This window comes from Eubalaena glacialis, chromosome 3 (assembly GCF_028564815.1).
Source record: "Eubalaena glacialis isolate mEubGla1 chromosome 3, mEubGla1.1.hap2.+ XY, whole genome shotgun sequence".
NCBI lineage: Eukaryota > Metazoa > Chordata > Mammalia > Artiodactyla > Balaenidae > Eubalaena > Eubalaena glacialis.
The window spans coordinates 58,566,375-58,673,111 of NC_083718.1; the positions used below are offsets into that span (position 1 = coordinate 58,566,375).

General features: G+C 45.1%; 1 protein-coding gene across 1 annotated transcript; it reads right to left on the bottom strand.

Moving 5' to 3' along the window:
- Positions 1-12,365: 12,365 nt before the first annotated feature.
- Positions 12,366-74,729, bottom strand: TNN (tenascin N). Its single transcript, XM_061183780.1, has 18 exons — positions 74,324-74,729; positions 72,520-72,894; positions 71,140-71,403; positions 67,471-67,656; positions 66,052-66,141; positions 57,142-57,405; positions 53,519-53,782; positions 46,520-46,783; positions 39,713-39,976; positions 37,305-37,568; positions 32,598-32,861; positions 30,095-30,225; positions 28,532-28,664; positions 27,925-28,076; positions 22,681-22,777; positions 21,618-21,785; positions 14,685-14,848; positions 12,366-12,566 (listed from the first exon to the last, which is right to left on the bottom strand). Exons 1-18 carry the CDS (start codon positions 74,727-74,729, stop codon positions 12,366-12,368), a joined length of 3,951 nt encoding a protein of 1,316 aa, XP_061039763.1.
- Between the last annotated feature and the right edge of the window lie 32,008 nt (positions 74,730-106,737).

The following is a 106,737-nucleotide window of genomic DNA, read 5'->3' on the forward strand; positions in this document are numbered from 1 at the left end:
TTAGGACATTCCAGCAACCCGGTACAGTCCCCGTTCCTGTATATTGATACAGACACACCAAGTTCCTGTGCTTCTGACCTCTCACCTGGAGGAAAAGTTTAAAGTGTGATGGATCAAAATTCATCGAAAGCTATTGTCTTGCAAATCATGACAAGGTCCTCAACACCACTGATGAGTGTTTAATGTAGTCCAAGACCTCTCTTTGAGACGCTACCCCCAGAACCACTCAGCAAGGCTCCCTTCTCCAAGCGAGGACAAACGGCTCCTGGTAGTGACCGCTAGGAGGCTATGGAGACCAGGTGTACGCCATCCACTTCAGTGGACTACCGTTGTGTACCTGTGCAATGTATGTTTCACAGATGGGAAGGGGATGCTACCCCTGAGCTAGGGATCCCCTATGAAACCAAAGGTTTTCAGCAGGGAAGGAATTAAGACAATCACAGGTACAGTCTCACAGAAGGCACACTGGAAACAATTTCATAAGGTTGTCATGGATGCATGGTATGTTGCAGATGGGATGCAGAAGTTACAGAGTTTAAATGAAAGTAGGATGAAGCTATACAGAGGTTGATCAATATTTATCTTGAAGCTCAGGCAAGTGCCTTGCACACAGTCGGTACTCACAACTGTCTGTGGATGCTGTCAGATATGTGATGATGTTAAGGGTAAACTTGTAACACCTCCCCAATTCCCCCAAGTGACCTTCTCTTCTAAGTGAGTCCACTAATTGCTGCAACAGATGGAAGTTGGGTATTGAATTCTGCAGGAGGAGGGTGCATGCAGGACCAAGGGTCGGGTTGACAAGCGTGCCCTGAGAGCCATAAGGACATGGAAGCTAGGTCCGCGGTGAGTTGAGGAGAGTGTCTTCCCACCGGGCTGAGGTTGGGGGGCCGAATTAATCCACTCATAGGGTGAACTGGTTGGTATTTTGATTGTATTGTGACCATATCACAAAGATGGATAATTTCCAACTTGGGAGCAGGCTGGGCTCTAAAAGTTCATTTGCAAATCTGCTGGGTAGCTCTCTTGAAATATTTTCCCACGGAAGCTCTTCTAAATGGTGGTGAAATTGCAACTTAATTAACAATGTAGCTAAACTATGATATTTATAGAAGCAAAAGCTAAATTCTGAAAGTCTGTGTTCATGGAAAAATGTACTCTATTTGTTCACTTGGGCTAGCTGGTACTCAACTGCCCTCCAGGTAAAGTCCAGGTCTAGTCCCATGCAGGAGAGGTGTCTGGTAGCAACTGCTGCACCAAGGTCTTCTGACAGGTGACCCTGTGAAGCATAATTCAGGCCTGCTTATATTTTAAAACCAGTCATGTTCACCCTCTCACCCTAAGTGACCCTGGGCACTCAGGCTCCTCATGCATAAACCTCTTTGACAGAGAAAGAAGCACCCTCTGATGCTCTGTCCCCTTGTCATATGGAGACTTGTCGTGGAGCAGCTGGCTGTCCCCTTCACATCCCAGGATGACTTGTCTTCTCCCCACACAACATGCATGTGCCTCCCCACATACCCCGCTGCCCAGCAGGGTGAGTTGCTCTTTCAGTCTCCAACTCTCAGCCCCCCTAAAACGGATGACCTGGGGGAGACGTGGAGGCTGATGGCCGAGACTGGTGTCAGATATAATCTAGGAGAGAGGATCTCCGGGATCAGGGACCGCACAAGTGCCATGGTTGCCTTGACAACCGGCTGCTAGTTTGAATTAAGAGAGCAGTCGGTCGTCATTACCATGACAAGGCCTCTGTCTCCAGGGGCAGTGCCCCACTGTCTCCTCACAGAATGGACCTGCTCTACGTCCAGGTATGAAACACCCAGAAACACACTTCTCAGTTGCTTCTGTACCCAGGTTTGGAGACCCAAACCCTGAAAGAGGCTTATCTTTTTCCCACCCAACCTCTCCGAAAACCTTCACTGGAGTACCCAGAATAGTCCCGGAGTGTGATACGCCCGCCAATTTTTGTTGAATACGTGGGTGCATGAAAGGAGCTCAAAGCAATAATTGGAGTCCATTACCTTTTCTTCCCACTTCATTCTCATCTTTCTCTCCCCTGTTTTCTTCTCTTATTCCCCTCCTCTCTGGGCACCACCCCAGCTCCATTCCTCTATCCCTCTCCATTTTTACTCCTTCTTCCCAGCCTCTGTCCCAGAACAGCCACTGGCAGCCAGGGGTGCCTCAGGACTGGAGCCTGCTTGGCCCATCTTGGGGAGGTTAAGCTAACAGAGGGCAAAAAGGATGGTAAAGAAGAGGCCTCCTAAACCAGCCCAGGCTGGGGGAGGAGCCCCCAGGCCCAGGACTTCTGAATGGTCAGAAGATGTCTTTCTCCCACTGCTTAATGGATTCGCTTTGGGTTTCTTGCGGGGAGGGGAAGATGTAGAAAAAAGGGCAGTTACCTCTTCAGGAAGAATATAAATGGTCCAAGTTGTATAGTATTTGTCAGTATTTTTTTTTTCTGGAAAATTCAAACACACCAAGAGAAGAACTTATTTAAATAAAATACTTTGAAAATGAAAAGCCATGCCTGGTCTCCTTACTTATGGAATCAGATGGTTATTTTCTTAACATTGGAGATTACCGTCTCCCAGACATCACTCAGAATGAAGGATGCTGTGACTTCCTCTGGGACACCAAATGCCCAGCCATCCCCAGGCACTGCCTTCCCCAGCAGAGTCAGAGGTCCAAGGACCAGGGATGAACTCTCGCACCGCTACCTGCAGAGCAGACACCTCGAAGACTAGGCACCCTCAGAGGTGCCAGTTGCAGAAAAACACACTGACGTTCCTTGGCAACACTTAGAGAACGTTCCCATCAATAAGGTCAAAGGGGAAAATAGCAAAGACTAAGTAAAAACAGACTTCTGAGTTAAATATGGTGCTGGAAAGGGGAAAGACCGAAAGCTTCTATAGTAGCTGCAAGGGAGACAGATAGATAAATAGAGGAGAGTAGGTGGACGATATAGAAATAGAGACAGACAGACACACACGTGTACGAATGTATAAATGTGTATCTTTTTCAAGTCGGCCATAGCTTTGCATTGGTTAAGAAATGTAATGAGTTAGATGCTCCTGATTCCTCCCTTGATGATGCTAAGCTGTCATTAAAGCAGAAACTATCTAGAGCAGTGCTGTCCAATAGAACTAGGAATGATGGAAATCTTTCTACCCTGTCCAATATGGTACCATTAGCCATATATGGCTATTTAAATTAATTAAAATTAAATAAAGTTAAAGGTCCAGTAGCTGAGTTACACCAGCCACATTTCACTTGCTCAACAACCACACACGGCTGGTGGCTACCATCCTGGAGAACATGGGCCAAGAAGCTTGTGGGGGGAGGGGTCAAACACGCTGGCAAAGCACCATGTTTACTGCACTTCAAGCACCTAGGCAGCCCCAAGCCTCATCTCTTCCGAGGCAGGCTGATTCCTGTAGCTGTACTTGATCCCTGGGCTCCCTTCCCCATCACCACACATCCCATGACCAACTGAGGACAGAGACCCTTCACTCAGCTCTCTGATCCTTCCTCCAGGACTTCTGAAACTTTCCACCCTAGAGGAAGGAACGTTGCCCAGACAGCATCTGGGGGAGAGGCAGCTGCTGCACACCTGAGCAGATGCCAGAGCTCAATGCCATCAGCTCCACCTGCCCAGGCTCAGCCCTGACCTTGGGGGTGTGAATGTAAATTTGGACAACGCTATGAGCATTCTCAACTCACCAGAACACTCTGCACTGACCTCTTGCCCTTTGCCCTTAGTATTATTCCCAGATTCAAAGTCACAGGATTACAAGATTGAAGAGTCGCTTTAACACAGCTTGCAGTCTCTGCCATAGGTTCAAAAGGGACGTTTTCAAATACCTGTGATACTTCATTCAGGAACGGCCATGCGTGCAGGTATCTAACTCCCTCTTGAGGTTATTTATTCCATTAACATTTTTTTTTATAAATTTATTTATTTATTTTTGGCTGCGTTGGGTCTTCACTGCTGCTCATGGGCTTTCTCTAGTTGGAGAGAGCGGGGGCTTCTCTTCGCTGCGGTGCACGGGCTTCTCATTGCAGTGAATTCTCTTGTTGCAGAGCACGGGCTCTAGGCACATGGGCTTCAGTAGTTGTGGCTCGTGGGCTCAGTACTTGTGGCTCGTGGGCTCTAGAGCGCAGGCTTAGTAGTTGTGGCACACGGGCTTCGTTGCTCCGTGGCATGTGGGATCTTCCCGGACCAGGGATCGAACCCATGTCCCCTGCATTGGCAGGCAGATTCTTAACCACTGCACCACCAGGAAAGTCCTCCCTTTAACATTTTTGATTCTAGTATGTGCCAAGCACATCAGGTGACAGCAATATAAAGTCATCTGGAGGGGCTCACAGCCTGGCTGTGGGAACAGACAAGCAAAGAGAGACCATTATAGTATGGTATGGTCACTGCTTCCTAAAAGGGAAGTTTCAAAGCTGGAGTCAGGGCAGGCTGTGGGGAGATGGGGGTGGGGAGGGGGGCGGTCACTCAGAAGCTGTTCCCCAGAAGACAGCTGCAGAGGAGGCAACTGGGAAAGGAGGGCACCATTTGCATCTGCATACAACCTGAAAGTGCAGCCTGGTGAGGACCACTGTAAGTGTGGGAGGCTAGGACTGGAGTTGTCCAGACTCTGAGGCTAACTCCAACTCCCACTGTTGTGTAATTTAGGCCCAGGACTTAATCTCCGTGTAGAATTAATGACAGTACCTATCTCACAGGGGTGAGAGGATTAAATGAGATAATGCATACAAGCATTTAGCACAGGGCCTGGCTTACTGTAAGTGCTCAGTAAATGTTCATTATTATTAAGGACAGAAGGAAGATCATGAGAGAGTTGTGTCCTCGAAGTCAAAGGAGAAGCAACTTTCAAGAAGAAAGCCAGAGTCTGTAGAGTCAGATGGTGCAGACAGGCCAAATGAGATAGGGACTGAAAATAATGTACATCTTCTATTCCCATTGATGTAACACATTCCTTAATTTCACCACACACTGCACTGTCCACAGTATTATTAATACTCTTTGAATTAAGGGCTCCCAATTTACAGTATGAGACTTCTTAAGTAGCTATCCCGCCTCACCTCAAGCCACCCTAGGGTGACAGCGCCTCCTGGTGGCCAGATCAGGAGAGAGTTTGAGTCAACATCTTTTTCACCTTACAAGAGTGTTTGCCTTAGAACATCAATCCAGCTACGTCACAGGTCCTCAAACTAAATGTGCTAAAGACTCACTGGGTTTTATGTGATAGTCACAAACCTGTCAGGGTCAATGATGCCACGCTCATTTGCTAGATAAGGGATTTTCATAACCCTAAGTCTTAGTTGCTGTTAAAACATATTTCTGGTGAGGTATTCCAGATTTTACATCACTGCCTAGGAAAGCTTCCCTAACTACACAAGTTTTCCCATCACAACAAGATCAGACTGTATGGTAACCATGTTCCTGTGTTCCCAGCACTCTAGCCCATTCTCACCTGCATTAGAATTAGCCATTATGAGGCCAGAATTGTAACTGTCTTATTCAGCGCTGTGTCTCCAGTTCCTAGCGTGGAGCCTGGTGCATACTATATGCTAAAAAAAATGCATTGATTGGGGAAAAAAAGAAAGAGAATCACTGGGTGTTTCTCACAAGTGCAGAGACCCAGTCCCTCTCTGCCCTTCTGCTGGATTTATTACAACTTGGACGAGACCAGACAAGCTGCTCTTCTAACAAGAACTCTAGGTAAATGATAGTGGTCTCTGAACCATACCTTGACAAATATTGATATTATCTAGATATTCAGAAACCAAAAGCATTCTATCGTCAAATAAGTTTGTAAAGCACTGCATACCATGACTTTCCCACTCCTCCTTGGAATGTGCAATGCAGGTATCACATTAAAGGTTCTAATGGGTACTGGAATAAGGAAATGGTGTAACTCCACTGAACTCAGCTTTCCCAAGCTTATTTGACCACATAACCTCTTCTTTTAGCACCTCTGGAGGAGCAAGGGTTCCAAGGAACACCGTCTGGGAAATGCTGCCGTGGAAGGTTTGTGTACCCCCATGCTTCATCTGTTCGTCTTTTACTGCTAACACCTCAATTCATATCATCCCCAAGGAAACCCCTTTCGAAATGTAGAGATTCTCCTTTACCTTTACAAACCTTTCTTTCTCACTCTGCCCTTTCTCTTTCTTCTGTGAGCCATAATAATCCTATTGGTGGTTATTCATAGCAAATATACCTTAGAGCTAGCTAAGGATACACCTCTACCAAGGAAAAAAAAAAAAAAATCCAAAAGCTCTGAGTGAAGTTATGGAGACTAAAGATGCAAGGCCTCTATCTTACCATTCCAGAGTGCTTCTACCTCATAATTATGGGCACTTTCAATACCTCATTTGACTCTTGCAGCAACTGACGCAGTGAGTAAATCAGGGACTAACGTCATCCCCATTTTAGAAAGGAAGAAAGCGAGGCCCAGAAAGTTAAGCAACTCACGCAAACCTGGAAACCTGAAGACCAAAGTCTTCAGACTCCTGTCCTAGTGTCCCTTGTGCACACAGGGCATCATGATCCAGGCCACTCTGCTGATCTGGGCTCCTCAGAGACTGCTAGCTTGCAGGAGCACCTCCTTTGGGTCAGAAACTTATAGAATCCCTTAACGGGCTCTGCCCACAAGCCTTCAGACACCCAACTGTCTCCTTCAGATGTTCCACCCTGTAGCATGAGCCCTGACAGTTCTGTTTTTTCTTTTTTGCAATCCAAGTGCCTGACTTCAGCTTTGATTGCAGAGGCATCCATTTCAAAGAGGCACCCACTTCAAAGACCACTATGCAGGATAAACACACTGCCAGCCACACAGCTGGACAAGGACCCAGGCCACCTCCCACACTGCGGCTCCTTTGTTTTAGAGATCCTGGTTGATTTCAATAACTAACCATTTGGGCCTCTTGATTTTTTTCCTTCTCTTCCTGCACTTGAAATTCCCGCTCCTATGTTTTAAATTCACCAGTGAAGAGTGAGCCCTCGAAATCCTAGGCCCCCACTGCAGACTCCAATAAAAGGAGAACCCTAGGCGTGCTCTCTCTCTTGAGCTCATTTTCTCTCTCTCTCCCTCCCACACACAACCTCACAATGCGGCCTCCTGTGTGCCGTGTAATTTACAGGTCTTGCAAGTAATAAACCTTTATTTTTCAAAGGTTCCTGACGGCTATTGCTGAAGGGTATCTTACAATTATAATAAGAACTCAAGGGCCAGTCCAACCAAAACACTGGGTATTGACAGGCTGAGACCAGCCCAGAACACACAGACAGCCGCATCTGCCTCCTATCTTTCTCTAATCAAACCTAATTTTCTTCACTTGCCAAAATAAAGAACTGGTTTCATCCCACCGTTCTTTTACTTAAATTGCAATACTACAATACCTTTGTTTTCTATTTCTGTCATTATAAGTGCACTGCAATTTATCTGCATTATAGAATTAACAGGCTTTTCTGGACTAACCTGAGAACCTAACTTCTTTCTATACCATTGGCGTCGGAACTCAACCCATTTCCCCCGTAGCAACATCCAACCAACAGAAGGACTTTGGAAGTGGATTCATTTGCACTTTAGGAACCGCCTAAAACCCCTTCCAGGGGGTGCCCCCCCTCCCCTTGCCGGACCACCAGCCCAGTGGACCAGGTCGCGGGACAGAGTCCCCGTCTGACGAGGCAGCCTCTTCAAAGTGTTTCCCAGTTACCTGTTTTGTGCAGCAGCACTGCCTGCGCAACCACCAAGCACTGGCTGGATGCTGGGTCGTACCCCACAGGCTGACTCTCCAGGTCATTCTACCCAGGAAGGAAGGAACGTGAAGACCCCCAGAACTTCCCTTTCTGGAGGAGAGGAAAGTGGCGCTGAGGCTAGAGGCTCCCGGCAGGACCACACTGCCATCTGCTGGCCCGGCCGCGTACAGCGCGCCCCGCTGCGCTGGGAGGCTGCCCTCAAACGTTATTGATTGATCCGCGCTCTTTATTGACAGAAACACCTTCCCCGATCCTCTCCACCGCCCTGGGGAAGGGTTTAAGGGAACGACTTGGAAATTCTTTTAGCGGAAGACTTCCTCCAGTAAGTGACTACGTTTCGCCGAGAGCATTTCATTATTTATAATTGTTTTTCCACTGCCATGCTGTACCCCCGTTGACACTCTACTCTGTCCACAGCCTGTCTCTCTTCACACACCACACCTGGTCCTTTTCTTTCACGTCATCCCTTTGATCACAGTTCCTTGGGTCATTTTTTTTTTTCTTTCTACTTTCAGCATTTCCTAGCTTTAAGGATCCTTGAATCCCTGAGAATTCCAAGTTAAAAAGTAGAATTCCTTTTTTTTTTTTTTTTTTTTTGGCTGCAGGGCTTGCGGGGGAATCGACCAGGGATTGAACCCAAAACCTCAGCAGTGAAAGCGCAGAGGCCTAAACACGGGACCACCAGGGAACTCCCAAAAGTAGAACTCTTGACATCATGTGACAAACATAAACGTTGGGACCCTCTTCCCAGAGGAAGCTACTGTCAAGAACAACCAGCTCTAAACTCTGCCATGAAAGGACCACTCCCCTCCCTTTACCACCCACCACCCCTCAAATCCTGTTAATCCTTCCTCCGAAATATTATTTAATCTATGCTCTTCTTCCCTTTCCCACAATTTCTGCCACAGGCCAAGGAAGTCAGTACCTATTGCCTATTGCAATAACCCTTAACTTGTCTGTGAATCTCCACTCTTTCCCCAAAACTGCCCTCCACGCCTCCCCCTATTCTCTATGCTGTCACCAGACTGATGTTTCTAAAATATAAGCCTCACTACAAGTGTCACTCCAAGGTTTAAACACCCCTGAGTGTTCTCCACTGCCCCCCTTTTGCATCTTAGCCATGGTTCTCAGCCCCAGTTGCACGTTAGAAGCCCCTGGAGCCTTAACAAACTCAGAGGCACAGGACTCAGCTGAGACCCACTGAAGCAGCGTCTCTGGAGGTGAAGTAGGATCTGGCTGGTAACAGCTCCAGCTGATCGTGCTAAACGGTGCAACCTGAGACCACAGTGCTTGCGTGGCCGAGATGAGTCCCTGCCCATCTCTCCAGCAAGGCTCCCCACCAGCCACTCCTCACCCCACCTAGAAACCGTCTTCCTCCCTCAAACACACCACACGCCACCCTTTCTCATCTTTGCCATCAAGTGTCCTCATCCCAAGGTGCCTTGCCTCCCCCAGGCCTCTCGCTTCTGCCCTGGCAAACTCAGATTCTTCCTTCCGGACGTAATGCTGACACCCCACCCACAATGTTTTCTACAGCACCCCGCTCTGCTCACAGCATTCTCCCCGTCGCAGTGCCCACTGTCGTGGTCTGTCCCCGTGGCCATCCCCACCACACTGCGAGCAGGGGCTGCGTTCTGCTCATCGAGGCTTTGCTAGTATCTTGCATGGAACAGGCAATGGCTCAGAGACTTTGTCAACTGCTTGTGATACTTCTGTCCTCGCTTTTACCCCAGTGCCTGGCTGTGCCACCTGTCCCTTCTATGACAGCTTTTGTTTTCTTTGGTTTGTCCTAACCGGTAGGAATTGTCCCTTAAGCTTCAAAACCCTGATGGCTCATAACCTGGCTCTAAGAAATGTGTCTGACCCTTGAAAAAGCAGGTCTATCCAGAAATCTATTCTGGGGCCTATATTCAGCTACCAGAGCAGGAGTTGCCAGAGCCGGTCATGTTAAAATGAGGTTAGGCACAGAGATTGAGGTCTGGAATGTTCTCCTCAGTCAGACAAACATCCTTTGAAAATGAGCTTCCCACCTCCCACACTTTCTTCTTTGCCCCAGTGGAATCCTTGAATGGGTCAACTGAGGTTTTCTCTGTCCTGTCCCTTCAGGGCAGCAAGGACCCTACAGACAAAAGAATGCAAGAAACAACTCCAGTTTCCCACAAGCCCTCTTCTTGGCAAGCGGTGGGAAAACACCAGGGTTGGTGAACACAGACGGGGCTGTGCTGCTGCCACCATCACAGATGCCTCCTGAACAAACAGGCCATCAGAGGGTGCCCCCTGCGCCGCCAGAGCTACTCAGAGAGCCGTCACCCATCCCACAGCAGCCCTGGCCCAGAGCTGCTGAGTCAGAAGGGCTGCGGCCCAGCAATCCTGCTCCACCAGGCACATGTGACAAGCGCAGCTGAATTTGGGAAGCACCACCCACAATGCACCCAACCCCACCCCCGCTCCGAATCATTCCGGAGTTTGATCCACTTTGCAAAGGAGGCTTTTCTTTTCTAAAAAGGCTGCACCCACTGGGATGAGCACAGGGCTCCTGAGCCACCAAGGTGAGAACTCTGTGTGCAAACAGGAGACCAGAGGCCTCGGAACTGAGAAGCTGTGCAAAGGGAGCTTTAAAACGGACAAGGAAATTAGCTCAGGCTCCAGCCCTGAGGAAGCTGGATCAAACTAAAGACACCTGGCCAGCCTCTGCAAATATCTACTCCTCAGAGAGGCCCGTGGAGTCCCCCACTTCTACCACCAATCTCCCCCTCCATCTCTTAATCCTACTATAATTTTCTTCCATGGCACTCATCACTTCTGGGAATTGTACGTGTATCTGTTTTTTATTGTCAGTCTCCACCAGTAGAATATAAGCACAAGGGCGGGAATCTTGTCTTTGGTTCACTTCTATAGCAGCAGGGCTTAGAGTAGAACCCAGCACAGAATAGGGCTTAATCAATATTGGTTGAATGAATGAGTTAATGAGTGGATGAATGACAGCACACATAATCCAGTAGTGCAAGGACCATGTCTGACTTGCTTACCTCTGTGAGCTCACTGCTGGCTCCCCAGTGCCCAGAACACTGCCTGATAAGCAGGCAGACACTTAAATTCTCCTTGAATCGATGAGAGAGGTGCAAGCACGTTTTTTAACCATTAGCCCCAACACTGACACTGTACTTCATCCAGACCACACTTTATCAGACGGAGAAGTTACCAGGGCATTGCTCAGTGCATGTGTATAGGGAGCCAAGGGGATGCTGAAAATTTTAAAGGTTGACAAACACTGTTTCGGAAGTACGGCTTGGCATTCGGCCAGAGGTTAAAACCTGGAGAACCCGAGGCAATAAACGACTCCAGCATTCTCGAGGAGGACCGCAGCTTTTAGGGCACTCGTCTTCCTCCCCACTCACCCACTTCTCCTGGTTCCAAATACCATTATTTGCTATCACACCAGTCAGAGGCCACGGCCAACCAAACTCCATTATAATGCACAGATTGTACCTTTGCTTGCACTTAGGTTAAATTTAGAATTCAAGGGTACTTATGTGGGGAAAACAACACAAGGCAAATGTTTTTTAATCAAGTGGTTTATTTATTTATTTTTTCTCGAATAGGAAATTAAGTTTCTTCAATGGTCACTGACTTTGCCACAGAAAAACCTTCCAAAGTGATAGGAAAATAAGCCAAAAGGATCTGACCTTGCCAAGTGTCCACTCAAACAATAAGCCTCTGGTGCTGAGCACTTTCCAGGGGTCCGACAGAGCGGGGTGGGGGAGGGCAGGGGCAGGAGGGAGAGAGGAGGGAGGCTCAGGACTTGACAGTACGAAAGGGAGTCACAGAAAAGGGTCTTTGGGAGGAACCAATTACCAAGAGAGTCAAATTATTTAAAGTTGAAATAAGTGAGAATTTCTTCACAACATATGCAGATCTACAAGAGTGATGATGCAGATGGCTGGAAAGGGGGCACTTAAAAATAGCAGTGACATGGAAGCTGGGGTTTCCAGCATGCCGGATACTGGTCAGAACACAGCAAAATTCAAATCCCTCCTGGTCCCTTTTGGTTCCCTTTATTCTTCCTCATAACATCAGCAATTTTTTTTAAAAGGGGAAGATTGATGCCTTTTTCCCCAGAAAAGATTTTACCAATTTTCCAGTGGTAATGGAAGGTAAGTTTCAGGATACCTCAGCCCCTTGTCGTCAAACCCCTCTTTGGTGTTTCTTTTTAGACAGAAGATCTGTATTAGCAGAGCCCTGAATATATATACCAATTTCCAGAGATTTCCAATTGAAGAAGTACTATAGGTGATTCTTTATCCCTTTTTTTTTTTCCCTAATCCCGTATATTTGTTACTGAAAATACAGCAGAAAACCTTGCAGTTCCAGTGCTGTCTCTCCCATACACATTGTGCAGCTATTTTTGTGTTGATTTTCAGGCCCACAATACAGGTGGGCAAAATGCAGGTGACAAGGAAGTGAGCTATATGGTTGGAAGCTTGGTGACATGCTTTGTCCTGCAGGTTATCCAGCCATCTCAGAAGCCAGGGGCTATGAGCACCCCTCAAACTTCCATCAGCCAGTCATCAGTACCCACCCCACCCCATGCTTACACAGGCCCCAACCCTGGGCTGGTCTCCTCTTGTGCGATAAGTGCACGAATGGGCCGTCCGAATGTTCTCGAATTTTCTCCCAGTGTTCGCTTCTTTCTGTCCAGGACATGCTCCCCGCTGTAGCCATGAGGGCGGATCTTCAACTCCACAAAAGGAATGGAGAATTCATGTCCTTTCCATGGCTCCCAGTTCACCCCCTACATTAAATAAATAAGTAAACAAATTAAATAACTAACTAAATAAAACAAATAAATAAGCCAACATCAAGAAGAGGCACCTGGGAGAGGGTGGGGTGGATTATGGTACCAAAGAGTGTTTCTTTGCCAGGGAAACTACTCCGTCTCTGCTTAGGGGAGAGACTGGGGTATATATAAAGGAAGTGAGACAGGAATCTAGAAGCGTGCTCCCTCTGCTGGGCAGCTGAGGTTAGACAGGCTGACAATTTGGAAGCCCCCTGCGGTTGGAGGATGGGGGGGTGTGAGCCCAGGAGGCGGGCGAGGCCAGAGGAGCAACAAAGGTAACACGGGGTCAACCTGGCCAGCAATGATCAAATTATCTTTGCTTCATTCTTTTCCTTTACAAAAAATTAAAGGCAACAGTAAACATATTAATTGGCCAATTGTGGAAAATCATTTTCAATTTAGACTGTTTAGATATTAGCTCTGGGGTAATAAATAGCCTGCTGAAAACTAAATTTCATTTTACGACTTTTGACTGGTGAGCACAATAATATTTAATTCACTTAATAACCTTGCAACCTGGCCAATAAAGAGCCCAAGTGACCAATTTTATGTATTTTAATTTGTGAGGTAAATAATAAACAAGAAGCTAAATGCCTTGCAGACTGTGAAAAGCACATTAACCAGATGAATGTCTTTTATTAGCAAATATGGGGATGGTTTAGGGCATGCTGGCTGCTCATTTCAAATATTTGATCTCTGATCACAGGCTTCCCTGAGTCAGCCCACATGCTGCCACCATGATTCATGGGCACACCCTCCATGGCTCCCCTGGGGACAAATTTCTTCTTCCCTTTGAAAAATTACATAAGGACTAGGAGTCCCTGCTGCCTGGTTAGGACCAAAGGAATCAAAATGTACCTGGACTTTAGATGTACTCATATTTAATCATATTGGTACAATATGTATGAGTTCTGGGGAGAGGTGGCTTCCTGAAGGCTAGGATCAAGATCCAGGATGGGAAATGCGAAACCCAGGAAGGGGAGAGTTCATGGAGGGGATGGATTCATGATGAGTAGGAACAAAGATGCAATTTTTAAGAAGCTGTGAGGGAGCAGGCAGGAGATGCCTGGAAGCTGGCGAGGAATCTAGATGATGTTCACGGGGCAAGAGGATTCAAGAAATCACTGATTGGAAAGTTGCAGAGCAAGGGAGGGGTGAGGAGCCCTCGCCAACTCTTGGCCCTGTGTGCCCACTCCTGAAGTGGAGAAACTGATTTAGCACAACGCTCTGGGCAGACTTTGGGTGGCTCTGGATGAAGTGGATCCAAGGGTGGGTCTGACATAAGACAGGAAACTTTGTTTTCCCCATGATCAAAGGACTGAGAAAAATAGCTCTGGTTTAGCTCTGGATGAACGACTAGAAAGAATTCTGAAGTGTCTGTTATGGATAAAATGTTTGTGCCCCTCCCCTGCCAAACTGCATATGTTGAAGCCCTGACCCACAACATGACGGTATTTGGAGATGGCGCCTTTGGGAGGTAATTAGGGTTAGATGACGTCATGAGGGTAGGTCAACCACGGTGGGATCAGTGCCCTTATAAGAAGAGAAGGACAGACCAGAGCTCTCTCTCTCTCCACTATGTGAGGATGCTGTGAACAGGTGGCCATCCACAAGCCAGAAAGAGCTCTCATCAGGAACTGAATCTGCTGGGAACTTGATCTTGGACTTCCCAGCCTCCAGAACCATGAGAAATAAATGTCTGTTGTCTAAGCCATGCCGGCTATATTATTTTGTTACAGCAGCTTGAGCTGACCAAGACAGTGGCCATGTGTGAACTCGTAAAGTGAGATGGTGTGGGACCCATATCATCTCTATTAAGCAGTGGGCAGCCTGAGTACCTCCCTGCACTGAGTAAGGGTGCAGCATTGGTGGGAATGTAGAGTGGGGAGGGGCTGCAGCAGATGAGCAGGGAGGGCCTTGACCTCAAGGCCATGGAGCCTGGAGAAGAAGCCTTACTGCCCTGACTGCTGGCATCAGAAGGAGAGGGTCAGCCAAACCAGTCTGGAGGGTGTCACTCTAGGAACACAATCTGGGAAAAGCCTGGGACAAAAAAGATGTTCACCTGTCACCTACCTCACTATGCTTGGTCTCCCCGTATCTGCCATTAGGGTTGGCCAAGTGGCAGTTCTTGTACCACCAGCCGCCATGATGCGTCAGGGCACAGTTGCTGAGGGCGATATCATTGTCTCTGTCAAAGGTTGTAAACTTCCATCCATTGTGGTAAGTAAGAGCGTCCCCTGCAGGAGAGAAGAGATGAGAGGGGAGAGCCCAAGTTTCACCCCTGAGGGCGTGATCAAACTCTGGCCTGAAAGAGGACTGGGGGCAGGAAAACCTCCAGGCATGAAAACGCCAGGGATCCAGTCAGGCCACAAGGAGCCACTCTTTTCTCAGAATCGCCAAGATACGGATGAACAGATTCTCTTTCCTGGCTTGTCACCCAAACTTCAGGCCTGTTTCTCCAATAGCTTTAAAAGCATTTTCACTTAGAGGCTTCACAGTAAAATATCCAAACAACCAAAACCAAACTCCTCGACACTCCCCACAGTACCTGACCACCCTCACACAACTAACCCCCTTTCTGTGCTCCTGTCTCTGCTTCAGCCTCCTCCCAGTCACCCAGACTGGGTACCCCCGAGCCACATTTGACAATCCTGTGTACCCCATTATCGAGCCCTTCCTTCTGCAGATCACTCCTATACACCCCTGCACCCACAGCTGCCACCCTGGGCTGTTCTCATCTCTCTCCAGGCCTGTGTTAATACAACAGCCTTCCTAGCTCTTCCGAAGCTTAAGCGTCCATTTTCATCATCTCAGGCCTACTTCCTCCCACATGGAGTGAATTACTCCTCCTGGCTTTTCAGGCCTGTAACTTGGCTGTACCCTTTGCACAGTCTCATAGCCCACTATCCCCACAGGCGCCCTCCACGTGTGAAGTGGACGCATCCATCTTCCATGCCTCTGCTCACCTGTTCCTCTCTGCCCTTCATCACTCCAAATCCTCACCATTCCTCAAAACCAGCTCAACCCCACTCCTGAGGAAGATTCTCCTTATTAATCCTCCCACACGCCCTCTTAACACACACACCTGAACTTCTAGAGCCCTTCTGGGCACATAGGTACAATTAAGCGCTTCGTTAATCCTATCTAGAAATCTGCCTTAATTATTTTACTTGTATTCTACTATTTCCCCCATCACATTTGTCATCCTTTTATAAGTTTACTTTTTAATTCAGCTCATAAAAGGCAATAAGGGCTCATATGAATCCTAAGCTTAATCAAGTTCTGTTCCTACAATAACAATACTTCCATTTAATCTGATCTCTGAGTTACCCATCACCTTCACATATACATTCTCATTTGATGCCCACAACAAGCCTGAGGGGTGGGTCAGGCAGCTCTTAATCCCATAAGGAAACAAACTCACAGAGGTTAGACTCTAGGAATTTGTCACGGTCCCACAGTCCACAAGCAGCAGAGCCAGGACTCATATCTCCGACCTGAGATTCCAAGCCCAGAGTTCCTTCTGAGACACCGATTCACAGGAAGCGTCCTTATTTCAACAGCAGGCTTCGATTATGCCTAACAAGGACAAGCTGTCTCTGACCATCTACAGCAATGGTTCTCAAAGTGGACCTTGGACCGGCAGCAGCTACAGCACCTGGAACTTGTTAGAAATGCACGGTCCCAGGTCCACCCCAGACCTACAAAACCAGAAACTCCACGGTCATACCCTGCAGTCTGTGCTTCAACAAGCCCTTCAGATGACAGCAAGCCCTTCTGATGCCAGCTAAAGCTTGAGAACTTTTGTCCTGCAACCTCATTCATTCATTCAGAAAACGTCAGGTATGCCTGCTATGGCCCAGCACCATGCTAGCCCCTGGGAATACAAACAGTGCTCCTTGTTCTCAAGAACTTGGCTGCAGGTGGCTGGGGACAGATATACAGTTGACAACACATTGTGTAAAGGGAAGGTCCCAGTTTGACCCTCTGATCTGGGAGATCAAACAGTGGCTCCTTCATGCCTCACCTAAGACACAGCAAAACCTCTGCCCGCATTCATTCTCTCCAATCAAAGAAGGGCAAATTGTCACATCTATTCATAGACATTTCCCCCTCTCCTCAGATTCCCTGCAGACAGTTCCCTACAGCTCCAAATACCACACAATGGTTCCCTTAGCAACAATTACCTGACCTGCACATAAAGTTCCCAGAGCTGTTTTCTAAGAATCTGTGCACAGGCTATGTCTTAAAGGTCTCTTTGTGGTTATCTAACCTTGGGCATTGGGATAAAGAAAGGTGAAGCAGGTTGTGGCCTGAGTGTGAGAGTTTTTTCCCCCGCAGATGGGTTTTCTACCTTCTAGAAACTGAAGCCACACTTACGTTCTGAGTATAGATAGTGAGTGTTCTCATAAATCAAAAACTAATTTTCCTTTGGTCATCAGGCCCTGGCCAAGACAGTATTCTGATTTATTAAGCTTATCTCCTCAAGAAAGATAAAGTAGAAAAGCCAATGGTGGTTAGACTCCCCGCCCCTGCTGGAGTTTTAGGAGAAAACACTGATGAGAGATACGTGCCCCACTTCTAGTCTAATGGCTTTGGGTGGGAGCTCATTCTTCTCGGGTGGTGGGTGGGAGGAGTTGGTGGCAGGCCCATAAGAGGTCTGAACCCAAGCCCAGGACGGGGCTGCTGAGCTGGTCAGCACCCATCTCATCAAAGTATCACTCTGGGGCCAACTCTTCTCCTCTAGTACTAGGAAAGATGACCTAGGCAGCTGAGCCATCTCAGACCAGAAAAAGCTGTTAACATCATTTCCCCTTTAAATCACACACAGACACAGGACCACATGTCTGGATCTTAAACATCTTCTACCCTGGGACCAGGAATTGGCCAATGAAAGAGTGATCTGTACCATCGCTAGCTTTCTCTTTTGTCCATGTGTTCAACAATGTTTTCTTTCTAAGTGCCAGTACTTAAAAATCCACTTCAAAGCTAGGAAGGCACTGGCATTTGGGGTGGAACAATCCTTCACTGTGGGTATTTGGCATCCCTGGCCCCAGCCCACTGAATGCTGGTAGAGTTCCTCAGTCTACCAGCACATTTCTAAGTGCCCCCAGGGGGTGGGCCATCCCTGCTTGAGCAGCTCTGAGTCTCCCGGCAAGTGGGACTTGAAATCAGCTGCAAATGACTGGTTAGCCCACAGAAGGCCTTCTGCACCACCCCAAATGTCTAGCTATTTATGTTTTCATTATAATCTCCAAATGGATGAATAGCAGCCTCTTGAAGGTAGAGTTCATAGACTGTCCTACCTGTCTCACTCCAAGGTTCAGAATCAGAAAGTCAATTGACATGGGCTTACCTTGCTGGAGTTTCCTTTGGGGAGGAATAATGGGCTTTTTGATTTGACTTCAGTGGAAGCAAAAGTTGAGGGCCCACCTGGACAGTCTGAGTAGGGGAAGAGTCTGAAACCTCACCTTCCCACCAGAGCTGTACACCTCTAGTTCCAAAAAGAGCTATAACAGGGTTAAAAGCTGGGGAGAGCTGGCACATGCCTGGAGATATCAGAATGTTCACTTTCTATTTGAATGCCATGTCCTCTAAACAGTACCTCATCATCTAGGACATGAGTACCCAGAAGCTTCCTAACTTTCCAAATCCTCCTCGGGGACCGATCAGCACATATAAGGAAAGCTAAAACTCCACTAACCCCGCCGCTGTAATTCCGAATTTAAAAATAAGAATGATAGTACACAGGGGAAGACTAGACTGTTGTCTAAATGCTGCATGAGTTCAAAGTCTCTCAAGGCTTCCTATTAAAACACACATCCTCCACTGACCAGCACTGTTGGCCTGAACAACCTTAGAATGGGAATTATACCCTAATCACAGTTAAAATGCAAATAGAGTCCCTGGGAGGAGAATCACAGTAATTCACAAATATGTTGACTCCTTTTCTCTCATTTTTCTCATTAGCATCAGTTCATTTACCTGATTAAGACAGGCCTCAGAAAAGGTACATCTGAATAATAGAGGGAAGGGGACTGGGTAGCCTGGGAGGGCAGTCCTGAGTGAGGTCCCCAGCATAAGTCCCGTGAGGGCAGTGGGTTTCAGGGAGAGATGTGGGCACAGGTGCCAAAGGGAAACAGCCCAACCCCATATCCTGTCTGCAGAAGGTTCCATGAATGGAGTCTCTGAAGACTGGGATTCTTCAGCCTGAGAAAGGAAGGCTGACTGATCACGATGGTCAAGACTGAATGGTACTGGGAAGAAAAGGGATGACCAGATATTTGCCATGTGAGCAGGAGGAGGCCCGAGGGGTCTGATGAAATAAAGTTCATATTTTATAGCAAGACAAGAAAATTTTTAAATAAAATTTTTCTTTGCCCGTTTGGGCCTCTTCCCTCCCCTTTAGTGTGTACCATGCATCTGGGTTAACCAGACTTCCTTAGGAGATGACACTCCCTCTTAATCTCATCAAGGGGCCATCATGACCCATGACCCACTACTTTGTACATGTAGATCTGGATTGTGTGAACTGTCAACAATACATCATTTGACATATAACCCTTTGTCTCAAAAACTTATATAACTGTGCTTTGACCTCTAACAGGTAGAAGAGTTCTCAGAGCTTTCTGAAAGACTGCCTCCTTTCTTAAAATCCTCAGGTTGGCTTGAATAAAATTTTCCATTTCTTTCTTAGATCAACTACTGATTACTTTATTTCACTGACAAGTCTAAGGGAGATTGTAACATTCACACTCCTTCCACCTACTGGCTGGGAGAGCCAATGTGATCTGATCTTAGCTACGGCTGGGGGGAGGGGGAGGGTAGGCAGCGTGCTTAGTCCTACAAGAGGGCATCTTTAAATTAAATCCCCCTCATTCGATTAATATGGTTATAATCATCTGAATGTCCATCTGTGTTTCCCAATTGCATTTTAACTGGCTTTTTTCTATGCCTGACTTGCGTGTTTTATATATATTTTTTAAATTAATTTATTTTTATTTTTGGCTGTGTTGGGTCTTCGTTTCTGTGCGAGGGCTTTCTCCAGTTGCGGCGAGTGGGGGCCACTCTTCATCGCAGTGCGCGGGCCTCTCACTGTCGCGGCCTCTCCCGTTGCAGAGCACGGGCTCCAGATGCGCGGGCTCAGGAGTTGTGGCTCACGGGCTTAGTTGCTCCGTGGCATGTGGGATCTTCCCAGACCAGGGCTCGAACCCGTGTCCCCTGCATTGGCAGGCAGATTCTTAACCACTGCGCCACCAGGGAAGCCCTCATGTTTTATATTATACTTTGTACAATGTAAAACGGTTGCCAGCCTTTTTCCAGCCTATGGAGACCAGGATCAGCAAGGAAAGAAGGGACAGCACCCAAAGCAGTGCAGACTCTTCTAGCTGCAGTGGCTTTTCTCCCAAAGACTGTTTTTCCCTGAATCAATTCTTTGCACACTTTCTCCCACCCCCAACCCCTACTCGGGACCCTTGAAATGTACCCCGTGTCTGTCGCCCAAACTCCTCATACTCTGGTAGGTTCCTACCCCTCCCGCTTTGTCTCCTCCCATGTTACCATGTCACCAAACTCACCTCTTCACTGACCCTCTGAAAGCTATTTTGGGCCTCAGATTCTATTCTTTACAATATAAAACACCCATAAGATTATCTAGAAAGGTCGTACTAGCAGGATCATCTTTCAAACTCACCTACTCTGTACCAGGCTCCACACTAAGCACTGGGAAACAAGAGCAAGTGCAAAATTCATGTGATTTTTTTAAAAAATTAAATTACAAGACCTGAAAGAAATTTTGCATCAGTAGTTGGCCACTTCCAGTCATGGCCCCAGACACTCAGGGGTGTCTGTTCACAGCCCTCCACCATCAGGGGGTTCTCAAGTAGACACTTTTGAGAACGTCTGCAGGCTTCAAGGGTACACCCCAATTTCCTTGTGTCTGCTCAGCCTTTGCTCACCCCTGGACTCCCCCAGGCCTGGAGAGCCCCCCGCCCCCTTTCCTCCTATCTGAAAGTTCTAGCCTTTCAAACCCAACTCCAGCCCACTGTCCCGCAGGGAGCTTCTGGCAATCCCTTCGGTCCTCAATGTACCCACCTCTCCACACTCCTGTAGCTCTCTATTCTCCTTACCACTTATTTGACTCTTTGCAGAAGTTGCCTTATATTATTATTTATCTATTTACGTGTGCGTCTAAGGGGAGAGACCATGTCTTACACAGTCAGTCGATTTGGCTCGTAACACATTCCTACATAGTTCCACCAAAGTCAAAAACATGCTAAGTCAAACACCAGACTTACTTGTTAGGGTTTAAAGACCATAAATACAGGTTTAAAGTATACTAGTAAAACAACCACGCCTTGTCTCTTAAAGAAAATACTCAGTGATATAATTCCAGTATTTCTGTCACGCTGCTTAATTTTGTTCTTTTCCTTCACAACTGAACACACCATCAACTGGCTTAAATCCAGTGAGCAGCTAACATTCCCCTACTTTCAGCTGAACTGCTCATTTCTGTGTTGTCACAGTTGTGTGGCGTTAATGAGACCTATACTTCTTATTGTTTGAATCAGCACTTTCATTCTTCTGTCTTTACTTATGGCAAAGTGCCACAAAATATTTAAATAATACACGCACACATACTGCTATGCAAGAATGGCAGTCACACTGCTGAAGCCGAATGAGTGGTGGGCAGACACCATGAAATCTCTCAGAATGTGGGTTCATCAGCTAACGTACAACAGCCCGAATTGGGGGAGTACAAGAGGAGGGATTTTACTGGTGGGGGATCAGTGTGTAATGTACAGAAGTTCCAATTTTATGATAGTCAAAGACTGCTTCAACGATTCTGTTTAATCCCCTGCAGGGAGCAGGGCCTCACTTGTCAGTGAGGACAATTCACCTTCACAGAACAATATTCTATCCCCCCGAGACCCATGGCAGGTGGCCGACCAATCCTCAGACACACAGAGCAGGAGACCCCAGCAGGAAGGACACGTTTTGCCTTACCTGCTGTGCCTCTGTATTTCCCAACCGTCAGCCTGTACCGCTCCTTGCTGGAGGCTACTCGGAAGGAGTCATATATGGCATAGGCAGATTCGCTGGCAGTCTGTAAGTCCACTCTCACCTCATAGCGGGTGGGCGTGCCTGTGGTGAGGTTGTGTAGCTTGTCGAGTCCTAAGAATCAGGAATGGAATTCCAGTAACCAATCAACCAGTGTGTGAGCACCCACCAGTGGCATCGGAGACTTTCAGCCCGCAAAGCTGCCTTAGCCTTTACTTCCTCTGCTAATGGGGGCCTTCCCTACACCACCTCTTCTGGGGGGCTCATTTTCTCATCCCATTATGTCTTTGGCACAGTCACGCTTCTGAGTGTGGAAGCCACATCCTCTGGGAGGGAGCGGAGGGGTTAATCGTGGGATGAATCTGCCCCCACTGACTCCTTCTCTCTCAAGCAGAAGCTGTTCTATCTATCATCCGCTTATCTCACCAAGTGGGAGAGGAGATCACCTACTGACCCTAAGGTCACCGAAGGGATTTTTGTACCAAGCAAACCACAAACATCATCTATTCTATCAGACGCTGAGTATCCAGATTATGATTTTTTAATTCTTCATTTCCCAGTTGATGCTTTTGGCTATTTCATTCTCTACGAACATCTGCTCCAGAACAGAGCAGACGTAAAAGGGAAAAAACAGTGCCATAACGACTGGCATTACTAGAATTTCAGGGACTTGTAGGACCTCCCAGTGAGAACCCAGAGTCCCGATCAATCAACTATTTTTCTCCTCGTGTGGTTTCTGAAAGGTTCAGGCTGCAGGCAGATTGTGCGGGCCTTAGATGCAGCACAAAGCCCACCCGTGACAGTCCCACCCTCTCACATGCCCAGAGCACACGAGAACCTTCCCAGCGACACGGCCACACCAACGCCCTTGTCGGCAGGTTCCTCAGAAAGTCCCTGTCGCTTGGAGCTCTGCCTGAACATGGTGAGCTTCCTCAAGCTGCCTGACCAGCTTTTCAGCGGGGAATCTCCCCTTTGCACCTCAGCCTTTATGGATGCTCAAAGGTCATACCAAGCCAGAACTCCCTCATGGGGTCCCCGAAGCCTTCCACGTAGGTCCGCCAGCGCTTGAAGAAATCCAGCTGCCCCGTGTTCCGCCTCTGGAAGACCTGAAGAGGGAGATGGACGTTCCCCTCTGACACACCTGAACAGACGCGGCTGAGTGACAGAGGGCAGCACCGTGGACGGGGGCTGCCCTGAGGATGGGCAGAGGGGACAGAAGGTAAAACTGACAGATGTGGCGATCGACTGGAAGTGGAGCTGAGAGACAGGAGGATGCCGAGACCGCCTCTCGTGGTTTGGGCTCGCAGCGCTGAGGGCAATTCACTCAGCCGATCGCTGGGAAAGGGGCTGTGAGAGAGGACAGTTTCCGTAAGTGCAGCAGAGCTCATCTGGGGACCTGGTAAGTGTGAGTGACTTCTGAGGTATCCTGGTGAACGAAGATGCCACAGGAACCACTGAATATAAGGGCTGGAGTTCTCAGGAGAGAGCCAGGCTGGACTTAGAAGGTGACTGTGTATCTGAGACGGTGCTGGGTGCTCAGCAAGTCCCCTTTCACTCTCCTCACCCACGGAACACAGGGAGACTTTCTTTTTCAGCCTTTCTTGCAGTTACGCTGGAACCATATGACTTGTTCCAACCACAGGCCTGTAAGCGGGAGCATAGCTTATGGGCTGGGGGTCTCCACACTCTCTCTTCCATTGCCCTGGGCCACGGTGCCCCGGTGAAGCCCACATGATGACAGGGCAGGGCCACAGGCTGTAATCAGCCTGAATTCCTGAGTCACCGCTTAGAAGTGACTGCACATGTGAGAAAAAACCTTTTATGGGTTAAATAATTGAAATTTGGGGTTGGTTTGCTACTGCAGCATAGCCCATTCCATCCTAACGAACATGGAAAGCCACCAGGACATAGAGAGGAAGATGAAGCCACTGGAAGGATGAGACCACCCGGGAAGAAAACAGGAACTGAAAAGAGAAAGTGGCCTAGAATGAAGCCTTGCAGACCCCAAGATATAAGAGCCACACACACAGCAGGATAAGTTCATTAAGGAGAAAGAGGAGCCACTAGTGATGTGAAGGACCACAGGGAAAATGTGGAATCAGAAAGGCCGCTGGAGAAAGGTGTGCTCAATAGTGTCAAATGCTGGTGAGAAGTCAGGGAGCATGAGGTCCAAACCGTCCACAGAATCTGGTGACAGGGAATCGCCAGTGACTTGAGCAAAGGCTGTGCTAGTGAGCGACAGGAGCGGAAGGCAAACCGGACCGGGCTGAAGAGTGAGTGAGAAGGGACGACGTGGAAACGGAGGTGGGACTGTTTCATGAGAGTACAGGCTGCTTTCTTTCCAAAACTTCCTCGATCTGAGGAAGGGAGGCAGTTCCAGTCAGGGTACATTGGATTCTTTTCTATGAAGTAAACCTAAAAAGTACCTAAAAGCTAAACACACTTAGGTATGCTAATTCCTCCTGGCCTTGAGAGCCATGCTAGACACCATCCTAGCTGACTTCACAAATGAGTCGGGAACTCCCCAAGGCTGGAGTGGCATTTTCCTCTCCGCCTACTTTCCTTCATGTTCATTCAAAAGCAGACGCCCAGCACAAAATCCAATCCCCCTCCTTTCCACCATGCTTCACACCACCACGTGCCTTGAAGTCAAGCACGTTATCTTGAATCTGATGAGGTAAACCTCCTGATACTTGAGCATTCTTGACACTTTTCTCTGGGAAGAGACGGGGAGGGAGGAGAGAGCAGCTTGCCCACAACAATGCCCAGAGCTCCGAGGGGGAGCTCACCGCCAGCTCCTGAAGCACCAATCCCTGTCTGCTGGCCCAGGAGGCACTGAACGAAGGCGGCAATGGGTGGGAGTCCTGGCAGAGGGTTGGCGAGTCCATCATTTCTATTCCTGAGCCTCAGTCAGCTTGTTGCCCAACAGGTTAGAAGCGGGAAGGAGGTGTCTACCTCAGAGGTGCTGGGAGGACTCATGAGACAGGATGCGTGTAAAGGATACGGAGCCTCTGAGCAGAACTTAGGGATGGTCATGGAGAACAATGACCCACTGCACTAACACTGCTGTTCCCTTTCCCATCTTTTCACGTGTCCGTCTTTTAGAGACGTCCCCTTCCTTTTCTGGCTTCCTTCGTTTCTTTTTTCATTTATTCACTTGTGTAACAATCACTTGTTGAGCATTTGTTAAGGGCTGAGTCCAGGGCAAGAATATACAATGCCATTTTACAGATGTGAAAGTTCAGAAAAGCAAACAGCCAGAGTCACACAGCTAACTATTCAGTGGCTGATGCAGCGATAAAACACTGCCTCCTCATCTTTCCATGAGAAAGTCTGAGAAAACCAGCTCTACGGACCCTGTTGTTCAAAAAGCATGTCATAAGATTCTGAGGCTAACTGTTAATTTCCTAGCACAGCACCTGGGACTACTCCTGTATCACCGACAGTGGAATCCTAGGGCAGATGTGGGCACCAATGTTTGGTTCCACACACCTTGCATCAAATTCCGTTCCCACTGATATAATTAGTTACACTATAAGGTCAGGCTCAAATCTGATCCTGTCCTCCTAGGACATAGGCTTTACAAAGGCATTTCGTCTCTATCTCTAATCAATGAACATAGTGCCCAAGCATTTTTTTACTTGTTTTTTTCTTTGTTTGTTTTACTAATGCTTCAGCTTGGCTAGGGAAACTCCAAAAAAAATGGTTCTGATGCTCTTGGCGTCACTATTTAGACCCAGCTCTATGCTTACTAGCGGTGTCCTTGGGCAAGTTAGTTAACCTTGACAAGCCTCACTTCTCTAAACTATTAGATCAAGATGTTAATAGCCCATTTGCCATTCTCTTAAATCAAGGCTTCAGCAAGGTCATCAATCATGATAAATCATAAAGTATAGAGGCCAGAGTCTGGCACATACAGATATAATAAGTGATTATTATATCTCAATAAATGTTAGCTTGCATTTTATGATATCAGATTCCAAATGAACTGACCCACGGGGATCATTTGTACATCTTGATCAGTCAGCCTTAACTGACTCAATCAGAATCTAGTCTATTCCCTTCTACGAGGTGAAAATACCTTGTAATGAACTATCTGGGGTAACAAAAGCCCCTTAGCAAGTAAGTCTCAAAGGAGAAAAAAATCTCTTTCTGTCTGGTTCTGCACAACAGAGCTTCACTGCACTCTAGAACTTACTCACAGTTCTGAATGACTAAACCAAGAGGAAAAACTGAAAATCTCATTTAAATGCCTGTGGAAAGAGCCTCTCATGTAGTCCTTAGGACTTGCAAGACGGAAAACAAAGATGGAAATATTTGAGACACTTAAGTGTTCCCTGACGGTCTTCATTCCAGCCTCCCACCCATAGCCTCAGTTACCTCACGGCAGAGTTCTGGCCTGTTAATCAAACTGGGTTTCTGCTGCCTGGGATGGAGAAGAATCTCCTTAAAGGGATTTGAGAAGCTCAATTTATAAGAGCCGTGTATTCATATGATGATCATCTTTCAATGACAACAGACTTCTGAACCCCCCAAAACATGGAAACCGTCAGTAAAAGATTTGGTAGAGAAGTTTTCAGGACTCCATATATTTTCTGTAGTGTGGTAGCTTTGAGGAGAACCCTATAGAATTTCAGTTCATGTATTATCTTCAGGAGTCTGGGTGAGAAAACAAGACTTGGGAGGGGGTGGGGGACTGGCATTGGTTAGAACCCAGAGTGATTTTGTTATTTCTGGAACTGACGTCTGTGTTCCGGTAAAGGTCACTTGCATGGGCAAGATGTAGAAGGCAAGATCCTAGAGGTCAGGGATTTTTGTCTGTTTGGTTCACTGCTGGTTCTTGAGTATGTAAAACAGTACTTGACACATAGTAGGCACTCAATAAATATTTGTGGAAAAATCATGGGTACTCCCAGGCAGACAGACTAGCAGGTCCCTTTCAAAAGGTTGCCCTAGACACACATCTCCTGCCCTGTGTGAGGCTGGCTTTCAAAAAGGTCACACTGGACAGTACAAACATCCTGCCAATGGGCATCTATGGGCACAAAGGCAGGGAACTGGCTTCAAGCCTGAAGGGACAGAATGCTTAGAATTACAATGGTGCTGATGAGAAGCAGCAGGTACAGCCTTGTGAGTCTGGTCAGGTAGAAGGCCTCCCATGTTACATTCTGTTCCATTATTTTTATAAATCAATCAGGAATTTCCCCCATCCAATCCCATTACTGTGTTTCAGCCATCAGATGCAGCTGTGTGGATAATAAGTTTTCTTCTTTGCTGCTTATTAGATGGTATCATTTTATCCGTGGCTGCTCAAGTGTCTTTGGTTTTGCAGGCCCCTGAGCGAATGTGTAAATGAACATAGTTGGAGCTCTGTGAGATCATGCTTTCTCCTCCCCACAGTGAGTGGTGGAAGCACAGTGGGTAAGACTGCAGGCTGGTTTGGAGCAGTGAGAGCCTCTCTCTGTTCGGGTACAGAAAGAAGGGGGCGGGGGAGATGGAAAGATCAGATTGAAACTCTCAAAAGCAGCCATCATATAATTGGATCAGGCAGATGCAATCAAAGAAGGTACCATGTGGTTTAATGGCCCACAGAGAGTAAAACCTCCACACAGAAGAGGGACGGTCAGAACATTGCCAAGTTTCCTTCTCTCAGGTTTTAGCCTTTTGTATCAAAGTTCCAAAAGCCTTGCTTCTGTACTGTGGAGCCATGATACAGAACTTGGACAACGGCTCCAATTCAGAGGACTGAGCCCGCAAAGAGGCCATGTGTTTCCATCTTGGATGGCCTGAGATGACCCATTGGGAAGACCAATGACCCAGGAGGCTGGAGTCCTAAAATCTGGTCCCAACTTTGTTATTAACTAATGTGACTTAGCCAAGGCACTTCTCCTTTTGGGGTTCAATTTACCTATCTATAAAATGTGAACAATTATCTCTCTCACTTACTCTATAGCTTATGTGTGAGGGTCATGTTTATGAGAGTGCTTTGCACAGAGTAAAATGTAGGTAGCACATGTGTAAAGGGCATTAGTAGACAGTGATAAACCCACAAGCCTTCCCAATCATCAGCCTTATTTTACGAAGCCTGCTCTATACCAGGAGTGAAGTACTTCGGGCTCTATTCTTCCAGTGGGGTGGGATCTCTTTAAAAACAGCAGCAAGCCACCAAATCTCCTCCCTCCCATGTATGAAGAAGAAATAGAGCTTCCTGGCCTGAGAAACGAGACACTGCCCAGGGCTCTGTGTGACTCACGATCCAGCCGCCTCCATCCGTGTCCATGTCACAGTACACCTGCAGGGGCCGACTGGCATCCCCGTGCAGGTAGATGGTGTAGAGACCACTGGCGACGTTGCTATTCTGCTGAACTTGACTGCAGTCCGAAGGGTGTGGAAAACGGGCACCAACTGGGAGCCAAGCAGAGGGACAGTGTCGTTAGGAGAAGGGCAAGGGAGAAGGGGAGTGGGGCTTGTCCCCTATTTTAACATTATTATGTTTAGAAATTATTTTGGAACCTCCTACTACTTTGCTTCTTCCAACTCTTCACTCACATCTTTTCTTTCTCACTCATTCTGCTCTCATCAAACCCTCCAAATGTATTAGAAATAAGGTCAAGTTCACATCATTTCCTCCTCCTCCGCCCCAACTCCCCTCTCACCAAATAACACTCTCTTTCACTCCCCTCCTTCATCTCTCTACCATGGGATGGATTTCTTTTGAACTCATGACCCACTTCCATTTCCCCCTGTCTAGAGAAATCCAGAATCCTGTAGCCACTTGCTCTTCCTTGGACACCTCTTCTGGCCTCTCCAATGCTTGTCCTCCACTGCATTCTTATTCAGAGTGCACAAGCTCACGTTACCTGTGGAAAGGGTGGTGGATACACTCCTGCTCCGGCGATCACCCTTAAAGGCAACCAAGGAGACAGGGAGGGTGACACCCTGCTCAAGGCCTTGCAACTCAAACCTCTGGTCCCCTCTTCCAAGCTGCACCTCCTACCAAACAAAGGAGACAGTAGACATTCATTTATCACCCCCAGCACCCTAGGTGTCAACAGCATTGCCTGGTGCTAATGACAGAAGCTCCCTGGGAAGGTAGAGTTTTGTCTCTTTGAGGGCTCATTGGCAACCCAGAATCCAAGTAGGTTCCAGCTGCTTCTCTGAAGGGCTGTGCCATGGAGATTCAGCACTTCTGGGAGCTCTAGCTGGGAGCCAGCACCTGGCACTGCCACTGGGGGAGCACCCGCTAGGTGTCCTGGCGACCTCTGCCCCCCACATACATGTTGGGGCACCAACCTCAGCCACCACTGGAAGCAACAGGCTGGCAACACCAGGCTGAGAAGTTAATGGGGAAGGTGAAGCGGGCTATGGTTATCTGTGAGGCAGGGAGATAGTTGGTTTTTCAATAACCTTTCTTCTGAAACTGCCTTACTTCCTCCATAAACATAGGGTGAACTTTCCTGGCAGGACTGTCAGAATCATTAACTGAGATAATGAATAAATCAAGGGGCCCTTCCTTTTCTCCTTCCTCCCTTCTTTTTTCCTTGTGAAGGAGAGAGAATAATAACTTTCCACTTGGACAAGTTACGAAAATGTGCTGGCCTTCAGATTCCAGATGGGAGGTATAATTCTTGAAATAAGGGTTAATCAATTCATTCAATAAATATTTATTGAACACCAACCATGTGCTAAGTTCCAAGCACTTTAGATACAAGAATAGTCAAAATAGACAAAAATTCCCTGTCCTCAGGGTGCTAACATTTATTGGGGAAGACAGACATTAAACAAAGTAACATGGAGCAGATTGTGTGGCCAGCAGATGTATGACGGTCAGCTAGGAAGGAGCAGGCACAAAGGTTAGTCCTATAAAATGAGAGCACACGGGACTGCCCTGGTGGCGCAGTGGTTAAGAATCCACCTGCCAATGCGGGTTCGAGCCCTGGTCCACGAAGATCCCACATGCCGCGGAGCAACTAAGCCCATGCGCCACAACTACTGAGCCTGTGCTCTAGAGCCCGCGAGCCACAACTACTGAAGACCGCGCGCCTAGAGCCCGTGCTCCACAACAAGAGAAGCCACTGCAATAGGAAGCCCGTGCACCACAACAAAGAGTAGCCCCCACTCGCCACAACTAGAGAAAGCCTGTGCGCAGCAACGAAGACCCAATGCAGCCATAAATAAATAAATAAATAGATAGATTAAATAAATAAATAGATTTATTAAAAGAATGATGAGACCACACATAAATTGTTCACAGATGACCAAGTTTAGCATTGTCCCTTGCACATAGATGGTGATCAATAAGGATCAACACATTCATCAGCAGGTTGCCATGGGACCAACTATCAAGCTGGTTGGCCCAAGTGAGTTGCTTCATAGGGAGGCTGGGCAGGGGCAGAAGAGAAAAGACAAGGAGCATCCAGTACCTTGGCAGTGCCGTCTGGGAACTGGTAGGTCAGAATATAGCCATCGATCTGAGCAGAGGGGGGTGTCCAGGTCAATACCCCACCAGACTGTGTTACAGCAGACGGATGAAGGTTTTGGGGAGGGTCAATGTCTGTATATAAAACACCAAGTAGTTATTATTACTAAGGTAATGAGAAAAGGTAATTTTTGAGGTGTTGGCTTATGTTTTCTCCCTATATATCCTCCCATTTTTCTTCCTCCCATCAAGCAGGTAGCAGGTTCCATTCTTCCTTGCCACAAGGCCTTTAGGATCCATGTTTCTAAAAGTATAAACCCATTGAGGACAAGAGGATTGAGGAACAGGGAGTTGGGTGAGTCCCAGAGGGAGTGAACCTGGGCTCCCACTTCCCCAGCAGATCTCCAGAGAGCAGTGGGTATGAGCAATCTCGATCAGCAGACAGATTCCCTGAGATGGCAGGGCTCCCAAAGTGGCAAGGAAGGATGAGGGAAGGCAGATCTGGAAGGTCCCTGCACACAGAAACCAGAGGCACTCAGCAAACAGCTACCCAGAAGGATGACTGAAATACTGGATGGGACTCCCTGGCCTTGGAAAACCACCCAAGACCTTACATACAGCCCTGGGGAAGGAGCGTGACCCTAAATTTCCTGAGATTTCCAACTAACAAGCAGAATGGGAGCTTATGATGGAAATTAAGTTGGTATAGAAATATAAAGTTTGGGGAATTCCCTGGCAGTCCAGTGGTTAGAACTCCACGCTTCCACAGCAGGGGTCCCAGGTTTGATCCCACAAGCCCCATGGTGACATAGCCAAAAAAAAAAAAAGAAGAAATATAAAGTTCTATGTCTTATATAACTAAGTATGCAGTCTAAGATGCATACCCTGTACAGAATGGGGAAGCGGGGGAGGTGCTTGTATAAAGGAGGAGAGAAAGGAAGAAAGGGTAGTAGAGATGTAGGAAAAGCAGAGATTTCTTCTGGTTCCTATGCACTTTCCCATTCAAACACCAGAGGGAAAGTGTGGGTGCGTGTGTGCACTGTAGACCAGGAAAACTAAATCTCAGCAAAAATTCTAGTCAACACCACAATAATTGGTCAGACAACTCATTTTTTTAACCAAACAAGATATGAATGGAAATTTCCATTTTGAAAAATCATTATCATAGGAGGTGATTTTAATTTAGAAGTGTCCAAAAAAGATGTCTCCAAGCTATTTTCTACCCAGTAGCATTTCAGCTGAGAACTGAATTGCAGTATTTTAATAGAAATCAGGCAGCTGTTGCTTTGAATTAGGATGTTTTGACAAATTTTGAGTTTCTGTAACATCAGCTTAGTGTGACTTTCTAAAACATAGTATCTGGTATGGATTTTCTTCCATCCATCACAAGGAAAAACTGAATTTCCTGCTTTCAAAATCAAAGCAAAACCTTAACTATTTAAATATCTCAAGTTGGTTTCTGCCACCTCTTTGACTGCCCACCCATCCCTGGGTTATGAACTTCAGATGTCGTCTTAGTTATTTCCACATTTCTACAAAGTAGAAAGAGGAAGTATTTTTGTCTTTAAAAATGGGGAAAGTGAAGCAAAGAGAAGATAAAGAAGGAAGAGTGGAAGGAAGGAATAAAGGAAAGAAGACGAGACAGGAAGACAGAGAAAGAGGGGAAGGAGGAAGGGAGGGAAGGGTAGGGGAGAAGGAAGGAGGAAGGTGCTGGTTGCCTCGGGAGAGCAGCACTGGATATCAGCACTGGAATGTGGAAAAGAGTTTTTCTTTCTACATACCTTTGTTTAGTTTGAAAAATTTTACTATAAGCATGTATTACTTCTTTGATTAAAAACTTCTGTTCATTGCAACTAACAAAAATAATAAAGGAATCAAGGCACCTCTAATGCCAGTGGCCACGCATGCTGTACTCGGCCACACAGGGGACGGCCCAGGCCTTGCCCAGACTGTCTAAAGAGGACCACGGACGTCAGGGTGGGCTCAGTGATCCCGTCAGGTCCCTCTGAGGCCTGATCACCGTGATGCTCGGCGACACCCGGGGCCTCATCACGCAGAGAAAAGACAAGCAGTCCAGGCCCCTTTGGTCACCAACTGTAGTAAGGGAATGAAGATGCTCCACCACTGCCCCCAGTCTGGAGATGGAAGCAGAAGAGGCTCCTTGCCTCCCTCCTCCCTAAACTGAGGCCCAGCCAGGTTCTCACAGCCAGGGCAGAGAGCCTGGGCCTGGGCTGGGTGAGGGGGGTAGGAAGGGAGGCTACCTTTTGCACAGCCATCTTGAAGAGTCACACAGTCTTACTTTCACACCACTTCTTCTACACTCTTTCATCTTAATCTGAACTGTCCTGTCAACATACATTACCTTAAAAAGGTGAAAAGGGAAGCACTTTGAAGAATGCCCACAGGTGAAACACTGTGTTCCCTGCTCCCCTCCCCAGCCGATGTGGAGGAAGACTGTTTCCTGATAGGTGTGAAGAGTTTGATGTCCCCATCGTCCCTGACAGTACCTGTCGGGGCCGTGGTGTCGGCCTTCCTGCTCTCCCGGTCCCCCTTCTGGGCCCACACGTGGACCGTGTACTCCACGCCCGGCCTCAGGCCCGTCAGGACGGTGCTGCTCTCCTCCTTCCCCACCGGAACCTCCCCGGAGTCTCCGTCAGCAGAGGTGTAGCGCACCAGGTACCTGTCAATCACGGCCTGCACCGGGTCCCAGGAGACGGTGGCCGTGTTCTCTGTCACCTGGTCGGTCACCAGGTTTTGGGGGCTGTCAATGTCTGAAAGGAAAAATGCTGATCAATATGCACTATTTATAGGCCACAGAGTGCAGAAGCTCACAGCCATTTTTCTTGGGGTGACACCCTTTCATGTTTTGTGGTTTTTCCATCTTGCATGCTCTAACTGCATCATGGACATATGTCTTCTCTCCCCAGAAAGACTTTGACTCCTCAAGGAGAAAGCACAGTAGACCAAAATCTAAGCATCTATACTATTACCTCTACCAAGAGTTCAGCAAAACAAATTTCTTTTTTCATTTAATAAGCATATGTCAAAACGCCCACTATATGTAAGGCATGGGACCAGGCAGCGTGCAGGGTCCAGTTCAAGAAGACATGGTCTCTGCTCACAAGCAGCTAATATTGATAATTTTGTTTCTAGCATCATGTCAACGAAGACCTCCCATTTCATACAAGAAGATTCTACCAGCCAGATGCAAATGTAAGCTCCCAGAGGAAGAGGGCTGTATTCTACTCCCTCGGGGTTCCCACCGCCTAGTAAGGAAAAGGGCCCATGGAAAATGCTCAGTATATGTTGTTAAACGAATCAGCAAAATTAAAATCGAGTTTTAATATCCTTTAGCATATATAGATTCACTTGTAATGCTGGTTTGCTGGCTAAATCATGGTACAGAAATATAATCATACATCTCTTTCACAATGAGAATATAACCTAGAAATTATACCTGAAAATAACACAATATTGTAAATCAACTATACTTCAATTAAAAAAAAGAGCATAACATAGAAATTACCCTTATCCTCCAAACTAGAATTATCATATGATTCATTTACAGCAAAGTAAACCACATACAACTACTCACTCTGGTGGATATAAAGTCTACTTTTTTGAAGTTGAATTTTGAACATATTATGATTAATATTAATGACATTTCAATTCATTTCCTGTTTCCAATCACAAACTCAACAGGAGACCCTCAATACTGAACAAAAGATTCACACACTCAGAGGAACAGTGGCTGGACAAACCATGCAGTCATGGAAGACTTGTAGCTTGGAGACTGCCAGGTGGACCTGACTTGTAAAGAAACCAGTTAAAGGGAAATAAGAGATGGCCTGTAGCCTATTATGAAGGAACACCATCATGCTCTTCAATAAACCATCAACTCTGCCAGTGCGAGTTCAGGAAAACAAAACATGACCAGCCATAGGCTTAACAGGACAGGGCTTACATTCCCAAAGAAAGATGCTCCATTACCTGTCAGGGCCGTGGTGTCGGCCTTCCTGCTCTCCCGGTCCCCCTTCTGGGCCCACACGTGGACCGTGTACTCCACGCCCGGCCTCAGGCCCGTCAGGACGGTGCTGCTCTGCTCCTTCCCCACCAGGACCTCCCCGGAGTCTCCATCAGCGGAGGTGTAGTGCACCAGGTACCTGTCGATGACGGCCTGCACCGGGTCCCAGGAGACGGTGGCCGTGTTCTCCGTCACCCGGTCGGTCACCAGGTTTTGGGGGCTATCAATTTCTTTTTAAAAAGAAAAGGCTGAATTTTAGAGCCAAGCGGGGACATCCCACCACCCCATCATCATTCACATTATCTTTACTAACAATACAATTCCATTGAAAACATTTTCCAGGGAAACAAGCCACTGGATATTAAAACTGGAAGGAATTAGACCTTCTCCACATGTATCAACATGGAAATTTTCTGTCCTTCTAGTTCCCACGAAAATAAAAATCTCCTGAGCAACAAGATAAGCCACCCAAATGGCGACTGAAACAACCTCTTTTGTTATCTCCATGGTATCTAGCTATTTTGTTTCACAGAATTTGAGAGCTGAGAAGTTACATCTTTCAAGCTTCTTCTCTTGTATAAAAGGGGAGGAGAAGGGAGACCCAGCGAAATGAAAAGACTCCGAGATCCAACTGTTTTCTTGGGTTAAAACCTAGACCTGTTCCCTCTGAATTTTGAGCCCTCCCACCTTCTCAAGGACTTTGTTCCCTTTCACCTACCCTCACTTACTTGCATCATCAATCTCTCCTCCTCTACGATTCTTCCCAGACAAACAAGCTCTAGATCTCTCATCCCCCTGCTCCCCATAACTGACAGACTTCTCAGGAGAACCGTCTGCATATCTCAGTTTCACTCCTCACCTCCCATTCACTCCTCAGCTCAATGAAGTTTGGCATTTTCTACAGCACACCACTACAACTGCTAGTCTAGGTCACCAACAACTTCATGTTGCCAAATCCTATGGACACTTGCCATCCTCGCGTTGCTCGACCTTTGAGCAGCATTTGTCAGAGCTGAGCCACTCCCTCTGTCTTGAAACACTCTCGGCTCTTGGCTTTCATGACTACACACTCCCCTGGGTTTCTCCTAACCCCTAACCCCTCCTCTTCAGTCTCCTTCATCAGCAACCTGAAACTGTCAGGGTGCCCAAGGTTTCCTCTTTTCCTCTCTCTCTACAGGTGATCACACCCATGTCCACAGCTTTCAATACCAGCCAGATGCTCACAGCTCCCCAATATGCATCAACTCTGAGCCCTTGACTTGTATCTACAACAGCATATCCACCACAGTGCCTAGCATGTATTAGACACTCAATAAATATTTGTGGAATCAATAAATAAGTCACTCAGTTAACCAAGGAATCTCATGAGTATCTCAAGCTCAAATATCTAAAAGTCTTAATGTTCCTCCTCAAACCTATTTATCGCTCAGAAGATGATGCCCCAATCTTCCATGTTACTCAAGTCAGAAACACAGGTCATACTTGGCCCCTCACTTTCTTCCTGTCCCACACCTCATCCATCAACAAATACTGTCATTTACGCCTCCAAAATATGTGCCCAGATATCCCCTTTTCTCATCCCTACTGCCATCACACTTGTCCAAATCATCACCACCTCTCCCCCGACTTTATTAAACTTCCCCCTCCTACCCTTATCATCTCTTCCATTTATTCTCCTCACTCTGGCGTGAATAACTGTTTAACAATGAATATCGCATCATGCCACTCTTCTTCTAATAAATGTAGCACGCTCCCTCTTTGAAGCACCGTGTGGTCTTGTATGATCTGACCCTTCCTCCTTCCCCCATCATCTCATGCCACTTTCTCTCCCATCCTCTATTCTCCAGCGACACCAGCCTCCTTTCAGTTCTTCAACCATCTCATGCTGTTCCAGCTCAGGGCCATCACACATATTCTTCCCTCTGCCCAAAATGGCTACTTTTCCCCAATACACATTCTCCCCTTCCTCTACAAGCACACTGTCCAACAGATCTCTCTGCAACGATGAGAATAGTCCAAAATCTGCACTGCCCAATCCAGTAGCAATTAGTCACATGTGGCTACTGACTGTTGGAAATGTGGCTAGTACGACTGAGGAAATAATTTTTAAATTTTTATTAATTAATTAAAATTTAAAGAGCCACATGTAGCTAGTGGCCACTGTGTTGGGTGGGATAGTAGAACAGAACTGTAAGCTGGGCACACGGCCCTCCAGCTAAAGACTTCATTTCCCAGCCCCCCCTGTACTGAGGTCTGGCACTGTGTCTTGGATCTGGCCAGTGGAATGTGAGAAGTGATGTGTGCAGTGCAGTCATGCTCTTCCCTTTCCATTACCCCTTTCCACTGGCTGGAGTGAGGATAGGTGATGACCATGTAGATGCAGGCAACTCCCTAGGAATGGCTGAGCAACAGTACGGAAGGAGCATAGGTCTCCTGCACCACGGAGCTCCCCTATCAGCCTTGGTCCCTTACACTCTGACCATTCCACAAGAGAGAAATTAACTTCTTTCTTCTTTAAGCCACTGTTATTCGGGTGTTTCTGTCGATGCGTATCTTAACTATTACTCCCCCATTGCATCCTTGCCCTGTTATTCTCTACACCTACACCATGTTTATCTTGTTCATAGAACTTATTATAATTTATACTTATAAATGTGTTTGCTTGTTGATTGTCTTTCCCACTGGACTTCAAGAGAGTAGGAAGCGTATTTATTTTGTTCACTGCTGTAGCCCAGGCCTGGCACTTAGAAATGTTCATTAAAATTTAGCTACATGTTGAAATGAACACAGAGCTCCAGCTGCCAAGGGTAACACTTGTTCCTTTAAACTAAGCACCATATATTAAGTAAAAAATAAAACAAAATAGCTTGCCGCAAAAAAGTACTTTAACCCAGTGTTTTTAAGAATTTTATATTGGCTTTACCTTATTCCCTATGATTTCCCATAACTGATTAAAAACACAGGCTTTGGAAAACAGTTTTAAGACATTCATGGAACTGCTCAGTACTGAGCCCATTACTGTGCTTTGTTCTTTCTTTAGGTGAACAGAGTTTTTTTTACAGCAAACTCTCCTAAAATAGTCCACAGTCCTTGAGGTCATGGGCCACAAAAGCAGCAGTGCCATAATTCAACAGTAGTAGATCAGCCCACAGTAAAAACCCTAGTTTGCTTTTCTCTTCTCTCCTGTTACCTGTTGGGGCCTTGGTGTCAGCCTTCCTGCTCTCCCGGTCCCCCTTCTGGGCCCACACGTGGACCGTGTACTCCACGCCCGGCCTCAGGCCCGTCAGGATGGTGCTGCTCTCCTCCTTCCCCACCGGAACCTCCCCGGAGTCTCCGTCAGCAGAGGTGTAGTGCACCAGGTACCTGTCAATCACGGCCTGCACCGGGTCCCAGGAGACGGTGGCCGTGTTCTCCGTCACCTGGTCGGTCACCAGGTTTTGGGGGCTGTCAATGTCTGAAAGGAAAAATGCTGATCAATATGCACTATTTATAGGCCACAGAGTGCAGAAGCTCACAGCCATTTTTCTTGGGGTGACACCCTTTCATGTTTTGTGGTTTTTCCATCTTGCATGCTCTAACTGCATCATGGACATATGTCTTCTCTCCCCAGAAAGACTTTGACTCCTCAAGGAGAAAGCACAGTAGACCAAAATCTAAGCATCTATACTATTACCTCTACCAAGAGTTTAGCAAAACAAATTTCTTTTTTCATTTAATAAGCATATGTCAAAACGCCCACTATATGTAAGGCATGGGACCAGGCAGTGTGCAGGGTCCAGTTCAAGAAGACATGGTCTCTGCTCACAAGCAGCTAATATTGATAATTTTGTTTCTAGCATCATGTCAACGAAGACCTCCCATTTCATACAAGAAGATTCTACCAGCCAGATGCAAATGTAAGCTCCCAGAGGAAGAGGGCTGTATTCTACTCCCTCGGGGTTCCCACTGCCTAGTAAGGAAAAGGGCCCATGGAAAATGCTCAGTATATGTTGTTAAACGACTCAGCAAAATTAAAATCGAGTTTTAATATCCTTTAGCATATATAGATTCACTTGTAATGCTGGTTTGCTGGCTAAATAATGGTACAGAAATATAATCATACATCTCTTTCACAATAAAATGAGAATATAACCTAGAAATTATACCTGATAATAACACAATATTGTAAATCAACTATACTTCAATTAAAAAAAAAGAGCATAACATAGAAATTACCCTTATCCTCCAAACTAGAATTATTATATGATTCATTTACAGCAAAGTAAACCACATACAACTACTCACTCTGGTGGATATAAAGTCTACTTTTTTGAAGTTGAATTTTGAACATATTATGATTAATATTAATGACATTTCAATTCATTTCCTGTTTCCAATCACAAACTCAATAGGAGACCCTCAATACTGAACAAAAGATTCACACACTCAGAGGAACAGTGGCTGGACATACCATGCAGTCATGGAAGACTTGTAGCTTGGAGACTGCCAGGTGGACCTGACTTGTAAAGAAACCAGTTAAAGGGAAATAAGAGATGGCCTGTAGTCTATTATGAAGGAACGCCATCATGCTCTTCAATAAACCATCAACTCTGCCAGTGCAAGTTCAGGAAAACCAAACATGACCAGCCATAGGCTTAACAGGACAGGGCTTACATTCCCAAAGAAAGATGCTCCATTACCTGTCCGGGCCGTGGTGTCGGTCTTCCTGCTCTCCCATTCCCCTTTCTGGGCCCACACGTGCACCGTGTACTCCACGCCCGGCCTCAGGCCCATCAGGACGGTGCTGCTCTGCTCCTTCCCCACCAGGACCTCCCCGGAGTCTCCGTCAGCGGAGGTGTAGTGCACCAGGTACCTGTCGATGACGGCCTGCACCGGGTGCCAGGAGATGGTGGCCGTGTTCTCCGTCACCCGGTCGGTCACCAGGTTTTGGGGGCTGTCAATTTCTTTAAGAAAATGTTTGGGAAAACCTAAGCTTTGAAGCCATGTAAAAGATACCCACCACCCCATCACTGCGATTTTTATCTCCTAGAGCCCTTCTGGCACAAGGCAATGGTATTCCCATCCAGAGGGCCTGGTGGGAGTCGAAGAAGAAAGTAACCCCTGGTTCTCCATCTCAAAGGACTGATCATTATAAACTTGACATGCTTTCTTAGCTTTCAGCTCCCTAAAATGTGGAGGAACAATGTCTTCTTAGCAACATTATGGCACATCAAAACAATCAATTAAACATCTGCCATGACTTCAGGGTATCTAATTTATCATTTTATCAGGGGCTACTTCCCAAGCAATCATTCTGAAAGTATTATCACGAGCATTGCAATGACCAGAGCCTATCAGTGTCTTTGCTGAGTCTGCTAAAAACACGGCCACTGCACAACTTTACTTCTGTCTTCTGGTTGGTTGAGTGGTTCCCCATTGGCAGCTGTCACTGTCAGGGAAGAGCAGCACTTGAGGTCACCACTAGAACTCCCTGTCTTTTTTGATCTTTAAGATTCTCTTTGCAAAGTCTCTCAACTCAAGCCGCATCTTTTGGTACCATGTGCACCCAAATTCACACCCTCAAAATTCAATTCTAATTGACCATCTTTTTCTTATTACCTGTCGGGGCCGTGGTGTCGGCCTTCCTGCTCTCTCGGTCCCCCTTCTGGGCCCACACGTGGACCGTGTACTCCACGCCTGGCCTCAGGCCCGTCAGGATGGTGCTGCTCTCCTCCTTCCCCACCGGAACCTCCCCGGAGTCTCCATCAGCAGAGGCGTAGCGCACCAGGTACCTGTCAATCACGGCCTGCACCGGGTCCCAGGAGACGGTGGCCGTGTTCTCCGTCACCCGGTCGGTCACCAGGTTTTGGGGGCTGTCAATGTCTGAAAGGAAAAATGCCGATCAATATGCACTATTTATAGGCCACAGAGTGCAGAAGCTCACAGCCATTTTTCTTGGGGTGACACCCTTTCATGTTTTGTGGTTTTTCCATCTTGCATGCTCTAACTACATCACGGACATATGTCTTCTCTCCCCAGAAAGACTTTGACTCCTCAAGGAGAAAGCACAGTAGACCAAAATCTAAGCATCTATACTATTACCTCTACCAAGAGTTTAGCAAAACAAATTTCTTTTTTCGTTTAATAAGCATATGTCAAAACGCCCACTATATGTAAGGCATGGGACCAGGCAGTGTGCAGGGTCCAGTTCAAGAAGACATGGTCTCTGCTCACAAGCAGCTAATATTGATAATTTTGTTTCTAGCATCATGTCAACGAAGACCTCCCATTTCATACAAGAAGATTCTACCAGCCAGATGCAAATGTAAGCTCCCAGAGGAAGAGGGCTGTATTCTACTCCCTCGGGGTTCCCACTGCCTAGTAAGGAAAAGGGCCCATGGAAAATGCTCAGTATATGTTGTTAAATGAATCAGCAAAATTAAAATCGAGTTTTAATATCCTTTAGCATATATAGATTCACTTGTAATGCTGGTTTGCTGGCTAAATCATGGTACAGAAATATAATCATACATCTCTTTCACAATAAAATGAGAATATAACCTAGAAATTATACCTGAAAATAACACAATATTGTAAATCAACTATACTTCAATTAAAAAAAAGAGCATAACATAGAAATTACCCTTATCCTCCAAACTAGAATTATCATATGATTCATTTACAGCAAAGTAAACCACATACAACTACTCACTCTGGTGGATATAAAGTCTACTTTTTTGAAGTTGAATTTTGAACATATTATGATTAATATTAATGATATTTCAATTCATTTCCTGTTTCCAATCACAAACTCAACAGGAAACCCTCAATACTGAACAAAAGATTCACACACTCAGAGGAACAGTGGCTGGACAAACCATGCAGTCATGGAAGACTTGTAGCTTGGAGACTGCCAGGTGGACCTGACTTGTAAAGAAACCAGTTAAAGGGAAATAAGAGACGGCCTGTAGTCTATTATGAAGGAACGTCATCATGCTCTTCAATAAACCATCAACTCTGCCAGTGCAAGTTCAGGAAAACCAAACATGACCAGCCATAGGCTTAACAGGACAGGGCTTACATTCCCGAAGAAAGATGCTCCATTACCTGTCCGGGCCGTGGTGTCGGCCTTCCTGCTCTCCCGGTCCCCCTTCTGGGCCCACACGTGCACCGTGTACTCCACGCTCGGCCTCAGGCCCGTCAGGACGGTGCTGCTCTGCTCCTTCCCCACCAGGACCTCCCCGGAGTCTCCGTCAGCGGAGGTGTAGTGCACCAGGTACCTGTCAATCACGGCCTGTACCGGGTCCCAGGAGACGGTGGCCGTGTTCTCTGTCACCCGGTCGGTCACCAGGTTTTGGGGGCTGTCAATTTCTTTAAGAAAATGTTTGGGAAAACCTAAGCTTTGAAGCCATGTAAAAGATACCCACCACCCCATCACTGCGATTTTTATCTCCTAGAGCCCTCCTAGCACAAGGCAATGGTATTCTCATCCAGAGGGCCTGGTGGGAGTCGAGGAAGAAAGTAACCCCTGGTTCTCCATCTCAAAGGACTGATCATTATAAACTTGACATGCTTTCTTGGCTTTCAGCCCCCTAAAATGTGGAGGAACAATGTCTTCTTAGCAACATTATGGCACATCAAAACAATCAATTAAACATCTGCCATGACTTCAGGGTATCTAATTTATCATTTTATCAGGGGCTACTTCCCAAGCAATCATTCTGAAAGCATTATCACGAGCATTGCAATGACCAGAGCCTATCAGTGTCTTTGCTGAGTCTGCTAAAAACACGGCCACTGCACAACTTTACTTCTGTCTTCTGGTTGGTTGAGTGGTTCCCCATTGGCAGCTGTCACTGTCAGGGAAGAGCAGCACTTGAGGTCACCACTAGAACTCCCTGTCTTTTTTGATCTTTAAGATTCTCTTTGCAAAGTCTCTCAACTCAAGCCGCATCTTTTGGTACCATGTGCACCCAAATTCACACCCTCAAAATTCAATTCTAATTGACCATCTTTTTCTTATTACCTGTTGGGGCCGTGGTGTCGGCCTTCCTGCTCTCTCGGTCCCCCTTCTGGGCCCACACGTGGACCGTGTACTCCACGCCTGGCCTCAGGCCCGTCAGGACGGTGCTGCTCTCCTCCTTCCCCACCAGAACCTCCCCGGAGTCTCCATCAGCAGAGGTGTAGCGCACCAGGTACCTGTCAATCACGGCCTGCACCGGGTCCCAGGAGACGGTGGCCGTGTTCTCCGTCACCCGGTCGGTCACCAGGTTTTGGGGGCTGTCAATGTCTGAAAGGAAAAATGCCGATCAATATGCACTATTTATAGGCCACAGAGTGCAGAAGCTCACAGCCATTTTTCTTGGGGTGACACCCTTTCATGTTTTGTGGTTTTTCCATCTTGCATGCTCTAACTACATCATGGACATATGTCTTCTCTCCCCAGAAAGACTTTGACTCCTCAAGGAGAAAGCACAGTAGACCAAAATCTAAGCATCTATACTATTACCTCTACCAAGAGTTTAGCAAAACAAATTTCTTTTTTCGTTTAATAAGCATATGTCAAAACGCCCACTATATGTAAGGCATGGGACCAGGCAGTGTGCAGGGTCCAGTTCAAGAAGACATGGTCTCTGCTCACAAGCAGCTAATATTGATAATTTTGTTTCTAGCATCATGTCAACGAAGACCTCCCATTTCATACAAGAAGATTCTACCAGCCAGATGCAAATGTAAGCTCCCAGAGGAAGAGGGCTGTATTCTACTCCCTCGGGGTTCCCACTGCCTAGTAAGGAAAAGGGCCCACGGAAAATGCTCAGTATATGTTGTTAAATGAATCAGCAAAGTTAAAATCGAGTTTTAATATCCTTTAGCATATATAGATTCACTTGTAATGCTGGTTTGCTGGCTAAATCATGGTACAGAAATATAATCATACATCTCTTTCACAATAAAATGAGAATATAACCTAGAAATTATACCTGAAAATAACACAATATTGTAAATCAACTATACTTCAATTAAAAAAAAGAGCATAACATAGAAATTACCCTTATCCTCCAAACTAGAATTATCATATGATTCATTTACAGCAAAGTAAACCACATACAACTACTCACTCTGGTGGATATAAAGTCTACTTTTTTGAAGTTGAATTTTGAACACATTATGATTAATATTAATGATATTTCAATTCATTTCCTGTTTCCAATCACAAACTCAACAGGAGACCCTCAATACTGAACAAAAGATTCACACACTCAGAGGAACAGTGGCTGGACAAACCATGCAGTCATGGAAGACTTGTAGCTTGGAGACTGCCAGGTGGACCTGACTTGTAAAGAAACCAGTTAAAGGGAAATAAGAGATGGCTTGTAGTCTATTATGAAGGAACACCATCATGCTCTTCAATAAACCATCAACTCTGCCAGTGCAAGTTCAGGAAAACCAAACATGACCAGCCATAGGCTTAACAGGACAGGGCTTACATTCCCGAAGAAAGATGCTCCATTACCTGTCAGGGCCGTGGTGTCGGCCTTCCTGCTCTCCCGGTCCCCCTTCTGGGCCCACACGTGCACCGTGTACTCCACGCTCGGCCTCAGGCCCGTCAGGACGGTGCTGCTCTGCTCCTTCCCCACCAGGACCTGCCCGGAGTCTCCGTCAGCAGAGGTGTAGTGCACCAGGTACCTGTCGATCACGGCCTGCACCGGGTCCCAGGAGACGCTGGCCGTGTTCTCTGTCACCTGGTCGGTCACCAGGTTTTGGGGGCTGTCAATGTCTGAAAGGAAAAGTGCACTATTAATAAGCACCAAAGAGTGAGACGATGTTTCTTGGGTGAGGTAGCCTCCGTTCCAATGGTTCTCCCATCTCCTTTGTGGATTTTCAGTTGTTTCATGGACGTAGATCTCACCGCAGCTGGACTCTTGGATCCTCAAGGAGGCAGCACAGGACAGCAGAATGAGCACTAGATCAGAGTCACAAGAGCCACATCCAGTCCCAGCCTGAGACGCAGAGTGGAGGAGCAGGAGCAGCCTTGGGCTGGGGCCAGGGAACTAGGCCCAGCTCTGCCATCAGCCAGCGGTGGCCCTGACAACTCTGCTGCCTCTGGCTGGGTCTCCATTCCTCATTTGTAAAATGTGGGCCTTGCCAAACAGATTTTAAGGTACCATCATATTCCATGAATATTCCACAAATCTGACTCCATGAATCATCAGCTAACTTTGTGAATTGTAGAAATCATTCACTTCTCTGTATCTGAGGTTTCTCAACTGTAAAATGGGCATATTGATTCCTGTTCTACCCGTCTCAACAAAGTCCTCTGAGTACAAACTAAATGAGGAATATAATTCTCATTCCTTGCTGGTAGGAACGTAAAATAGTGCCACCGCTCTGGAAACAATTTGGCAGCTCCCCAAAAAGTTAAACATAGAATTACCATATGACCCAGGAATACCACTCCGAAGTATATAGCCAAAAGAACTGAAAACATACGTCCATACAAAAATTTGTACACAAAAACTCGTAGCATCATTATTTATAATAGCCAAAAAGTGGAAACAACCCAAATGCTCATAAACGGACAAATGGATAAACAAAATGTATTATATCCATATAATGGAATTATTCGGCAATCAAGGGAAACATTGACACAAGCTACAACATGGATGAACCTGGAAAATATTATGCTTAGTGAATGAAGCCAGTCACAAAAGGCCACATATTATATGAATCTATTTATATGGAATGTCCAGAATAAGGAAATCTCTAGAGACAGAAAGTAGTAGTTTCCTAAGGCTGGGGGAAGTAGGGATGGGAAAGACTGCTAATGGTATGGGGGTTGCTTTTGGGGTGATGAAAATATTCTGAATTAGACAGTGGTGATGGTTGCACTACTCTGCACATACTAAAAACCACTGAATTACACACTTTAAAAGGGTGGATTTTATGGTATGTAAATTATAACTCAATATGTCTGTTCTTAAAAAATGAGGAAACAGAGATGAAAGAACTTCAAAAAGTATGAACCGTTACTGTATAAAAATGCAAGCTTAGGATCCTCAGAACGGAGCACACAGTACTCGAAAGAGGATTTATCCACTAAGAAAGCAATAACACTTCCCTGTTCCAAAGAGATTACAGCAAAAGCCATTACCCTAAAGTACTTAGCTCACAGATCCTAACATGTGGTTTCTTTTTATTTCTTCCCTTTCAAGAAGAAATATTTAATGATTGATCACAAAGGAAATACACAATAGGAGGAACAGTGGGTGGATAAAACCAATCACCATTTACCTTCACAAGATCAAAGTACGAGGCCAAATATGAGCTCTTCATTATGATATAATGTGTAAAAACGGAGTGAGGGTTGGTGTGTGGTTTGACAGAAGTCTACCATCCTGCTCTTCCATAAATCATCAATTCTGCCAGTTTTAGAACAGAAAAACAAAACTTGACCTGCCATAGACAGTATGACAGGGCTTACATTTTCAAAGAACGATGCTCTATTACCTGTTGGGGCCTTGGTGTCGGCTTTCCTGCTCTCCCGGTCCCCCTTCTGGGCCCACACGTGCACCGTGTACTCCACGCCCGGCCTCAGGCCCGTCAGGACGGTGCTGCTCTGCTCCTTCCCCACCGGAACCTCCCCAGAGTCTCCGTCAGCAGAGGTGTAGCACACCAGGTATCTGTCAATCATGGCCTGTACCGGGTCCCAGGAGACGGTGGCCGTGTTCTCTGTCACCTGGTCGGTCACCAGGTTTTTGGGGCTGTCAATTTCTTTAAGAAAATGTTTGGGAAAACCTAAGCTTTGAAGCCATGTAAAAGATACCCACCACCCCATCACTGCGATTTTTATCTCCTAGAGCCCTCCTAGCACAAGGCAATGGTATTCCCATCCAGAGGGCCTGGTGAGAGTCAAGGAAGAAAGTAACCCCTGGTTCTCCATCTCAAAGGACTGCTCATTATAAACTTGACATGCTTTCTTGGCTTTCAGCTCCCTAAAATGTGGGAGGAACAATGTCTTCTTAGCAACATTATGCCACATCAAAACAATCAATTAAACATCTGCCATGACTTCAGGGTATCTAATTTATCATTTTATCAGGGGCTACTTCCCAAGCAATCATTCTGAAAGTATTATCACGAGCATTGCAATGACCAGAGCCTATCAGTGTCTTTGCTGAGTCTGCTAAAAACACGGCCACTGCACAACTTTACTTCTGTCTTCTAGTTGGTTGAGTGGTTCCATTGGCAGCTGTCATTGTCAGGGAAGAGCAGCACTTGAGGTCACCACTAGAACTCACTGTCTTTTTTGATCTTTAAGATTCTCTTTGCAAAGTCTCTCAACTCAAGCCACATCTTTTGGCACCATGTACACCCAAATTCACACCCTCAAAATTCAATTCTAATTGACCATCTTTTTCTTATTACCTGTCGGGGCCGTGGTGTCGGCCTTCCTGCTCTCCCGGTCCCCCTTCTGGGCCCACACGTGGACCGTGTACTCCACGCCCGGCCTCAGGCCCGTCAGGACGGTGCTGCTCTCCTCCTTCCCCACCGGAACCTCCCCGGAGTCTCCGTCAGCAGAGGTGTAGCGCACCAGGTACCTGTCAATCACGGCCTGCACCGGGTCCCAGGAGACGGTGGCCGTGTTCTCTGTCACCTGGTCGGTCACCAGGTTTTTGGGGCTGTCAATGTCTGAAAGGAAAATGAGGCTCAGTAAACACTATTACTAGAGTGAGATCTTGTGGCCATGCTGTTTGGGCTGGGGCAGCTTCCTTTTCTTAGAATCTTCCTATCTCACATGTCAGTTTTCAGTTGTTTCATGGATGTAGACCTCTTTCTACATCTGGACTTGCGGGTTTTCAAGGAGGCAGCACAGGACAGCAGAATGAGCAGTAGGCCCAGAGCCGGAAGAGCTGTGGCCCTGGACAACTCTGCTGCCTCTGGCTGGGCTTCGGTTTCTTGGTCTGTCAATCTGGACTTCAGGTTGGATGGGCTCCAAGGTTCCTTCGAGAACTAACGTTCCATGCATGCATCTCATTTCATAAATTACTAACTTGTTTTGTGAACTTGGGAAAGGCACTTCACTTCTCCGCATTCGTAACATTGAGTTGTTAATAGTTACTGTACGTATCTCTCTGAGTAGTTCTGAAAACCAAGACAAAAAATGTCATGTAGAAAGGGGCCTTGAGGGCTTCCCTGGTGGTGCAGTGGTTAAGAATCCACCTGCCAACGCAGGGAACACGGGTTCGAGTCCTGGTCCGGGAAGATCCCACATGCCGCGGAGCAACTAAGCCCGGGCGCCACAACTACTGAGCCCGCGTGCCACAACTACTGAAGCCTGCGCGCCTAGAGCCCGTGCTCTGCTACAAGAGAAGCCACCGCAATGAGAAGCCTGTGCACCGCAACGAAGAGTAGCCCCTGCTCGCTGCAACTAGAGAAAGCCCGCGCGCAGCAATGAAGACCCAACGCAGCCAAAGATAAATAAATAAACAAATAAATAAGAAGAAAGGGGCCTTGAAAATATTAAAGTATCACAGTGCTTAGAGGAAAAAAAAGCAGGCGGAGATAATATTAGTGTATACCCTGTAGAGATGCGTATTATGTGAGTTAATAACATGCCCCTTACGACAGCTCCTGGCACAGAGTGGATGTCCAATGACCATAAGCTATTTTAAATGATATCAGTTTGTTGATATTTTATGAATGTACAGGATTATGTTCCTCCATACTACACACAGGGAAGGTGTTCGAATATGTATTCACGAAGAAAATAATAGCGTTTCTTTGTTCCACATAAGGGCATACCTCATTTTATTGTGCTTCTCTTTATTATGCATCAAAGACATTGCACTTTTTACAAATTGAGAGTTTGCGGCAACCCTGCATCCAGCAAGTCTACTGGCACCATTCTGCATGTGCCAATAGCATTTGCTCACTTTGTGTCTCTGTGTCACATTTTGGTAATTCTCATAATATTTCAAACTTTTTCATTATTATTTGTTATGGTAATCTGTGATCAGTGATCTTTGATGTTAGTACAATTTGCTGAAGGCTTACATGATGATTAACACTTTTTAGCAATAAAATATTTTTAAATTAAGCTATACACTTTTTTAGACATAACACTATGGCACACTTAATAGATACAGTGCAATGTAAACGCCACTTTTATATGCACTGGGAAACAAAAAAATTCATGTGACTTTCTATATTGTGATGTTCACTTTATTGTGGTCGTCTGGAACCGAACTCACAGTATCTCTGAGGTATGCCTATAGTTCATTGCAAAAGCCATTACCCTAAGGTCCTATCACATATATGCAACGGTATGTTCAAGTGGGACTATTCTTTTCTTGGTTTAGGCTGTGACCCCCAAGAAAATTGGTATTTACTTTCCAACCTGAGGGCCCACAGCCAAGGCAGGACCAACAGTTTTGTGGCCTTCGATTGACCAACCAACTCCAGACTACGAAAGAGGCTGGAGAGTACAAACAGGTGGGACTTAAAAGAGTGGATTTCTTTGGAGAGAGTTACACCGTGAGTCCCATGGGTGAGAGCCAAGCCTCGAATAAGCAGTTGCAATGGGATCCCTTACAGAGCTGCTTATGTATACTCCAGAGCAAAAGTTCTCAACCAGGGATGATCAGCAATGTCTGAAGATATTTTTGGTTCTTTCAGTTCAGTGTGGAATGGGGAGGCTCATGGCATCAAATGGGTAGAGGTCAGGGATGCTGCTAAACATCCTACAATGCACAAGACAGACCCCTGCAACAAAGAATTATCAACAGTGCCAAGGTTGAGAAACCCTGCCCAAAGCTTGGGGAACACCGTGGGCTGGTGTCTGACATGTGCCTAAAATATCTAGAGGTGAGAAAATAGCTGGTTGTGCTGCTGCAGAGCAACAAGAGGCTGCAGCATTGCAACAGACCCATACATCTGGCTGCATGGACAAAGGATGCATGTGTGTCCCCCATGGACCAGATGTGGGCTGAAGAAAGGAGAGCCCACCTGGGACTGTTTTAGAAGCTGTCCAAGAGGATCACCCAGAGGCGTGAGGTGGGGTCACCTCACCCCTCACCAGAGAAGGGCACTGGAGGGCACCCCCAGATGTATGGGCAGAGGGGAGTAGGAGACCAGTAGGAGACATGCATGTATCTACAGAATCACTACAGTGAAAGAGGACAGATGAGGTGTCTCTGAAGAACACAAGGAAGTGTTCCATGAAGGGAAAGTTAGTTTTAACCCTTGTTAGGCCCCATGACAGACCCAAGCCAGCTGTGACTATTACTGTCGAGCAAGATCCCTCACCTCTCCTCCTCCCGACACCCCTTACCTCCCACGTACCAAACATAAATGGGTCAAGAACTCAAGTTAGCACTCTGGAAGGACAGTGCTTAAAGAATGACTGGAAATACAAGAGAAGCCGAGCATGCCCCCTTCAACGGCAGGCAGTTAGCCCACAAATGGCCCAAGCTGATGGAGAGGAGCAGGTTTAAAGTTACATAAAGTACATACAATTGCATGGACGTAGACATCTTAATTACTGAAATGATACATATTGGAGGCTAAGAGTGACTAGACATTTGCTTAGTTTGAGCTAATAAAATGTTACTATTTCTGCATAATACGCTCATCCAAAGAGCAGAAACAAAAATAAGCACCACAGAAAGGCTTTATTTATTTATTTAACATCTTTATTGGAGTACAATTGCTTTACAATGGTGTGTTAGTTCCTGCTGTGTAACAAATTGAATCAGCTATACATATACATATATCCCCATATCTCCTCCCTCTTGCAGCTCCCTCCCACTCTCCCTTTCCCATCCCTCTAGGTGGACACAAAGCACCGAGCTGATCTCCCTGTGCTATTCGGCTGCTTCCCACTAGCTATCAGTTTTACATTTGGTAGTGTATATATATATCAATGCCACTCTCTCACTTCGTCCCAGTTTACCCTTCCCCCTCCCCGTGTCCTCAAGTCCATTCTCTACATCTGCGTCTTTATTCCTGTCCTGCCCCTAGGTTCTTCAGAACCTTTTTTTTTTTTTTAGATTCCATATATATGTGTTAGCATATGGTATTTGTTTTTCTCTTTCTGACTTAATTCATTATGTATGACAGTCTCTAGATCCATCCACGTCTCTACAAATAACTCAATTTCGTTTCTTTTTAATGGCTGAGTAATATTCCATTGTATATATGTACCACATCTTCTTTATCCATTCATCTGTCAATGGACACTTAGGTTGCTTCCATGTCTTGGCTATTGTAAATAGAGCTGCAATGAACACTGTGGTACATGACTCTTTTTGAATCATGGTTTTCTCAGGGTATATGCCTAGTAGTGGGATTGCTGGGTCGTATGGTAGTTCTATTTTTAGTTTTTTAAGGAACCTCCATACTGTTCTCCATAGTGGCTGTATCTATTTACATTCCCACCAACAGTGCAAGAGTGTTCCCTTTTCTCCACACTCTCTCCAGCATTTGTTGTTTGTAGATTTTCTGATGATGGCCATTCTGACCAGTGTGAGATGATACCTCATTGTAGTGTTGATTTGCATTTCTCTAATGATTAGTGATGTTGAGCATCTTTTCATGTGTTTATTGGCAATCTGTATATCTTCTTTGGAGAAATGTCTATTTAGGTCTTCTGCCCATTTTTGAATTTGGTTGTTTGTTTTTTTGATTTGAGCTGCATGAGCTGCTTGCATATTTTGGAGATTAAGCCTTTGTCCATTGCTTCGTTTGCAAATATTTTCTTCCATTCTGAGGGTTGTCTTTTCACCTTATGGTTTCCTTTGCTGTGCAAAAGCTTTTAAGTTTCATTAGGTCCCATTTGTTTTTGTTTTTATTTCCATTTATCTAGGAGGTGGGTCAAAAAGGATCTTGCTGTGATTTATGTCATAGAGTGTTCTGCCTATGTTTTCCTCTAAGAGTTTTATAGTGTCTGCCCTTACATTTAGGTCTTTAATCCATTTTGAGTTTATTTTTGTGTATGGTGTTGGGGAGTGTTCTAATTTCATTCTTTTCCATGTAGCTGTCCAGTTTTCCCAGCACCACTTACTGAAAAGGCTGTCTTTTCTCCACTGTATATTCTTGCCTCCTTTATCAAAGATAAGGTGACCATATGTGTGTGGGTTTTTCTCTGGTCTTTCTATCGTATTCCATTGATCTATATTTCTGTTTTTGTGCCTGTACCATACTGTCTTGATTACTGTAGCTTTGTAGTATAGTCTGAAGTCAGGGAGTCTGATTCCTCCAGCTCCGTTTTTCTTTCTCAAGATTGCTTTGGCTATTCAGGGTCTTTTGTGTTTCCATATATATTTTGAAATTTTTTGTTCTAGTTCTGTGAAAAATGCCATTGGTAGTTTGATAGGGATTGCATTGAATCTGTAGATTGCTTTGGGTAGTATAGTCATTTTCACAATGTTTATTCTTCCAATCCAAGAACATGGTATATCTCTCCATCTGTTTGTATCATCTTTAATTTCTTTCAACAGTGTCTTATAGTTTTCTGCATACAGGTCTTTTGTCTCCTTAGGTAGGTTTATTCCTAGGTATTTTATTCTTTTTGTTGCAATGGTAAATGGGAGTGTTTCCTTAATTTCTCTTTCAGAGTTTTCATCATTAGTGTATAGGAATGCAAGAGATTTCTGTGCATTAATTTTGTATCCTGCTACTTTACCAAATTCATTGATTAGCTCCAGTAGTTTTCTGGTAGCCTCTTTAGGATTCTCTATGTATAGTATCATGTCATCTGCAAACAGTGACAGCTTTACTTCCTCTTTTCCTATTTGGATTCCTTTTATTTCTTTTTATTCTCTGATTGCTGTGGCTAAAACTTCCAAAACTATGTTGAATACTAGTGGTGAGAGTGGACAACCTTGTCTTGTTCCTGATCTTAGAGGAAATGGTTTCAGTTTTTCACCATTGAGGACAATGTTGGCTATGGGTTTGTCATATATGGCCTTTATTATGTTGAGGTAAGTTCCCTCTATGCCTACTTTCTGGAGGGTTTTTATCATAAATGGGTGTTGAGTTTTGCTGAAAGCTTTTTCTGCATCTATTGAGATGATCATATGGTTTTTCTCCTTCAGTTTGTTAATATGGTTTATCACATTGATTGATTTGCATATATTGAAGAAACCTTGCATTCCTGGGATAAACTCCACTTGATCATGGTGTTGATCCTTTTAATGTGCTGTTGGATTCTGTTTGCTAGTATTCTATTGAGGATTTTTGCATCTATGTTCATCAGTGATATTGGCCTGTAGTTTTCTTTCTTTGTGACTTCTTTGTCTGGTTTTGGTATCAGGGTGGTGGTGGCCTCATAGAATGAGTTTGGGAGTGTTCCTCCCTCTGCTATATTTTGGAAGAGTTTGAGAAGGATAGGTGTTAGCTCTTCTCTAAATATTTGATAGAATTTACCTGTGAAGCCATCTGGTCCTGGGTTTTTGTTTGTTGGAAGATTTTTAATCACAGTCTCAATTTCAGTGCTTGTGATTGGTCTGTTTATATTTTCTATTTCTTCCTGGTTCAGTCTTGGAAGGTTGTGCTTTTCTAAGAATTTGTCCATTTCTTCCAGGTTGTCCATTTCCCCTTTTATGGCTGTTAGCATTTGCCTTATGTATTGAGGTGCTCCTATGTTGGGTGCATAAATATTTACAATTGTTATATCATCTTCTTGGATTGATCCCTTGATCATTATGTAGTGTCCTTCTTTGTCTCTTGGAATAGTCTTTATTTTAAAGTCTATTTTGTTTGATATGAGAATTGCTACTCCAGCTTTCTCCTGATTTCCATTTGCACGGAATATCTTTTTCCATCCCCTCACTTTCAGTCTGTATGTGTCCCTAGGTCTGAAGTGGGTCTCTTGTAGACAGCATATATACGGGTCTTGTTTTTGTATCCATTCAGCCCATCTATGTCTTTTGGTTGGAGCATTTAATCCATTTACATTTAAGGTAGTTATCGATATGTATGTTCCTATTACCATTTTCTTAATTGTTTTGGGTTTGTTATTGTAGGTCTTTCACAGAAAGACTTCAAACCGGTGAGGAGTGAAGAAAATTTGGTTTTGGATCAACCATCCCTCAGCATGATAGTTACTTGTGCTTTCTTCATATTTATTCTTTATGAAGGTGAAGCCTTTAGGCATTAATAACAAAGCAGGTGCACAGGCAGAGAACAAAGGACAATGAGCAATAATGTCAATGTTTAAAGACCAAACTGGTCTTTAACCAAACAGGACAAGTTATGCATTCTATGAGAAGCCATTCAATGGAAGAAAGGGGTACACAATTTACTATGCAAGGATACCAGCCTGCTCATCCTTGAGCCTCCCTTTCAGCCAAGGTCAGAGAAGGAAAACCAACCTAGACGGACATCAGCTTAGCAGTGACACAGTGATGATGCATGTTCCGTTACCTGTCGGGGCCTTGGTGTCGGCCTCCCTGCTCTCCTGGTCCCCCTTCTGGGCCCACACGTGCACCGTGTACTCCACGCCCGGCCTCAGGCCCGTCAGGACGGTGCTGCTCTGCTCCTTCCCCACCGGAACCTCCCCGGAGTCTCCGTCAGCAGAGGTGTAGCGCACCAGGTACCTGTCAATCACGGCCTGCACCGGGTCCCAGGAGACGGTGGCCGTGTTCTCTGTCACCTGGTCGGTCACCAGGTTTTGGGGGCTGTCAATTTCTTTAAGAGAGATGAAAGAGTGTATCATTTGCCAACTCTGTAATTCGTGAAAGGGCAGCACACAAACAACCAAAATGATGACCTCAACAAATTTCAGAGTCTGTTATATGCCAATGGTTGGGATAACTTAAGGGTTTAATTAAGCAAGCGGTCTGAAATTTCCAAGAATGAGCTATTTGCATTCAGACAAAGCCAATATTCAGTCTCAACTCTATAAACCTTTTCCACAAGTTGCCTTTGGATAAAAAGAATTCGTCTTCATATACAAATTTCTCCTTTACCCTGGGTTTACATAATATACTCTTTTAGTTCCTGGCTCCTTGTACCTGAAAGTAATTATACTTCAATAAATCTGTGCATCCGCTCTAATATTTTCTTTTGGAAGAAAAATATCCCAGAAGTAGGATCTGTCAGTTCTTTCCATATAAAACATTATGTGTGAGGCCAGAGAAATGGGAGACTTTTAAAGTGAAGGTATTTGAGGTCTAGGCTGATAAAAATAATCCTACTTGTAGAATCTGTCTGGGTTTCTATGCAGTTAAACTGGGTTGAAACGTGGGCTACACTATTTCCTGGTTGCTAACTTTGGACAAACTGTATAACTTAAGTCTTGGTCTCCTCATCTCTACAAAGAAGGAACTATCAGTACCTACTTCTGGGTTATGGTGAATAGTACATGAGATATTGCATAGTAAGTGCTGAAATATGAGCTCTTTTTTATTACTAATGTCACTTGAGGTATGAAATATCACTTTCTCCTCAAAAATATAAACTCTTAAAAAGTCAAAAAAACAAGGAATTGGGTGCAATGATTAGCATGCCTTTATGATCCTGTTTCAAAAACCACCTCCTTGAAAAACTGAGCTTTCTGTGATAGCAGCTGCATTTCAAACCTGTGCACCATCACTTGCCAGCTCGGCCAGGCCAGCTCAGTGGGATACACAGCCAAGGGAGGACTTGCTAGAAGGAGCACAGGACACCTGACATGAAAGACACACAGACAGCTGACATGAAAGGACAAACAATTTATCCTGGGATTCTATGCTGGCTTCAACACCCCAGCCTCATCTTTCCCTACTCCACCCCCTCACAGACCTACCCACCATAACCACCACTAAAGATGGCATTATTAACGTAAGTGCATATTAAGACATGACAGAAAACCAACCCGTCATATTCCCACACCTTAGGTCTCTGCATATGCTGCTCCCACTGCTAACAGCCGCACATCCTTCTAGATTCCGTTCAGGGGTCACCTATTCCTATAGGCTGCCATGACCCCTCTTACCCCCACTTTTTTTCAGGTTCCCATACTTCCAGGGTTATTTGTTTGCTCTGGAACATAACTCACTGCACTTTGTCTTTTTCACTTGTCTCCGCTACCCAGAGGATTGTGAATGCCACATGAGCACAAACTGTGCTTTTATCTTTGTACCCCCAGAGCCTAGCTCTGTGCCTGACACCCCCAGCAATACCACACCCCAGTGGCTCCCCGTGATCTGGGGTGCTTTACTTGCACCACGCCCACCTGTGAAAGGGGAAGCCTCTTCTCCATTCCAACTTCCACTGTCTTAAAAAGGCTGACCCACATGCTCTTTCTTTTCACAGCACTCAAAATCCTAGTGAATGGAGGGCCGTGTGTAATATATACCAGGAGCTGGTAATCTAGAGCCCAGGCGCCAAATCTGACCCACTGCCTATGTTTATAAATCAAGTTTTAGTGGAACACAGTCATGCTAGTTCATTTCCATACTGTCTATGGCTGTTTTCTCATTTCAATGGCAGAGCTGAGCCGTTGCAACAGAGACTGTATGGTCCCCAAAGCTGAAAATATTTACTATCTGGCCTTTTACAGAAGGTTTCCTGACCTCGACTTTAAACAAATCTAGGTCTCACCATCCTTACTGTTAACTTCTCCTTCCCCCGGAGGAGACAAGGCCCATCTGGCCCCAGGAGGCTATGCAACACAAAGTGCTTCAAGGCCAAATGCAGATTAACATTTCTGTGCACTGAATGTTTGTGTCCCTCCACAAAAATTTATATGTTGAAGCCCTAACCTCCAATTTGATGGTATTTGGAGGTGGAACCTTTGGGAGGTAATTAGGTTTAGAAGAGGTCATGAGGATGGGGGCCCCCACGATGGGATTAGTGCCTTCCTGAGAAGAAGAGGAGACCAGAACTTCCTCTCTCCACCATGTAAGGAAGAAGGTGGCCATCTGTAAGCCAAGAAGAGAGCTCTCACCAATAAATGAACCAACTGGCACCCAGATCATGGGACTTTCCAGGCTCCAGAACTGCTGGAAATAAATTTCTGTTATTTAAGCCACCCAGTCTATGGTATTTTGCTATAGCAGCCTGAACAGACTAAGACACATTTTAAGAAATAAGCATGACTATCATTTATGTAGCACTCTCTATGTCAGGCACTTACATGAATTAACTCATGTAACCCTCACACTAACCCAGTGATTCATATGCCCCATTTTACAGACAAGATCTGAGGAACAGAGGCGAAGCAACTTGCCCCAAATCACTCAGCTAGTAAATGGTAGAGCTGAGATTAAAACTTGGACAGTCAAGCTTCTGAAACGATACTCCTAACCAATTATCAGCTTCTCTGAGAGTCTCTACACTAAGTGTCCACAACAAAGGCCAATCAATAAGTGAATTGTTTTCTATGATTCCTGTCAACTGTCTGGAACCTCAAGTGGACTCCAGAATTAGGCTTCTCTGAACTCAAGGACAGCGCCAGAGGAGGTTTTAAGCAGAAGGAATGTCTGGGATATGCCCCCATGCAGCCTCAGGACACCCGCAGGCCCCAGCCAAGCAGAACAACTGGCTAGAGTAAGGGAGCCCTCACAGTTTCTGAAAGCTTCAAGTCAGAATCGGTACATTTGGTAAATGTTGACTCAAGAGGGAAACCATTTCCATGGTCTGAAAGAGAGCTCCAGGTTACAGGCAACATGCCTGTACAGTCACTGCAAACTGAGATGAGCATTCAAATTCACTGTCAGCCAAATGTTTTGAGTTTTAACGTCCAAAAAATGAAAATTAGACAGTGTTCTTCTACTCCAAGGGAGTTGCATATGGAATTCCAACCCAAATAAGTATGACCTTCTGTATCAAATAAAAAGGATGGTCTCTTTTGCTTGAGGTTAAAAAGGAAAAAATTCATAATTATGAAATTTGAAATTGCTTTTGCAACCCCACACCCCCAACACCTGCAAACAAAAAGGTTGATGCTAGGTGGGCATCAGCCTCGTGATTCAAAAATCAATCTTCTCCTTGCCATGAGGAAACCTGTTTATTTAGAGATGGGAGACAGTGAGAATGAGAGAAGACTCCCATCCTTCTGTTACCTGTGAGGGCCCTGGTGTCGGCCTTCTTGCTCTCCTGGTTGCCCCTCTCAGCCCACACGTAGACTTTGTACACCTCTCCCGGCTTCAGGCCCGTCAGGACGGTGCTGCTCTGCTCCCTGTGCACAGCTGTGTCCTTCGTCTCCCCGTCAGTGGAGATGTAGCGCACCACATACTTATCAATGACAGCCTGGACTGGGTTCCAGGAGACCATCGCTGTGTCTTCTGTCACTCGATCAGTGACCACATTGGTTGGACTATCAATTTCTTCATAAAAATATATGAGAAAGAAAAAGTAGAGAAGGCATCTGGCTGGTCAAGATCACAAATGTTTCAAGATCGAGTGCATCTGGGTGACCTGGTTCCATAGTCTATGCAATGCAAGAGGCTCTCTCCATCATCTGTGACAGGTGGACAACTGGCCTCTGCTTGAACCCTAAGTTGAGAAAGGTCTTCCTGATGGACTTCCATTTTATAATCACTGAGCACATTAGAGAAAACTCCTCCAAGTGTGGCCACTTAAAGTACTACTCCTTCGAGTATGTCTACCCTTGGTGGGCATATAGAATACACCTAATTCCTCTTCCTGGAGACCATCCAGCAAGTATTCAAGAATAATTCTCATTCTCCTTCCTAATTCTCCTTTAATCAAACAGCTTCACCTCACTAATTTATGCACTTATAAGCTAAAAACTATTATATTAATTATATATATTATATTATAAACTTATATTATCAACTTCCCAACTTCCAACTTATAAAAACAATTATATTATATCATATCATACTATATTATGTTATAAATTTATATTATCAACTTCCCAACTTCCAACTTAGAGTTTCTAGACCTGGCACTTACATGTAAACTTGCTCTTGTCTTTCCCTTTTCAGAGAAAAATTCCCCAAACTCAGTTCATTCATTCAACAATTCACTGAGCATCCATCCCATGCCATGGCCATGTGATGGCACTCAGGAATCACCAATTAACAAAACAGTCAGAAATCCCTGCTCATGCAGACTTTATATTCTAGAAGCACCAACCCAGAACAAAATGCCCTCCATGTCCCAGACACTTTACCCCTCAATAACATAGCTTCATCTCACAGTCTCAGAAAAATCCCTAAGTTTTTCATACTTGTTCCAGTTACCCCAGGGGCTCTCAACCTTTGCCAACACTGGACACCTACTAAGTACCACCACCAGAGGGTCTACTTCAGCATGTCTGAAATACGCCCTGATATCTCTATTTTAAAAACAAGTAAGCAAAACTCTACAGGTGATTCTGATGTACCTCAGAGATTGAGAACCTTCACATTAAGCCACATCTCCCCCATTTTTTGCATATAATACATGTCCTGGATCCACCAATTATCCTTGTTATATTTTATCTTATGGATTCCAGTTATAATTTAGTCTTTCATCCAACATGGCCACTTTCCTTTCCAGCTTCTTATCATTTGCAAACCATCTGAGTGCAGCCATCAAGGTCACTAATAAAGATGCTTGCCCTGAGAACCCTACTTACAAATAGATCGGGATCCTTTTGTGTAAAGACACACAAAAAAGTCTCTTACTCTCAGAAACCTAAGCATTTTTCTTCTTCCCCATCTTGCTGTAGTTCTCTTGGCCAAGAGTTTTCCAGCAGAGATGTTACAACTTTACATAGCTACATTCTTTAACATCAGCTACAATGCACCTTTCTTAAGCACAGTGGCCATGTTTTATTTGTGTGCAAGGAAATGAAATACATTCCATCACCAGAGACAGTGTATATTTTATTTAATAAATCAACTGTCATTTACTGAGCACATATTAAGTGTCAGGTGCTTTTCATACATTACTTTAGCAGACTTCATAGCAAAAACATAAGGCATTTATCAGATTCTCCATGTACTAATTTGGGAAATTAATAATGGTTACCATTTTTAGATCGCTAATTATATGCAAGACTCAGAGAGATTAGATAATTTGCCCAAGGTCACACAGATAGTAAATGGTAGTCCCTGACTCATTCTTTAAACAATCACTGAGTGCCTACTTGGAGCTGGGGACTCATCAGTGTTACGAGTTGTGTCCCCCGCCCTTTGCAAAGGTATATCTAAGTGCTAAACCGCAGTACATCAACATGTGACCTCATTTAGAAATAGGGCCTTTCTAGAGATAATCAAGTTAAAATGAGGTCATTAGGGTGGGCCTGATCCAATATGACTGCTGTGCTTATAAAAGGGGGAAATTCGGACACAGAGACAGACACATACAAGGAAAGACAAGATGAACAGACGCAGGAAGAAGACAGCCATGTGATTGCAGTGCTTCATCTACAAGTCAAAGAACGCGAGGATTGCCAAGGAACACCAGAGGCTGGAAGAGACAAAGAAGGAACACCTTGAGGGAGCTGTCAGAGAGAGCATGGCCCTGCTGACACCTTGATTTCAGACTTCTAGCCTCCATAACCGTGAGACACTCAATTTCTGTTTTAAGCCACCCAGTTTTTGGTACTTGGTTATAGCAGCCCTACGAAACTAATATAAGCAATGAAGAGAATAAAGACTCTCTACCAGGGAGCTTACGTGCTCCTGGAAGAGCCAGACAATAAACAAGTGGGGATAGTATTGGGAAGCTTAATAGGGCAAGGTAAAGGAATTAGAAAGTGAGGAACAAAAGATATTTGTGATTTTAGAAGGAAGGTCAACGAGAAGGTTAACAGCTGAGCAAAAACTGAAATGAAATGAGGCATTGGGCCATGTGCAATCTGGGGAACCTCGTTCCAGGCAGAGGGAGCAGCAAGTTCAAAGACCCTGCTCCATGTATTTGGGGAACAGCAGGAGGCCAGTGCATCCGGACAGAGTAAGTGAGGAGGTCGAGTGGCTGCAGGTGAGGCCAACGAGGTGAGGAGGCAAGTGGATGCCTTTGAAAGTCATTGTAACAACTTGGCTTTTGCACTGAACGAGATGAGAAGCTTCTGGGGGGTTTTTACAGGAGAATGACATGATCTTACTTGTTTTATAAAAGGACCCCTCTGGCTGCTGCAGAGAGTACAGACTATTGCAGGTCAAGAGTGGAGGTCACCTAGGAAGCTGCTACAACAGTTTATGTATGAGATGACAGGAATGTGGACAACTGTGGCAGACGAAAGTGGGCTGGGGAGATTTCAAAGATAGAGCTGCCAGAATCTGCTCATGAATTTGATGTGGGCTATAATGACTTGTTGGTTTGGGTCTTCAGCAATTTGCAGAAAGGGGTGACCATTTACAGAGATGGGGAGATCTGAGGGAGGGCAGGGTTTGCAGTAGAAGCTAGGGAGAGGAATGGGACCTTTGGACATATTAACTGGTAGAGCCAAGATTTGAACCCAGTCCTATCTACCAAAGACTACACATTTCCACCTTATACCACTATAGGCTAAGCGGCCCTACCGTCGGCCTCTTCTTATGGAACTACGACCACTACTAAGAATGATAATACTAAACTACAAATAAAATAGATAAAGTATGATCTGAAAATTGCTTGCAACCTGAAACCCAGAAACACTAGTGGATTGGAACTTGGAGTGGCAACTAGAAAGAGGAAATGGTCCCAGACTGTTGCCTCTGGGAGACAGGGGCTGGGCATACCTCATACCCACTTGGTAGAGTGGGCCTCTTGGGATGAAAGGGCAGTGCAGTCAGAACACAGACACCAACAGGGCCATGTCCCGGGCCTCTGGGGGCTCGAGCAGGCTCTAAGAGGATGCTCAGGAGAAAGTGTACACAGCAGGGGAGAGGACTCCCACCTCATCCCATTGCCCCTTTCTGTGCATAGCATGATACTGCACATGACAGGGAGGTAATGAAGAGAGCATCCAATGGTGATATGTCAATAGGGGGAAATTGGTGCCAAATCGGGACTGGGGACATTTGGACTGGAAAAGTGAAGATGGGGAACACCCAGAGAGTACTGCCTCTTGAAGTCCCTGGCCCTCATCCTCTCCCACATCTGTACAAACCGCAGTTCCAGAAGTGCCTCCCACCACCTCTCCCTGCCCCAGATCAGTGTGTGCCACCACGGCTGCCAGGGCACTCAGCACAGGCCCACGGCTTTGAAGGGTCAGGCCTGCCTGTGTGTGCAGCCCTCTCAAGATCCATCACATCCACCTGGGTGGATGGAGAAAATATTATGTTATTATTAGGAGGTTTGATAGAGTAATGTATGGAAAGCTCCTGGCACATAGTATGTGGTCAATCAATGGCAGTTGGTTTTTTAGACACATTAGAGTTTTGTAGGTTATTTGCAAAAAGTGAGTTTACGTAACACACCTTTTCTTAGAGATAAAAAGCACATAGGAATGAATATGAGATGAGGGGCTACCTCTGGGGATTACACAATTTAGCTCTGTGGCAGCCACTATAGTACTCTAACATCTGGGAAAGCAGAGATCAGAAAGATGAGAGAATGACCCTCAAAGAAGAAACTGAATGTTGCCTTTCCATCACTTTCTATGGATTGAGGCCCGTCCATCCCACTTGGCTGAACAGGGATAAGCTGCCACCAGTGATTACGGGAACCGATTCAGGAGAGTATAGATTTCTGACACAAGGCCTGATTTCTGACACATAGCCCTGAAGCTCCTTTCCCCGCCAACAGTCCCAGAACCCCCAGGAATGGAGGAGAACCAGGAAAAGGCATCTTGGCTATGAAGAGTGAGAAGGTAGGAAGGAAAAATAGAATCATACCATGTCAGGGTTACAGAGACCAAGCCCAGAGAGGAGATGTGACGTCTCCAAACCCATAAAGCCAGTGAGAGGCTGGGCCAGCCTGGAACTCAGGACTCCCTGCCCCTTTTCTCTCAACTCCCTAACAACAACGACAACTTAAGTCAATAGGAGGCTCTTCAAAGAGCTGCTCCTCTCCTTGATAAATTTCAGGAGGGGAATCAGACGCCAAGATACAGATGTAGAAGGAAAGCCTCAGTGATACTGTGACCCTGCACAATACGCCACATCATTGGAAGAAGCCAGCTTAGGAGGACCGAAACCTCCCTCTCTGCCAAGAAGGAATGTGAGGATCATAAACAGTTTTTGCCGTGGAACAAAGTCTTCCTGTAGCTGCAGCAGCTGGCCAGATCCTAGAGGAGTCCCAGCAGCAGCCTCAACTGGGAGACAGGCCCTGCCGCCCCGGCCCCAACTTCCTCCTCAGGCTGCAACTTCCCACCTGCTGGACACTAGCTGCCCTGGTGGGACCTTTCTCAGGGCCACTGAGGTTAGGGAGATTTAAAACAAGATTTAAGAGGCTTGATAGGCAGGATTCACTTTTGAATGCATGTATTGGAATAAAGGTAAGCCCCATGTCAGAGATTTAATTTACAAAACTGAGGATACAGAAAAAGCTAATTAAGAGCTCTAGACACATCAGGAAAGATTATTCCACTTTATAACAAGATTCACCACAGGATTGGGTAGGACACGGCTGTCCTCAGTCTATGCTGGCAAACCCAACAGCACGGGTCCACACCCCAACCCATGGCCACAGGCATTAGGGACAGCCTTCTCCATTCACAACGGCCACTTGTGAGTCACCCAGCTGGCGTAGTGGAAAACGGAACAACCAAGGTCTGAAATCCATGAGGATATTATGGGTTTGGAGGCAGAGATGGGAGACAGGGCCTATGCTACTGGTTTGAAGATGAGTTCACAGAAGAGGTGCCTCTGGACTATAGTAGCTATGCTTTCTCAGGTCTCCTCTACTGCTTTTCATTGTGGCAATAAAATTACTCAAAAGGCACCATTTGTAGAGAATGTACGCAGAGAGATCAACCCACCTTCCTGCTATCCTCTAGCTTTGCTTCTGGAAAGCGAACCTAAATTCAAATGCCATTCACTAGTTCACTCTGAATCTCCTAAACTTTGTAGGCTTCAATTTTCTCACCTGTGAAATGGGAATAATAATGCTTACAATGCTATTAGAAGGACCGAAGATAATGTTTATGAAGCCCCACGGTACCTAGAACACACAAATGCTAGAGATCCTCATTGTTTTTCAGCTATTGGGTGTATGTGTGGGGAGGCTGTGAAAGACAGGAGTTCTGAGTGTTGACAGGAGCTCATCTTGAAACATGAAGGAGTTTGAGAAGGAAAGTTTTGGGGGCTGGGCCATTTCAAAATGAAGCATTGTGTTTGGGAAGCAATAAAAAGTGAAAAGGATAATAAGAGTCGCCAAAACTTCTATTTCATAACATAGTCTAAGGAGAAAAGTTCTGAGAAAATTGTTAACAAGTCAATATGCTAGGCTGTATGCTCTGCTGTGCATGGGAGCGTGGGAGATTATAACAAAGCAAGTGGTCCTTTGTTTTAGACTCACCATGGAAAGGCATGAATTATAGACATGATTAAAAAATCATAATCATAAAAAAAATAAGAGAAGGGACTTGAAACGCATTTAGTCCAACCTTTCATTTTACAGATGGAGAAATGAAGAATAAAGGGATAGCATCACCTCTTAGTTAGGGGCCTGCCTCTCTTGTCATTTGATGTGAAGTGGCTGTGACGGTCTGATGGAGGAGTTCAGGGACATTTCTCCCTGGAGACACTGGCCTGGTCGGTGCTTGCTTCTCCGGAAACTGATCTGTTTCTAAAGCCTTGCCTGTCTAGAAGTGCCTTTCAGTGCGCTTTGAGTATGTTAACAGGGTGAGCATTTTCAATCGACCCTTTCACTTTCGTGTTATTAGTTCCACTGAGTGACTCGTTAAATGGAAAATACTTGAACTGTGCCATTTCCTCCCTGCACATGCTTATGCCATTCTTACATTCCAGTGTGTTTTTCCATCTCATGGAATGCAAAACACCTGGGGAAAAGAGAGATTCTTTTTTTTCCCCCTTACATTAATTGTCTAGCCAGGTTTGACAGTGTTTCCTGACCTTAGAAATTATTGTGTCTTTTATTTTCATGTTGGTAAGACATATACCACAAATTTATTTGCAATCCAATAAAATATCCCATCCTGCTTTTAGAATAGAATTGACAATAAAAAAAACATTTCTTGAATGCTCATCTTCTAGTTGGGATAATATGCTTGAAAGGTTAACTAGCAATTCAAGGCCATATGTAACTAAATGCTCTAGAAATTCAAAGGCAAAGATGGCTGCCATTTAATATTGTTCTAGAAGGCCTCAGTGGAGCAGCCAACGTTGGAGATGACCCAGAAGGATAAGTGATATTACTGCTATGAGCCCGTGAAGGGCAGGGACCAGGGCTCATCATCTTTGGAAGTATCTAAAGGGCTTGTGTCCCTAGGACCCAATGGTACTCTGCAATTAATGTTTGCTGAACTGAATTAATTGATAGCTAGAGATAACAGTGGAGCATTTTCTAGGCAAGGGTAACAACACGACCAAACCCACGAGGTAGAGATAAGCCTTCTGTGTTAGGGAGCCCCAAGAACAGTCCAGCTGCAGGGAGGCTTCCTATTGGGAAGTTTTGAGAACAATGGCCCAGGTTGGAGGGGCCCACAGCGGCCAAGATAAAAGAAGTCTATGTTATCCAAAGACAATGAGGTGTCACAGAATTTTTTTTTTTTTTAGTTAGGGAGTAAACAGTATGAAAATTAACCAGAAATAACGGACAGAGAAGTAAAAGTAGGTGGCATTTTAGTTTTGGGTCCACCAAAGTGGACATCCTGGGTTCAAATCCCAGCCCTATCATTTCCCGGCTGGGCGACCTTGAGCTTAATTTCTCCAAGCCTCAGTTGTCTTATATGTGACTTGGAAATAATAATAGGACCTACCACACAGGATTATGATGCGAACCAAATGAGATAATTTATGAGAAGTGCTTAGTGGTATAATGCCTGGTGCATGGTAGGCTCTCAATTAATTCACAGCTAAAGAGAAAGGCACTAGAACCAAGGAAAGACTTGCCATTTTCCAATTCACCAATGTGTTTCACTAGTCCACCATTCAGGCAGGCTGCACGGTCTATACTGTATGGTTGAAAATTAAAGTATATTTTATCCTTTATAATTGCCCAACTCTATAACTCTTTCACACTCCAGATACGCAACGTATTAGGCAGCTGAAATAGTGAATTCAATTCTTGCACCATCTCACCCTTATTCTCACCACCCCAACCAGCTACTGCCAGGACTGAACTGAAAAGAACTACGAAACTTTTCAAGGAAGTCTCAAAATTCAAAGATCCCTTCTTTGCCAGCTCCAAGGATTAGCCTCTAGCGGGTGGCTGGAGGCTCTAGATCACCACCTCCCGACTCGACTTGGCAGGAGCACAGGGTGACTGCAGGAGGCTCACAATTCAATACAGGCTCAAGCACTGCCTAAAAACTAAAACTTACATAGGATATCTTGCATATATAAGTACAAGGATTTCAAATTCTTTTCTGATTAATAAATTACAAACTTACTGTCGAATGTTACTGTTTTATAGCAACGTTTGTCATTGTATATTTTCTCAATCTGCAGATGCTAAATCTATTGCTACCCCCATGTGAAAGTCTTTAATATCTTTTGACATTTTAAAGCAAACTCCCTGAGTGTATTTGTCATGAAAACACCACAGGAATGACAAGAAAAAAATTATAAATCACCTGTCTTAAGTAATGTGGAGCTGTGTGCCTAGGTCCAAGATAATAAATGCCTTAAAAATAACCCAGTGATTGAAGCTATTAAAATAAGCAGAAAGGTGTTGGAAATGGCCTTTCCCCTTGACTCCAGGATCCTGGAGGAGATTTTCAATGGCAAAAAATATTTGAAATGGAAGAAGTTTGCTTCCCCTCTCCTGCCCCCCAAAAGATGTCAGTACACAAAGAGACAGGCTGTCTCTACACACAGATCCCAGAGTTTTTAATCCAAAGAGGAGTCAGCCAAGAAAATATCAGAATACAAACATGAGATGCATTCATAGTGCCTCCCCGTTGTTCTTACCTGTCCTGCCATTCAGGAGAATCGGCTTGCCCTCGAGGTCTCCCCTCATGGGGACGACTGCGATCTTATATTCTGTCCCCGGCTGCAGACCTAGAAACAAGCAGCCAGTGCTGGGTGTGAGTACAGGCTCCAGACCCTCGAGCCCCAGCACTGCTCTTCCCCAGGATTTCTCCTGTGAGGGTGTGGAGAGGGCTATGTTTCTCTCCTCAAGACTACAATCTACCTAAGGCAGCTAAAGAGCTGCAGGACCAGTGGCATACGAGGCATCATTGCGGAGCTCATCAGTCATGAAGCGCGGGCCAGAGTGGATGAGATGAAGTTAATGGAGTTCCAGTTCCTTCCTTGGACCACTGAGAACTTATTTCCCAATTGTATTTACAGCCCAAATGTTTTTCTGCTCCCAACAATCCTTTTCCCTCAAAAGTTTCTTTCCTCCCCATTGTAATAATTAGCTTAATTTTTCCCTCTTTATTTTCTTTGCTTTAATTTGCCCTTTCTTTTTCTTTTTTTCTCTTTGTTTGTTGTTTCTCTGTAGCGGCAACTTGAATGATTGTTCCTCATGACACAAATATTCAGACTCTGGTGGTGAACTGCAGGCAAACAGCAGCATGTATGAGACACACACACGATTTGCCACCCCACAAAACATTGAGAACCCCAAGATGACCTCTCAAGATAGGATGCAGGGAGTAGATGGCAGGACAAGGCCCCAGAGGAGGACTCACCGTGGAGCTAAAAAGCCTCAGGGCCCCTCACCGGCACCAGCCCCTTCCAAGGCCATGTGCTGAATTGGGTATTCGTGCTTGTGTATTACTTTTCTTAAAGAGGACACTGAAAATTGTACAAACTTCAGGTGTCACAAAACATTACCCAGCCCTACGTGGCCCCATTCTGTTTGCAGCCGTCTGATTTCCAGCTCTCCCAGAGTTAGCTCAGTCACTGGGACAGGAGCGCCCTACCCCAGGCCTCCTAGCTCAACTCCTTCCACATATGGCACCGAACAAACCAACCTCAGTCAACCAATTTCTCTCTCTCTCTCTCTCTCACACACACACACACACACACACACACACACACAGTTCTTCCAAAAGGAATGTCTGTGTCCCATCAAATCCACCCCGAGACACAGACAGGGGCTTCCAGAGGGTCAGCTGACTCGGGAGAACACTTTGGATGTGTAATCTGTTACCCAGGTGCTCTGAGCTTCCAGAGGCAGTGCCGGAATGCTGGAGCAGAGACCTCGGGCCCCCAGAGTGGGCTCACCTCTGGGAGTTCCCGGGTCAGGGTTCAGGTGATTCCCAAGGCCCCAGGACCCTCTGTGCACACCTGAGCACTACAGATGCTGGTCCCCTCTGCACACACTGTCCCTGCTTCAGCATCCACCAGCAAACATCTCACATCCCCAGTGTTGGCTCTTACCCGTGATGTCGTATCGGCTCTTGGGGTCACTGCTCTTGGGCACGCTGACCTCGGCCACCTCTTGCCCTGTCAGGGGGCCATACTGCAGCTTATAGTAGTCCACCTTGGTCGGGGGGTTCTCCCACTCCACATCGAGGGAGTTCTCAGTCTCATCCGTCACCCAGGCAGTGCCAAGCACAGCAAGATCTAGGGCAGGGGTCAGGGAGGGCAAGAGAAAGCAGTGAACAGCAGGGGCCCGCAGGTCTGGAACAAGACACTGGCTACCAGGTCAGCTCCCTTTCTTGACACACTGAAAGCAGGCTGCAGCGCCAGGACACAGTCCTTAGAAGGTGTCCTAGAACTACCAAAGTAGCAAATAATTGTTGGTTTTCACATTGTCCGTGGAGGATAGACTGTCCTTCGGGAAAGCCTCTTCCCCATCCCACCCCATCGGAGGCCATGCAGTCTTCCCTGTCCCCGCTGCTGTGGCCAAGCCCTGAACCTCGCCTCCTAGGCCAGCCATCCAACCCACTCGGCCAGGGTTCACACTGCTCTGAACTAAACACTTTAGCTGCAGAGCCCCTGCCCACAGAGGCTCAACCTCAGGATGAGAAGCTCAAGGCCCCTCCATGGAGAGTTTGGGAAATGCATTTCAAATTTTCTGGAGTATAACACTGGTAATACAACCAGCTCTTTCCTCAGTCTCCCAAAGTACAGCTCCTCCCCCTTCTCTCAGATTCTCCTATAAGGATTAAACATAGGCAAAACTATAAAGTAGGAGAATTTTAAGTTGGTCCTTCTGAGTATTCTTCCTGCACCTTCTACCAAATTTTAGCACCTCCACCAGGTAGCTGGTGTCCTCAGCTGCCCCACCGGCCCATCCTGTGAAGGAAGAGACTTACTGCGCACATTTATTCATAGTAAAGTATTTTTTTAAGAGAGTGCAGTGTTTTATTTTATTTTATTTGTACTTCGGCCACGCTGAGCCAAACCCAGGGATCAAACCCAGGCCTCTGCAATCCTAACCACTAGACCACCAGCGAACTCCCATAGTCAAGTATTAATGGCTAAATGTTCACCCCTCCACTCAGAAAAAGATGAAAATACAATGCTTATTACAAGGAATGGATCGCTGATGTGGTTCTGTGGGAAGAACCGTTGGGTGGTGTTGAAGAGGGGTCTGGGGTCTCTGGGAACACTTTGAGTTCCAATGTCCATATCCCAGGCCGATGTCACCTGGCCTGAAGTTTGGAACAGGAAAGACAAGCCCCCAGACTTTCAGCCTCGCCCCCTTCCTCACCTCCAGTGCCTTGGTTCTGAAGATGTTCCCACCAGATTGACTGACCCCTTGTCAAGGACGCAGGACAGAGAATTTGTGCATCAGTCAAGGGGTGAACTCTACGCTCTCAAGGTCCCATGGCTCTGAATGTTTCTGATTCCCTCTGTTATGGATAAAGAAACTCACGGAGCGTTTTCTCTGAAGCACTCCTGCCCAAGCTCTGCCTTCTACCTGCCCGCCTCCAGGTTCTTCCCTCAAAGATGGGAATTCCTTGAGGGAACAGGTCAAGAGGCGAGTAATGAAAGTGACTCAAGGATTACAGAAGGGGCCCTACATGGCTCACAAGTGAAAAAGCAGGATCTTAATGAAAATGTTCAAGATGATTATGGGGATAAGTGTCTCTCCGGCTGAGGCTCCCCGGAGGGGCAAACCAGAATGGGTTTCACTTGAATCAGATTAGAAAGACGACTTCACAGTCACAGGATTTTACAAGTCCCTAGAGCAAGAAGCCTAGAGGGGTTGCTAAGACTTCCAGAACAGGTGTCTCGGCTCTTCATTGAGAGGCTGTGAGCCCCGTCCTGTCTAAATGCAGAGGCAGCCACAGACAAAAATGGGGAAAGAGAAAAGGAGCCCGACAGCTGGGAGCTGGCCCGGCTCTCTTAGGTGGGCCTTGGTGTTCTCCTGTTGAACCTAAACAATTCCACAGGACATCAACAGCAGACAAGGTGCTCTGTGGCCATGCCAAATTAAGACCAAACAAGACGATTCCAAGATCACGTCTGCACCCAGGCAAAACATGAATGAAACATTGTCCAATTCACAAAAATGACTAAACATCCTCCCTCCTGACTGGTATGAGTGACTTTTTTACCAATGACAGCTTTAGCCTCCATCTAGTCTGCCCTCTTTCTAGATAAGATTCACTAAGATACCAATCAAAGGATTACCCCCAGTTCCTGACAGCATGCAATCCAAAGCAAATCCCTGCTTCCTTAACTCTTCCCCCAAATCACCTAACACAAGCCCAACTTCTACACCAGTCCCCTCTTACACTGTCTTACTGAAACACCCATGGTCCCCCATGGTGTGTGTGCTCCGATGCTGCAACCATCAATAAACCCAACTTGTTCAACTACAGGGGTGCCCTGAGGGGTCTTTGGCTGGAGGGCGTTGACAAAGGCAATCACAAATTGCTCTCCCAAGCATGACAAGTCCTTCGTGGCTCCTTCCAACACTGAGCTATCCCTACCCTATTCTACCCTTACCACCAAAAAGGACAGGCAGTCTGATGATTCTCCAAAGACACTGCATGTCAAAGGCCCATCCACCTGGATGTCCCTGGATTTTCCTCAAGAGTTTAGGGCAAGATGGAGGCAGCTCATTTTTATTAGCATCTAGAACAGTGCCTTGCACATAGTAAATGTTCAATAAAGTATGCTGAGAAAAGGAATGAATCCGAATCACTCAAACAACTAGGTTTCTCCAAACCCTTGAAGATCTAGGCTGCCTCAAGTACTTTCATGAGAAAATAAGAATTTCTAAAGAATAAGCAATAATGCTTGTCCTTCCAAGCATTTTGATAGCATTTAGTGGTGCCCTGGAGACTCCATCCCTCCAGATCCATCCTCCTTCCTGCTCTGTATCCCAGATTATGACCTCTACGAAATGCATTAGCCTGGTTCCCTGGACCTCTGGTTTCTGGTCATGTTCAGCCATTGAGAGTCACCAGAAGAGGGCAACTGATCTCCTTCACTCCCTCCTGGTGGGGACACAGTAGACTGCCTGCATCCCTCTACCATCAGGCAGCCCTCTCCTAAAGCCCTTTCTGGGTCCCAGTACCAACTTCCATCCCCTGCCCCTTCAGACTGGGGTGGATCCCCACTGATGCTAGTCCTAGAGTGTTTCATCATCCAAACCCTACATATACCTCTATAAATAACCTCTTCATTAAACTTTCTTCAGCTACCCTGTTTGTACCCTCTCTTTTCTGCTGAGATGAATCTAATTGATACAGGTGACTTCAGCAGACCCCCATCCATACCAGCTTGATCTTGCTGAATGGTCGCAGTGGCTCAGTGAGGGCCTGCGGATGCAGGTGTACTCCACGGCTGCTTGTATGTGGGTGCAGGGCAATCAGATCTTACTAATCTCAGGGATGGAGAAGATGCTGTGAGCCCCAAACCAGCAGGCTCCATCACTGGCTTGGACGACTCAATAATCATGGAGGAGACAGAGAGGAATAAGAATGGAGACTTTTCTTCAGAACCTAGGATTGCAGCAGCTATGTTTTCCAAATCCCAAATCAGGGCAATGGCCTGGGGTAGTAGAAGGGTACTTGTGGGGACAATGGAAAAAAACGTTTAAAACAGAGCCTCTACTGGGAAACCTGGGGCATCTGGCTGCTTCCTCACCTGTGGTGGCGAGTAGATGCTGTGGGCTGCTGGAAATCTCTTTCATCACGTTGCGCAGGGTGACTATGTACTTGGTTCCAGGCAGCAAGCCAAGGATCTCATAGCTGTGCTGCTCCTTGGGCACTTGGATCTGTTTGATAGAGAGCTCCTTCCCCAGGGGGTAGTAGCTGAGGAGGTAGTGGTCCACCTGGCTGGAGGGCTCCCAGCTCACCAGCAGGGAATCCTCTGTGCTTTTCAGCAGCTGCAGGCCCTGGGGGGCGACCACTGCACACAGAACAGGAACAAGCATGCAGACGGTGAGGAAAGAACGGTGGGAATCCATAGCCAATACGTATTCATTGAGCACCTACTTTATACTTAACACTATGACGGTGGGTGTGGAGAATACAGAGCCTGTGTAAGGCACCATTGTGGACCCCCAAAAGTTATTATCTGGTTAGGAGTTAATATTGACCCCCTATGTTGCCAGAGCTGCTCCAAGTCTTTGTTCAAAACCCTCCAACCTCCACCTTTAGCAGGAGTTAACATAAATCTTTAAATTAAATGGTCCAGGGATGAGACAGGAGGCTACAAACAAACAAACAAACAAACAAACAAAAAAGATGGAACCAGCTGGGACCAAGATGGTGAATCTGACCTCTGACAGACCCTGATTTTCACTCTACGCTGATTTTACTACATTGGCATATTAAATGACACACCTACCAGCAGCCATGACTGGGACTTTAAGGACCAAAAAAGGATGAAAAGAGAGTGGCTCCCCACTCACTCGAAAAAGCACTGCTCCTTCTCAGGTAGACTAAAGCATATGCCTCCCCACCATTAGCCTCACTCCTACTCCCTTTGTCTTTACTCATTAGGATTAAATCTCTCTTGCCAGGTGTGCGAGAAGTTGATCTGTGAACTTAGTTCCCACTTCTCCATTCTTTGGCCACTGAATAAAGCTTGTGCTTTGTGGATTTCAGCTCAAGTTTTGTTACCGGCTGCTAGAACCAGAACCCTCCCCTAACCAGGCAGAGAGCCTCAGCAGGGCTAGGGCCCGAGCAGGGACCATAAGACTTCATTCAGTAACACCTAACACAGGCACACACCATCAGGTAAGACTACGGCCCTCAAACCAGCAGTATCAGCATCACCTTGGAACTTGTTAGAAATGCAAGTTCTCGGGCCGTCCCTCAGACCTGCTGAACCAGAACCTCCGGGAGGGGCCCAGGAATCTGTGTTTTAACAGGCCCTCCAGGGGATTCTGATGTACGCGAAAGGTGGGGGCGGGGGGGTGCCCTTCTTAGGACAAAATGTAATTGATGGTTAAACGGTGCCGTGGGGACCGCCGGGGCAAGTTAAGAAGAGAGGCGGGCCAAGGCGCTTCTCTGCTCTCACCCTGGGCGCAATCGAGGCCGGTGAAGCCCTCCTCGCAGTAGCACTCGCCCGCGTCGCAGAAGCCGTGGCCGCTGCAGTCGCCGGGGCAGCGCCGCTCGCTGCAGTCCTCAGACGTGAAGTCCTCGTGGCACTGGCAGACGCCGCGCACGCACACGCCGTGCCCGCTGCAGTTCTCCGCGCAGGCGGGGTAGGCGCAGTCGGCCCCCACGTAGGGCTGCTCGCACAGGCAGCGGCCGTCCACGCAGCGCCCGTGGCCGCTGCACGCGCCGGGGCAGGCGGGCCGCTCGCAGTCGGCGCCCTCCCAGCCCTGCTCGCAGTGGCAGCTGCAGGTGTCCGGGGAGAAGGTCCCGTGGCCGCTGCAATGGCGGCTCAGACCTGCCCGAGAGAGGAAAACAGTCAGCTGGGACTTGAAGGCTTGTGAGCGGGGAATCTCCTTCCCTGGGGACCCTAACAGCAGGCTGGTGATTTCAGGGTCCTGCACGGCTCTTTCTGTGGAGGAGGGTAGGGCCTATGGGGAAGACAAGGAGTCTGCCCTTTCCAACCTGGGACAGAGGAGGACCTGCGAAATCTATTGATATATTTTATGCCTGAATAGCCACAGGGACCACATTTGCCTTTCCCTTTTCATCCCGAGCGCTCCTTTGATTTCTCTTGGTTCCCTCCCCTGTGAATGGTGCTAATAGTTTAGTACCTTTCTATGAAGGCTCCTTAAATGCTCCAACCTGGATGTCAGCGGGCCAGCTTACACTAAGGGACAGGGCTCCTGGGCCAGGCAGGAGAGCTCCAGCGTGGGAGCTTGCCTTGGTTGGAGGGGGCTGGACCTAGCAAGGCTGGGTCCTTGGGAAATGATCCCAAATTGAAGTCTGGAAAAGTGGACCTGCAGAAGCTATAAAATAGTCCAGTCTCATTATGGGGGTGAAGATGGGAGAAGGATTAACCAGGCTCCCCCCTGTAACCGCAGACAGCAAGAGGCAGTTGGAGGGCGGGCCAGTCAGCCCTGTCTCTTTGCCAGCCCCAGCTCCTGTCTCAGAACACCCTCTTTCCTTCCTAAAAACTTTTGACATCGAGGTCCCTCAGGGGCAGTTCCATGCTGTTTTATCCATGACAGCATCCTCCGTGCCTAGTTCTGTGTCTGGCTTATAAGAGGCGCTCTTAATGGTAGCGATTTCTTCAGGCATTAAAATATATGCCCAAGTATCACTGGTTATTATCATTTGGATCAGCCTGGCAGTTTGAAAACACTGAAAAAAACTGAAAAAAAAATGTGATGGGAGGGCTCACTATTTGTAAAATCAAATTGTAGTACTTTATTACTGATAAAAGAGTTCACAGGTTTCTGGCTAATGGCCGGGAATCTTCTGTACATCATCTGTAGTTCTCAGAACTAGACTAGCTGATAGAATTCTCCTCAATGGACAGTTGAGGAAACTTAAGGAATTTGCCCAAAGTCACACAGCTAAAGAATGGCAGGACTGGGATTTGTACCCAATCCTGTCTAGCTCCAAGTCCATTGAGCTTTCCTCTCTAACCCGTTGCTTTCCCTTACAATAGAGACTGGATCCCCAGGTAAAACTGCACCCAAAAGCGTTCTCATCCGGAAGCACTGACCCAAGAGTCCAGACTCACTTTAAGAGTTGCTGGTCCCTCCCTGCTCAGGCTTGAAGATAACCCCTGGAGCTAAGCGCCAGTGGTGGCACCCCATAGAGAAAACCCAGAGTGAGAGGCGGGGTGCTCATGAGGCTGGCAGAACACATGAAGGTGCTCATTCAGTGTTTGTTGAATGGATACCAGGTGGTGAGCTCACCAGCAGCTCCCGGGCAGCAGCGCTGGGCACTACACCTCTCCTTCACCTCCGCCATCTCTTCCTCCAGCTTCTCCACCCGAGCCAGGAGGTCCTGGATGCTGCCTGCTAACTCGCAGTCCTTTTGGGGCGTCTGCAGGCGGATGTTGTGCCTGAAGATGATATTCTGTTCCTCAACCTCCCCTGGGGCCAGGAGTGAGGCTCCATCATCGCGGAGGGGCTGAGGGTCAGCCTCCACCTGGACCAGGGCGGACTTGGGCACATCAATCTTGTAGGTGTGGCTGATGGTGACCTGTTGCTCCTTCTCGCTGCAGCCAGAAGACTCGAGAGTGGCCGGGGCTGAGGCCACCAAGAGCACAGAGCCAAACAGGAGCCCCAGGGGGAAGCAGAACATCCCCTGGAGACCCATCCTTGGAGTGACGGGGAGCAGATGCTCCAGGAGGCCTGCATCCAGAAAGACATGCAAAAGCAAGCCATGGAGATTAGCTGATGGAAATCGGCCTTTTTAATGGATTCCAAGAGTCCACAGGAAGCTGAGAAACCAGAAGAGAGATTTCCTCCTGTATGGAGGACCTGAACTAGATTATTTTTTGTTCCTTCTTCACACATTGCGCATTCTTGCCTCCTGTCTTTGCTGACACTGTTCCTACTCCCTCGAGGCCCTCCTCTTCATTTCTAATTCTGTATTTCACCTGCACTTCAGTAATAACAAGAACAACGTCTTGTAGTCAGGGCATACTGTGTGCCAGGCTTTGCTCGCCCTAATCCCTGATCTATACATTGACCCTAATACTGTCCCCACACTAACAACATCAACAATCATAGCTGCACATAGAGCACAACCTGTGTGCCAGGCACTGTTCTAAATGTTCTACATTTATAAGTTCATTCAATCGTCACAACAACCCTTCATGGAATATACTGTTACCCCCATTTTAGAGATAGGGAAACTGAGGCACAGCTACCTCAAATGACTTGCCCACAGGCACACGGCCAAGAGTGGCAGAATTTGAACCCAGGAAATCTGGCTCCAGAGTCTGTTCTGGTCACGATAACATCATACTGCCTCACACAGATGAGGAGGCAAAGGCTCAAGGGATAGAGCATGTTGACCTGGGTACCATGGTAGGAAAGGGCAGAGCCTGTACTCAGCCCCCGGGCCAGTGTGCTGCTCACCACCTCTGCCCCCAAGCCAGCAAAAGAAGAGAATTTCTAATAAAAATACCTTCTGCACGAAGTCTTCTCTCACACCCCCTGCCTCACCCCAGCTGGAAACTAGCTCTCCTTCTGCTAAGCATTCAGAAAAATGTATTGGTCCCTCTGTGCATCTCTTGGCAGTTATTCTTGTGTTGTAATCACTCTTGTATGCAGCTCATGTCCATGTGAGGCTGTAAGCCTCTTAAGGACAGGACCCAAGGCCAATTCCTCTCGGGGACCTCCAAGAGGTCCTGAGGCAGGAGCACAGAGGCCCATGTGCTGAGGGGTTCAGTCAGCCTCCACTCCTCCAGCGCTCAGGTGGTTAGTAAGTCAAACCACCCGGACCAGAGCTGGCTGTTAGGTTCTGCCACCTCTATGGCCAGCAGGAGGTGAGGGCCTCCAGCACCATCAGTGTGTATGAGGACCCCTCTCCCCTGGTGCCCCCGGACCCCCTCTGGGATGGCACATTCTTGACCACTAGCAAGCCGAGTCAGGGCAGACCACAGGGACTGGGTTTGTGCCTCCCATTGACTTACAGGCACTCAGTCACCAGGACATCTCTCAGTCAGGCTGTCATCCAGAAACCAATCTGCAGAGCTGCCTCTTGACAATGGACTTCTGTGACCAACTCGAGACTCGTAAGCATTTGGACCAGAGATTGAAGAAGTCAGGAAGCCTAGTCCTTTCCTGGTGTCCCATGCAAACCCGGGCTCTCCTTCCCCATTGTGCAAGGCAACTGTGATGTACTGAAAGGGCAAATCGGACAGGTCCTAGGTGTCTAGCCTTGCGAAGGCTACCTTATCCTAAGCTTTAGTCTCCTCAGCCGTTAAGTGGGAATGACAGTGCCTGCTTGACTGCGTTGTATGTGGAAAGCACTTAGCGCCATGCCAAGCACATAGTAAGGGCCCAATAAATATTTTGAGGTTTGTTTGGTTTTTAATCAACTACTGAGTATGACTTCCTTTTCTCTGCTATCTTTTTTTATTGGGAAGGGTGATATCAATATTGAAAAGAACATACAACATAAATTGTATAGTTTTAATGGATTGTTATAAAGGCAACAGCCATGGAACCACCACCCAAGTTAAGAACTAGAATATTGTGGACCTAGAAGGTATCATACTTAGTGAAATAAGTCAGACAGAGAAAAACAAATACTGTATGTTTTCACTTATATGTGGGATCTAAAAAACAAAACGAATAAATATAAGAAAACAGAAACAGACTCACAGATACAGAGAACAAACTAGTGGTTACCAGAGGGTGTGGGGTGAGGAGAGGGACAAAAGAGGTGAAGTGGATTAAGAGGTACACACTACTAGGTATAAAATAAATAAGTTACAAGGATGTAACGTACAGCAGAGGGAATATAGTCAATATTTTATAACTTTGTATGGCTTGTAACTTATGAAGATATCAAATTACTACGTTGTACACCTGAAACTAATATAATGTAGTAAGTCAACTACACTTCAGTTAAAAATTTTTTAAAAAGAACTAGAATATTGCTAGCTCCTAGAAGTCCCCCATGTGCCCTCATATGATGCTGCCTCTTCTCCAAAGACGTAGTTGAAGTCAGCAAAACACCATCAAAAGAATTGACCTGGGCAGATAACTTCAGAAAAGGAAGAAAACTTCCTAGTCATGAAACCAAATTCTAATACTGTGTAAAATCTTTAATTCTTAAGAGTCATCATTTATTCAGTATCAGAAAGTGGAGGAAATAGAGGCTGAAGGACCCTGGCAGAATTGTTATGTAAAAAAATAATCATAACATTACAATAATATTAAATGTTATTTGTCAAGTTGCTGCTACGTGCCAGGCACTGGCTACGTGCGTTAATCCTCACACTTGATCCTCATGTAAGATTGGTGCTACTCTCCTTACCCTGGGTGAGGAACCAGGTGTTGAAAGTAAACTCACTTACCAGGAGTTGCTCAACTAGTAAGCGGCACAGTCAGGATTCTAATTTAAGTGCATTTGATTGCAAGCCTGTGCTTGTTCTGCATCGATACGACTGACGTTCTGATACAGAGAACAAATGAGTTCAGTGTATACCATTTCTATGCAATCCCCTCCTTTGGAAAAATGTCCTGTATGTTGTACCCAAAGGTCATGCCACCACTGCGAACTAAACAGAATGACCCCAAAGGAAAGTTCTTCTTCACGTTACCCCTTTGCCCCACGCTCCTTCTTGGCTCTTTCTATTATCTGAAGCATGTATTATTGATAATAGTAATAGCTCACCTTTTCTGAGCACTTACTACATCCCAGAAACTGGATGCAACACCTTGCAGAGGTAATGGAATGGTCAGTGAGACATTACTTGTTGTCAGGTGATTTGGACAGTGGGTAATAAGTGCCCATACAGTTTAAAGAAAGCTCCTCTACCAAAGGTTTTTCTGGGTCTGGGAGGTTGAGGTAAACAGGAGGTGGAGGGTAAGAGACCAGTGCCTGCCCCGTGCCTGGAGGAATTCAGAGATGGGATTTTGCCTGGAACAGGCTGCATAGCAGACATTGGAGGGAGGCCACAGTGGGAGGGGCTTGCACCCCAGAGTGTGGGGAGACAAGGATGTCTAAGTCCTGCCATAGGTCAAGTCCATGCCACACAAACAATGCCGCTGGGGCCAGAGTTACGATGCAGCCCCACAGCTCACCCCGGTGGGCGAACTACCAGAGGAGGTGACAGAAGGTAGAATGCGGACTGTCTGAATAAAAGAGGGGGCAGGTGGAGCCAGCACTGGGCAGCTGCCATAACAAGGGCTCCTGATAACCAGAGGGGACTGCACCAGCCCCCGCTAAATAAAGATACCTTTTCCCTTCTCTTCTGACATCCCTCCCTGCCTCAGTCAGCAATGTGCCAGTTGGACTGGGGGGATGCAGGAAAGAAAGCACAGGGCCAACCACGGTCCCCTGCCCTCCCGCTCATCTGTGGATTCCAGCATCGGCCTAAACTGGGTGAAAAGAAAAGACGTGGTCTGGATGGGACACTGAGGCTCTGATATGGGGAATGGACCTGGCTTTCACAAAAGGGCTCTCTTCCAACCCCCAAAATGACCAGAAAGGCTCTGGAATCTGCTTGAGACTTTTGTCAGAGGAGGGGGGAGGTGAAGAGCACCAGTAGAGTGATTGGAAGGCAGGTATAGGATAAAAATTATGATATTTCACCATTGCTATCTTCAAAAGTTCAGCCCAGTGATAAATCAGTCACACACACTCATTCTCTGCTTACTCCCTAGGATGGAAACTGAGGCTCAGAGGGAACAAGCAATGTGCCCCTGATTATGCAGTGAGAGTGCAAGATCGCAGATTGGAACCCAGACACATGGTGTCCACTAACTGAGCTGTTAACACCTGAGTGCTCTGCCATCACCAATAACCACACCGACGGATCTGAAAAGCACCTACTATGGACGGGCTGCACGCGAGTTTGCACTGTCAAAACTCCCCTTCCCAGGCAACGATAGAGCTAAAGAGGCAGGCTTCAGACCTCTCTGTCCACTGTTGGCATCCAACCCCCCAACCCCAGCCTGTGGCTCACCATTCTCCAAAATATAAATGGAGTGCAGATGGTTTTCAGCAGTTCTGAACGAATGCAAAAAAGCCATGGACTCTTGCCATAAGCCGCAGCAGGGCTGCGCATAGCCATCTCACAGTGTTTGCGTTTGAAGCCTGGAATAGGAGTAACCCCAGAAGCCCCTGTAGGAGCATTCACTGTCACCCGTCCTTCTGAGTTATAGCAAGACGTCCTCGTTAATCACAGCCTCTCACATGCCACACGTTGAGCTCAGATTTTCCTGGGCAGGGTGATTGCTCGAAAGAAGATGAGAGCAGGGAAGTCCTCAACCTAGCACTTCTGTCAAGGGTAATGAGCAGGGGGAGAAGCCTTCTGGCTCTTCCCTTCCACACGTGGCAGGAGGGTCAGCACAAGGAAGGGATGACCTCACCGACTCTTTCATGCACGGCGACCACAGACCCAGCTCTACAAGGATGGGGAGGGGGTGGTGAGGGCAGCTAATGTCACTCAGAGAAATGCGGGATAATAAGTTTCTGAACGGGGATGATTATTCTGTTGAGGAATAGTTTCCCACGGAAAGAGAGGTAACTGCTAAAGGAATGTACCAAAGGGCGTTTGCATGCTGGGAATGTGCATGCAGGAAACCAGACGTCCACAAGAATCAGTCTCATTGACTGAATGTGTCTTTAATTCTGACTGCAGGACAGGTGGTAGGCGACGTGGGAAGTGGGAGCCGGGGCACGTTAAGACTCAGGACAAATGCTGCCTGCTACTGCTATTTTGAGAAAGGCTCTTTGAGGTGTGCCCTGCTGACGATGAACTGGAAACACCGTGAAAAGGGTGGACGGTCCTCCTGGTTCGGCCCTGAAGGCACACTGATGTCACTGGCCTCTACATCTATGCCCTATTCATTCTCTCTTGGCGGCCACATCTACCCCTGTGGCTGTAACTTCCAGCCACACACTGACAGCTCCCAAATCTGTGTGTGAGTTCCTAGCCCAGACATCCCTATAAGCTCAGGGATGACAGCGACCATGACTGTGTAGATCCCCTCCATATTCACAACCTCACAGCACAGTCCCGGCCAAAGTAATATTTTGTGTAAATAATAATAGCCACTGGGTTTTCTGCATGTGTCTTTATTAGATGACAGGTACTATGCCGGACAGTTTATAGACATTATTCTCATTTAATCCTCAAAATCCTGGGAGTCAATTGATGTCATTCTTTGTTACAGGTGCTCAGAGAGGTTAAGTTGCCTAAGGACGCACAGCTAATAAGCAGCAAAGCTGGTATCAACACCAGGTCAGTCCCTTCCCCATATCTGTGTTCTTTATCTCTTTGCTATATATACTGCCTCAAATGAAAAAAAAAAAATCCAATGAGAAGATTACTACATGTGAAAAAGAGACCAAATGTCCTCCTTCCTGGATATTTAAGAGAGGGGTTCTCCTGGAAATAAAGGAAACCCAAGGCATACTGAGTGCTCAGTTAAACATTAGCTGCTCAGTAACTAAATTCTTTGCCTGTACTTTTCTCTGCGCAGTACCAAGGATGATCCCCTGGAAAGATAAATTAGTGTTTGTCCAATAGGGAGGTTAAATTCTAGTCACTTCTCATGAGAGGCTGGAAAATTCCCTTCCTAGGAAACACAAAGCAGACGAAGACTTCTGTCTGTAGGGGCAGTTACCAACCAAGCCTTTGGCCAGAGGAGAAGGATGGGCTCTGATCCCAGATGATCCTCTCCAATCTTAGGGCTGATGATCTTCGTGTCACCTCATTTTCTCCAAAGAAGGGCAGGAATAAAATATACTACTTACACCAAAGAGAGTGGCAGCCAATTCCTTAGCCACAGTTACAGATCTTTCTACTTAAATTTGGGGCTTTCTCTGGTTCCCTTATGACTTCATCTTGCCCTTACAGTTAACCACAAGCAAATAAGAGCACTACTTTGGGTTTTAGAAAAACTGTATTATCTTGGGTTTCTAGTGGAATCACTTAAAAAGAAGATATTCTATCCCCAAATGACAGGGTGGACATCATTGAACTATGAAGGAAAAGTGAGGGAGGTGGGTAGCTAGGGATGCATCGATGTCACAGAAGTCCCCTGGAAAATTTACTCCTTCCCCAAACTCCCTTGGGCATATTCTACCAGTGATCTACAGCCTGGACACTGAGTGAATCTAGGGTCTTTTGACCCAAATACTCAGTCTAGGAGAGCAAGTTCTCGTGCAACTGAGGACTTGCCCTGGCTCAACTCATCCTGGACTGGAGACCTTAGATAACGGGTTTCACCTCTGTGTCTCTTTCTCCTTCAGTTTGCAAACACATATGATGCACAAGGCCGTGCTGTTTCTGTTGGGTCCGACTCCAGACAGACCCATTATATACAACACTTTTATTTCTAGTCTCTGCAACATTGAACTCTCTACACAGGCATTCCCTACAGCAGCGGTCCCCAACCTTTTTGGCACCAGGGACCAGTTTCATGGAAGACAGTTTTCCCACGGACAGGGAGGGTGGGTGTGGAGGAGGGTTCAGGTGGTAGTGTGAGCGATGAGGGGGATGGCTCAACCAATCCAAGGCCTGGGGGCTGGGGACCCCTGCCCTATAGGACACGAGGCAGCTGGGTGTGGGTGAGAATGAAAAATTGATTTCATGTGATAAGGCTAAATATGGTCATATTGCAGGCATCATTTCTCCCCGCCCCCCCGGCCACTCTTCTAGCTCAGTAGAATACACCCAATGAATGTCCAAAAAATCTTTGTGGAGACCTCACACCGCCATGCAATACCCCTTCTCCCAAAGAACTCTTTCCATCAAGTCTGCCATATGCCATAGGCTGTAAAAGACAAAGGGTGGCATTTGCTGACCCAGCCTCAGCACTCAATCACTTTTTCACAGGTGGCCACAGGCTTGTGTGATTGTTTTGTTCTATCAACTGAATCTTGATCCACCTTGCAAAAGCTCAAATGGGTGATGAGAATGGTGGCTACCATTTTCTAAGCACTTATCATGTGCCAACCTCTGTGCTAAGCACTTTTAAAAGCTCTTTCTGAACATCAAGCAAAGATGTTCATTTATCCCACAGGAAGGTCACAAAAAGACCTTTTGCTTTCATGGGAATGCACAGGCTCATGCACGAGGAGGAGATAAAAAGGACACAAGGGCAAAAATTCAGGGACCTCAAACCACATCAAACCAAATACCCAGTATCCAAAATGACTAAGTATTACCTTATATACAATTAACCTTATTCCCCATGGTCCTTAGGGCGTCTGATGACAAACTCTACTTCAGCTGATTGATAATGAAGAGAGGCACATGATGAAAAAGTTGCAATTCCTTTCTTGTTTAGTGGGTGGTTTTCCACATATTGAAATAACTTTAAAGTTCCAGCCTTCTATCAAAGAGGAGAGGCTTTTCCTTGTTAATTTCTGAGGACTTGCACTGCTCCACCCACTCTCCCTGGGTCTCTCTGAAGCCAACAGCACGTATTCAGATGGTGGCTGGTTGGCATTAGCAGTGAGTCTACTGTGGTGAAACCCGGCAAAGCCCCTGCCCATCCAGGGATCAGGTCTGAGATCTTAGCATCATCACCTCCCAGACTGGCAGCTCCAGATGCTGCCGCAGAACCTAAACCATGATCTCATGTCTGTATCCAGACCCTATAGGAACAAAGGCTCTGGAATGAGCGCCGGGTGGACAAGAGTTTCCACTGGGTCTGGGCACGATTTCCTCGGGCATCTTCTCAGGAACAGACCTCAGTCTACCCTTCATTTCAAACCACAGAACAGGGCTAGAATGGAAACAGAAGCCACAAGATGATTTGAAGTCATGCTGTCCTATTTTCCGTCTTCTAGGAGTCAGTTGCAGCCCACATACTTGGGGACATAGCAGGATTCAGAATTGCATAAAAGAATGTCAGGTGGTTTTTTTCCCTCCTCCCCGGGAAAATGATACTGATGTTGGTACTCTCTATTCCTTCCTGAGTCCCTTCTCCCAACACCTTAACTCTGAGTCTCCAACAAATGCCCAAAGGCCAAAAATCACTGATTTTTTTCCATGAAGATCCTGTGCTCTGCCAGCTACCAATCTATAGTCCTGGCTGAGCAGGTGTCACCTGATACTTTAGTGATACTTTGGCTTCTCCAAGAACCAATGGACTTTGGGCACTGTGGTTAACCTATGTCCAGATGTGGGCAGTTTCTCATTTTTATGTTAGGACTTGTTCTTTTTTTAATGCTTATATAAGCAACTCAGTTTTGTGCTTTCAAGTGATTGTTCTCACTCATTCTTTCTCTCTCCTTCCCCCAGCTCTCTCCCAAACATAAAAATAAATAAATAAATAAATAAAAAGACCTCCAAAAATTAGCCCACCATAAAATTTCTTGCAATGTTTCAAAATGTTTTCTTTGCGGCATTGTGAGGGTAATAGCATGAGAATGTTGAGAAGTTGTCCTCTTACAAATAAGAATCAAAACTGATAAAATTAAATATTTGAATAAACTTCAAAGCTCTTCAAGTACATTCACAAACATCATCTTAATTGGTATATACAAAATCCAGAAAAAGGAAAAGTTATAATAGTTTCCTGATCACAACTGATATAAAAGTGCCATTTTAGGACTAAAAAAGTGAGCTATAACAGATAAATTACAAAAAAAAAAAGAGAGATCTTACGTTGTAAAGAAGTGAACAACAACAACAAAAAAATAGAGATGAGAACACGCTAGACTTAAAAGAAATGTTTAACATAAAAATCTATTACTCCAGGTAGAAATTTCCCTACAACACAGACTGCATCTGGCCAAGGAAGAAGAATATTGTACTTAGCCCAGTCGTGGAACCAAGTATACTACTATCTAAGGGCACATTACTCAGGTCCTGGGAAATATTTCGTAATTGGGTTTTCACTCCTTATGGAGGTGATAGGAGACCAGTTACACTGCCTGGATATTCAGGCTCAGGAACTGAGGCACGTGAATTTCATCCCACCTGGCCACCATCCTCCCTCACACAGGTAAAATCTTCAGAGATTGGTGCTCTTACCTCGGAGGCTGCTGGGCACCACTTCCAACAATTCTGCCACCCGGAAGCCAGGCCCCTGGGGCTGCAGACCTTGGTGCTTGTCTGTCCCTCGTTCTCTCCTCTCCTCGGCTTCCCTCTCTGGGTTTAAATCCCATCCAGACGAGGGGAGGAGCCAAGAAGGACTCTTGGGTCTTCCCTTCTCTTCCAGGCAAAAATTCGATTAAGAGATAATGAGCAACTCTTTCTTACTCTAACTAGGAAAGGAAAAAATACATACACATTTCCCCCCTTCATTTTTACTTCAATTACACAGCAGCTAAAAATACAGGAGGCTGTTTCCATTTAAGTAGGTCCAGAATAAGGTTACTGAAAGAGTTTGCATGTCTCCTGGCCAAGAGCTTGGTTTGAAAGTGCATTCATAAAGTCTCTTTCTCTCTTTTTCTGTTTCAGCCACTCTGGGATTTATTGCCTACCATTTTTAAAATAAGAAGAGACCTTCATCACAGAAAGAAATGAGCAGAGACCCTCAGAGACAGAACCTCCTGTGATTCCCCCACCTCCTCCCTCCATCAGCCCACAGCTGGGAGTGGCGGGGTTCTGAGCACACCTGAGAGCAGTAGCAGACCCAGGGAGTCCATTCCACAGCCCATTCTGCCCCCTACCCCTTCCCAGAGGCCTCCCACACACCAGCCACAGAAGACCCCCATCACCAGGAAAGCACAGAGGTGCCCTTTCACAACACCCTTCCCCTTTTGCCATCAGATGGCCAGGCCTTTACACTTTCTATGAACCAGAGCTATTCCAATAGGTCACAGCCCTACCCTCCACCCCTCTCCCGCCCTGCTTGAGGCAGATTCTGGAACGCAGATCTACAACGTGATGGAAGGAGCCCACGTGTTTTCCATTCACCTCCATAGACATCAAATGTTGTTGGAGGGAGAGAAGGAGAAGGAAGAGGACAGGAGAGATGGGGGATCAAGGAGTTGCCCCCAGAAGTGTGAGGGTGCGTCCAGAGCCAGATTGCTTGTGTCTGAAGCTTGTGTCTGCTACTTGCAAATGACCTTTGACTTAACCTCTTCCTGCCTCCGTTTACGTCTTTCTAAAAGAGGAATAATATGGTTATGGTGAGGATTAAATGAGTTGATACACGTAAAGAATTTTGACTAGTCCCAGGGACACAATGATGGTTCAATAAACGTTAGTTTCGGGGGGGCAGGGATAAATTAGGAATTTGGGGTTAACAGATACATACTACTGTATATAAAATAAAGAACAAGGATCTACTGTATAGCACAGGGAACTTTATTCAATATCTTGTAATAAGGACTTCCCTGGTGGTCTGGTGTTTAAGACTCTGCCCCTCCAATGCAGGGGCTGTGGGTTCAATCCCTGGTCGGGGAACAAAGATCCTGTGTGCCGCGCGGTGTGGCCAAAAAACAAAAACAAAAACAAAAACCCCCAATATCTTGTAATAACCTATAATGGAAAAGAACCTGAAAAGAAATTTTTTTTCCCCACTGGCCTGAAGGGAAGAAAAAAAATCAAAGGAGAGGAATTGGGTCCTTCATCAGGTCAGCATTGCACAAAGAGAAGGAAACAGCCATAAGATTAAGACACAGTGCAATAGAATTCAGAGGAAGCAAGAATCCAGAGCCAGATGTGACCACAGGCCATAAGCCCCTTCACCCTGTCCAAGACAGAATTCACAGAGATTGGTGATGGGAACAGGGGCAGAGGGTGCTTTGGATTTGCCACGGGTTGTTAGGGGGACGTTGGAGCTGATTTTAGTTAATTCTCTAGGAAAGGTGACTTCAGCTGGAACCTGAGTTACAGGATTTCTTCTCAGTAGCCCTCATATCGAGACCCGTAGTGCTGGTTGGCTTTTCCATGTGTTTATGCAGAGGCTCCGTAACTTCAATATGAGCTCCTGGAGAATAAGGACTTAGTTTTCCTCTTTCCCCCTCACTATCTATGGTATTGCAAAGTACATAATATGTTCCCTTAAATTTCATCATTTATGCCTCAAGATGCCTAAGGACAAAGCACATTCCCCAAACATATCAGGCCTAATCCACGGTGGAAGGCATTGGTTTGTCTGTCTATTGAACAGCCTTGCCCTTCCTCTTTCCCAAGAAAACCCCAATTTTATTTAGATATCCACTCACCTCTTCCTGATCTTGGGCTTCAGGGGAGTCTGGGCTCCAGGAGGTGAGTTCTGACTGACCTAAACCAACCAGTAATCCCATGGTCTTTGCCACTGACTGATTCAGACAGGAACATGCAATGCATTTGGGATCAGTGAGTTGTAGGGAGAGGCTGCTGGCGGGGCTTCAAGGAAAGGTCTTCACTCAAAAAATAAATAAATGACCCAAAGAGGAGACAGACATCGTTACATTTTTATATAACACCTGAAACTGTGTCAGACGCCTTGCAACCAAGTGTAAGGGGTCCTAGCCAAAGACAAAGAAAATGTATCAAGTGTGGCCATGCAGAAAGATGGAAGGAATCTGGGTTTTTATGACACTACTGAGCTACTGAATTCACTGCCCCTCAAGTTTTTCTACTTCAGAACTTTCTTGAGTTAGGATTTTGTTTCTTAGAATTGAAAGCATTCTAAGGGATTCCACATTGCTCAGTTAATTTCTCGGTAGCAGAGAGATTTATTGACATCCTGTTGAGAACATAGAGAGAGAGATGTAGGGAACTCCAGGAAGAAATTGTTACAGCCAGGGACAGGCCATAACTTGGAGTCTGGGAAGTCAGTTTCCAAAGCTTTCTGTTCTTCTAGCTATACTGTATTGCCTTCAGTTTGAGAGTCCATGGTGGATTTTAAATGACCATAGATTCTTTGCAGCTTCTCCCTGCAAGAGGTTGGGTCTATTTCCCCACCACTTGAACCTGGACTACCTTTGTGATTTCCTTTGCCCTATAGGATGTGACACTAAGCGACACTATGAACCTGAACTTGGGCCTTAAGTGGCCTTGCAGCTTCTGCTCTCACCCTCTTGGAATACAAGTGCCTTCTGAGGATGAAGGAGCATGAGGAGAAAGAGGCCTCACCATCCTAGCTGAGGCCGCAGACACACGAATGAGCCCAGCCAATACTATGTGAGCCATCCCAGTTCAGTCTACCCCAAACTGCCAACCCACAGAATTATGAGCAAATAAGTAATTATTTTAAGTCTCTGTGTTTTGGACAGGTTTGCTATGCAACAATGGAAAAATGATACAGAGCCTATACCCGAACTAGAGGAATAGTTTAACTCGAAACTAATTTCACCCCTTTATTTCACCCAAATAAGTGTAACCCATTCCAGAACAACCTGGAAAAAAACAAAGTTGCTGGACCAAATGGTGGTTCAACCAACATGTTATTATATCATCTTCTTTTATTTGAGAAAAATGTTGGAAAAAGTATGCCAACTGCAGTCATATCCAATTTTATTTGTCCTAAGAAATCACCCAAAATCCAGAAGACCAGTGTGCTGGCTCTGAGGGAGCTTGAATCAGTTGTGTCTAGTTTGGAGACCTGAAGCTGGTTTCAGCTGGTTTGGGTCTGGTTTGAGCTGGTTGGAAGCTATGTCTTAGTATCTTTAATTAGGATTCTGCTGAATCTAAAGGAACTGAAACCAAACCTGAATAGACCTCCACTGTCAAGATCTTGTCTCAGCTCACTTGCTCACTCTCTCTGCTATAAATTATATCTGTTCTGTACCCATAGGGACACCTTCCCTTCGTGGTAGTTTCTGAATTCAAACTTCTAATAGCGTTTACAGGGATGTGCCATCTTTGACTTCAAATGCACAAGTGTTTGCGAAATAAACAGAATATGGCATTCAACAAACAAGAAGGTTTATTACTCCCTTCAAGGCAATGGAAGACCCTGATTCTTCTTCCATCAATATTTTCTTCTCTGGGTCAATATTTTTTGATATCTATCTCAGTAGAAGTCAATATCTTCTTATTAATCTCTTTTGTCTATAACAGTTGCTATGAGCCAATGACCTGAAGTGGATGGGGTCAGAGGGCTAGATTTGCAGCTAGGGGCCTGGAACCGTGTAGGGGATGGCAGTTTGGTCTGTAAGAAGCTCTTCATGTATCACTTGCCCATAGATCACTGTTTTGTAGATATCATTACTATTTTCATTATAAAAGTAACATTATTATAGACCAACTAGAACATGGAGAAAAATGTAAAGAAGAAAATTAACATTTCCTGTAATTCCCACAACCCGAGATAACCACTGGTTTTTTTCCTACAAATGTATACCTATATGAACAGATGTATATATCTGTGCACACATGTAAAAAAAGATTAACAATTAAGATTACATTATATATTTTTTCTGCTCTTTGCTCTTAACTTTACATAGTAAATTTTTTTCTCCATTTTCTTATATGTATTTTCAAGGACCTGCTTTTTAATGTTGCATAGTATTCTAGTACATGCGTCTAATACATGGGGGAAAGGACTGATTACAAAGGGAAATGAAGGCATTTGGGGGAATAATGGAAATGGTCTCTATCTTGATTGTGGTGGTTATCATAGGACTGTATACATTTGTCAAAATTCATTAAACTGTATACTTTAAAAGGGTAAATTTTAATGTATATAAGTTATATCTCAATAAACTCAAGGGGGAGAAAAGAATTAGCTAAAGAACCACCTCAAACTATGAACCAGTGCTGCCCAGATCTTGGTCTACTTTTTAATTTCTGTCTTGGCAACACATGGGAATCACTTGGGAGTTTTTAATGAAATAAGATGCCAGGGCTTTGGGGATGGAAACCAGAGACTCTGATTTGATTGGCCATGGGTCGGGCCAAAGCATTATGTTTTCTGAAAGCTCCCTCGGTGATTTCCAAAATGTGCAGCCAAGGTTGAGAACCACTGGTCTGTACAATAATTCTTTGGACCAAAGAGGCAGAAGGAGATAAAATGGAATGTGCAAATTTCAGAATCATAAAAGAATTTTGTAAATTTTGCAAACTAAACATTTATTAGCCCACTGATTTTTTTTTGTCCAATTCTACCTGCCCGGCCGCCAAGGCCTGAGACAGTCCTATAAATATTTTTGTTGTAATATAACTCAAATACTATAGAATTCATCCTTTTAAAGTGTACAGTTCAGTGGTTCTTAGTATATTCATCAGGTTGTGTAGCCATCACTATTATCTACTTTGAGAACATTTTCTTCAACCTAAAAACAAACCCCATATTCATTAATAGTCACTTCTCATTTCCCCCTCCCCCAGCCCGTGACAAACCTTAGTATGCTTGCAGTCTCTACGAATTTATCTATTCTAGATATTTCAAATAGATGGAATCATACAATATATGACGTTTTGTGAGTGGTTTCTTTCACTTAACATAGTGTTTCTAAAATTCATCCATTCTATAGCACGGATCAGTAGTTCATTCCTTTTCCTGGCCAAATGATATTCCATCATATAGCTATATCACATTTTGTTTATCCATTCATCCATTGATGGAAATTTAGGTTGTTTCCACTTTTTGCCTATAATGCATGTTACTGCTATGAACATTTGTGCACAAGTTTTTGTGTGGATGTATGTTTTCATTTCTCTTCATATTTACCTAGGAATGAAATTGATTGCTAGGCCATATGGTAACTTTATTATGTTTAACTTTTTGAGGAACTGTCAAATGGTTTCCAAAGTGGCTACACCATTTTACATTCCCACTGGCCATGTATAAGAGTTCCAGTTTCTCCATGTCCTCTCCAACACTTGTTATTGTCTGTCTTTTTTATTATAGTCATCCTAGTGTGTGTGAAGTAATATCTTGAGGTTTTGGTTTGCACTTCATCAATGATTAATAGTGTTGAGCTTCTTTTTATGTGCTTATGGGCCATTTGTATATCTTCTTTGGAGAAATGTCTATTCAAATCCTTTGTCCATTTTTTAATTGAATTATTTATATTTTTATTGTTGAGTTGTAAGAGTTCATTATATATTCTGGACAAGAGACTCAATAAATATATGATTTGCAAATATTTTCTCCCATTCTTTGGATTGTCTTTTCACTTTCTTGATAGTGTACTTTGAAGTACAAAAATTTTTAATTTTTAAAAATAAAAAATTTTTATTATTTTTTATTTTGTTGCTTATGCTTTAGGTGTCATATATAAGAAACCATTGACTAACCTAAGGTCGTGAGATTTACAAGTTTTCTTCTAAGTTTTTTATAGTTTAGGCTCTTACATCTAGGTCAATGATCCATTTTGAGTTAATTTTGGTATATGGTGTAAGGTAAGGGTTCGACTCTATTCTTTTGCACGTGGATATCCAGTTGTCTCAGCACCATTTGTTAGAAAGACTATTCTTTCCCCAATTAAATTGTCCTGGCACCCATCTTGAAAATCACAGTCATGTATTTTTTTGAGTATTTACCTCTGCTCACCTGGAAGAAATGTTTACTTATTCTATCAGTTGATTAGGAGCTCTCAGTCCAATTGGCCATGTCCACACATCAGTGGGTCCAGTGCCTGATAGTTGTGACTTTTAAGTGCCAGGTTCCCACTAGGTCCTTAACAAATACTTTTTGGTAAACTGATCTTGAGATTAATCAATTAAGTAAACATAGCATAATTCGTTTCTTATCAAGTTGATTGATCTGATTCAAGTGGCTCTCTCCAGTCAGTCAAAAGGACCAAACTGACCTGTACAAGTCAACAGTCTTAGGATAAAAACAGTAAAAGAATCCTTGGGATGACAGTTGCCTATCAAGCAGGACTACAATATTGTCTGTGTTTACCTCTCTCTCTGGTTAAATCCTGATTTATTCTAAGCTAATCATAGTAATTTCAGTCGCTGTGAAATGGTTTGATTTAGGAAAGAATATTTGACCCACTTCTGTCAAATGGGGTTTCTGAAAAAATTTTCCTGTATCAGAAGAATTGGTCCTTCTCCTTCCAGGGGCTGTTGCCATGCTTGCCTGGGATATGGCAGCCATCTTAAAACCATGAGGGGAGCTAAACAGGACAATGTATGACAGAGCAGAACTATGAGAGGAATCTGGGTCCTAAATGACATTCTTGAACCCCTGAATTAACCCATCTTAGTGCTTTCCTACCTTGGGACTTCTTATTATCTGAGATAATATATTTCTTCATTATTTTAAGCCAATTGGGTCAGAGTGCTTTGTTACTTGTACTCAAATCGTTCTAACCAACCCAGACCTCCTGACTCTTCACAGAAAATGCCTTCAAACTGCAAAACTTTAAGGGGACTGTAAAACTGAGCACAGTGACCCGGGGACTTGACATTCTCCAAGGGGAGTTTCCAAACTTAGCCTCAGATGAACTTCCCTGAGATCTACAAGGAGACCTGCCCTCTAGGCTGATGATGATGGCAGAAGTATTGTACCTAGGTTGAACTTCATCCCAGCACTGAGTCCCTGGCTTCCTCAGGAAGGACAGCTCAGCTCTACGGCTTTTCTAAAAAATGAATAGTTATGGTATTAATGTGTTTAATACATTCTTATGCTCTAAAAATGTTTGGCTATGAAGGAAGTGCTTTTACGTTCCAAGTGGAACAATGAAATCTCAACATCTTTGGCATGAGAGAGAGCCAGGAGGAGCCATACATATGGAGTCTCCTCCCTGATAATAGTCATCCCACCTACAGCGGAGACCTCCAGCCAGGGCTACTCACCACCATGGTAGGAAGGAAATTTCAGTTGAATGTTGAAGCCAGCATGTATGGGATTTTAAGAGGGTCCTAACTCTTCCCAGTTCCACACTCAGTGACATCACATTGGTAGCTTAAAAATCAGTGAGAGTATTTATAGCATGGAAATCAGCAAGGAGCTTTTTCTTTCTGGAGAACCAGGTGTTCAACGTTACCAGCACACCACTGGAAATTCCTCTCTTGGTCATTCTGGGGATTAGAGGTTCCTTTATACAACCAAGATATCATAACATCTCTTAAACTTCATGGCTGTAAATCAAAGAAAATATAGACCCCACTGTCCTTCCCTGAAGATGACTGACTGCTGATATACGATAGGAAAATTCAATCAATTTCTTTACAAACTGAGTCATAACTTCCTATCTCAAATTTTTTTTCTAAGGCCAGGCTGTTCAGGCTTTTGTTTTATGGTTTTTGTTTTTATTTTTAATGCAACTTTGATTCTGCCTAATGGCCTAACTGCCAGCATTTTCATTTAAGGTTTTTTTTTTTAATTGTTGTATTCTCAGAGTGTAGGATTACAGCAAGGCTGCTGTGCAGTAACTGTTCCATTGCAAGCAAGGGCAAAGCCACAACTAATGATAAGGTTTACTGTGGAACTGCTGAGGTCACCCATTTGAGGCCAACTGTGGTCTCTGGGAGATGAGTCTATGGGTGGCTCCCTGGTGACTGAGGGTACCTCTGTAGACTGCCATCCCTCTGGCCCACTCTCCTCCCATCTCCTTCCATCTCTATTATCCCAAATCCATCCCCAACCAGGCCTTACAGGCTCCTCTTTCTCCCACTCCTTCCCAATTACAGGTTTGGGAAAGTGGGCAAAATTCATTGTCAACAAAACATCATTCCCATTGGAGTCTAAAGCTGAAGACAGAATTTTTTTTTGAATTGTGGAATATTTTAGATATACAAAAAGGTATAGAGAAGAGTATTATAAACACTCTTGTATTTCTACCCAGCTTAGGAAATAAAACATTATAAACACTGTTAAAGTCCCTGCATGTGCCTCTCTGATCATATTCCCCTCCCTCCAAGAGAGAAACACTTTCCTGAAATTGGGACTATTATTCCAGTGCACGTCTATATACTTTTACTGTATACATCTATACGTAAGCCTAAAAGCAGTATACAGAATCGGTTTGTACGTTTTTAAGCTTTATGTTAATGATATTATAAATATTGTGTGTCTCTTCCTGAAACTTGCTTTATATCTATTAATATTATGTTTTTATCCGTGTTTGTATTAGGCTTTTTTTCTTTTTTCTTTTTTTTTTTTTTTTTTTTTGCCACACTGCACAGCTTGTGGGATCTCAGTTCCCCAACCAGGAATTGAACCGGGGCCACAGCAGTGAAAGCACCAAATCCTAACCACCAGACCACCAGGGAACTCCCTGTATTAGTTTTCTATTGCTGTGTAACGAACTACCCCACATGCAGTGGCTTAAAACAACACACATTTATTATCTCATAGTTTCTGTGGATCAGGAGTCCAAATGTGGCTTAACTGGGTCCTCTGCTCGGGGTCTCATGAGGCTGCCATCAAGGAGTTGGCTGGGCTGCATTCTCATCTGGAGGCCTAACTGGGGAAGAATCTGCTTCCAAGCTCATTCAGGTTGTTGGCAGAATTCATTTCCTTGAGTTTGTGTGGCTGAGAGCCCTGGATCCTGGGGTACACCCACTTCCCTGCCATGTGGCCTGCTCCCTAGGCATGTCACATCATAGTAGCTTGCTTCTCTGCAAGGCCAGCAGGACCTCTCACTCTAGTCTGCTAAAATGGAGTCATATAATGTATAAGATTTATTTCATCAATTTTGTCATATTCTATTGATTAGAATCAAGGTACAGGTTCTGACTGCATTCTAGGGGAGGGGATTGCACAAAGGTGTGGACACAAGTATATGGGAATTATTGAGATCTGTCTGCCTAGGATCTACCTGACACAGTGTTGATACATGTTACTCTGGTCCATTTATTTCTGTTGTTATGTACATTGTATGCATTGTATGAATATACCACAAAAATCTACCCATTTTGCTGTTAATGATTATGTTAGGGTGATTCCAGTTACTTGCAATTATAAATAATGTTGTGCTTAATAATTTTTGTAGGTCTCTTCTATACATGGGAAAAAGTTTCTAGACCCTGAAGTATGCACGTCTTCAAGTTTACTAGATATGGCTAAGTTAGTCCCTGGAGTAGTTATACCTATTTCCATTCTACCCAGAAGTGTATGACTCTCCTACCCTTGAAATTGACAGAATTACTTTAATTTTTTTATATTATGGGTAATGTGGCACGTGTGAAGTAGTATCTGCTGGTTCTAATTTTTATTTCCCTAATTAATACTGAGGTTGAGTATATTTTCATATTTTTTTTGTTTCTCCTTCTGGGAACTGTCCTGGATTTTGTGTATTTTTCTTATCGATTTGTAGTTCTTTATGTATCCTGGTTCTTAATTCTTTGTCTGCCTTATTGCACTACTGATATTTTCTTCTTATCTGTGCTTCTCTTTTTTACTTTTTTCTGGTATTTTTATGTGCAGAAGTTTTTCATTTTAATTTGGTAAAATGTATCAGTCTTTCCCTTTATGATTTGTTCTTTTTATGACTTATTTAAGAAATATTTTCCTATCCTGAGGTCAAAAAGGTAGTCACCTATATTTTGCTATAAAGGTTTTAAAGTTTTTCTTAACACATTTAGGTTTATAGTATACCTGGAATTTATTTTTTTTCCTAGGGTAAAAGAAATCATCCAATTTTATTCTATTTTTCTATGCAGATACCTAGTTGTTTTAGCATCATTTATTGAATAGGCCATGTTAGCCCCTCTAATATGCTATGTTATCTCTCAATTATCAAGTTTTCATATATGTGTGGGTTTGCTTCTCGATTGTCTATTCTGTTCCCTTGATCTATTTGTTTATTCCTATACCAATATACTCTGCCTTAATTATTACAATTTTATAATAAGTTTTAATACCCAATCAGGCCTTCCCTACCATCCCGTTCTTCTCTTCAAAAATAATTTTAGTCTATATGTGACCTTTGCTCTTTCATATAAACTTAGATTCAGAAGGTCAAGTTCCATGAAAAGCCTTGCTGGGACTTCACTGGGGTAGTCTTCAGTTTGTAGATTGATTTAGGGAATGTTCTAGGGTGAATATTATCCCCCCAAAATTTATATGTTGAGGTGCTTACACCCAGTACCTCAAATGTGACTGTATTTGGAGATAGAATCTTTAAGGAGGTAAAGTTAAATGAGGTCATGGGGTGGGCCCTAATCCAGTATGACTGGTGGCCTTATAGGAAGAGGAGATTTGGCACAGACATGCACGACCATATGAAGACACTGAGAAAAGATGACCATCTACAAGCCAAGGAGAGAGGCCTCAGCAGACACCCACCCTGTTGACAGCTTGACCTCTTCTAGCCTCCAGAACTATGAAAAAGTTAATTTTCTGTTGTTTAAGCCACCCAGTCTGTGGCATTGTTATAGTAGCCCAAGGAAAATAATACAGAGAACTTTGACAGAGACACAACACTGAGTTTTCCTACCTACAAACATAGGCTCTCTCTCCATTTATCCAGATCTTCTGTTAAGAAAGTTTTACAGTTTTCTCCATAGGGATCTTATAGATCTTTTGTTAGATTTACTCTAAGGTACTTTATATTTTTGTTTTTATTCTCTTTTAATTCCAACCATTGTTCCATAAATTTTCACAAGTTTCTATGTAAGGACTAATATCATCTAAATAATGACCATTTAATTTCCTATCCTTATAATTTTTGACATAATTGAATAGAAGCACTGAGAGCTGGTGTCCTTGTTTTCATCTTGATCTTCAAGGTGATGCTTCTGCAGTTGCAAGGATATACTGTACATTTTTCTGAAGGAGTTTTGCCACCTGACATCCTGCAGCACAAGCTCAGTAAATCCCTCTCCTGCCCCCTCTTTCTCTGGCCCCTTCTCACTCCTCTTCCTTCAATACAACCTATCTGTTCTGAGCCCCATGTCTTAAAAATAAAGTGAAGTCATGTGGTGATTCACACCGAGTTGCTGATGGCTAATTATCGATCAGATGGCACATTCACATTTTAAGACAAAAATCTAGGCCCAAGGAATAAATGTGACTGTTGGGGTCTGAGTGTTAACATCTTCTCAGATACCAACAGTAATGGGAACCATCTACAACCCCCTTTACAGCTTCCTTTTAAAAATACCACTTCTGGGACTACCCTGGTGGTCCAGTGGGTAAGACTGCACGCTCCCAATGCAGGGGGCCTGGGTTTGATGCCTGGTCGGGGAACTAGATCCCACATGCATGCCGCAACTAAACATGTTGCAACGAAGATCCCGTGTGCCACAACTAAGACCTGGCGCAGCCAAAATAAATAAATAAATATTAAAAAAATATATATATATATATATATAAATAACACTTTTCTCTGGGCATCCAGATCAGACTAGCTCAGATGGAACCAGGAGAAATTCCAAAAGATGGGAACTTGATGTGTCCCCTTATTTATTTATTTATTTTTAACCATTCCAATAAAGCATCTTTTTATTTTTTATTTTATTTTTTTATAGCATTTCTTACATATTCTTTTTCTTTTTTTTAAACATCTTTATTGGAGTATAATTGCTTTACAATGGTGTGTTAATTTCTGCTTTATAACAAAGTGAATCAGTTATACGTATACATGTGTCCCCTTATTTTAATCAAACTACCCAGGTTCACACCCCACTTACTTAAGTGGCCTTGGGTAAGGTGTTTCCTCTCTCCTGCCTCAGTTGCCTGACCTGTCAGATGGGGATCATAGTAGCACCTACTCATGAGTGGGGTTAAATGAATCACTGATGTAACTTATTGGGAACAGTGCCTGGCACATAGTAAGCACACAATAAACATTAGCTAAGTCCATGGGATGGCCACCTTTGCACTACCATTCAGTTACTTAATGGGTTTTTACTTTTTTCCTTTTCCTTTTTCTTTTTCCTTAAAAATCTCAGAATATGGTATTTAAGTGTTACCCTATCCCCTGTATTCCACCCCGCGGCCTGGCACAGAATACCGCTCTAGTTCATTTGTAAAAGTTCATCCAACCCTGCCTGGTAACAATCACATTACTACTCTCCTTGCCTTTTTTCTAGTGTTTAGGGTTGAATGCCATTGGCTTTCAGGCCAGCGTTCCACAATGAATGAAATGCTGAGCAAGAAGCAAGCAATGCTGAAAAGACCAAGCAGAATCTGACCATGGAGATGCTAGCATGCTGGGGGAACCCCAGGCATGGCCTGGTTTGCAGCCTCATCTCCTAGAAAGTCTAATGCTGTGCTGGGGGTTCAGTAGGCCTGGTAAGCTTGATGACATTCACGCCAAGGTCACAGGGAGAGAGGGTGGGAATAGTGAGCAACGGGCCTCATTTCTTTTCAGTAATACCCATTGATAAAAGAAAATTTCACATATTGAGATATAGGGAAGTCATTCTGGCTTACACATGAGTTAACTTGAATTTTATGCTAAATAAAACAGCCTATTTGTGGCCTGTCAAACATACATTGTACATCTGCTTTAATTATTAAAGAAAAGGGCACATTGACTAGAAGTAAAGAATGTCCACGTTAAAAATAAAGATTAAATGCCCCTCTTCCTGGTACGCCAATGCTGGTACTTCTTTGATGATAAGGCTCCCTTCCCAGGTGCCAAGGCCATACTGTCCATGCTGTATGTATATGTGCTGGCATGTTTTTTTGAAACCTTGAAGAAATGTATCCCTGACTTGTTTAGTATTCTTTACTCTGACAAGATATAAAACTGCTGAAAACCCTGCTTTTCTGGAGCAGCTTCTCAGAGAGAAGCTGGCTCCTGGGCTAGTCCTCAGTTTGGCTCAAGTAAAACTCTTTTCTATTCTTACTATTGACTGTTTATTGATTATTTTCATCGACACCATCAAGCAATGAGATGGCTAGACGGTAATTTCAGGGAGGGCAGACAGTTGCTGCTCTAGCACCGTGCCTGGTACATACAGGCACTTAACAAATAGACACGAGTTTTTTTTAATTTTCCCCTGCATCCAGCCCCCGTTAGGCCTAATGCAGGCCCTAGACACGCAATAGATAGTTAAAAAATATTGCTGGGTACTTCGAGCAATTATTGTGCTGCAAAATCAGTGTTAGCCTCAGTGGGCTGAGTCACTGACAGGTATTCACCTGTCTTAAGTACTTTTCTGTTATGTTTGTGTAAGGACACACATCCTCAATATGTTGCTGTAGAGGAGAAAGTTAAATCACTAAACAAATGCAGCTGTGTCCACTAAGTAAGTTGTTTTGCCTGCAGTGATGAAGTTTCAGGTGTTACTGTCATTCACAGCAGCAGCAAGTATGTGTGAGGAAATAAGCCAGGTTAAGAGGGTACAAAGAGGCACCAGACACCAGCCCACGGGAGAGCTCAGCAAGGCTTTGATCAGAAAAACAGAAGCCCTAAAACAGAAGGCAAGAGGAAGGGACAAAAGAGCAAAGGCCAGTTTTCACATTTGCCTCTACCCTTTAGAAAATCAAGAGCTTCCAGGACTGCGAGAAATCACCACTGATGATCCCAGCTGCCTCCAGCATCAAGGTAGGAAATTTTCAGGGGACCACCCAGCCACACAGGTGCTTCCACAGCCAGAGGAGCAATAAAAACACTTCTGCCTCTCTTTCTCACTCGAAATCTCAGGCAAATGCTTCTCATTTGTGGAATCCAACCGGGAACACAGGCAGTAAAGGATTCTGGGGAGTGTGGTTCCCAGGCTTCCAACCCCTGAGATAAGGGCGGAGTATAGAAGGGGTGGAATGACGTTGAGTTGTCAACAGACAATTCAGCATGAAAGGCTTCTAAGGTAAATTTAGAAAAACAACATTAGAAGGCAGTTAACCTGTGCTAAGGACCTGAGAAGCAACACAATCTGTGCTTAAAGACAAGCATTGTCATTAAGACAAACTACTATGTATAAAATAAATAAGCTACAGGGATTATTGTACAGCACAGGGAATTTAGCCAATACTTTATAATAACTATAAATGGAGTTTAACCTATAAAAATTGTGAATCACTATGCTGTACACCTGAAACTAATATAATATTCCAATATAGTAATGAGGTAAACCAACTGTAACTCAATAAAAAATAATAAATTTTTGAAGAAATATTAGGATTGGCATGAGAGTTGGAGCCTTTGAAGAAGGCTTTGGATAGAGTCAAACCCCAAGGCAAGACTTCATCAAATAGGTAATGAAAAAGAGGAAGAGCACATGGACGTGAGGAGGCATACATTTATTTACTCATTGACTCATGCATTTAGTCATCCATTTAGTGAATATTTATTGCCAAGCATTGGGCTAGGCACTTGGGCTTCTAGACAGTGAGGAGCCACCGATTGTTTCTAAGAACGGAAATAATATGATGAGATTTTTAGTGTAAAGAGATCATTATGAAAATGCATATGTGCATAGACATAACTGAAAGGAAATGCACTTCAGTGTAATCAGTGCTCATCTTTGGATGGTGAGATTGTGAATAAATATTATTTTCTTTTCTAAATCTTTCAGTATTTTCCAAATATCCCACAATATATGCGTACAACTTTTTATCAGAAAAAAAAGTTTTAAGAAAAAGATAGATCAAACTGGTAACAATGTGAAAGAAATTCATCACAGATTTGTCATTTGATGTTTTTCTGTAGGGATACCCTTCCTTTGCTTTCACTTTCTTCCTCTTCCTTGTTGTCTCGTAGTCATTGCTCCATTTTCAGTTGAAACTGTCCTTCACTGAAAAGACTTGCCTGCCCCCTAAGGCTAGGTTAGGTGTCCATGTTTGACACTCTGAGCCCCTGGGAGTGTCTCCCACCACTTGCTATACTTACAGGTATGGGCTTGATGCCCATCTTTCTCATCAGAATGTAAGCCCCATAGGGAAGGCATCATACTGACCTTGTTCACACCTGTTTCCCAAGTACATCTGTCATTCCATAAATATTGTTGGAATGATCAACTACCTCTATAAAAGATGTAAGACTGGAGACAGGCAGATTAGTAAGAAGGTGATTATGATAGCCTGTACAAACTAAACTAAAGAAAGGGCAGAGCAATGAATGGGAGGAACCAGCCTGTGGAGTTGTTATGGCATCAAATCTGCAGAACCTAGTGACTTCCTCCTGGATTCATTCAACAAGAAGCAACAGTTTGGGGAATATTTTGGCGGTAGAACTTATAAGACTTGCTGATGGATTAAACGTGAAAATGATGGAAAGAGAACTACCAAGGAGGCCTCAGGAGTTTTAGTCTTGAGCAGCTGGATATATCATGATACAATTTCCTGAGATGGAAAAGGCATTTGTGGGGGGGAGGGACCAAGAGTTGCAATTTTGGATGAAAAGTAAGGATGGGGGAGAAATGTAGTGGAAATTGCCAATTTGGGCTAGGGAGTTATTCTCTTAGGCAGGAAATACAGAAGGTGAACCAAGCTTGAAGAGAAATATGAATTCAGTTTTGGATATGTTGAGTGTGAGGTGTTCACTGAGATATCCAAGATATCCAATGAGATTATCGGGGTCTAGAATTCATGAGAGATTTCTGGACAGAGACAGAGATGCAGACTTAGTGGTGGTAGTTGAACCCATCGGGTGAATGAGAACATGTACAAAATGAGAAGGGCAGAAAGATACCAACATCAAACCCTTGAGAAACTGATATTTATGGAAGAAGAGATGCCCTAAAAGGAGATTGAGAGGGATTCAGAGGAGCAAGAATATCAGATTACGTGAAACAAGGAGTGCCATTTTGATCAAAACAAGAGTTCAAATAAGGGAGTAGTACATTGGAGTGGTAATAGAAGCCAGATTTTGGAGGTCCTTGAATGCAAGGCAAAGAAGTTGACTCTTTATCCAGAGCCTTCGTGATTAGTGGTGGTGACCGTGTATATGTTCTGGCTGTACCTGACTGAGCCTCCCAGCCCTGCAGGGAAATTGAGAAACATCGGTAGGTGAAGGGTCCAAAATCTTGATCCACATGGTCAAGACTTGGAGACAGGAAGTAGAGAGTGGCCTGTTAAGAATATATTTATTAAACAATATGTCATCTAACCCAAGTCACCACTGACTTGAGTAAGCGGAAGAGTACAACCCAGACTTTCAAAGGCCATCATTATTTTTGGTTGGTTCTTATAGCCAGACCCTCAGCAAAGACAAAGGACAAAAAACATCCCCCAGGAATCCTCCCAGTCTAGCCAACTCCAAAACCAACCACAGTGCATCCAATAGCCTCCATGATAGCCTCTTTGGCGCCGCATGAGCCATGTGTTAGTTTATGTTCCAGAAGGAGCCATCAGACAAGTGCAGACAAAATGTCTGTCCTCCTTTCCATTACAGTGTTCCAGAAGAAGAAGAAGAAGATGGTCTGAGACAAGGGAAGACAGGCACCATGACTCTTCTAAACCCTGGCAGCTGTACCTTCTACCATAACACTGTGGTTTGGGGAGAGACTTTTTTTTTTTTTTTTTGAAAATCTTCATTCTTCCTGTTTTTTTAAAATTTATTTATTTATTTTTGGCTGTGTTGGGTCTTCGTTTCTGTGCGAGGGCTTTCTCTAGTTGCGGCAAGTGGGGGCCACTCTTCATCACGGTGCGCAGGCCTCTCATTATCGCGGCCTCTCTTGTTGCGGAGCACAGGCTCCAGACGCGCAGGCTCAGTAGTTGTGGCTCACGGGCCTAGTTGCTCCACGGCATATGGGATCTTCCCAGACCGGGGCTCGAACCCGTGTCCCCTGCATTGGCAGGCAGATTCTCAACAACTGTACCACCAGGGAAGCCCTGGGGAGAGATTTGAAGCTAGGCTTCAAAAACAATTACAAACTAAGGGTCTGGCTAAACATAACCACAGAGGGAGAGGAAGGTGAGCTGGATCTTTGCAGAAGGCATCAGGGTGTATGGTGAATCTGAGAACCTGAATGTCCAGGAAGGCGCCTCAGCAGATGTCTTGGTGGGCAGCGCATATTAGGGAGCATGCATGTCACAGAAGGATACGTCTCTCCGTGTAGATTGGAACAATGAACAACGATTCAGACCAATGGAAAGAGTACCAATGATGGTTAGCAACTGGCAGTGTGTTTGTGAATGTCTGCATGAGACGCACTTGGCATAAACACTTTGCAGACACACATTGTGCAGTTGCTTTCAGAAAGCCTTAAGATTCCAGCCACTGACAGAAGCCAGAAGCTGCAGAGTCTTGACTGGGAGATGAGCTGGACAGTTCTGCTGCCCTCGGGGAAGTGGGCTGGCCCTGAGAACTCTGTGCTGGAGAGCCTGGTTAGGGAGAATAGGGAAGAAAGAGCAAGGTAAACCCAGTTGAATAGGAGGCTCTTTGTTCCAAGCTTTTGGTCAACTCTCTCCCCAGTCCCCAGTTTCACTTCTAGGGGAAGGTGAGTGAACAGGCAGAGAAGTCTTTTAAGGAGAGAGGCCACCTCTGAGGGATGCAAAAGCCAGAGCCTGAGTAGCTGATGCTCTGAAGCACAAGAAGCCTGTGGCTGATCCCTTTAAGTGTCCTCAAGTTGCGCCTTGTTGAGGCAAAAGAAATAAAAGCAAAAATAAACAAATGTGGCCAAATCAAACTTAAAAATTTTTGCACAGCAAAAGAAACCATCAACAAAACAAAAATGGGAGAAAATATTTGCAAACGATGCAACTGACAAGGGGTTATTATCCAAAATATACACACAGCTCATACAACTCAATTGCCAAAAAATAAAAAACCCAATCAAAAAATGGGCAGAAGACCTAAATAGACATTTCTCCAAAAAAGACATACAGAGAGCCAACAGGCACTTAAAAAGATGCTCAACATCACTAATTATTAGAGAAATGCAAATCAAAACCGCAATGAGATATCAACTCGCACCAGTCAGAATGACTATCATCAAAAAGTCTACAAACAATAAATTCTGGAGAGGGTGTGGAGAAAGGGGAACCCTCCAACACTGTTGGTGGGAATGTAAACTGGTGTAGCCACCATGGAAAACAGTATGGAGGTTCCTTAAAAAACTAAAAATAGAGGTATCTTATGACCCAGCAATCCCACTCCTGGGTATATATCCAGAAAAAAGCGAAAACTCTAATCGAAAAAGTTACATGCACCCCAATGTTCGTAGCAATATTATTTACAATAGCCAAGACATGGAAAAAACCCAAGTGCCCATCAACAGATGATTGGTTTAAAAAGATGTAGTATGTATATGGAATATTATGGAATCTAATAGTAGAATACTACTCAGTCATAAAAAAGAATGAAATATTGCCATTTGCAGCAACACGGATGAACCTAGAGAATATTATACTTAGTGAAGTTAAGTCAGACAGAGAAAGACAAATACTATACGATATCACTTATATGTGGAATCTAAAAATAATATAAATGAATAGAGAATGGATGTGTGGACACAGGGCAGGGGGAGAGGGATGGGATGAATTGGGAGATTGGAATTGACATATATACATTACCATGTGTAAAGCAGATAGCTAGTGGGAATCTGCTGTACAGCGCAGGGAGCTCAGCTCGGTGCTCTGTGGTGACCTAGAGGGGTGGGATGGGGTGGGGGGGTCCAAGAGGAGGGGATATATGTACACTCGTAGCTGATTCACTTCACAGCAGAAACTAACACAACACTGTAAAGCAACTATACCCCAATTAAAAAACAAACAACAACAAAAAACAGAAATAGACTCCAGACATAGAAAATAGACTATGGTTACCAAAAGGGAACAGGAGAGGGGGAGGGATAAATTAGGAATATGGGATTAACAGATACAAACTACCATACATAAAATTGATAAGCAGCAAGGATTTACTGTATTGCACAGGAAACTATTCAGTATCTTGCAATAACCTACAATGGAATATAATCTGAAAAAATCTACAGTTGAATCACTTTGCTGTACACCTGAAACTAACACAATATTGGAAATCAACCATACTTCAATTTTTCTTTAAAAAGTTGAGAAGATGTGCCTTATTGGAGAAGACAGGCACCTTTTTACTCTTGACTCTGTGGTGAGGCCCAATATGTTTAGTGAAATTGAGGAGGCAAAGCAGCGAGAGGGAAAGTCACAGGTAAAGAGGGACCAAGAAGGGGTCAAGGATAATAATTAGGCCTAAAAGTGAGGTCTAAGGCTAAGGGTATGATGTCAAAGCCAGGGTGAAAGAGGAAGATATGCACCAAAGAGACAACCTCTGCTAGTTCCGCCCAGTCCTGTCCTGTCCAACAAACACACAGGGCACCAGGCATCCTTCTGGGCGCTGCAAATCCAAAAGACAAGGTTCCCGCACTCACGGAGCTCACAGTATTCTAGACAAACAGGCTCCTAAAAGTCTGTTAACACAGTGAATGCTGCAGGTCCAGGGTGCTAGGAACCAACAGAGGAGCAGCCCAAACCCTGTCTGGGGTCCCCAGAAAAAAGCCTCCTGGAGAAGACAGGTATAGGTGTTTTGAAGGCAGAAATAACATTGTGTGCACACGTGTGTGTGTGTGCCCACGTGTGCACATGTGCACAGGTGTATAATCTATATTCCCCAAGGTCCTGTAGAGCATTTTGCATATGACAGATAATAATAAAGTTTGCTGAGTGAACACAAGGATTAGTTATTTTTTCTATTTGTATCTTTCTAACTATTCCTCTGCTTTCTTCCTAAAGCTTATTCTTTTCCTTTGCTGGGAATGACCAGGGACTTTCATTTTGAGGTAAGGTCCAATAATCTGGATGTCAACAAGATATAGAAATTGCCATTTTGTGACATGAGGCAATATTGGAGGAGAGGATAGAGTGGCCTACAGTGAGAAGGGAAATCATCGTCATCATAATCATCATAGAGCATTTATTGAACACAAACATCCAGGTGCTGTTTTAAGGGCTTTTAATATGAAATGTGCTAAATCATTTCATCCTCACAATAACACAAAGAGGTGGGTCCTATCACAGGTGAGGACTTCAATCGATGTACCGACAGCTCATGTAACTTGGGGAAGGTCCCAGAGCGAGTAGATGGTGGAGCCAACACTATCTGGCTCCAAGCCTGCACCTTCTAATGCATCCCACCCTCAGGACTGAAGACTAAGGGCAAAGCATCTTGAGCTTGCCCCCAGTGTACGAGCCAGAGACCCCTGATTATTTTTAAACTTTTTAAAGCTACATAATATTCATCAGTTCATTTTCCCTATTTCCTTCTGTTTCCCTGTAGAATTGAGCAGATCCTAAATTCAAGGAACTTTATAGATGATCACTTTTGCCTCAGCTTTTATTCCAGTGGTAAGAAACATAAGTCGTAAAAAACCAAGATAATATTAGAATCACAGAGCACATTACTGTCTCCATCAGATAATAGCAGCAAGCCAAGGGCCTACTGCTTTCTGGCAATAGGAGCTCAGGAGGGCCTGGGGATTGGGATAAAGGACCACAAGGGCAGGACTGGTTTTACTGGCCTCAGGTCAGTGTCCATGCTTTGGTGTCACCATCCAAAAAACTAGAGCTAATGCTTTTCGGGCCTTATTAGAGCATTACAAGATGAACAAATTCATGTCTGTATCTGAGAAGTCTGAGCCTTCTCAGAGGAAACAGTTATCACCAAGATCAATTAATCCAAATATGACCAATAAGGACTAGTTGGTGCCAATCCTCTTTGATTCTTCCCCCATATTAAAATCAACATGAATCAAAACCCAACCTATTACTATTGAGGGGTAAAGGATAACTAAATGAAGCAAAAGGAAGAAAGAGAATCCTGCAAGAGGCTTCTGTGGTAACCACGGCTGTCCCACACAGACAATCATATTCTACAGTGAAGTGGCCACGTGTGCGGGCCTGTTCTTCCATCTTCATTACATCAACTTTTCCTACTGGGCAGCCACTCCCCTTCATGACTGCAAATGCTCCTTCTCTTCCAGAAGCAGACCCTTGTGGTTACTGGAAGCATGAGACTGAGGTTTTGTACCGAATCCCAGATCAAATCAGAGTGGGAGACACTCGGCCTGAGTCAGACCCCAAATGCATGAGAGGACAAGTCTAGTCTCTGCTGATTAACATAATCTGTACGGATATACCGAATATAACCTGAACTCCATTCATTCAAATATTTATTGAATGCATGATGTGTACTAGGGACTGTTCTAGGAGATGGGGATATAGAATTGAACAAACTAGACTCATCATCATCACCGCCCTCTGGAGTTTACATTTCTAGAAAGAAAGACAGATTAGCTCTCCCTGTAGTAGAAGTGAATCAAAATTTGTGAAGTACTGCCCTGTGGTTCTATGAAAGAAGTAAATGAATGAATGGCAGTTTATGTTCTTCATGTGTCTTTTAGGGAATATACACTACACTTCTCAGTGCTGTATAGGATACTAATGACCCTACAGCCTGAATCCTATGGAGATGTAGCAATTTAGGTAATTACCATTGTACTTTTTTCTCTCTTCTCTTCCCTGAGCAGAGAAATCGAGGGTGCTTCCTCACCATGAATTACACCCAAGAGGGGCTTCCCTGGTGGCGCAGTGGTTGAGAATCTGCCTGCCAATGCAGGGGACACGGGTTCGAGCCCTGGTCTGGGAAGATCCCACGTGCCGTGGAGCAGCTGGGCCCGTGAGCCACAACTACTGAGCCTGCGCGTCTGGAGCCTGTGCTCCGCAACAAGAGAGTCCGCGATAGTGAGAGGCCCGCGCACCGCGATGAAGAGTGGCCCCCGCTTGCCGCAACTAGAGAAAGCCCTCGCACAGAAACAAAGACCCAACACAGCCAAAAATAAATAAATAAATAATTAATTAAAAAAAAAAAAAAGAATTATACCCAAGAAAGAAAAAGACAAAACCCCAAGTGGAACCCTGAAAGCAGATGTCCAGCAAGTCAAACTCAATCCAGTAATTTAATTGCTTGATGGAAAAGTATT

Excerpts from the sequence above, each read along its gene's own strand:
- TNN (XM_061183780.1), bottom strand. The coding sequence starts at position 74,729 with ATGGGTCTCCAGGGGATGTTCTGCTTCCCCCTGGGGCTCCTGTTTGGC. Across the intron at positions 46,784-53,518 it reads CGACACCAAGGCCCCGACAG|ACATTGACAGCCCCAAAAAC; the intron begins GTAACGGAACAT and ends TTTTCCTTTCAG. Across the intron at positions 39,977-46,519 it reads CGACACCACGGCCCCGACAG|ACATTGACAGCCCCCAAAAC; the intron begins GTAATAAGAAAA and ends TTTTCCTTTCAG.